Consider the following 144,179-nt stretch of genomic DNA (forward strand, 5'->3'; position numbering starts at 1 on the left):
ATAATTAACATTCGTATCAACAACACGCGCCTAACTTAACCCACTTTACAAAAGAACAAACACCATTGTTTATAAAAACAAATCGCCAAATAAAACGCATTTTTAGAACAAAAATAACAAGTTCGAGTGGGTGTTTTAAATTCGGAAACAAAAATAAATCCAAACTGCGTAAACTAGCGAAACACGTAATACTGCGTAGGTAAATGAATAGAATAATTCAAAACAAAAACAATATTGGTTTGAAGATTTTTATTTTCACAGTGAGTAATAAATAACATAAATAGGACTGATAAAATCAACATGTATAAAATTCTTATCTACCTACAATCTAATCATGGGTTAAAATTAGTTAAGGGCTAGCTTGCTAGTTTTTGTATTAAATTAGGTACGTTTCATAAAATTGTTGTATTTGGTATAGAAATATGTCAGTCATGACCTAGTAGTAAAATCATACAGGTATCAAAAGTATACAATTGCAGTAAAGTCACAAGAATGTATGAAAAGATCTGCTGAAGAACATGATGTCGCTGCAAGCGACAAGAAAAGTCTACGCTGAAAGTACTATGGGGGGTGTATTTTCCATCGAGACGAAATTTTAAGTTTTGTAAAATTGAATTAAGATGACAATAAGGTTTTCGTAAAAAAATACAAGCAGTATTATATAGATGCATTTTATCTCAATGTAGAGGTAAAACTTTTAAACAATTACCTGAAAACCAAGAGTATTGTGTTCAACAAATCAACACTACACAGTTACAGAAGAATTTTAGTATATAGTTAACTGCAAAAATTTTAGGATGTCTCAAGCAAATCCAGAGTGGTCTTTTAGTGTAATGAGGAGGATATGGCCACGCAGTGCAATGTATTATAATCCATTTTCAGATTTGGCGGTGATTAGATACATATTGAAAATAGTTGTAAGAAAAAATAGATGCCTACTACGCATGTAATGAAACTTGATAGGATTGTGACATATCTAACACGTATTATGGACAGAGTCACAACCAAGCAGTACAGAGACGAACTTTTCGAAGAAATAAGAATAAGTCATAGAAAATAAGTCGCACAACAATATCGAGAAAGCAGAAGCAAACCATGGAAACGTGTGAAAAATGCTGAAGGCCAAACGAAGAGTAAAAGAAAAGATGCCGCAAATAATAGACGACGAGGGAACTCACTTCGAAACACAAGAAAAAGTGGAAAGATGGAAAGAGCTAGATTACCTCATTATTTAGATAATATATGCAACACATATCTAACTAATAGAACCTTTCAAGTTTCAGCCGACCAAAAGACGTCCAGAATTCAAGAAATCCAAGAAGGGCCGCCTCAGGGCAGTATACTCTCGCCCATTTTATACAACATTTTTGTTTCAGACCTATCAACAGATCCAAGAACAAGTACAGCCCTCTTCCGAAGACGACACGGCAATATAATCACCTCGGAAGAATCACAGAATACACCGAAAAATGGAAAATCAAGATCAACACACAAAAGACGCAATTCATCATGTTTACACAAGAGACGAGACAAGTCCACCAGTAGTAGAAATCACAATGGGAGGAAACAGGATCCAATCAAAAGATTTAATCAAGTACCTAGGAGTGCATCTCAACAGGAAACTCAACTTCACGAAGAACACTCAACAAATCAAAGTAAAATCAAATGCTGCAAAGAAACTAATACTTCTGTATATTTTTAGGTCCAGTCCACTAACGAAGTATGGAGCTGTCCGGTATGGAGCTTCACATCGGAAACCTACTGGAAGAAACTAGAAGCAACAGAAACGTAATGCTACGGGATCATCGATGGATCAATATGGGAAGAAATGCTAACAAATGCAACCATCAAAGAAAGGCTTCATTATACACCACTGAGGGAGGTGGCTGAGAAAAGGACAAGATACTTCTTCTATCAAGCCACAAGAAGACTCCATCCTTGCCAGGAATCAGATCCAGAGGATGTTCAGATCAAAACAGAGGCTGATAGACCATATGATCAGGGTCTAGCCGGGTGGTTGCTGAAGACAGCCAATCAAGAAGGTAGGTACGATGCCGAAAACAAGTACCTACAGAAAAAGAAGCCAAGGAGTCTAGGACAGAAAAATTCAAAGATCTGAGGGGAAGCAGTCCAACCAGTAGGCGGTGCGGAAGCGGGAAGTCAAGAAAGAAGGCTAGGATATCTTAAGTTGAAATGATGTGCATTATATATTACCTACAAGCTAGTCCTTAACCGAAAACAAAAGAATATATTATATTAATATAAACCTAACATCTATTATCACAAGCATCAATATGATGTACTAATTCATCACAATAAAATACCTAGTAGGGGTCGCACTAAACCTATCTTATAAGTAAAAGTTCGATCCATGTTTAAATCAAAGATTCTTAGCATCAGAGTAGAAAGACGATGTTTTTTCTGTTTGGTAATATTTGTTTTTAAATGTTTGGTAAATAACCGATAACTTATGTAAAAGAACTCATTTATCTTTTTCACACTGTCATTTATTTATATATTGGTGTACAGCATAAACTTTAGGTAGAAGCTTTATAATGATTGAATGATTAAACGAGCATGCCTAATGATGTAATATTCAAATTAGGTACTTGAGGCATGAGCGTGAAAGAAAATTAATTGATTTTGATGTTAAGATAATTGACAGTTACTTGAGGTTGCATATAAATCTAAGAATTATTACATCTTTTTTTATATCTAGTTATTTTCAACTATTATTAAAGTACAGTTCTCTTACTCGTATTATTGCTTTTATCGTACAATTTTGTATGTAAAGAGTTACAAATTATGACAGACTTGCCTTAAGTGTAGGTATATTTTCTTTGGTCTAAATATTATAATCACGAATTATCACTCTAGTGTATTAATAATTTTTAAAAGGCTTCTACAGGACATCCTGGTAATAGTATAAGTTTAAAGGAGCAGTATAGACGTCTTGACGGTTAACATATATCTACTATACTTCTCCAAAGTTACTGGCAATTCCCGCACTCCCTGCCATTTGTTGATTTCAAATTCATCTCTTCTTCTAATATCGTCGATTTAAGTCATCCTTCAACCTAACCTTCGTTAGAAACCTTTCTGTGCAAACAACAGCCATGGTAGTATGACTGTTACCGTAATGCACAACATTACACTCATGCTGGTGGATATTACTGGAGAGTCTGGTTCAGGCCAAAACTGTTCCTCGAATTCGTGTTCGCCTCTTTGGAACTCCTTGATATCTACTTCGTAGCGGAATTTTACTCTAAAACAAAAATATTATGCTTTAAACATACAATAAAGAAAACTATTTAAAGATATTTTAAATATATGTAAAAGGAAATATAACAGAGTAGGAATTCATTTATTGAAATCAGTTTTTACTAGGCAATAATATATTTATTTTTGGGCAATTGCTGACAATATTTTTTAGTTTTTTTTTGTATATTGTATTCTATGCATCAAAAAGAGTACTTGTTTTAGTTATGGCTGAATAAGCTTTTTATGAGGTTTATTTTTAGGCCTCAAAAGTAGAGATATATCCAGAGTAAGAGTAATCTTCGAACTATTTTGCTATAGGTTTAGCTTCTTGAAGATCGCATCTATAATTCTTGTAATGATATACATGCAAATTACAGCTAAAGGTTTCTATAAAAATTTTCTTTAAGCGATTGTTGTAGTGTATTATTGGTTGCATAATTAAAAGGAACGAATTTACAAACTATCTGGAAAAATTTATTGTATTTTTAAATAAAGACTTATTTTGAAACTGCGTTGTATTTTATGTTTGAGAACATTAAAGACCTTAGACATAGAGCTAAAAACTTTACAATCTAGTTTATTTAAAATTTATAATATTTAAGAATACGTTCCTAAATTATACTATCAAATATACAAGTAGGTATAGTAGATAGGCAAAAGGATAATACAAACATGTAGGATGTAAGTATCAGAGTTTGTTGTCAAAAACGAAGTTTATTTATGAGGTTACATTAATACGAATCGTTTTAGATATAAAAAAATAATAGAGATAAAAATGCACATTTAAAAATTGTAAACACTAAAAAAAAATTATGTTTTGTGTAAAAGTAATGTCATTCAAGTACTTAGATTGAAGGAAGGGATTAATATTGACAGGTAGGTGTTCTGTAAATCTTGAGAACAACAACAAAATTTGAAGACTTTTGCTTTTTGCTACTTGTACTAAGGTATAAAAAGACCACATAAAAAGTTTTTTAAGTTATTTTACATCAAAAGAGTTGACCTATCTGGATGCTAATCTAGGTATGGTTATTTCAAATAACTTCTGAAAGCATGCATTCTAGCGCATAAAAACTTTTCAAATAAATTTTTTCATTTCGTGACTGAATTGAATTGAACACAATAATATAGTTTTTTCTTAGTCTCCTTGAGATATGTTATAAGTAAGTGTGTTTCTAGTTCTTCTTCAAGCTCTATCTTAAAAAGTTCTTGCGTTTTATTAGCTCAGTTATTAAATGTAATTTCATTCAGGTTAAAATCTTAATATTAATTTGTATTCTTCTTCTTCTTGATGTGCCTATCCGTTACGAATGTTGGCTATCATCATGGCAATCTTTATCTTATCTGCAGTAGCGCGGAAAAGCTGCACAGATGTTGTATTGAACCAGATTCTGAGGTTCTTTAACAAAGATGTTTTTCTTCTTCCTGGACCTCGTTTTCCAAATATTTTTTCTTGCAGGATGGCTTGAAGGAGAGCATATCTGGATTCATTTCGCATAATATGTCCGAAGAACTGTAACTTTCGAGATTTGATGGTGGTTAGTAACTCTCGGTTCTTATTTATTCTTCTGAGGAGCTCCTCATTTATGACTCGGTCAGTCCACGGGATCTTAAGCATTCTCCGATATAGTCACATCTTAAATACTTCCAGTTTTCTGCACATATCTTCGTTCAAGGTCCACGATTCAACATCATAAACAAGGACAGAGAAGACGTAGCATCGCAGCATTCTTACTTTTGTATCAAGAGAGAGGTTGTGACTCTTAAAGAAGGCCCCCATCCAATTGGAGGTGGATCTAGCTTTTCCGATGCGAGCTCTAATCTCTTGGTTGTTGGTCCATTCTTCATTTATTATGGTGCCGAGGTAGTTGTAGTGCGTCACTCTTTCTACAGGGGATTGGTTGACGTAGAGTTGACCTACTGTTATTCTTTTCTTGCTAATTTTCATAAGCTTTGTCTTCTTAATATTTATATTGAGTCCATATTATTGATTGTAATACGTGATTTTGTTCATAAGAACTTGTAGGTCTTCAAAGTTGTCCGCAAATACTATGGTGTCATCTGCATATCTGATGTTGTTTAGCCGGTAACCATTTAGTAGAATACCTTTTTCAGTTTCGTGCAAAGCTTCGATAAATATTCTTTCAGAGTACAGATTGAAGATTGAGGAGACAAAATACAGCCTTGCCTCACTCCACGCATGATTTTCACATAGTCAGTGTGTTCACCTTCAACTCTGAGATTTGCTGTCTGATTCCAGTAGAGACTTCTAATTATTTTCTGATCTTGGTTGTTAATTCCTGTTTCTTCTAGTATTTGCATCTACTAGGTAAACTAAAATTGAAAATAAATACAAAAGAATAACTTTCAAAAATAAAAAGGAGCTAATAAATTAATGGAAAACTATAACGGGATCAAAAATCATAGCAACAATTAAAAAGCTAATTTAAAACCACATTAATTAATCTGTAATATATGGCATTATACAAGAAAACAAGAAATTTTGAGGTTTTAATAATGTATTTCACGTGAGACATCAGTGGTAAGAACCTGTATACCCTTCAAAGTAAAGAAGTGTGAAGAAGCAACAACTAATAAATAGAAACATTATCAGAACATTGTTGACTTGTTTACATAGGTAGAATAACAATTTTTATGGTTCACCGACTAAACTTGACCTGACCTGGCAGTGGCAAAGCAATTAACAAAAACAAAATCGCATATGAGTAAAGGATGGTAAAGAAAATGCAGTTGACCACTACATAAGTAATATAGTTAAGAAGCCTAAGGTCATTATCTTTCACTTCCTTTGTCATTGAAAAATCTAACAATTATTGTTATTTTATGTCTGATATACGTGCGACATTGTGATTAAATCATTGTCAATCTTCATTGTTTGGTCTTTGAAATAAATTGTTTTTGTCATGGTTTGTTGAATAAGTTATAGGGGTGAATAAATTAATTGTTTTGTTATTAGAATTACCAACTAAACTGAATTATAGATTCGTAAATTTAGCGTTTCTAAGTTTTGCATTGCAATATCGAAATCTGCATATCAGTTTGGTTAATTTTTAACAACATTGTATTCCATTAATTTAAAAATTTAATTTATTTTAATTTTTAATTTTTGCCTTGGCACTTACGGTAAATAGCATTTGTAGGTTGTATGTCCAAAAAGATACAAATTAAACAATTTACGGAGTCAAAAAATGCAATGTAAGCTCAAATGCTCAAATTATGGAATAATACTGTTGTTTTTCTACAACTTACAAAATAAACAAGACATAATGTCTAATATTGTGCAAAATGTTCATATCTAACTCGTTCAAATATATTTAAGAGATTATAACAAAAAAAGAAAAAGGTGGAGTGTTTACTGATAGAATGAATAGACATTTCGTAATGACCACATCTAAAGATAGAGTATTGTTGCAAAATAAAAAAGTAAATCGAAACTAAGATTGATCACATTTAAGATATGATTGTACATGGCTCAAAGATCTTTGAACTTATCCGTTGCATGCTACCACACTTAAAAAAATGAATAAAATGAACTCAATTTAAACTCAAAAACAACTCAATTTATCAAGACGTGCAACATGTCGCCATAGGTGTTGTCCTTCCATAAATATTTATACAAGTGTAAACACGACTTGTGCGACTGACAAACTGGATGCAGCCAAAAGTGAATAAAATGAACTCAATTTAAACTCAAAAACAACTCAATTTATCAAGACGTGCAACATGTCGCCATAGGTGTTGTCCTTCCATAAATATTTATACAAGTGTAAACACGACTTGTGCGACTGACAAACTGGATGCAGCCAAAAGTTATGTTGACATTTCTGCCTGTTGACATATACATATACCTACCACAAAAGGCTACTGGAAATGGCAGAGATGAGAGTACTAAGAAGAATTACAGGAAAACAACAAGGGATAAGTCACCAATCGCCAAAATATGGAGTGATAACTTTCCATAGAGGTATTAATCCACCAATGAACAAACATATATATGAATTGCTTATAAAGAGGAAGAAGAAGAAGAACAAGAAGACATATACCTACACTATAAACGCGCCAAAATATTTCAGTCTAGTTTGAGCCGTTACAATGGAGCGAACAGACAACCGTATTGCTGTCATTGCTGTTCATAAGACCACGTGTGCTTACATTACTAAAACCGTTAAATATTACGTGTGTTTTTGTGCATCGTACTATTAGTTGTTTTTGGATCCGGATTAGTGACCTAAAAGATCTATCCGGCCCATAGACATATAATACCAGATAGACTGACTGCTGGAATAAGGTGGCGTTTCCCCAGTGCGACAGAGAAAACTGACTCAAAGCAGTCCCTGCATATCTGTCTAATGGGACGGATTTATCGACCACGTGGCCTTCTCATTGGGTATTTAGGTCACGTGATCGATAAACCTGGCAAATTAGAAAGAGGTGCAGGGACTGCTTTGCGTTAGTTTTCTCTGTCGCACTGGGAGAACGGGCTCAGAATCAGTCTATGGCAGCATCTTGTATTAAATGTCTATGGGTCGGCCTCGCGTGATTCGCCAGAGGTTATTAATGTCGTTAGGTCAAGAACTAACCAAAATCCTGTTTGACAACAAAATATCATGGCTCGGTAAATGGATATTGCGACCTGAACCGTGAGTAGCATTAACAAATAAGACTTGGAACTTATGGCTTTTATACGATAAACAAGACACCGCCTTACCGTTGCATTTAAAAAAATTTTAAAAATATCAAGATGCATGTTGTACGGTAAAGAGCGTTGTACAGGTGAAAACCTTTTTACTGTTTAGGAAAAGTTTAATAAGCAAACGATAAAGTTTCATTTAAGAAAGTCAGTGAACTGGTCGAATGAGAACATTATCCTGACAGATCCTGACACAATGATGTTTTGGTGGGGAGTGTCCTATGACGGCGTCACTTATTTACATTTTTGTGATAAGGGCGGTTAAAACAGCCGCGAGAAATTATCCGCGGGCCATCTTAACGAATGTAGTGAATCCTCCAAACCACCCTATGTTCCAAAATAGATCATGGATATTCCAATAGGACTCTTTGGACATTGGCCATCAGCCAGACTAGATCTTAACCTACTCGACTAGAAATTGCGGTAAGTTTTAGAGGACATGGTCTGTATAAGACGTCAACAGAAGAGATGCTGTATAGAAGCTGTGGGCAATTTTTTTATGGATATTGTCCTTACAGCGGTCACTAAATGGCCTAACAGACTTCGGTGTGATATTTACTAAATCAAACCAGTAGTTTATTTTTTTTAACTAAATACCTTGTATCACTATTTGGGCATATATGAGAGATGTACAGAGGCGACAGAAATAATGAAATTTTATTCTATCAACATTGTACTGACAGTCTAGAAATCATGAAATCAGAGGTAGAATATCCGATCCAATAAAAGACGCAAAAACTAAAAAATCTGTTGACCCAGGTGAAACGCCCAGGATTTATAATGCAATATACAACACCCGGACTGGCTTCAATCTAAATTTATCGAAAATCCTAAAAAATACAAAGAAAGAAAATACTCAGAAATCGATTAATTTGCCTAATGAGCCACTCCCTTAAACCTTATTTAAGAACAGTTTACAGAATAATCACACACAAATGCAAAGATCTTTAACAAACGAGTTTGGTTTTAGAAATTCACTCTGGACCAGAGAAACAGTAGTTGTGCTAAATGTCCTGTTGCAGGAGTGTTGTAATCAGAGGAGAGACTATTTACTTGTTTTGTAGATTTCGAAAAAGCATTTGATACAGTCAAGTATCAATGATTCATTTTTTAGTATTAACAATAAAACAAGAATAAGAAAAGAATGGGGTCTAACAAGAGAATTTAAAGACTCGTCATGCATCAGATAGGGAAATAGACTTGGACCATGCCTCTTTAACATAATAATAATAATATATATATACAATAGCACTAAAGGCCTTAGAGGCCCATGGCTTAAAAAGTTTGTTCTTTCTTCATTTTCGCTTTTCTTTATGTACTGAGATCTTCTCTGGCTCGATATGTGATTTTTCTCCATTCCTTCTTGTTATTCATTTTTCTTTTCTGGCCTTGTAGTCCAATTTCTTCCATATCTTTTTCTACCTCCTGATTCCATCTATTTTTTGGCCTTCCTTTTCTCTTTTTTAAAGTTATAGTGTAGTTCATTACCCTTTTTGAAGTCCTCGTGTTCGGCATCCTTTCTAGGTGACCTCGCCATCTTAGTCTCTGTGCCTTTATGACTCCTATTATGTTAGGTTGATTATATAATTTCTTTAACTCATCATTTGATCTTCTTATCCATAAACCGTCCCTTATTATTCCTCCATATATCTTCCTCAGGATTTTCCTTTCCCATATCTCCAGTAAATTTTGGTCATTTTTTGTCATTGTCCATGTCTCACTGCAGTACGTTACTATTGGTTGTATAGTTGTTTTGTATAACTGTATTTTTGCCTTTCCTGATAAAAACTTGCTTTTCAACATTCCACTAAGAGCATGTACACTTCTATTGCCTGCCATTATTCTAGCTTGTATTTCTTCTTTAATGTTAGGTTTGCGTGATATTATTGTACCTAGGTATGTAAATCTTTCTACCATTTCGAATTCGTATGATAATCTTTCTTCTACTTCTACTTTAAACTTTTGTCCATCCCTGAACTGATCATCTGTCCACTGCATACATTTTGTTTTAGTTTCATTTATGTAAAGTCCCATTTTCTTTGCTGCTTTTACTATTCTCTGTACTATCTCCTGTAGCTCTTTTTTTCCTCTTGCCAGCAACACTATATCATCCGCAAATGCCAAAACTTGGTGTTTTTTATGATATAGGAGTCCTTCTCTATTGATTTTCGCTTCTCGCATTATTTTTTCTAGGCATAAATTGAAGAGTAATGATGACAAAGGATCGCCCTGCCTTAATCCTTCGTTTACTATAAATTTGTCCGATACATGATTGTTTACTTTGACTCTGTTTTCTGTATTCTCTAAAGTAAGATGTATCATGTTACGCAACTTTCTGCTAACTCCCAGTTCCTCAAGGGTCTCTTTTAATTCCTTCCTTTTTATTCTATCGTATGCTTGCTGGAAGTCGATGAATAGCGCTATCGTTGGTAAGTTGTGTTCATAGCTTTCTGCTTGTAATTCTCTGATTATGAATACTTGGTCCGTTGTGCTTCTCCCTCGTCTAAATCCGCATTGGTATTCGCCTATTATATTTTCAACTTCTTTTTCTAGCTTATCTTTTATGGATTTTGATAGGATTTTATATACGGTATTTAGTAACGCTACTCCTCTGTAATTACTGCATTCTGTTTTGTCTCCTTTTTTGTGTAATGGGCAAATAATGGCTTCCTTCCAATCTTCGGGTATTCGTTCTTTTATCCATATCTCCTTTATGATCTTGTATATCCAATTATTTAGCAGTTTTCCACCATATTTCATCATCTCTGCTGTTATGTTATCGCTTCCAGGGGATTTGTTGTTTTTCAGATTTTTTATGATTTCCTCGATTTGTTCTTTGCTGGGTGAATTATCTTCTATGTCTTCTAAGTGTTCGATTCTTGCTTCTGTTTCCACGTATTCTCTTTGGTTTGACTTATTATTGCCATTTAGTAATTCATCAAAATACTCTTTCCATCTTTCGGCAATTTCTGTTTCCCCGCTTATATTATTTCCTGCTTTGTTTTTGACGAATATGGGTTTTTGTTGGAAACCTTTTTTTTCATTTCTAGCACCTTGATATAGGTTTTTTATTTTTTTATTTCTGTAATTCTCTTCTATTTCTTTTAGCTTATTTTCTATGTGTTTTCTCTTCTTTTCTCTCAGCACTCTCTTTACTTTTTGTCTTTGCTCCCTATATCTATTCTTTGTCTCTGTTGTTTCTTTCGTGATCATTTCAATCCTTAATGATTTTCTTATTTCTATTTCTTTTTGGCACTCTATGTCGAACCAGTCTTTCCTCTTTTTATTCTCTTGTTTGTTACATTCTTTTGCTGCTTTGTTCATTATTTGCTTTATGTTTTCCCATTTGTTCTCAGTTTGCTCTTCTATTTGTATCTTTTTTAGTTCTCTTTCCATTGTTTCCTCGTATATGTCTTGCTCTTTCTTTGTTGCTAATCGAATTGGGTTATGTATACATTTCTTTTTTTTTATTTTGTTTTTGTTTTCTGGTATCAGTTGCTTAATTTTGATGCCCACCATGTAATGATCTGAGTCGGCGTCTGGTCCTCTGTATGTTCTTATCTTCTTTATACATTGCTGTTCTTCTTTTTCGATGAGCACGTGGTCTATTTGGTTTTTAGTCTTTCTATCTGGCGATATCCAAGTTTCCTTGTGTATTTCTTTTCGTTCGAAATATGTGCTCATTATGATCATATTTTTTTCTCTTGCGAAATCTATCAGGAATTGTCCGTTCTCATTAGTTTCATTGTGTTTACTATATTTTCCTATTGTCGGTCTAAATACTTCTTCCTTCCCTATTTTGGCATTTGCGTCGCCTAGAATAATTTTCATATCATATCTGGGTATATTTTCGATTGTTCTGTTTAATTCATTGTAGAAACATTCTTTGACATCATTATCTTTTTCTTCTGAAGGCGCGTGAATATTTATGAGGGTGATTTTTTGGTATTTTCCCTTGAACCTGATACTACATATGCGGTCTGATACTGGTTTAAACTCTACTAGTGCTTCTTTTAGCTCTTTTCTTATCATAAAACCTGTGCCTAACGTTCGATTCTTTCCACCGCTGTTAAAAAACATTGTATCTTCTATTTCTAATATATCATTTCCCAGTTGTTTCGTCTCCTGTAAAGCTACTATGTCAAAATGGAACTTTTCGATTTCTCTCGCTAAGTGTTTAAGTTTGCCTTCTCCATATGTGCCTCTTACATTCCATGTTCCCAAAAGTAAGTGTTCTTTTCGTAATGTTTTCTTGTGTTTTGGTCCCGTTATCATTTTTTTCCTCTTTTTTCCTTTTTTCGTATTATCGCTAACCTTGTTCTGTGCTTGTTTCGTCAACTTTATTCCAGTAGTACATTTAGTTGCTAGTTTTTTGATGTTTTTTTACATATTGCGCCTTCTTTGTCATTCCACTTCCATTCGCTGTTATTCACCCATATTTTTTTTACTCCAATCTTGACTTCATTTCCTTTATTTCTTTCTTCTTGAGCAATGTTTCTAATTGTTTTCTGTATTTCTCGTTCTTTTGTGGTTGCATCTTCGTTGATATATATTTTGTACTCTTTAATTTCTTTTAACTTGTGCTTTTTTTCCATTATTTTTCTTTTTTTCTTCCTGGTTTTCCAATTCAATTAGGCATGTTTTTTCGCCTAACTTGTGAGCATTCCTTATTTTAACCTCTACTCCTATATGTTGTTTGATGAAGTTATTGATTGTTCCTTTTAACCTTGCTTGCTCATATGTGTCTATCTTTAGGCCGTACATAACTATGTTATTTATTCGTCGGTGTTTTTCCATAACTTCCATGTTTTTTGTTATTTCTCTGAGTTCCTCCTTGATCTCTATATTTTCTTGTTTTAGTTCTGAATTTTCTTTTCTCAGCTCTCTGTTTTCCATTATGAGCTTTTCTATCGTTTCCTTGCATTCTTGTTGATTTCTTTTTATTTCCTTAATATCATCGGTGAGGTGGCTCACCATTATTAGTAATTGATCAATTTTTGTTGCCTCATTTTTTTTCTCTGGAGTTTTTGTTGGTGTTCTCGAAAACTTCTTGCTCTTTCTGAAAATGTTATCTTCTTCCTCGCTGTCTTTATATCTGTCCTTCCTTTTTGCCCCTCCTTCTGAAAGTGTATCATCACTGTCTAAATTTTTCATATATTTTTCCATTTTCCGGCGCCAAACACTGTCTTCCACCTCAACAGTTCAGAGAAGACAGCGTTTACCGTATTTATTTTATGTTTATTAACCGTTGTTATTTTTCTGTGTCTACCCCGAAAGTCTACTCAAATCTAAATTTATCGAAAATCCTAAAAAATACAAAGAAAGAAAATACTCAGAAATCGATTAATTTGCCTAATGAGCCACTCCCTTAAACCTTATTTAAGAACAGTTTACAGAATAATCACACACAAATGCAAAGATCTTTAACAAACGAGTTTGGTTTTAGAAATTCACTCTGGACCAGAGAAACAGTAGTTGTGCTAAATGTCCTGTTGCAGGAGTGTTGTAATCAGAGGAGAGACTATTTACTTGTTTTGTAGATTTCGAAAAAGCATTTGATACAGTCAAGTATCAATGATTCATTTTTTAGTATTAACAATAAAACAAGAATAAGAAAAGAATGGGGTCTAACAAGAGAATTTAAAGACTCGTCATGCATCAGATAGGGAAATAGACTTGGACCATGCCTCTTTAACATAATAATAATAATAATGGACCAAATAATGGAAAGCAATAACCGCATCCTTAATATAGGATAGATAAGAGCAGAAAATACTCTGCTATTGCTAGCCCTGAAGACCTAGCAATTGAAGAACAATGAATTAGGAATTACTTATTGTAATAAGATATATGAACGATACAGTAATTCTATCAGATAGATTAAAAGAAGGCGTTGAGATTCTGCTTAATCCAATGCAAATGTTTAATCTGCAGTCGTAACTTACATCCAACTTCACAACTTGAACTGAGTGATTAAACTAGATACTGATATAGAAATAGAGCGCAATAACTAAAAGCACTTATTTAAAAATAAGATATTTCCTTGTCATAGTAATACCCATCTCAATTTAGCACTAAGACTGATCAAGTCTTAAAGAATTTTCAAGCATTATGTTTTGTCAGTAATATTGTATGTCGTAGAAGCATGGATGATAAAAGTACCAACGAAGAACCTAATTGACGTATATGAAAAGTGGATACATAGTTGAATGTTGAAGATTTCTTGGATAGCACACGTAACTATCACCGAAGTATGGAGAAGAGTCAACAAAAATAGAGAGTTAATAAACATATTTGGGGCATATGTTGGGAGGAAATAGATATGAAATACTGCAGATGATTCTTAACGTAAAAAGAGAAGGTGGTGTAGGAAGAAGGTAAGTTTCGTAGCTAAGAAACATTTGAGGTTTTACCGAAATACGAAAAGCAGGACAATTTTCCATATGACAAAAGACTGTGATCGCCAATGTCGAATAATTCTGATATGGTACAAAAAGAAAAAGAAATTCTTAAATTTACGTGTTTACAAGCATTTACAGTAAGCATTCCCATAACTAAATTTTTCGAGTATTTGAATTTTCGAACGGGTGTTTCATAACCTTATATTTTATAAAGAAGAGTACGAAATAAATTCCAAAATAAACAATGTCAGAAAATATGCTATCACACATGTTTTAAAAGCATACTTAACAAGATTATTTACTTTAATATTTCTTTGTTCTTTAATTTCAGTTGTTTAATAATTTTACATATCTTACTGACATATCAAAAGAGATTATTATAAATATTATTGTTTAAGTGGAGTAGATTAGTTCAATATTTGAATGCAAATAAGTATATAGGCCTTAGATATGTTACGAAGAATTGTATAGTTATCACAAACCATAAATCATGTAATAAATACCGACTAATAAGATGTTTTTATGATGACTTTGTTATTTTATAAAGTATAATTAATTAATAATTAATAGAAATTTATATGTCACCTACAAGTAGGTGAGAGCAGTTACAAAGGCGTATAGAGAAAGTTGGGAGGAAAACAGATTTAAAGAAGATTGAGCTTGGATTATCCCAAACCGTTCCATGAATGACACTATACATTCGCTGTTTGTTTCTGCTGTTTACATGAGAGTTTTTGCCTTAAAAGCTACTCTAATCACGTTAAAGTCTATAGCTTGCGAATCTGTAACAGCTTAGTCCTGCAAACAGTCCCTTAAGCAACTGCGAATCACAACAAAGTAATTTTCTTATTGGTCCCAGGGTATAAAGGAATTGCTGGTAACGCGATGACTGATATTCTTGCTACAGAAGGAGCTAGTACCGAAAAAGGAGCCATTTGCCAAACCAGAAGAATTTTGCAATATTTTAATTAGTCGCATTGTAGCAATCGTCCAAAACAGGGGGAGAAGATTTTTTTTCAATTTTGAGCGTAGACAAGTCCTTTTAATGGAGCAGTACTTATGATTCTTAATTTAATATCAAAATACAGCATTTTTCTCTTGCAATATGATGCAATATTTTTCACTGACAAGTGAAGTAGTTATAATAGGATTCAGGTTCAGGATCGAGGAACAACTTCCATTCGTAAACATTGAGGCTATGCACCGTTAGTCACAGACTTGGTGGGCAGCGATGGTTGACGGGTGAGATAAGCAGCATCGTTTTTCAAGTCGGCAGCCAATCGTCCGGCATACACTAGATCCTAGTTCAAAGAGCCAGTGACCAAGGACCAACAACAAGGGCACTGGCTTGATGGACGGGCACAAATTTGGTGAAGAAACAATTCTAGAGGCTTTGCAAAAGAAAGGTAATCAGGGAGAAGGGCCCATAATGCACTACTAAAGTGGCATTACCGTAAAAATATCTCTCGATTGCCCCATTTTCCAATGCATTCAAGATAAAAAAAAAACAAGTAAAGTTTCAGGGTCAGGAAGGTATCATCTGTTTGAGGTGTGACCTTGTTATCTTCGGAAGCTCATATAGCTACTTTTTTGTGTGTATATAATGTAATCTAATTCTATTGTACAAAAAAGGAGATCCCCATGTTTTAGAAAACTACAGACCTATAAGTCTTCTTAGTCACCTATACAAACTCCTTACAAGAATAGTAACTAATCGTCTTTAAAAAAAAACTTGATTTCTACCAGGTAATAGAGCAAGCGGGATTTCGTACCGGATTTGGAACAATACCAGTCAATAGAACTGGTGGAAAAATACATATACCTTGGACACGAAATAAAGATCACAATAGACAACCAAACATGCAAACTACGACGAAGAATAAACCTAGCATGGGCAGCCTCAGAAAAACTCAAAGCCATCTTCAAAAGCGTTATATCAATTTATTTAAAACATAAAACATTTGACCAGTGTGTGTTACCTGTGATGATCTATGGTGCCGAAACTGCTGAGTATATTGCTTTGTGTCCGGGTTAGAATTGAAGACTTAACATGAAAAACAGGAGTTACCGATGTAATTTCCCGAATTGCCACACTGAAATGAAAATGGACCGGACACGTCGCCCGAATCAGTAATGAAAGGTGGACGAAGAAATTGCTTGAATGCAGGCCGAGGTTAGACAACAGAAGTAAAGGAAGACCCCTTACTCGTTGGACTGACGATCTCAAGAAAATGTCAAGAAATTGGATGAAAAGTGCTCAAGATAGAGCACAATGGACAAAAATGAGGGAGGCCTATGTCTAGCAGTGGACGCAAAGGGCTGGTTGGTGATGATAATGATGTGTATGTAACCTAAAAATCAACGTCTGTTATTGGTCTAGCAGTATAAGTCCCGCTTTGAGTGCCAGAAGTCCAGGCTTCCGATTTTTGTTACAATCACATTTATTTTATTAATTTTATATTTTAATCACAATATTTAAATAACTTAATTGAACTAAAAGAAGCAGGCTTAAAATAGATTAATATCTAATTAATTATGTAGATTTGATATTAAATTCTGTTGAGGAACGGAATGGGTTATAAAAAAAATTACCTTAATGATGTATAATTAAGCTGTAACAATGTCAGTCGTATGAAATTCGTAATTTAAACAAAAAAAATAGTAGTAGTAATACTAATTATTATAGTTAACATCTTTTTATACTTTAAGCGATTTAGTGTTTGACCCATTTTAAAAATAACAGTGCAGTGACCATTAAACGTTATTTTAAGAATCATCAGAAATTAATCTTCAAGTCAGTCAGACTAACGACAAACACGAAAAATACGGGTAATTTGTAATAGATATTCGAAGCGGAACAAACAATTTACATAGATTTAGAAAAACACAAGGTTTCAGGAAACAAAATCCCGGGTATTATAGAAATGCTAAATGATCTGAAAAAAAATGGACAATATTAACATTGTTCTGACCTTTATCATTCAGCGAGTTGTTAACAGTTGGTGTTCAAGGTCATGTAACGAAAGTGAACGGATTTAGACAAAAACGAAAATATGCTGTGTGTGTGTGTATATCCAAAATTTTATCAATTCAAAAACCATACTACGATTTAGGAAAATAGGAAAGTGTATCATATATTGTTTATATTTTGCAATACTCGACAATTTACACCAACATATCTAATATTTTATATTTATTATCGTAATATTTTACTTATTAAAGCAAAGTTGCGCATCCACCAACAGTTTATAGTGGCGTTACTCAGTAAACAAAGCTTAACAATGAGTTTAGATTTGGTAAAAAATATTGATTGACCCTAGGTAACTTAATAAGTTTTTTACAGCGCAGTTTTATCTTAATAGAGCTGGTAGAGTGTTTGGTTATGGTTTTCTTTGGTATTTTGGGCACTCGATTGACAAATGGATGACAGTAAGATGCGTAGCACATAGGTCGCACAAGGGGCGTTCACTGCCCGAAAGTAGGTATGAGTGTGTTATCTCAAGCCCAGGACACACCTATCATGCAGCCTTCTGATACCACTCCGATCATACACAGTTCGTCGACTGGGTACCTATCTGTAAACATGAAAGGGTGGATAGTTGAGAACTAGTCTATCTTATGTAAAATGAGATGGGGGACTACATATTCGTAATCAGCGAAACAATGTATATAGTCGCTTCCGCACTATGTATGATCGGAGTAGGATCGGTAGGCTGTATAATATTTGCCCCAAGCATGAGTGTGTCCTAGACGTCTCCGCATTAGAATCATCTAGATTGCGACAGAAACCATTCGCACTACCACTGATCAATCGCTTTTTGTTTAAAAAACGTTTTGAGCTCTTTACAAACACTTTTGCGCAATAATTCAGATTCCGCACTTGTTACTACATCACGAGCAATTGTGTCTGTCTCTTCATTGCAGATAATTCCTATATTTGATGGGATCCATATAAATTTAGGATGTTGCTTTTTTGGGCAATTTGTAGTTCAGTTTTTATTAGCTTCTATAAAGGATGTTTTAGATAAGTATCCCAACATTGCAAGAACAGATCTTCGAGTATCGGTAAGAAACAGAGGTTTTGAAATATTTGAGAGGTTTGCATGTTTTATAGCGCAGTAAAGAGCAAACAGTTCAGCTTCAGTGTGAAAACATAAAAAAAACAGAACCAGGAGGATTGCTTTTATTGATCTTTTTTTAAATAGGGACGTTTTAAATAGGGATTTTTTTTAACATATGAGTAAAACCTAGCAAATAAGAAGTAAAATCATTGACCGAGATTATGAGATTAGATAAGCCGGCAGTGTTGTCTAGTAGGGGGGTTAATTGATCACTGTTCAGTGTAAATGGTGGTTCCTGATTATTGATGAAGGTTTTGGCTGGTCTTGCAAGTGGATAAATCCGAATGCGTTTCTCCAAATTTAGTTGTCTTTGACTTCTCTAGAGTTCTTATTAATTTTGGTGTTACAAATGGACTTTCTTGAAGTATCTGGAGAGATGACTTCATTTATAGAGCGTTTTAAACCAGTATTTTCGTTTTCGTATTTACTTTGGGGAATTCTGACTCAGTAGTTTGTGATTGGGTGCTTGGGTGTGACGATGGAGATGGAGCTTAGTTAGATAGCGACATTGCAGGTTGGCTAGTCGTACTCACAAGGGAAAAGGTTTGCGTAGGAAACGTTGCTGTTGCGATGTGTGTAGCCAAATCAACTATAGTTGTAGTATTAAAAGTTGTAAAACTTGGTGGAGTTCAAATCTTGTGAAAAGAATATTTTGTAGTTTGTATTTTCGAATGTTATTGTTATGGCGCTAGACTCGCCGTCTAGAATCGGGAAGATTTGCGCCGATTTTCTATATTTAAATACTCTATTTTCTATATTTAAATAATTGATGTTATTTTTCTTTACTGAAAAAGACGGTACGTAGTTACAATGAACATTATCAATTATGCCTCATCATATCATTTATATTTCAATTTATTTATAAGTTTAATGCAATAGAAAACATTATTTGTAATTAACGTAGTAGGTATGCGCATAATAACTTCTAAACTTGCATATATCTTGTCGCCATTTAGAATTTTCTCCCGAGTAGCTCTTCCACATATAAAAAATCTAGATATCTTTCCCATCGGTTGTGAATCAGATTAAAAATGACTCGTAAAAAATATTTGCAGCGTAAATTTTCAGATATCGTTGGATGTTTCTTCACATCATTTTCTTGCTCTGAGTTTTTTACATATGTACTTGTGACCTAGCCATGTTCCCATCAGAAAATTTCCATTTTAAATATTAAATTTAAAAAGATTTTTTTATAGAATCTTCACTTATTTAGAGTGTTAAGTCTTTGCCTTCGATAGCTTGCAAACTTATTTTATTATTATAGTTTGTTTATGAGCATAATCTATTTGTAGCTGTTCTGTTTCTTGATGATCAAATAAATTTTTTCAAATATTGTTTCTTATCTCTAATCCCTAGGAATAATTAAATAGTGTCCCTATTACTTTCGGTTTTTCAGGAGACAAATCCCATTTCTTTGTTTTTGTTTGTTTCTATAAATACATGTTTTGGTTTCTGCAGTTCAGTGACAACTTTGATCTTTTCTTTTGTAATTATCTGTCTTTGTGTTTCAGTTGCAAAGATTCTACGTCTTAAATTTTTTTCCATCTATTCTTCCTTGTCAGAATGATCTGTGTTGTAATTTCACTATTAAGTTATTTGTATCCGATTACGTTTTTTTTGCATCATCTCTTTTTCCATCAATGGTAGTACTTCGTTTGTTAGTAAAGGTTTTCTTTGTTTGCATTTTCCTTTGTCATATTTAAATCAGCTACCTCGAGAATGGAGTTTTAAAAGCATTCCAAAATATCTTTAATGTTGTGTTTGCTTTCTAATCCTTAGTAGGAGCTATTTTTACATTAATCAGAAATTTGTTTTCTGTACTTACTAAAATTACTTTTTGTATGTATCAGCTCACTGAACTTGCGTAAATAAATTTTATTTATATTTTCAAATATAAGACAAGAATTTAGAACATTTAATAATACTGGCGATGAGCCAAATAAAAAACCTCCATATTTCATAAAATTCATATCTCGTGATAGACTTTAAGGATTCTTTCAGTATATATTGAATTCATAGATTCATTTGTATGGTACATAACATGAATGATCCAAAATAGATGGAAGATCTTGAAAGAGAGTAGAGGCCATATCATAGATTAGAGGAGTTCAAAATCGCTTGAAAACACCCTAACCATAAACAATAGTACCCACGAATGTTTCACTAGATATATCTCTAGAAAAAATGTCTACATTCTTTCAGAAACTTATCTTTCTTAGGCCGAAAACTTTTTTTTAACCAAGCGAAACGTAAAGAGGAAACTTCATGCCTGGAAATACAATAAATTACAATTACATTTAATTATTACATTAAGACTGACCCAAGCAAGAAGTTTTTGTAAAATTTTTATATAAAACGTCAAAGTGCCTTCTTCTTCTTCAAAATGTAACACGCCTTTTCACCGAACATTGTCCTATCTGGTATCATCTCAATAATATATGCAAACATAAAGAAACAAGAGAAAATATACATACTAGAGTAGTTAAGTAGTAAAAGTTCCAAGCAGAGGCTACTCCTTTACGCTTAGAGATAAAGAGAATCCTCCCGAGAGGAGTGAATAACAGCCAAAAGTATTGGTATTCTAGAGTTTAAATAAATTAGTATAATTTAAATATTTTGTTAGGTCTGTGTTCAGTTAACTTCAGTCGATACGATCTTAATCTATAATCTACAATATAATAAAATCTAATTAGTTACAAATTAGAGATGTAAATGAGGACATAACACATTTGCTTATGTAAAATTGTATCACTGTTTTGAATTGGAGAGTCATATATATATATATATATATATATATATATATATATATATATATATATATATATATATATATATATATATATATATATATATATATATATATATATATATGTATATATTATTTTAATTTGAAATATTAAGTTTCATAATCAATACAACCTTCAATTTATTTGTATATTTAACATTTGCTACGTGGACTCAATTTTTTATTTACTCATTGTTGTAATGTTTAATTATTTTATTACAAATTAAAACTGACATTGAAGATAAGAATGGGAAAAAAGTTTAATAATTATGATTAATTTTTGCCAAGTGTGGCTGCATACCTGGCAGTTTCCGACGAATCTCTTCTCCAAAAGAGAGGACCGGAATCCTTCCTGTCCAGTATCCACTGGGGCTCCTTAAGACACAATTGCTCGACCTCCATCTTTCACGAAATTACACCAATTAACAGAAGCAACTTTTCTCACTTGTGCACAAAAACAACTGACTGGCGTCCGCTAAATATTTATCTAATATATTCTCACACTGTGAGATTAGATAATGATCTCTCTGTGTACCGGAATTTGAACTTCGGCGTAGACTTCTGAAAGACAAAAACGATTTATTAGTTTTTTGTTAGGTGCAATGGTATAACTTTGTAGGTGACTGAGGATATTCGTGTAAATTGCTTGTCCAACGGTTCAATTCGATTTAAGAGTCTAATAATAAACATGTAACTTACTACATAGACGTAGGCAAGAGTGGCAGTTTTATAATAAAAAAGAAAAGGATAATAAAAAAATAGAAAAATGCTTTATTCAATTGCCAGTTCCATTATTATTATTAACTTAAAAAATTAATATTTGGTGATGGTTTATAAATGAACCACAATTTAAAAATTTGATCGTAAAGACCAGGGAAATTAAAAATTTCCGAAGACACTCTCTGCTAAAGATATCAAAACAATTGCTCTAAAAATGAGCCATTGGAAATGTCAAAAAAGAAGATTGGTCGCTGTCTGATCTTTGATTTGTTTTTGAAAAATCAATTTGTAATTTCAAATTTATAAAAGTCTTCCCATTTCTGGTTTTAGTCGACTAAAACAGTTTTTATTTAAATTGGTGTATCTTTTTACATAGATTAAAAATATACCATCAGTTATTTTTTAAATTGTTTATTTAACCCAGTAATTTGTTGAAACAATTTTTTACAAACATTTATTTTATTAAATGTTACCGGTATTATTTTTTTACCGGTATTATTAGAAACGGTTGGAAAATAATAAATAAGCTAAAAATAATTCAATTATAATTTCTTCTTCTTGATGTGCCTATATTCATTCTTCTGAGGACCTCCTCATTTGTGACTCGGTCAGTCCACAGGATCTTAAGCATTCTCCGATACAGCCACATCTCAAATGATTCCAGTTTTCTGCACATATCTTCGTTCAAGGTCCACGATTCAACACCATAAAAAAGGACTGAGAAGACGTAGCATCGCAGCATTCTTACTTTTGTATCAAGAGAGAGGTTGTGATTCTTGAAGAAGGCCCCCATCCGATTTAAGGTGGATCTAGGTTTTCCGATGCGTGCTCTAATCTCTTGGTTGTTGGTCCATTCTTCATTTATTATGGTGCCGAGGTAGTTGTAGTGCGTCACTCTTTCTACAGGGGATTGGTTGACGTAGAGTTGACCTTCTGTTATTCTTTTCTTGCTAATTATCATAAGCTTTGTCTTCTTAACGTTTATATTGAGTCCATATTGTTGACTGTAATACGTGATTTATATAATATATTATAAATTAAAATAACGACATTATATTAAGAATAAAGGCTATAGCGGGCTAAGATGGTAAAACATGCACTCAGCTGAAAACCTATTAGTAAATTTTTTAGCTCCCTAGGTACCCCACGGACACGGAAAAATTTCTTGAGCAATCTTTGCTTTAAAATGTACGAAAAAATTCATGAACATACAATTTAATGCCCAAAAATATTACAAGTGATATGATTTATTATTGACCTTTTAAGTACTTACATAAATATCTATATAATACATAAATATCTTTTATATAATAGAATTTTTTTATGTAAACGAATTTTGGAATTTGGGATGAAGTATGGTTTTATTTTCATATAAGCATTTCTCATTAATAATCTAATGCCAAGATATAAAATGTTTGTTTTCTTACTATATGATTTTAATTTTATTTTCTTAGAAGCACTTCTCATTTGTAATTTAATACCTAAATCGAGACTTTATTTACACATAAATATATAAATTACATATACATATAACATATATTAGATATACATTACATATAAACAACATATAAATTTTACATTTATACTTTTTGTTCGTTACAAAATAATAAAGGTTAGCTTTATTAATAGCTTTGTTTTAAATTTTTCATTTTATTTCTTTGCCTGAGCTCGTTTCCTTACGATGGTAAACTATTAAAGGATGGTGCCCATTTTGTTTTAATTTTAAAGATAATACAAACAGATTGTGTATGAATTTTGAAAAAACCACACCCTTCATCTTACCGACATGAGCAAAAGGGTCAAGAAATATTTATGTACATAGGTAAATAGTTTGCCTACGTTACAAGTTAAGTCAATGCTGGTATTAAATTCACCATACAGCCGACAGTAACCAATACAGGAAACTAATAAAAGAGTTTAAATACTAGTAAACTTTCGTATCACACATATGAAAATAAACCAGAAAGACTGATCAGAGTAATGATTAAAAAAATATATCATACTGTATAACCACCATAGTGAAAGAGCTACAAAAAAAAAGGATATAAATCAATTCAAGCTGGTAAGCTTTGAGACATTGAAGTGGAAGACTAAAAAATCTCTAGATATGATATTTTATATCCTTTATTAATTTATCATTCCAGATTGACAGATTAACAGTTTTGATTTAATTCGAACATTTGAAATGTTGGCGCATCAACAAAGATTCGCCGCATCGATTATAGTAAGTGTATTATAGTGTTTGCCTTTTTATAATTCTGTAGCTACGCCTCAGGGAGAAATGTCGGAATTAATACATCAGTACTTATAGATAGATAAAAATTGGCAGACGACTATGATGTAGATGTTTTCGTGAATGGTTTGGAGAAAATAAGTTTTTTGGCAAGATTTAATTTAATTCGATGTAAATATTTACTTTCGACTATCGGTTTAAGATCGAATTTTATTTTAAGTTTATGTAAAATTAAAAAAAAACAGGTGAAATAATTATTATAGGATTAAGAATGTTAAAGCACAATTTCGTAGTTGTACTGTCTATATTTTTTACTTAAATATTGAACCTAATCGTAATGCTAAACTTCTCTAATTATATGCCTATATGGATAAATTTTTGACGTCGGAGTGATGTCTTACCTCGGGTATAATCGATACATGGCAAGGAGAAGAGAAGGTCTAGAAAAATTGATCGTCGAGAGTAAAAATAATGGCAAACGACGAAGGTCTCTCACACGCTGGATGGAGCAAGCCTCAGGAATTATTGACCATGATTTACGCGGAGATTCTCTAGTGGCCCAGGATAAGGAAGGATGAAAAACCACAGTACAAGTGATCCAAATGATGATTAAGCAAGAAAAAAACACAAATGCTTTAAAAATGTAACGTTTTTACAAGACGACTGCGAATTTTTTTTTCATGCTGCTGTTCCAGGTCACAAATTATTTCTTTTGTGTAGTTCTGCATAAAATATGGTAAAAAGAGTACAAAATTTTAAAATATTGTATCTCACTTTATTACATACTACTTGATTAGCGCGTTGACTAAACAGGGATGTAAATGAAATAAAAAAATATATTGTAAACATCCTAATATCAAATGTCAAAAAGGTTTTTTTTAAATCACCTGTAAAAGTTCCACTAGCATGTGAATATAATAATAAAAATATGAAATATTCAAACAAATATAAAAAATAGTTCCTCACATTTTACTTTCACCACAACCCGTTCAATCAAATGAGGCACGTGGTTGAAAGTAGCTATTTTCTGCTCGAATCATTTTACGGATGGAAATTCTGAATTGCCCATAAGATGAAGGGTAATCCTGGAGAGGATATTTTTCAAAAATTTAAAACAATTATTAACTAATTTAGAACCAAATATTTTGTAAATATAAAAAATGTCCTCTTTACCTCTGTTAATATCAAAATAAGTTTTTCAATTTATAAATATGTGTACTCAGATAAAAGTGTTTATTAAATTATTTAAACAGTACTGGTTCATTTACTGTTACCATAATTCTAGGAAATAATATATAACTTTAAGGGCGGCTGTGACAGGGAGGCGCTAGGGGCACTGCCCTCCCGCCTTTCTACTAACTCACTTAATGTAGTATTTTAGATATTTTATTTAAAAAGCTAATAAATGTTTATTTTTTATCTCTTGTCCACTTTGCGCTTTGTTTTCTCTTAAGCAATGTGCAAACGTACTACTGACCTGATCGATGACGCTAGAAAATTATCGGGCATTAGATGATGAATTGCCATGTCTGAAATAAGAAATATTCTTAGATGCAGGTAGTAACTGGCAACGTTGCAACATTTCCATTAACAATCTTATGTACTTATCCAGGGACAGCAGGGATACTGCTCAAGATATTTAGTTTTCGGTCTGTAAATGTACCTCCTTTCGAAAAACGTTTAAATATAAAACAATAAGGACCTCCTAGATCAAAATTGGACATAATTTAGGCAGAACAAATTAGTACCAAACTTTGTGAGGGGATAACTGGTGATGAGCAGTTTGGTTTCCGAGACGGTATGGGTACTCGAGAAGCTCTTTTTTGCATGCGAATACTCTTACAAAAGAGCATTGAGTTTAAGAAAAATATTTACGTATGTTTTATAGATTTCGAAAAAGCCTTTGATAGAGTACCACATACATTATTATTTCAATGCTTAGACTCAGTTGGTCTGGACACGTATGACATTAGATTGCTTAAAAATCTTTACTACAATCAGACCGCTTATGTTAAGGTGGACCAAGAGGTTTCAGCTAAAGTTTCTATTAAGCGTGGTGTCAGACAGGGATGTGTTATGTCACCGATGTTGTTTAATGCCCACACTGAACCAGTTTTTGAAATAGCGTTAAATAATTGCCGCGAAGGTGTTAAGATCGGTGGTGAAATTATTAACAACATCAGATACGCCGATGACACCGCAATAATGGCAGAGAGTCTAGAAGATCTTTAAACCCTGTTGAATGCTGTAAACAACGAATGCATTGAAAAGGGAAAAAACAAAATGGATGGTGGTCGGAAAAATTAATATCGAAGACTCAGTACTAAGATTAGATAACAAAATCCTGGAAAGGGTGGAACACTTTAGATATCTGGGTAGCTGGATTGACTGCAGGGTTGAAAGTGACGAGGAAATTTCGACCAGAATAGAACTCGCACGGAAAAACTTTATTAACTGGCGTTCTGTATTATGCAGTAGAAGTCTGTCGTTGACCACACGTCTAAGAGTATTGAAGTGCTACGTCTGGTTCACTTTGTTCTATGGATGTGAAACCTGGACAACAAAAATAAAAAATCTTAACAAATTAGAAGCGTTTGAGTTATGGTGTTACCGTCGCATGCTCAGAATCCCGTGGACAGCACACATATCTAACGAACGCGTGCTAGAGACCGCGCACAAAGAGCGAACATTGATCAACATCATCAAAATGAGAAAGGTCCAATACTTCGGTCATATAATGAGAGGACCTAAATATCGCTTACTCCGGTTAATCATTCAGGGTAAAATCGAAGAAAAACGTTGGGTCGGAAGAAAACAACTGTCCTGGCTGCGTAACATTAGACAATGGACAGGTCGAACGGTCGAGGAACTGTTTCTTCTAGCTGCCGACCGAGAATCATTTCATTAGCTTGTCAATATGACGATAGCCAACGCTTGAATACAAGCACGGCACAAAGAAGAAGAAAGTAGTACCTAATATAACTTTTAATCGAAAATTCAACGAGAAACATTATTTGCTAGCAGACTGGTTATGCGGTTGTGAGGAGATAAATCACTTCTATTGTTTTAAGTGTTTGTTGTTTTCACTCTTAAGTGGACAAGGCTTGGGCTATCTGGGGTCTAAATAATATTTAACATTTTTCAGAGAAAACTAAAAAATATAGCATTATCTCTAAACATATCCATTATTGTATTTAATACCAAACATTAGGGTTAATAAATATTAAATTCATTTATTTATTTATTATTCAAATATTCAAATTTTGACATCTACGAATCCTGGAGTATTTCGGGGACTTAATGGGAGAAGTTAACACTAGATCGTAAAAACATTTAACTGAAAATAATACAACCTTTTTGGGAACTTTAAAAAATATTCAAAACGAACTGCTGGATTCAATGTTATAGATAGCTTGTGAATTAATATGCAAAGAGGTAGAAATGGTTCCTTATGTGGCAATCGAGGCTGATAAGACTACGGACGCTGTCGTTCAAGATCAAATGGTTTTAATTTTGAAATATACTCTTGCCAATCAAATCTTTAAACGATTTTGATGGTATCGCTGTCATGTCAGGATAAATTAATGGAGTTCAAGGAGTTATTTTGGCGTTCTGAGAGCTTCTGAGCATAAAATGGTAAAAGTCTTTTTTGCTAACTTAGCTATGTTTTCGTCTTCTTTTCCCGTTCTCCGAATCGTATGAATATACTGAACAATGTTGTAAAGTAACGTTTCCCCCGAGGGTCGAATACTCGTTGGACATTTAACAGCCAAGCTGTAATCACAAAGAAGATCTCGTGCAATATTTTGAAGAAATCATTGAAAAGGAACGAGATACTCAAATCGTTCAACAAGCTTCGGGCTTACTTATGTTATTAAAAGACGAAATGTTTTATATTGGCTAAATCTCTTTATTAACGTTATGCCGCACGTTGACATTCTTTATAATCAAATACAAATGAGAGCTGTAGACCCTCAAATGTTTATACAAGAATTTAAAAAGCAAATTCAAATTATCAGAGATAAGATAATTGACAACAATAGTCCAAGATTTTGGCTGAAAAAAGGAAACGAACCCAGGAAAACAACAACGTGACGGCGAAGGGATCTATTAAGGGTCACTATTGAGGATAGAGTATGATTCACGGCCCATTTAACTCTTGCGGTACTATGCGATTCCGAATTATTTCCTGAATACAACCTTACTTTTCCAGAAGAAAAACCGAAGATTGCTTTGTAACATTATCCATTTGTAGATGCTACCAAATTAAAATCCGAGTTATGTGCACTATTCGCTATGACTGAGTTTGGAACAGCGAGTGGTCTTGTGCTTTAGGTCTTTGTTGAAAACAATCTTAAAAATTTGTTTTCAGAATACATAAAATTAATTAACATTGCATGCATATCTCCTATGACAACTGTAGAAGCAGAGAGATCCTTTTCAACTTTAAAGAGGATAAAAACATTTCTTCGGAATAATAGAACTTAATTGTACATGTACAATCTGCGTCTAATATACAATAGTGCCAATTAGAAACTGGTTAGAGTATAAGACAATTTTTTATATTCTAGTGGTGATGTGCTTCGAAGTATTGTGAACTTATATCTACTAAAAAACCAGGATTATTCACTAAAATTCTTAGGTACATGGGTAAGTTTGTCTATGAAAATGTTGCTAAAATAGCAATATTTATATTTTACTAACATTTTTGGTTGTTCATAATTTCGTATTTGCCGTTCAAAATAAGTGCCCCACCGATAATTTTACTCACGAGCCGTCACTGTATAATATTGTAAATACTTAATTAGTTAATTACAATTATTTAGTTTTTTTAATAATTTAATACCAATTATTTAATATCTATTAATGAAACAAATATTAATTAGTACATATATATACAATATATACAATATATATACAATATACAATAGTACATATATGTTATTTTCAATAAAACTGCTATTATATTACTATTGGTTGACATTTTTTTATTATTGTAGGCATATTTATGTGCACATTTCTTGTTTTTTTATTTGCATATTTGCATAAGTCTTCTCATTATCCTCTTTGTCTTTATCTTCATGCGTGATTGGTTTTACTAATTATACATATTTCTACATATTAATATACATACAGTGATGAGTGCCTTAAGAACCGGCAAAATAACGCAAAAGATAGAAAACATAACACGTTGTGAAATAAAAAGAGATGAAAGTAGTAGAGGTGGGAAATTATCGATAGAAACCTCTAATTTACATTAAATTACATTAGGACTATCGATAGTTTCCCACCTTTAGACGTTATCTTATGAGCTAGTTGACTTTAGTCATAATATTACAAGTATGACGTCGAATTTACATTTTTTAAATTTCGCATAAAGTAAAAACTGATTGAACGCAATAAAGCAAATGTAAGTAAACAGTTTAATTAGTAATAATTTGTAGTCTCAAATCATAGTTTATTATTGATCAACACTTTAATTTTGGATAAAAAAATACTCCTACTTAACTGTTTTTACTTACATTACGTGATACGTATTACTATGACTGAAGTCAACAAGCTCATAAGCTAACGTCTAAAGGTGGGAAATTTTCGATAATTCTAATGTAATGTAAAGTAAATTATAGGTTTATATCGATAATTTCTCACCTCTACTACTTTCATCTCTTTTTATTTCACAACGTATTATGTTTTCTATCTTTTGCGATATTTTGCCGGTTCTTAAGGCACTCATCCCTGTATATAATTATACATATTTATAATCACGAAAAAGGCAACAACAGAGGAAGAAATTAGACAAAGATTAGGACAAACAAGAACAGCAATCCAACATCTTAACTCAGTATGGTGGGATAGACACCTAAATATGAAGAAAAAAACACAGATTTATAAAACATTAGTGCGAAGTATTATGCCATATGAGGCCGAAAATTGGATCATAAACAAGAAAAACAGCAGTAAGATAGTAGCAACAGAGATAGAATGCCTGCGAAGATGCTGCAGAGTAACAAAAATGGATAGAAGAAATAATGACGAAATAAAGCAAAGAACATCAATAGAAACGGACATACTAACATATATAGAACAAAAAAGACTAAAGTGGTATTAACATGTAAGAAGAACTAGCGACAGCAGATGGATAAAGAGAATAACCCCGAATGGAGCCCCATAGGAAGGAGGAAAAGAGGACGACTCCGAAAATCCTGGAGGAACAAAGTAGATGACGCCATAAGTAAGAGAGGCCTAAACGATGAAGAATGGGATAACAGAGAGAGATGGAAACGGTTGAGTGAGGGAAGGCAGTGAATACTGTAGAATCCTTGAATATATATATATATATATATATATATATATATATATATATATATATATATATATATATATATATATATATATATATATATACATATTTCTCTATTATTTGTTCTATTTGTTTATAAATTATTATCAAGTAAAGAAACGAAACTAACCAATTTAAAATACAGTTTAAAACAATTCTTCAATGTCTTTTTTCGAGTTATTTTTACTATATTTGCCTAATCCATTTAATCAGTCACTTAAAAAAGTTACTGACCGATTTATTTATATATTGAAATATTAAATTAATCTTATCAACACAGTAATCACATATCGCAATATTAAAGCATATCAGCTAACCTTATATGTGACCCAAATTTAAGCCTTACAGTTGTTTTTAACTAAAAATAATAAATCAGTTTGGGAAGTGTATTGACGCCAGTATTTTGGCATTGTTTCAAGTTGAATAAGTGAATACTCTATACCTGGCAGGAGAAAAATGTTTCAAAATGTTTATAAATAATTAATTATTAAAAAAAACATACAATTTATGAAAATTTGGTAGGAAAAACACAACATTTTCGTTGTCTGTGTAACTGAATAAGTTTAACTGAGCAGGTGACAAGTTTAATAACGGGTCTTCATTATACCAAAGAGACAGATCAAGGCGGAAATAGATGATAAAAAAGGTCCGAAACTTCAACAACAAAAACGAAAATAACCGAAATAACAACATTATGAACTATCAAAGAAGCATCCCTTAGGAATAAAATAATAAGCCAAGATAAAGGAGAAGAACTGGGAGTACAGGATGTGATGAGGTGGTACAGAATGGTTTCTATGTAGTATAACTAAAAAGCTTAGACTCATATATGAGAATCTTCCTGCCGTTCCAAATAATGACCGCGATATTCCAGAACATATGACGCCGACATTCAGAATAATGACCATGGTATTCCAGAACATTTAAACTCTATAGAATACGACTTTTTGGTGATACAAATATATTGAAAACTATCAAAATAAACCGCCCAAAATGGGTGGGCCCCATTATGCGGATGGAAAAAACTGATGCTGCTAAAATAATAATGCTAAATAGGCCGGTCGGAAGAAGAAGACGGGAGCGATCTGAACGATGTGCAGGACGATTCAAGGGAGATTGGAGTAAGGGGGTGGAGAAAATAGACACTCGACAGAGAAGGATGGAAGAACGTTTTGAGGCAGGCCAGGGCACACGAAATGCTATAGCGCCAACTGATGATGATGATTTCTGGACATACGGCGTTAGTAATGAATAGAGATGGACTGAACGAGATGTTCTAAAATAATGAATTTTTGTGTATATTAAGGAGCGCTGTTATGTTTTTTTTTAGTTTGGAAGATAATATCGTGCTGTAAATAAATAGTTTATATCAATTAGAAGAGCTCATTTTATTTGATATCGTTATAGTAGGTAAAAAATTATGGGTCAATTTTGGTTCAGTGTGTATTATATCTTCTTGAAACGCCAGTATGATAGCGCTATTTTGAGATAATTGCCCATCAGATATGCGCAGATGTATACAAATTAAAATCCTGAGACTAACAAGGGCTGTCTGAATATTTTGTAATTTAACTTGCAACATATAAAGGTGCCACGTCTTACTCTGACGTTCACGAATGAAAACAATTTAACAATTAATAATGTTTTCCGTACAAAATGTACAAGAAACAGGTAAAAGTCAGTTTAAAAAAGGAAAGCCCAACTGACAGAGATATATGTTCAAAGAAGTAGAAACTTTTAAATATGTGTGTAAATGTCTTTACAGTAAAAAAAAAGCGAAATAACTGAATATTTTCGGGAGAAATATGGTACAGTTAATTCTGGGACGTAAGGTATCAAACGAAGGCGAGATAACGCCTTGGATGAAACATGAAATGGAATTAGGTGTGAATAATTAATTAATTAAATTAACAAAACTGTAAAAATAAGCTGGTATGGACACATTTATAAAAAAATTAGACACATCCCTTAAAAGTTATCCAAAAGTTTGATGGATGAGATGACAAGACAACCAAAGAAAGGATGAAATAATGAAAACAGATAGAAGAGGATATTATAAAGATAAGAATAAGATAACGATAAGAAATAATAGACTTAAGTAATAATTAGAAGAGAATAAAGAAAGAAATTATTTCACGAGAATGTATAGCTTGCCATGATCATAACTATTCCCTGCACTTATATCTCTATACGGAGTCGGCACCGTACATCTTGTTCCAAAAGTTTCTATGTTGAGCCTATATTGATATCTATCCTTCACAGACATGTCCTGCTGAAGCGTCCACCATCAGTTCCTCTTTTACAAACATTTTACCAACCAAAGTTACTATCTTAGTGGTAGCGCGCTTAGGCCATTTTACGGTCGCCATAATCGTCCTACCAAAAGGATTATTAGCATTGTGTTGGATAAATTTAAGTCTACTGGTTCAGTTAATAATCAAACAACACCCGTACATCCACGAAATGAAAGATGTGCCGAGAGTGAGAGTGTCCAGGAAAATCTGAGTAAATGATCATAGACAGCGACTTGTATTCTCTGAATGAACTCTGGAGTTTATTTTTATAGAACAATTATTATCTTAGCTATGAAGCCTATTTTTGGATAAATGGCTATGTTTACAAACAGAATTGTCGAATTTTTAACGATACAACGATAAACTAAAACCCAGCAACCCAGTCAACTGCTTCAATCCAGAATTCGTTTTCACAAATATGACAAGAACAACATCACTGTCCCCACAAAACACGAAAATGAGAAGAAACATAAATTTGATTTCGAAAGCATCAAAATTTTAAAAACCAACAAAACAAAAAGAAAATGGAGATAAACGAATCAATAGAATAAAAAGAAATACCAACGCAATCAATGAGAAAAAAATACACAGATATATATATATATATATATATATATATATATATATATATATATATATATATATATATATATATATATCTGCATACACGACAAATGTAATTGCAAGATTTAGCATTAGTAAGCCTCATTTTATCTCATTAGTTCACATCACAATATGTAAAAAAATTTGATCAACAAAATTTCAACATGTACCTACTCATCTTTTTGATGAAATTTGAAGTATTTTATTTTAATAATGCTTAATATCTATAAACAATATGAACAATGCCACGAGTAGAAAATATTTGATAGATAAAATATCGCAAATAAAAAAAAGCGTTTAGTAAGTATCATAAATAAAGGTTATCGATAAACAATTTCTTGGGGGTATGTAAAATTTTATCTGTATAATTTTGTTTTAATATTTTGCAATATTGTAACAGAATTATCCTAAGGTGATATTAAATTAGTGATGTTGAAAGAAAATAAATAATATTAATGTGTGCTTTATGTTTTATTTAGAATATACAATAAAATAATTCTTCGAAAATCATCGTACAAAAACCTTTAGAACACATTATGTTCAGTTTGCGTAAAGTTTGCTAATTGTAGGCTTGAATAAATACAGTACCTAATACTTTTATCGCATATGTACACGCATAAAAGACACATTGACAAGAATATTAACTGTAAATGCATAATCCTCGTAAAATGCATTTGAAGTTTTAACAGCTCAAAGAAAAGTAAATAGAACATCTGAAGGAAACATGATAAATACAATGAGTTCTTTATAAAACTTAATGTAGTATCTGGTAATGATACTCAATTAATAACAGTTTAATTAATTATAATAATTTTGTTTGTATGCAAAAAAAAACTGTATCCTAGTTGTGGTTGAGTAAGGTAAATTGAGCAAAAAATAAATTTGTTGTTTTGTGTGTATTATGTGTTGCATATGTGTTGTAAAATTGTAGCATCGAGTTAGAATCTATGGAGAAGCTATGAGCATATTAACGTATGTACTAAAAACGGCGTAGGTAGGCGTGGCTAACTGTGATATCAATATGGCGGTGGGATCATGGCCGGACTCAATAATATTAAAACTACTATAAAAATATGACTAGTTATTCAGAAGATTTAATTATAATCTAAAAAAGTGCAATACATTTTTATTAAATTATGATTTATTTATCCCGCGGTAAACACTAAAAACACGATATATTATACATAAAGATAAATTAATACAGTCAAATACTATTAATTTATTCTCTGAAGTACGGGCCATTACTTTGTTTACATATTTGTATACTAACCTGTAGAACGTTATTCCTGAAGATTTTTTATTAACATTGCTTCTGCCACTGCAACAACGTTGAAAATAAGAAACCATTATTATGCACTATCACAATATATTATTACAGTTTCTATAAAAGTATTATAAAACTAAAAATATTCGAAAAACGACAAACGTAAATAAACATATACGATCTGTCAAAAGTGTCAAAATAATATGGCCGAAGTGAGGTCGTTTTTAGTCACGTGATGCCCTCTCTATAGATTCTAACTCGATGGATTGTAGATTATAATCCACAAGGAAACAAAGTTCCTGTATTTGGCTGTATACCATATATTAAAAATTTTTTGAATAAAGTCCCTTATAAAAAGGTATATAAAAAAAACCAAAAAAAAAATATAAATATAAATATTTTTTTATATACCTTTTTATAAGGGATTTTATTCAAAATTTTTTTATTGTAGATTATGTTTTTTCGACCTATTATTACTCCACTATTGATGTTACAAACATTTAATACAGAATACACAAATAACAGTCAGAATTTGATATTCCAAGGATAAAAACACGAACCTCAAAATTTGCTGCAGCCACTATGTCCTATATGCCTACAAGATCTAGGTCAAAAACTTTGGTTATACATTTGTCAGAATTTGTTTAAAAACCTTTTTTAAAAAACGATTTTCGGAGTGGAAATCGAATTTAATCAATATTAAAAATGTGATTATCATCAATCACAACCAAAAATTGTGGCTTAATCTCATAAAAAACTTAATATTTAACCTGGACATGCCACAAGAAAGCAGTTTCCAAATCTTATTACTAATAACGTTATGTTAAATTGTTACATAATCAATGAAAATTAAAAAAAAACACAATAAAATACCGGAAGAATGGAGAACGGGCGAACTAATTCTACTGTTAAAAAAAGGAGATAAAAAACATTTATCCATAAATTTATTGGCTCAAAACATGTACACCTAGTAAGTATTAACCACATTTTGTATTAACCTTGGTCAAAATTTAAACTTCATGTTCTTTTTAATTAAAGTGGTTATATACTTTTTAGGACACTGATGATAGAATATGGATTCCGAAAACGTTTTGTCTTCATGACATAGCCCGATTGGGTTTTTAATTTATATACCTTTTATAAAGGATTTTAACAAATTTTTTTTTTAAAGAAAAAAAAAATACTCTGTTACGCAGACGACGCAATATTGATAGCTTGAGATGAAAATAGTCTGCAAAGACTGGTCCACAGATTTAACATAAGAGCAAAAGAATTTAATATGACAATCTCATCTCAGAAAACTAAAACAATAGTAGCCAGCAGCAAAGAACCAACCAAATGTAAAATAGAAATTAATGGCATCAGTATTAAACAAGTTATGAAAATAAAATACCTGGGAATTACACTGTCTATCTATGAAGACCTGAACAAAGAAGTGAGAGATCAAGTACAAAAAGCAAATAGACTGGCAGGATGCCTTAATAACAATATATGGCGTAACAGACACATTAACACTGATGAAGTCGAGAATTTATAAAGACAGTGTAAGACCAATAATGAGATATGCCTCAGAAACAAGACCCGACACAGCCACAACACAAAGGCTACTGGAAACTGCAGAGATGAGAGATAAACTAATGGACACAAAATAGAAAAAAAGAATGGAATAACCACATAAGCAGAATGGATTTTTCTTGTGATTAGTAAGTGGGTCGCTTGGGTTCTGAATGAGACATCCGTGTACCAAATATCAAAAAAATATACAGGATGGTACTAAAGTAATAGATTTATTAGCAAGAAATAAGCAAAATCGATAAAACACCCTGTAACTCGGTTGTAAAAACCATTAGAACCAATAAATGTGGTATATCCAGAACCACCTCAGTGACCTTTATTCGCCATTTAAGTATTTCCGTTTCTCACCAAAACACCATGTATAAGAATAAATAATATTGCGCTATAAATTACGCAGGAATTTTCTTCTGTCGTATAACGGAATATTGCCCTATATATGGGAAAGAACCTTGGTGACTATCAGCGCGAATATTGTTCAAAATGATTTACAAACGGTCATCTAAAAATATGAGACAAGTAATAGAAATGAGCCACGAATACAACATCCATATATACAGAGTAGTTATCAATTTTAAAGAAGTCTTTGACATAATAAAGAGAAGAAAACTATGTTAAAACCTGGTTCGCATGCAAGATAAATGATACAACTTACTCTTACTGACTTACAATATATGAAGACTGTAAACTTCACTATAACGTTATAGACAAGATTACGTCGCTTTAGTTCTATTGTTTAATCTTTTGCTTGACGCAGCTGTATCCGCATTAGTTAGATAGATAGATCGATTATGTAAAGCCGTTAAAGCCATGCAGCGTTACCTCACTACGACCTATGTAGATCTTTTGTGCATACCATATAGTTAAACTCGAGGATGCCAATACTTCTGATGAAGTTAATTAGCTATAGTTTAGATAGAGTTAGATATCATATCATAGGATACAGTTGCATTGTATATGTTCTGCCTTTTCTTTTTCGTTGTTTGGAAACGACAGTTTTCACTATCTGATTTATCATATCATACCATACGAAATTATTTAAACCAACAAAAGGTATAGGAACCGGTGTTGTGAACTGTTGGTCCATCTTTCGTCGAGGTGAAGAAAAGTCCGGTAACGAATCTATAATAACCTCACGAAAGCTAGCTAACAGCTTGGAGAAAACGGATAGGCCCTGTCCGAATAAGCACTGATTTTCTAAATGGGGAAAAACAGGTGTCATAGCTATTTCAGATAGTGTCGAACTAACACAGCGTTCCACTAGACCACCGACGGTTAGGAGTAAATAAAAGCTCCAAGTGGACTTAGAATTACTCCTCTCTCGGTGACCGAGTTGAGGTAGCACTTCGTCTCTAAAACCTTTCGACGGAAATAATCACAGTCTCTGCGGAACTTAGGATTGTTTTCACAAGAGGTGGCGTAAAGGGCCAGTGAACAGTTAAAACTCCGTCAGTGTTCCTATACACCTCGTGGAATGTGTACTTGACCACACGTTGAAGCGTGAAGGGCCGGCATCTTTGTGAGGTCTAAGGCATCCACCGTGCTCAAAATACTAAATAAATTGTACATTTAAGATAAAATATTATTCACGTAAGAAAATTTGAACTGTAAAAAGTATTCTACATTGCCGGTGGCCACTTGGTAACTACAGAGTCTCCGATGACCTTCTCGCCGAGTGTGGAACAAGAGCATATAAATTCAGGAAGAGAATGGAGAAGAAAAACCTTCGCTCCACCTCCCAAGCGGCGGTCAATATGCATCAGGAAGCACCGATTACCTCGGAGGATGCTCCGACTGTACGCCAGTAATGAAACCCTGATAATATAGTATCGAAGATAAACCAGAAATAGAATTGAAATAAAAGGTAAAGATTTTATTATTCCATCCGCGAATAGAACAAAATGACCCAGCTAGAAAAACGCTTCTTGATAGACCCATTGGTCAGAGAAGAAGAGAAAGACCCAGAATAAGGATCCTTGATAACATCGTTAGAGACATGAGAAATGTGGGAATATGTACTTGGCGGACGAAGGCGATGGACAGGAACGATGGATTGTAAAGCCAGAATGATGATGATGACGATTTTATTATTTTTATGCGAATAAATATTTCTAGCGTAATTTTGTCTTGTATTATTTTAGTTCTCCAAGACGTAATGTCCCTGTAGAGAGACATTAGAAAGAACTACTTAAGATTCAAAAAATGTTACTTTTACGAATACTAATCTTAAATAGAGCAAGTAAAATTAAAAAATAGTGCTTTTACCTCAAAAAATGACATGTATACAATTTAGGGATTTGTTCGTAGGTAGTGAAAGTTTGGGCTGTGTTTGGGCTCTGTTTGCAATGAACGTTCTCTCACAGAGATGCTTAGACATGAACCAAGAAATTTACACCTGCTTTATTGATTTCGAAAAGGCCTTTGACAAAGTACAACATGAACCACTAAGACAAATTCTAATAAAGAAAAATATAGACAGCCGAGATATTCGAATTATATGCAACCTATATTGGAATCAAACAGCAAATGTAAAGGTTGAGGGTAGGCTAACAGAAGAAATTCAAATCCGTCGAGGAGTCCGGCAGGGATGCATCTTGTCGCCACTTTTATTTAATCTGTATAGTGAAGCTATTTGTGAACAAGCACTCGAGGAAGAAGATCTTGGTCTGATAATAAATGGTGAGACGATCAACAATATAAGGTATGCTGACGATACGGTTCTCCTAACGGGAACGCTAGTAGAACTACAACATCTCGTTCAAAGTCTCAATATATACTGTAACAGTTACGGCTTGAAAATTAATTTGAAAAAATCTAAATTTATGGTAATCACGAAATCAAAGAACATCAGAGCTAATCTTGTAATAGACAATACAACGATTGAGCGTGTGTCCTATTATAAATATCTAGGTGCTTGGATCACAGACGATACTGATCAAACAAAAGAGATTAGATGTAGAATAGAAATCGCTAGATCAGTCTTTAATAGAATGCGCAAACTCTTTTGCAATCGTGATATCAATATAAAGTTACGAACACGAATGCTGCGGTGTTATGTCTTTTCTACCCTGTTGTATGGAGTAGAGGCTTGGACACTAAAACAGTTGACCACAAAAAACATCGAAGCTTTCGAGATGTGGTGCTATAAGCGCATTCTCAGAATATCATGGATGGACCGCGTCACTAACACGCAAGTACTCCAAACTTTAGACAAAAGATGCGAAATTCTAAATGAGATAAAAACTAGAAAGATGGAATACTTGGGGCACATTATGAGAGGTGAAAAGTACGAACTTTTAAGAAATATCATGCAGGGCAAAATTAAGGGCAAAAGAAGTGTGGGAAGAAGAAAAATATCGTGGCTTCGTAATCTACGTGAATGGTTCGGGTGTAGTTCGATTGAACTTTTTAGGCGCGCTGCTAACAAAGTCGCAGTGGCCATGATGATTTCCAATCTCCGCTAGGAGTGGCACGAGAAGAAGAAGTGACAGTTACGCGTATTGTGGACGTGGACATCAGACTGATTTATTAAATGGGCACGTTTTCTGTGAATTTTAGTTAGAACTTGAAATATGAACCAAGTAGGTAGCGGCATAATTTTGAATTTATTAAAGAAAGGTCGGCAGTGTTCTAGATAACTAACCCCTGCTAAAATCCTGATACCTTTCTTTTGCATTTTAAAAATTTAAAGTGCATTTGTTGAATTGCCCCAGTGAGATATGAGCCGACCAGTTTAGTCGATTATCTATGGTTATTCCCAATAGTTTAACAGTCTCTTTGTTATCTGGAATATTGTGTAAATTACTTGCAGATGTAACCAAATTTTGCGTTTTATCAGAGTTAAGTTTAAGTTTGTGTGTAGCAAACCATGTGCTAGATTTAGTAGAAACTTCCTCATAAGACTTCTCGGATATAACCTATGTCGTATCATCTGCGAATTGTATGGATTTGTACGGATATGAATTTAGGCAAATCGTTGACATAAATAATAAACAAAAGTGGTCCTAAGACCGAACCTTGTGGGACTCCATATTTTACGTATAGAAAATCGGAGAGATGAGCTTTAGACTCTACCGCCTGGTGTCTGCCACATAGATAAGAAGTTATAAGCTAAAGAGGGATACCTCTGATTCCAAAGTAATTTTTTGTGTGGCAAAATGTCGTGTAAAATACAATCAAAAGCTTTCGACTAGTCGCAAAAAAATTTGCTATGCGATTGCCGCGTTCAAGACCCTCAATCACCTCGCTCACAACATTAAATACCGCGTTCGTAGTAGAACGAGCATTTCTGAATCCATATTGTGAGTTGCTAAAGTAATTATTTCACTCAAAATAGGAATAAAATTGTTGTTTGATAACCTTTTCAATCACTTTCCCAAAAGTAGAAACAATGCTTATAGGTCTGTAATTGTCAGTTTTTGAGGAATCACCTTTTTGTAGATAGGTAGTACTTTTGAGTATTTTAGTACTTCTGGAAATACTCCAGTTGATAGAATTAAATTAATAAGATGAGAGAAAGATGTTAAAACTATTTGATAAGTTTTTTTTAAAACTTTGCTAATAATTTCGTGAACGTTCCTACAACTAGAATTACTAAAAGACTTTATTATTGGGGAGAACTCTTTTTTCACAATGGGATGAAAAAAAAAGAACTTGCTCAGAGAAATATTCGTTAGTAATTATATTCGCTGCAATAGTAGTAAAAAATTGATTTATTTAGTCTGGAGGTAGATCAGGTTGTACCAAATTGGATCTTGTGTTGTTTCTTTCGAAATTTACTATTTTCCAGAAGTATGTAGGTTTATTGTTGGAATTAGTAATAAAACTACAGAACGCTGACTTTTTAGCAATTTGTTATTGCCGATTATATTCGGCAATTACATAAGTTTAATAAGAGAAAGATTAGATCTGTAAGACCTTAATTCATTAGTAAACCATTGTACAGGTGTTTTTTTAGCAATTTGTCATACTATTTTTAGTGTAAAATGCTTTAATAATAAATTGTTATAAGTTTCGGTAAGAAAGACAGTCAAAAAATCAGGATCATCATTAATGTCATAGAAAAAGTCCATCTTTGTACTAGATAGCGCACGTTTAAGCTTCTGTAAACCAGAAGAAGTTATAAACCGTTGAAATGTTTGATTAGTGTCAACAACTTGATGATCAGAGTCAATAAATAAAAATTGAGCTCGATGGTCAGAAAAACAAGGTTCAAGTACGCCCACTCTGTAAATATTTTCAAAAAAATTCGTCACAATGTTGTCGATGCAACTGCTGGACTGGGATGTGATTTTAGTATAATCGTTTAAAGTTACTTTTAGAGCAAACTATGTTAATAGATTTTGAATATCTAAAGAAGAATCAGATTCAATTTTAAAATTTATATTTATTAAATTAAATTAAATAACATAACATAACATAACAATTAAATAATAAATTAAATTAAATACGATCAGTTTGTCTGCTTTACTAAGCAAGGACGTTATGACATTCTCAAAATTCACCAAAAACAAGTCGAAGTCACCCTTACCCGATCTATATACAGTTAAAATATTGGTTTTTATTAAAGGTACATAAATTGCACAAAACTCTGAACTTATACATTCAGCTCTACATTATATTCATTTAGATGAGAATAATTATAAGATTTTCTTTTATATAAATTGCAACTCACCTTGTTTCTTTTTTACCTTACAAAAGGAATTAGCTAATGAAAAGCCGGAGATGCTAATTAATTTTAAATTGTCTTCACTTTGCCTAATCTTTTGCCTTCACTAATATAATAATATAGGAAAAATTCTCGTTCTAACAAAAATTAAAAATTAAAGAACTTTAAAGAGATTTAAGGATATCGACAGAAAAGACTGAAGAATGAGGAGGTTTTAAAAAACATTAGTTTTAAACTTACCTGTGTGTTAAATACTAAAATATAAAAAAACAAAGAAACCACAGCAAGAGAAGTAATAAAACGTGTAAACTTGATGATAGCTTATACCATACTAACTTATAATGTACAAAGAAACAAGACATAACTGGACTTAAATAAAAAAACGATGAAAAAGTAATTATTGTGGATGAGATAAGAGAAATTTATTAATTTACAAGTCAGAGAAATATCACCTTTGAGATGTTAAAACAAGAAATCAGCGGGATAACACAAAAATTATGAACCGAGAATGAAGAGACTTATAGACGCTACGAAATTTATCTGCAATTATTATTAAACCTAAGATTTACTGAATATATTTGTATGTAAGTTGGCTTATTACTATTAGTAATTCACTCATTATAACAACGTTAGTGTTTTTATCAGACATACATGGGGATATTGTTTCATATTTTCAAAATAAATTAAACTACTCACCAAAATGTTATTCAAAACATAACCCGTGAAGCCACTTATTACACAGATGTCACTCGCATCAATTAGCACTGTAACTGTAACAAAAAATCATGTGTTATTGAAACGTAAATAAGATATGTAATAAATATGTACACTGATTTGCGTATATCCATCAACTAGCGGAACAATTCATAAAGACGTAAAACATATTTTTAGTTTTATCTTCTCGCGCACGTGTAATCAACTACTGTGTTATGAAATTCAAGGTTAACAAAATTATGTTGAGTAGGAATCAAAGGGTCATCGCTTAAAATTTGTGATTAAATATTTAAGTAACCACACTTTTTATAATCAAATATCTATTGTTGAATACAATTTAGCATTAAATTGCTCCTAGAGCTGAGGAAACATTAAATTAAAGCTGAGCGGTAACTAAAGGATCTGAAATGGCAGCATTATAATTTCAAACATCTTCTTCTTCTTCGCGTGCCATATCAGAATTATCCGACATTGGCGATCACCATTGCGAAGGTTTCTCGATCTAAACATTGAATGCTAACAATAAGAAACTATAAAAAATAAAAAACAGTAGCGAAATTTCTTCATAAAAAAATCCGATATATAGTGTACTGTATAAAGTATTGGTTGATTTGATGATAAGCAACCTCCGATAGGAGAAGCAACCACAAGAAGAAGCCAACAACAATGTGTGTGTTAAATAGAAAACAATAAGGTATGAACAGTATCCAAATAATATTTATAATCCTATCAGGTAAAAGTACGATTCCGAAAAGCTTTTTAGAAACATCAAATAGGTCGTGACGAACGTCTACTCGTAGATAATAATCATGCAAAAAACGGTGCTTCTTACGAAGTCTAAATGGTATATGAATTTTTTACGAAATATGTAGTACCTACTACCACATACAGCATACTAACTTGCCTAGAGATAACATGAAAATAATCCTCTCAGAAGTCGATCCTATTTAAATCCCTAAGTATCTGGAATGCATGGAATGAATAATGAAAATACAGCAAATCAGCATCAACAAAATAAAATAATTAAATAGAAACGATGTGTGTCTTAGAGCAGTTTATTATTTATTTAATTAATATTTAATATTTAAAATATTGTAATATGTTTTCAATTGCTATTTGAATTGTCTGCTAATCATTACTAATCGACTGTGTAAAGTAAAAACTGTAAGTATTCAAAAACAATACAATGAATACAGAAATCATGCCTACTTTTAGATATGCAAAAACAAACAGGGTTCAGTAAATTACTCTAAAGCAAGGTCCACCAAGCACTTCAACTGAACATTTTTATTGCAGATATAATTTTTACTGCAGGTGTAATAATTCAGTTACTGAGGCTTAAAATATGGTAATACCTCCGAATTTTTTATAACTGCATCGATTTCTTTGAAAATTTCAAATTAAGCTTATCTTACCCTCCACTTCAAAAGTTATATACGCTCTAGGTGCGCTTTTTGTTTTTAAGGGGTGAAAACTACCCCTTATTGAGAAACTGGGAAAAACACGGATTTAATATTTTATGCACTTAAATCTTGTTTATTCGCATAAGGTAAATATTGTAATGTGTTCTCTAATATGAAAATTAATTATTCACAATTTTCAACCCTTAAAACCCTTTAAAAACCCTTAAAAGCTAATACTTTTTATAAAAATAATATGAAAAAAAAAGTCGTAGCAGCTTGAGACATTTCAATTATGTATTTAAATACAAATAAAAATTAATACCCTAACTATACAATAATATTTTATTTATTGGAAATTTTCAACCCTTACAACCACCCTTATGACAAAAAAGAATTAAAAATGAATTAAAAAATATTTTTATTGGTCTGAAACATTTCTTGAGTGCATTTTATTAAACAAAAATTAATTTCTTGCTTATAAAATAACATTTTAAACATAATTTCAACATTTCAACCCTCACAACCACCCCCTTTGTCAAAAATGAATTAAAAAATATTTTTAACGATTTTTAGAGTACATTTTTTGTAGACAAAAATTAATTTTTTACTTATAAAATGAGACTACTTTTTTCAACCCTTACAAGCACCCCTTTTGATGAAAATAAAATCCTTAAATCCTTAATATGCCATGGACATAAATAGAAAAATTTAGTTTATAATATATTACAATTTTTTTATTTTCCAAAAAACTAAAAATAAATAATATTTATATAAAACGAGGTATAAAATAAATGAATATCTATTCATCATCGGAATCATAATTTTCACCGTCCAATTGGTCTTCGTTTACTGGAGGACAATTTTGACAATTGTCACCACAGCATGTTCCGCATGTTGCATTGCAAAATAATCCCAGCCTCCGACAGCCACACGCTGATCCGCAACCTTTTGTACAATTGCAAAAAATCATTTTCAGCAGTTCTTCTGGAGCTGGTAAGAGAGAGAGAGAGAGAGAGAGAGATACATAGATGCATATGTATATATTAAATGTCTATTAGTTCCATCGAAATCCTCCAATGCTCCAAATTATAAAATTTTTCCATGCTTCAAAATTTATTCTAAAAAGTACTATTGGTTTTTTTACCATAACTCGGTTAATTTTGCTGCTACAACATTCATTGATGCTAAAAACGATTTTACAGGTAATTTAACGGGCTATAAGTATAGGAATATTAAAACAGTATAAAGTCCTTCATGTTTAAAGGGTGAAGGGTCAAAGGGTCGGAGACCAGTGGTTCATGCGCTATTAAGCAAACTTCAACCAACTATATCTCCGTTATTTTTCAAGCTACAAAAAAAATTAAAAAAAGAAAATTTTTGTTGAAAACAAATCTATTTTTTTGTATTGTGTCATCTTTTACGTATCTTTTATAGTTTTGAAGTTTTATAAAAAAAAAGATTTTGTTTTTAATATCTACAAAAAAAAATGTAATCATACTTTTTTCAAAAACTGGGTATTCTAAAGTGGCTAAACTTTTGGATCATACAAAAAACACTAAAATAAAGTGAATTCTATAAGGAAAACAATTTATTTCAATCCTAGTGAACATGACGTTAGTTTTATTGCATTTTTTTTACAAAAATTTGAGAAACCCATCGTTTTTTTGATCGTATCTCACGTACAGTTGGAGCAAAGGACTTTTACCACCACTCATCTTAAGGGTCTTTTTAAGCTCTTTTAAAAATATTATATGAGTTTTTGTCGAAAAATGTACCCGTTTTCCGTTATTTAACGTTAAATACTCGTATTGAAAGACAAAAACAAAAACAAACCTTTTTTGAACAGCCATAACTCAGTTAATATTGAACTGAAAATATTCATTAAAACGCCAATCTTTTTGTTTTTTTTATGAACTTTAATTTTAGTTGTTACACTTTTTTTGATAAAACTCTTAGTTTCAGAGCTATTCTTAAAAAACCTTTGAAAAACATGTTTTTTTTATCGAAAAATGACACTTCAACAGCGAATAACTCAAAAAGTATTGATCTATGAAAAAATGTTTACTACATTTTTTGTTTGAAATATGTCTTTCTATCGAATAGCGTGGTTATTTTGAATGAAAAATTTCCACCCTCGTAAAGGGGTGGCAAACACCCCCAGGGTAGAAGCGCACATCGGCACTTTATAACTTCTGTTCCTTAAGTAATTATTTACCAACACACAAAATTTCAAATGAATCGATTCAGTTATAAAGAATTCGAAGGTAAGAACCCTCAGTAACTGATCTATAAGTAAATTTAAATTTATTTATACTACATATATCTATATAGTGCGAGTCTTTAATTTGCCTCCTCGCTCTTACATCTATTTTCTAAACCTTTAAACATAAATTTTTTGCCAACTGATTTTAGACACCTCATGTTTTTATGATATCTCCGTGAAGTAAATATTAAAACTGACGGACGCCTGTCATTTTGTAAGATAATTTTAAATGAAATCATATGGTAAGTAATACATTATTTTAAATCTCTTGCGCCAGTGGGTATAGATAATTCTAGACTATTTCGTCATTTTGTCGCGCAGTTTCTGAATCAAAATCATTTAATATCCAACTATAAAAGTGTGGGGAAAATATATAAGTATTACCTATAATAATTTAATAGTCTTACAAATAATAATTTAATAGTCTTTGGCAACATAGGAAAATTCCATACCATTTAACATGTCATCTTACTTCACGGTGGTTTTCCTATAATTCCACCTTGTTTACCTATAATTTTGCCTTAAATTATTATTGAATGTAATACATAGAATTTTTTATATCTCATAACATGGTCTGTTTATTTATGTGGCTTATTAAATACTTATACGTTTTTCTGACAATCCGCTGAATTTTTATAATATTTTACGTCGATACCTTTCATATGTCTAAAGTTAACTTCCTTTCGACTAGCCAAGAAAAAAAGAAGATGCTCAGGAGCAAAACAAAACAACTCTGAAAGCTAAGTACAACTGGGAAACCTTTAACAATGAAAGCTCAAAAATACTGTACAGGGTCCATGGGGTGTCCCAAATTGGTATGTTTTGCAGGGTCTACCGAAAATTAGAAAGGATAGAAAAAAAAGTTTGTAAGGATGTCATGACTTCTTTTTTCGTTAAAGTAACGATTTTCCAATCAAATCATCAATAGCTCACCACATTAGCGAGATACAGGGCGATTACTGAAAAATACATGAAAAAAATAAAAACAAATCAATGTCGAAAACGACATAAACAAACAAAACAGACCTACTAGCTTAGACTGTTATGCTTTCAATAAAAATACTAAAGATATACAACCAAAGAACTGAGTATAGAGCTGTAAACCGAAGGAAACAGCAGACGAAATCTCGGTGCAATGCAAAGATTGCGTAGAGAGTTCGTTAGGTTCATCATAAGGGGGTGTTCAAGAATCTAAAAAGGTCGAGCTCTCCCAATGTGAAGTATTTACTTTTAGTCATATTTTTTGAGTTATATAGAATATCAACGCATAATTTTTACGGGACTATTGTACTTAAATACAATAATTTAGTAACGAACCTACCTGTTTTTACTAAAATTTCTCTACTAACAATAATAAAATATTCTTGTACACGTACAGTAAGGTATCTTTTATGTGGATTATTTTTATGCGGTTTTAAAGTTCTGCGGTTTGTATTTCATCCAAAAATTTCTATTAACTATTATAATTAAATATTAACTATTCACATCCTTCTTCTTCTTAAAGTTCCATCTCCTATCGGAGGTTGGATATCATAACGTCCATGGCCACTTTGTTGGCTGCTGCTCTGAAAAGTTGTAGTGAACTACAGTTAAACCATTCTCTAAGGTTCCTCAGCCAGGAGAGGCGTCTTCTTCCTATGCTTCTTCTTCCTTGCATAATAATTCTCAGCAGCTCATATTTTTCTCCTCTGGTTATGTGACCCAAATACTCTAGATTTCTTCTTTTTATGCTGTTCATAATTTCTAACTCCTTATTTAGACGTCGTAGTACCTCAGCATTGGTAATCCTTTGAACCCACTGAATTTTTAATATTCTTCTGTAACACCACATTCCGAACGCTTCTATTTTTCTTATGTGTTGTTTCTTCAATGTCCAAGCTTCCATTCCTTATAGTAAGATAGAAAATATGTAACATCTTAGAGCCCTCAATCTGAGATGCAACTGAAGGTCTCTGTTGGTAAGCATTGTGTTCATTTTCACAAATGCTTGCCTTGCAGTTTCAATTCGGACTTTGATTTCTCTGCTTTGGTCATTTTTGTCATCAACCCAGGTTCCCAGATATTTGTATGTCTCTACTTTTTCTATTTGGGTTTGCTCTATCATTAATCTTTCATTTCCATGTTGCGTTTTTGAGACAATCATAAATTTAGTTTTTCTCTTATTTATTTTTAGTCCGTATCTAATGCAACAATCGTTAATTCTATTAACCAATTCTTGTAGCGATTCCAGGGTGTCTGCCATTATAACGGTGTCATCAGCGAATCTTATGTTATTTACTATTCTTCCGTTTACAGAGATTCCATCACCCAGATCCGCTATCGCTTCCTGGAATATGGCTTCACTGTACACGTTAAACAGTAATGGTGACAGAACACAGCCCTGTCTTACTCCTCTCTTTAAATCTATATTTTCGGACTTTTGTTCTTCTATCTTTATATTGGCCTTTTGATTCCAATACAGATTGATAATGATTCGTAAGTCTCGTCTGCCTATATCTTTTTTTCTCAGTATTTCTATTAGTTTTTCATGTCGGACCCTGTCGAATGCCTTCTCGAAGTCGATGAAACAGGAATAAATATCTAGGTTCATATCTAAGCATCTTTGAGAGAGGACATTAAAAGCAAACAATGCCTCTCTCGTTCCCAGTCCCTTGCGGAACCCAAACTGAGTATCATCCATATCATCTTCTAGTTTTCTATATAATCTTCCATGAATCACCTTTAGAAATATTTTGAGGGTATGGCTTATTAGTGATATTGTCCTATAGTCTGAACAATCTTTGGCATATACTGTTTTTGGTATTGCTACAAAGGTGGACACCAACCATTCCTGTGGGATTTTTCCAGTTTTATATACTTCATTAAATAGGTCCAGAAGTACAGGTAGAGTTTCATCGTCTAGAAATTTCAGTAGTTCCGCAGGTATTTCGTCTGGACCTACAGTTTTTCCGTTTTTTGCGTTTCGTATTACTCGTTCGATTTCCTCTATTATGATCTCTGGCCCCGTTTGGCTGTCGATTTCTTCCGGTTCTTGTCGATTATCCTCAAACATATCTGTTATGTATGTCTTCCATTTTTTTAATTTCTCTTTAATTTCTATAATGATTTTTCCATTTGCGTCTTTCAGAAGGGCATCTTTCTTTTTTCTCAGTGTATTTGTCATTTCCTTTATTTTCTTATGCATGTTAAAGCTATCATACTGTTTAGCATATGCCTCTATTTCACTGCGTTGATTAGCAAGCCAGGTGGATTTGGTCTCCTTTATTTTCTTTCCTATCAATCTCTGTAGTTCCTTGTATTTTGCCTTACTCCTGCCTTTATGTTTCCTTCTTTCCTCCATTAGATCTAAGATTTCTGAAGTCATCCAGCTCTGTTTTTTTCTTATTTTTGTCTGCAGTAGCTTTTCTCCTGCCTTTATTAAAGTTTCCTGTACCATGTTCCATTTGTCATTAACATCTGTTGTTTTTATCACGTCTTGTTTAATTTTCTTTAAGTTATCATTTATTTCTTGTTTTAAGCTCTGACGTATAGATTCTTCTTTTATCTTTGAGACATCAAACCGTGGTATATTTGTTTGTTTTTGGATCTTCTTCAATTTTATTTGCATTACGCCTACTAATGGATTATGGTCTGAATATTCACATCCAGATGTCAGTAAAGTGAGCCGTTGCAATTCGGGGATTCCCTTATTACATGATGTCCCTCTTACATCATTGCGAGTTTCGCATTGAAAGGTATAACCTGTTATTGTTTTAAAATAATTTTTCTCTTAGCGGTGCTTCGATCTATAATAAGTTGTTTAAAAATTTGTTGATTCCAAGTTACAGTATAATAAGCAGCAGGGTTTTCGGATTGAAAGATTTCAAGTGAGTGTAAAGTTTTATTTTTCATTAAAAGATTTCATTTATTTAGCCCTATGGAGAAAAAAAACATCAAAGACAATCAATTTCGTTGGAAACGAAAATTGCAATTTTAGATCGCTTAGGAAAAGGAGAAGGATCTACGGCAATTGGTAAACATTTTTATTTAGGCGAATCAACTCTAAAAGCAATTAAGGAGAATGAAGTTGCTATAATAAAATCTATAATTTCTGGTAGAAAGTTAAGCGCCAAATTTTCATCTTACTAATACTTCAACACCTTATTAATGCAACTAAAAAAGTGGAAAAATTCCTATCATTATATTCATATTACTTCATTTTAAAAAGTAATTAATCGTTTATTCTAGATTAATGTTGATGAGTGGAATCACAAGAGTAATACATGATATTGTTGATCTTTCACCTTAATTAAATGTGTTACTAGTTAATTATTGAAAGATAATATTTCGATACCGGCTCACTTGACGACGAAATGTCTGGTACCATGATTTCATTATTTTTTTATATTAAACATAAAATGTTTAACGCAGTAAAATGAAATTTAAAAAATATGCGAAGTAAATGATATACCTCATAGACAAAAATATCGAATATTTTGGAATTATCAAATTTTTGTTTTTTCGGTAACGAGTATTCCCCCTCTAGCTCTTATTACTGCTTGCATCTTGCTCAGCATGCTTGCAAGTAAATTTTGGACATATCCTTGGGAAATTGCATTCCAGTCATCCTGTGCAGATAGCCGAAGCTGCTCTATCGTATTTGGAACGGGATTTCTTTGTCGTATGCTGCGTTTTAGGTGATTCCACATGTGCTCTATTGGATTTAAATTCGGGCTAAACGGTGGTCAATCCAATCTTCAAATTTAAACCTCATCAAGATAATTACTCACTATGGCAGCGGCATGTGGTCGAGCATTATCGTGCAATAACGTGAATCTTTCATATCCAATGTAACCAACATATGACAAAACATGATCTTGCAGGATGTTTAAACGTAAGAATCACCAGTCATCCGTCCAATCACTTCCACAAGTGCGGTACGTACCTCCTAACTAATACCTTTCCAAAGAATTATGCCATCAACTCCAAAACTAACGGTCTGTTTGTGAACTCACATTAACTTGTCTAATATTTAATAGCTCATTTCTGAGGTGCATCGATGTCAATGAACGATTTCATGTAGAATTAAGAACCAAAAAACGGTCATCAATTGCAGTTGTGCATCTTGGGCGACCTTGATCAGGCCTTCGTACAAAATTTCCTGTTTCGCGGTACCTTTTTAGAGTATTCGAAACTGTAGATTCAGTTCTGCTGAGACGTCATGCGATACCTCTTGGTGCATATCCTTCCTTCTATAAAATTACAATATAATATGCTACTTGGACTTCATAGCAGTGTCGAATTAGTGGGATACTTGTTTTAAACTTAGTTAAATCAAAACAATATTTAATTAAACTAAAAATAACCGAATTAGTATGATTTTTCCTTTACCTGAAGAAGGAATTTTATGATAAAATGTACGAATGACACTAACCACTGAATAAACGTCATAATAAACATCAAGATATTTCAAACCAGTTGAGTACATCAGCGTACTATATGAGTATTATCAGTAATCTAAAATTATTTTGAAATAATAGTGACTACAAAAAAAAATTGGAAAATTCCAAAATATTCGATATTTTTGTCCATGAGTGTATTATGATGCATTAAACGTGTTGTTGACTAAATCAATGGTTTGTTCTTCAATATTAAATGGACTGTATCGAACTATATTTAGGTGTGTTTACAACAAACTACTGTTTTTGACTTACTAATATCCTACTTATTAAGATGCGCTGTGTAGAAACAACAAAGAAACCACAGTACTATATAATACCTTTCTTTGAATGATGTTCACTTAGCGATATCTACATCATTTTTCTTCTTCTTCTTTCTCTGTAATACCTTATTTGGTCCACATCTTTGCGATCATCAAGGCTATCATGATTTTTTGACCGCAATTCAAAATAGTTTAGCGGAGGTCATTCCAAATCAGTGTCGGAGGTTTTTCAGTGACGAGATATGACAGCATCCGGGCATCCTTTTGCCAAATACTTTGCCCTACAATATACGAGTTGAAGGATCCGATATCTTTTTTCGTTGCTCATATAGTCGAAATACTCAAGCTTAGGTTGTTTTACTAAATTAAGCGCTTTTTTTTCTTTTTCCATAGGCTGTATCACTTCGACATTGGCAACATGATCCAAATAAGATATCTTCAACATCGTCCTGTAGATCCACATCTAGAAGGATTCGGTCTTCTTTTTAGTAGCTTGCGTCAGTGTTCAGGTTTCGACTTCATATAATAGCACTGGAAGAACGTAGCAGCTCATTATCCGTATCTTGGTTTGTAAGATCACTGCAGCTTAGTAAGGATCTCATCTTGGCAAATGTGGATTAAACAATTTCTATCCTGTACCTAATGTCTAGAGCGTGCTGCCACTATCATTTAAGAGGCAACTGAATCTACACATTTCCTGACGAAACATACATTTTGTGACCATAGCTTAGCTAGTAGCTCTCATGAGATGCTCTGTCTGGCACACAGTAGCGTCTCTTTTTTAATTAAAATTATTAAAAGTCTTAGTTCAAGTCTTACATGATCCTTTGATACTCAACTCAGTGTATTTGTCTAAAGTATGCCTTGATTTGGCGAAAGTGACGTGGAAGTAATATACAGTTTATGCTAAATGATGGTAAATCAAGCAGCCTCACACAGTCAACATACACTCTACTGGATAATGCAATCACATCTAGTAAACGTAATTTTTTTTTTATTCAAGTGAAACATATTCCAGAAATACGTGACCAAGAAATGGTAGTGTGAAAGCTAAAGGAGTGTTTCTTCCTTTTCTTTCTGCTTTCCTAATGGTAAGGTCTGTCGCTTGCATCTTGACTGTTTGTATTAGTTCCCATTTTTCCTCTAAGTTCCCCGTCGTGATTCTTCTCAATCTCTTGTTTATTCCTTCATCTATTCTTTTTGCTACCTCTTTATCTTGGGGCTGTTCTACTTGATATTTTTTCCGATGTTTTAATTTTTTTGGTTGTTTGGGGTCACGGATCTATTGTGTTTTCTGTCAACGAGAACATTGTCTATTTGGTGTCTCGTTTACCCATCAGGAGAGATCTAGGTTGCTTCATGTACATCTTTGTGATCAAATTGTGTATTTGGTATCTTAAACTTATGTTCCATTGAAAATTTTATTAGTTTTTTTTCATTGTTATTACTTTCTTTATGCAGGCTTTTACCATCTGTTATATTCATATAAATAATTAATTAATTAAATAATATTAATATCTCCTACAATTATTTTCATATTCATGTCATATTTTGGTACTTTTTTAATTAGCTCACAGAGTTGTTTATAGCACTCATTTTTTATTTCCATATGTTTCTCTTCTGTAGGAGCATGTGCGTTAATTATGCTGATTCTTTTAAATTTCCCGCGCAATATTAAATAGCTCCATCCTTGTGATATTACTTGAAAATCAGTTACTACTCGGTTTATTTTCTCTGACACCATAAAACCTATCCCCGTATTTGGCACGTTGCTTTTAAAAAGAGAACTGTTTCCAACTTTCACTATCTCACTTCCCAGCTACTTGGTTTCTTGTAAGCCCATTATTTCAATTCTACATTTCTCACGTTTGTTATCTATTTTTCTTCATGCTCCTTCTCTTCATCCCATCTCCACTCCCTACCGTCTACTGTTAACTTTTTGTACCCTATTCCCGCCATTTTTCTGTCCTCTTTTTTCTTTCGCCACTTTGCTTATTTGTTTCTATTGTCTTTTTCTTTCATTGTTAGGTTATTTTTTATGTAAATTTGGTCGTTGTGATTTTTAACTTGCTTTAGTTTTTCAATATCTCATTTTTTTATCACTATCTCTGTTTCTATAATCCAGAGATTCTTTCCAATCTTTGTGGCATTCCTTAATTTGTATTTTTGTTCCATGGCTATGAAATATTCCATGACTTCTCTTATGTTTCTATCGTCATTTGTTTCTATTTTTAATCTTGATATTATCAGGTGTTTGTTCTTACTATATTTCTAAAATTTTATAAATAAATTCGAAATATTCTTATCTATTTTTCTTTATGCTCCTTCTCTTTATCCCATCTCCATTCCCTACCGTCTATTGTTAACTTTTTGTACCCAATTCCCGCCATTTTCCTGTCCTCTTTTTTCTTTCGCCACTTTGCTTATTTGTTTCTATTGTCTCTTTCTTTCATTGCTAGGTCATTTTTTATGTAAATTCGGTCGTTGTGATGTTTAACTTGCTCTCGTTTTTCAATATCTCATTTTTTTATCATTATTTCTGTTTCTATAATCCAGAGATTCTCTCCAATCTTTGTGGCATTCCTTAATTTGTATTTTTGTTCCATGGCTATAAAATATTCCATTACTTCTCTTATGTTTCTAGCTTCATTTGTTTCTATTTTTAATCTTGATATTATTAGGTGTTTCTTCTTACTATATTTCTAAAATTTTATAAATAAATTCGAAATAGAAACGAAGTTACAGCTGTTTTTATATCGGTTCGCATCTGAGCTAAAACTTGTTTGTATACAACACCGCGCGCCACGCTTCACCTGTTCACCTGCAACTCGAAAATTAGTTTTATATATATATATATATATATATATATATATATATATATATATATATATATATATATTGTCATACTTTTTCTTTCCCAACCAAAGAAAAATAAAAAAAAATCCATCGAAATAAAATTTTAAGAAATCATTATAAACAAAAATGTATATATTAATTTAAGATAAGATTTAGTGTAGATAAGAATAATTTGTTTGGCAAACGACCTGTTTCCGTTGCAAACAAAATTATCAAAAAACCTTTGTTTAGAATTAGAAGACATTTTACCTGTAAGTTAATCTCTTCATTGTTTGTAGAGTCGAGTATTAAATGACCATATTCTAATCTTTTGAAATATGTATAAATGATGTATTGAAAAAAACCAATTTTAAAGTAAGCTATTTAGTTTTCTCTGAAACCAAAATTAGGCTTTTCCAATATCATAGTAAACACAATTTAAGCTTTTTGATTGGACGGTCGTTTTTAAATGGGAATTTAAAAACGATCGATGATGAGACAGGAGAAGTCAGTCATATTTTGGTCATCGAAAGAAAACAGTCGTTTGTCTAAAGATAGGGTGTGGTTCGTGAGTTTGGATACCGGCGTAACGAAAAGAAGTGAATAGTTTGAAGAAGGAGATAACAAGTAGATTAAAAGAGGTCCTTGTATCTACCGTGGGCATTTTATAAAGTATATGTGAAAGTATTCTTACGGCATCAAGTTGACAAAGGGAGGTCCTGGTGTCATAAATAAGTAGCGGAGTTTGGAGAAGTGAATCAGGTGTTTTTTGTGTAGTCTGAAGGAGGTTTGCAGAGACGTAAAGAAGGAGCCGAGGTGCCAAAGAGGGGAGATCACATCTTTGAGGAGACTGGACTTTTCTGGGTATGTTCCAACATACAACTCAAGAAGAAAATAAACTGTAAGTGTTTGTACAATTGAATTTTATACCTGTGAAGGATCGTTTTGACATCATGGTCATTAGCATTAAAATTTAAGAACTGAGGTTTTGTTAGGCTAATCAAAAGTTTAAAGTTTTGTGGTTTCTTTTTTCAAGTAAAGAAAATTTTAAGTAAAATTGGTTTTTCACGTAATATAAATGTATGTAGCTTTATAATCTTATTATCATAATAATTTGATTTATTTTCTTGTATGCTGATAGATAAGATAACGACAGAATTTAATAATTGTTTTATTCGTTCATATAAAATAAAGAAACGTAAATCTTGGTAATATAATATATTTGTATTCTTTTCCTTTCTTCTCTCCCGATAAAAGACAACTAGAAAATCTTTTGAATCCATCGAACACAGGTAATATAAGGATTATTTTACTTTTGATAACAAATAAGTTATAATTCTTTTTGATTGGCTCAATAAACTAAGTTTGAACTCAAAATAAACAATCATAACAATATATATATATATATATATATATATATATATATATATATATATATATATATATATACACCGGTATTTAGGCGCCTCGCCCTTCAGGTGGGGATCTATGGAGGAGTATCACTGAGCCGTAAGCCCTTATCTCTTGCCGTACTGCTCCACCATAGGCCGATCAGACACCAGCATATTCTAGTCTAAGCCGCAGATTCATTTAGAATTGTTAACTGCTGCGTTAGCCTTTTTGTTTTCTGTACACCGAGCTGGGAATCGAACCACTGAACCATTCGCAGTGAAGCGAATGAGAACCGGCCGCCCAGCCCGCTTGGCTATCTGACCGACAAATTTGTTTTCAAAAATTAAAAAAACGAGCACGTATTTTATATTATATTTATTTATATTTATATTTATGTTTGTAATACACTATAATTATTTATAATTGTATTGTCCATTTACGCCATATGCTAAATAAACAAATGAATTCGATACCTTAAACACTAGAACTGCGGAAAAAAACTAAAGACTATCAAAAAAAAATAGTCGATATATCGAACTCCTCAGTGATAAAAACTTTATTGACCATGCTTTTGTCCCAATGTTAGTAATGTTAGGTTACTAGGTTAAAATTCTTTCACCAATTGCATAAACTGACTTTATTCACACACTATAATAATTTGGTGATTTGTCTGCTCATACTTTCCCAGTATTTCGTAGTTTATTGCAAGACGGATTTAAATTAACCACAAGTAAAAGCTTAAAAAACAGTTACACTTAATCGATAGGAAAAAATCAACCGAAATGTGAAAAGAGCTATATTACTTTCAATGTGAAAAACTTGTTAAACTGTTTAAAATTTATTCAAGAAAAGTCCAATAATAAACTTTTTGACAACCTAAAAATATTATTAGACAAAAACTGTAATAGAAACCCTATTGCAAATTTTATAAAATACACTCATGTATTTCACAAGTTATAAATTAGAAATCGACACGTAGCTAATAATACGAGCAGTTAATGCAACATCAATTATAAATAAACGTTTAGAAACAAGAAAAGGGACCAGAAGACTCCCTCGTCAAATATAAAATTAAGACTTAACATAAACGTTCAAAAGGATAGTTAAATGTGGAGAAAACATAGATACTGACAGTTGACAGAAAAAAGATACTGACAGTTCGTTTGCAATAGTAGAAATGCAAAGAAATCACTAGCAGGACACCTTAAGTACAAGCCGTCTCCACTAACGGGAAAACTCCAAAAGATTAAATTTTGCAAAGGTCCAGAACGAGATAAGTGAGTGAGCTCACTTTAACAGTATAATAGGAAGAGCTATAAGGAATATAAAAAATGGCATAGAGCTGTCTATTAATTTATAGCAAAAAGTCTTATTTTAATTTTAAATATACTTAATATCTATCATTTTAATGCAGAAACTGTGTCTTTATATAAATCTACATATCCTTTACCATTAATTACATAATTGATTTGGTGATTCATAATGGAACTAAAAAGGTTTGTAATGTGATAAAGTATCTATCGTAAATTTAACATCAAATAGCACTTTTCATAAATTAACTAAAATATAACATTTGTTTAAAAATAACATTACTTCGCCAGGAATAAACTACTTTACAGTACAATAAGTACTGAACAATTAAACGAAAAATATAATATCAGAGAGAAACAAAATGATGAACGAAACGAATGAAAGATCATTTAACAAAAAAAAATAAATATAGAAAATGAATAAAAAAAATATCTGAAAAAAAATACAAGTCAGGGAAGAAGAAAGAGAATCACTAAACACAATCAAAGGAAATAAAATTAAAAATACATCTTGCAGGTACTAAATTCGGCAAGTTAAAATCAGTATTTAACCTTTAAGTGGTCGATAGCGTATTATTTATACAAGGGGTCGCTAGGCACACTGTGTACACCAAACAAAAATATGGGGGACATTTAAGGTAACACTCTACATTTTTTAAATACATAATATCAATAAATAAACACATATGTCTTACATATAAGTACGTACCTACGTTAATTTTTTTTATCATTAATTTTATCATTATATTTTTTTTATTTATTTTTTTTATTTTTTTTTATTCCTTTTATTATTTTTTTTATTCTTTTTTTATATTTTTTTTTTATTTTTTTTTCTTTTTTTTTACTGGAAGGAAAAGAAAAATATAAGGTTTTGCTGATTTATTACATACGCCTAGGGGTCTATTAAGGCGATTTGCACAACACAAAATTAGACCACGGATAGAAAGGGATAGGGAAGGGGTGGGGGAAAGGGGGGTAACAACTGGGTTAAAACAAAGGACTTATATAACTAATACTAACTTTTTATTATTTGATGTTTGAAATATATACACTGTTTCCATAATTCATTTAGAAATTCAATTTCATTTCACGTATGTGGCGAAAAATTATTTCATATAATAATATATGCAAGTTATTGGTTTTTATTAAATATGCTAAATTAAAAGGTCTTTTAATAGTAATTTTTTCATTATTTATATACTATATTTATATGCTCATAATATATGAGCAATTGTAATGAATTGAAAATATGTAATGTTAAAAATATAATATATAAGGTGTAAAATGGAAAAAGAAAATTAATTTTAAGGATTTTCTGTTTGATTTTCGGTATACATGCATTATAAACGAATATGTGTGGTGATTACATGGTCATGGTCATGGCATTTATTGTTGTTTCTCTATTTTTTTTTCAGTCGTCATGAAAATCATTTTAAGGTAAGGAAGCTCTTAAGGCAAAGGATAACCTGGTGTACCAATTATTTGTGGTCAAATTTCTCTTAGAATTTTTGAAGGGCTCAACCAATCTAAGTACAATATCGGTTGCAGTGTTTGCTAGATTATATATTTCCTTCAGGCTGCTTGCCACAGTAAATTTCTAAGATAATTTAAGATATAAAACATCTTCGAATCGAATCACATAAGGCAAATACTTTTATTCCATATTTGGCTGGTTTGTACAAACCTATAGCGACCACGGTATAGAACTAACATTTCGTCAATTGTAATACGTTCATCTGGGCAGAAATTTTTCTGACAGTTTTCTGTAAATTTGTATGTAATTTCTCGCACTGCCGCTAATTTATCTATCTGCTTCCGTTGTTCACGACTTATATTGTGGTCGAACTTAAGTGCTCCAAGGAGAAACAAAAAACTTTTATACCCCACACATGCCGGAAAGGTTTGTTTTCCTGTGTCATTATTTGCTCATGTCTCTCTAAAATCAGTATGGCTTAACTTTTTTACATCAGCCAGGAAGAGAATTCCAAGAAGTGCAAGGATTTTCCATGGCATTGTTAATTTTGAATCTATGTCTACTGACGTGAGATATGAGTCAATTTTAATACACTAATGACATTATATTACTTGTAGATAGTCCAAAAGGAACTCAATACTTAATCGAGTATATTACATAAAGGATTCCAGCACTTTTCTTATGTAAAAGTTGTGTAAGTTAAATTGGCTGAAACTTTGCAGAAACGTTGCTTTGGTCATGTTGATCAAAAGTTCTTTTTACCCTATGACTCAGAAATTAACTGTTTATGAGTTACAGAAGTTCAAAATATCGGTTTTTAGTCCATTTGAATAATACATATTTGTACAATATACAGGGTGTTAAGTGAATAAGTGCTACAAACTTCAGGGAGTGATTCTGCACGAAAAAATAATTACAGTTTTCGTATAAATGTATGTCCGTAAATGTTTTGTTTTTGGGTTACGGGGTCTTGAAATTTTTCTTACACATTGCTGATCAAAATTTCAATTTTTTCCAAGACTCATTTGCTTCTAAGTTATATAGATTCAAAATGTCGGTTTTTTGTCCATTTTTCAAAAATTATAAATTTGGAAACGTACCGTGTCACACATTCAATATTCTTCTTATTGTGCCGACTTCTAACGAAAAATCACTTCTTTAAACCCTTCCCTATGTTTTGCAACGTGAGATATCTATTCAACACTGAGGTGAGTCCAATATTTGATATTCCTCAGCCAAGATTTCTTCTTTCGTCCCAAGCATTTTCTTCCCTCTACTTCTTCCCTTGCATGATTATGTGCAGAAGAAAGTATTTATCGTTTCGAAGTATGTGGCCCAGATACGATGTTTGTCTTAATTTAATTGTGTTCATAAGCTTTCTGTCAAGTCCAATTCGTTTTAACACTTCTTCGTTTGAGACTTTTGCAGTCCAAAGAATTTTACTAATTTTAATAGATTTTCTTTTTTATAGATAATTTTAATAGATATAGTAACGTTTTAAGACAAAAGTAATGCATCAAGTAGGTTGTGCCGTAGGTTATGGACAAAATCGCACGACAACATTATCTGTCAAATATTGTTGTTTGTAAACAGACTTAAGATTTGTGAAATAATGTCGCAAGTAGAAAAAAGAAAAGTGGTGGAATATTTGTATAGAAAGGGTGTCCGAAACGTTAAAATATAAGTGCAACGAAGAATAAAAGTGTGCCCAGAAACTGCCTGCATGTCACTGAAAAAGCAAGGCTACATATCAAGGAACAAAAAAAAATCCCTACAATTACACCTCTGCAAAGGCAAGGAAGAATAGATTTTTGTCAACGTTTTCGAGAAGATAATTTTAATAATGTCTTTATATCCGATGAAAGTTGTATGAAAGTTGTTTCCAGTTTGGTGCAAATCATCTAAAAGTTCTATCAAGAGAAAATGTTATCGTTCAAATTTCCAAATTTCCCACTAAAATAATGGTTTGGGGAGCAATATCTCAGCGTGGTGCTACACCTCTCTGTATATTTAATGATACTGTTGATAGTGCGAAATATTGTAACATCCTAAATGGTTTTCTTCATGAAACGGCTCATGTTTTATATCTAGAGGGGTGGCGTTTTCAGCCAGAAATTGCAAGATACCATACTTCTGCTTATACTCAAGCTTGGATGCAAGAACACGAATTGGCAACAATTCCGTGGCCAGCAGGATCTCCAGATCTTAGCCCCATTGAAAACATATGAAGACTGATGAAGATTGAAGTACAACGAGCAGCGCCACGAGATAAAGAAGGTTTGATTTAGTCAGTTTTACAGGCCTGGAACACCATTACCGAAAATTATGGCCTTGACGTAGTTTCGGGTAATACCTGAACGTTAAGTTAAGCGTTTAGATTTAAATGGAGGTTGTAAAAGTAAAAGTCATGAATTATTTGTTGAAATTTTATATTTTAAGTGATAGAAATAAATAATGCTGTATATTATAATATACAGCACCTGAATCCCAATAAACACAAATATGGTATTAAAATGGCATTTGTTAATGTTTCGCTGTCAAGAAAATGTGGAGAAAAACACAACGTAACATAATTCAAGCTATAGAAGAAAGTACATGACTAAATAAAATTAACCCTAATGCAAGAAAAATATGAAAACCATAGTTCAATACCGAAATCAGAGATACAATTCCTACAATCATGGATATAGAAATAAATTTATACAAATATTAAGATAGCCCGCTTATTTTTTTAATTACTATAGTTATACCTGGGCCGTATAATGCACAATAAACAACGATATGACCTACTTCGGACCATACTTCAAGGTAAAGTGCATGGGAAAAGAGGTTCAGGACGAAGAAGAATATCCTGGCTGCATAACCTGCGAAAATGGTTTAACTTAACCACTACCGGACTTTTCAGGGCAGCAGTCAACAAAGTCAGAATAGCCATGTTAGTGTCCAACATCCGTAACGGATAGGCACCATAAGAAGAAGAATATTTATTTCATTTTTTTATTGTATCAGTTTTATGGTAATTTAGGTAAAAAAATTATAAAATAAATAGCGCGCTTGGGCAGGCATTTTTAGTTTTACACATGCACATTATAGTTATATTTAGAGGTTGTAAGGACCTTGGAGGCAATAGGTATTGTCTACCTACCGATTGCAATAAAACTCAGAAATTCCCACTTTTTGAAGTTATACTTCTATACGCGCGCTCCACGTTGAAAATTTGTATGGGAGTGAATCTATGAAATCATTACATATGTAAGATAATGAGTAAGAGAGAGACAGAAGATATATTTTCTCTCTCTTCCTCTCTCGAATATAAAAATGTTCCTTTTGTATATATATTTAATATTATATATATATATATATATATATATATATATATATATATATATATATATATATATATATATATACATATAATATTATATATATAATAAAATATTTATTAATATTATTATTTATGTGATAAGTTTTGTATTATTTATTAAATGTTCATAATTATATTAGTCTTTTGTATTTCAAAATAATAATCTCAATAAATCACTGTATGACCCAGAACTGTCAATTTTGAAATACGTTTGTGTCATGTCCTCGGTAGTATAGTAGTCAATATCCCCGCCTGTCACGCGGGAGACCGCGGTTCGATTCCCAGTCGGGAAGGACTTTTTTATTAATATTATTACATTAAACATATGCGTAAGTAAAAAGTTATGTATATTAGTGTCATTTTTAAATACTTATGAATATTGCATTTTAATTTGTATTGTATTATTATATTGATTTATGTTGCACTATATTGTAGTGTATTTTTTTTATGTATATTATTGTCATTTTTAAATACTTATGAATATTGCATTTTAATTTGTATTGTATTATTATATTGAATTATGTTGCAGTGTATTGTATTGTATTTTTATATTATTAACAAAATAAAAAATGAATTTTACTGCAGAGTATGTGTAAAAAATGTTTGCATTCAACTCCTTTCATACATATATGAAAATAAAAATATACATTTTCATCAAAATATTGATTCAATCCTTCATTTACTATACTCCTATTACAGGTAAAATGTTGTTTATTAACTGTTAGTTAGTTGTTATTAATTCTGTTTCTCTTTCTGCTATATCTTACCTATAGCATTACATATGTAATGATTGTGCAGATTGACTCCCAAATAAATTTGTAACGGCGAATGCGTGTATAGAAGTGTAACTTCTACCGGCAGTCCCACTGGACTGCCACACCCGTTTTTTTTTTCTAAAAGTAGGAGGGAGTCTCTAGGAATAGAACCTAGCTCTGCCAACAAATTCTACTCCGACGTCATCGAAGACACAACGTCTCGGTACATAGCGTACAATAGCTACTAGCGTACTATAGCAGACGAATAGTGGTAATAATAAGCGGTGAAGAGTAGTACTGAACTTATTATCTTCTTTGTAACACTTGATTACATTTTAATAGGCCAGTGCAGACTTTCCAGAGATCTGATGATTATTTAACTCTTTCAGGGGCAGTCATACCCACAATACCCCACAAAAAAATTGACCGAAATACGCAGTGGTACACATTGCGTACCACATTTTCAAAAATTTGTAGTTTGTATGTATTTGTTTAACAAACTGTATAAAATAAGGGCAATACTGAAATAACTGAAATATAAGAAAAATATACATGTAGTACAGTTACCTGCACAAGAAAAAATCTTCCAAGTTTTATTGTAGAAAAGAAAATAAAGGAATTCGATTATTTTATGAGTAATAATGGACTTCTGGCTATCAAGTGGAAGTATAAGAGAACTGTTCATTTAGTTTCGAATTATGACAAACCAGAAAATGTTGGTTCCGTAAAAAGAAAAAATAAAGATGGAAGCAAAGAAGATATTCCTTGACCGCAGGATGTTATCGATTACAATCATTATATGAATGGAGTCGATAAATTCGATCAAATTAAAAGTATTTATGAAATAAACAGGAAAAGCTACAAATGGTGGCATAGATCTTTTACCTGATCGATGCGTGTGTTTCTTTTCCAAAAAACGCATTTTTTTGTTTATAAATCACTGAATAGACCAAAGCTAAGTATAAAAGATTTTATGCTGATGTGTAATCAAAAACCTTACCACAAAACTTTAAAAAAAGCAAAGTTTGGTATCACAATCGTCTTCAATTGCAATAAAAAATCACCAAACATGTCAGAACAGCAAAAGCTGTTATATAAACCAATTTATGGGACGCGAAGACGATGTGCGTTCTGTAGTACAAAACAGAAGCAAATTCGTTCTAACTGGATGTGTTGTAAATGCAAAATTACTCTATATTTATCCAAAATAATAAAACTGTTTCGAAATGTACCACTCCAAATATGTTATTACGAATATGCGCCGTGGTATATTTAGCATACCACTACAGTATTTTTTACGTTTAACTTAAATTTAAATCAATATATATATATATATATATATATATATATATATATATATATATATATATATATACATACACTTAGTTTTTAAATGTCTTTTGTCGATATAAAATATATCAACAACCAATTTTTATTTTCTCTACTCCGGCCTGTCCGTCTATAGTAAAATTTGTTGAAGCATTTCTCCCCTGAAAGGGGTAACCCGTATTTAAATTTAACAAAAAATAAAATAATGAGAAACTTGTCCTCCTTTTTCTTGTGAAAAGTAAATACAAAGTATTGAATTCCTGAAATAAGTAAGAAAGAAATACCAAAAAAGGATGTCGACCACATACATTTGTGAAGGAAGTTATGGTCCAGGATATAAATACACGGACAAATATAATTAGAACAACCGACACCGCATACGAATAAAGAAAAAGGGAAGGATGTTGATTAGATTTTCTAAACCTTGATAAGACATTAGTAGTATATAAATCCTTTCAAGATATTTGAAAGTGTTGATATTTCTTCCCCTATATAATCACTTCCATACACATTAATTAAAAAAAATTATTGTTTAAAAGTACTTCGCAACGTACCGTCATAGAAATAAATGCCAATTTACTTTAAATACATTAACCTCCCATTGACATCAATGTGTATTCAATGTTAAACTCGAGTGTTTTATTTACATCGGAGAGTTGAAAAAACCACGTATTGCTAGCAATTACTCCATAAATCTTTTGCAGATATTGGTAAAAATATACCAGTGTAAAATTAGATATTCGCATTAACCTCAAAAGATTAGTAATGCAGACCAAAATACTTTGTCCTGTTCCAGTTAATTTCTTTGTATTAATTTAGATAAGAGTTGTTCCCAATTTCACCTTTTTAGCTTAGTAGAGGTATGGTTTTTACAGTTTTTTTCAGTTTTTGGGGTATACTTAGGGCTGATCTGGAGATTTAGGTCCCACATGCTTTATCATTTATAACAATTTTTCAACAAATAACAATTTTTTTAACCAATGTATGCTTTTGTTTATAATAACTTTGTACTATAAGGTTGTAGCATCATAATCTTTCAATTGAAACAAGATCCAGTTTTTGGGTAACAAATGATCCTAGTGATCCTTTCCCAAGTTAATATGCTCCTTGTCTAACTTAAATGCACTGTACTAAAGACGATCAATAGTCAGAAATACGTATATACGGTTGCCTTCCATCGTATACACATATTTTATTATATTTTTTTCCTTTGTTGCGAGCTATGTGATACCACTTTTTTTTGTTGTTTTTAACGTTCTAAACGTTTGTAATAATGTCAATATAACTTATTATTATAACAATAAATAATAACTTGTCAATAAGTATCATAATAAAACACTTATATACAGGGTTCGGCAAATCAACAGAGAATTAGAAATATCTCGAGAACTAAAGGTAACTTTAGGTAAGAGTAGACTTTTTAATTTCATCTATTTGTTATTTCTGGTTATACAGGAAGTTGCTTATAATTTAGTTTTTTAAATGAGTATATTTCTTATTTTAGTTATATTCAAGATATGCTAGACTTTTTTTGTAAATACCTACCAATACCTATTGTAAACAGTTGTTGAGTTTTAATGGTTTTTATATGATAATTATACTTTTCTTCCATGTATATAAAGTTCAATATTCTTCTAATTTCTAATGTAATTAGAATAAAAGTTTAAATTCCTTAGGAACTTATTAACCATATACAGCTTTTACAGTGTAAACGATACAAAGTGCTGTCAAAATTGACCTAAATTCGTCATCCTAAATTTTCGCCTAATTCCTTTTTTCAAATGGGACACCCTGTATGTGATTCATTATTTTAGAAGAATACGTTTCTTACTATAGAATTTTTGTTAGAAAAAATTGATTTATGCCTATGGAATACTCTGGCAAATGTCAGTTACTGTTAATGTTTAATAGTAACCTTGTTGTATGCCGTTGGATGACATTGGATGTTATAATAATAATTTGCTTAATTTTCTTGACAAAATAATACTGGCTAAATTATAATTTACGGTGAGTGTAATAGAATACTATTTACAAAAAGTTATTTTTCATATTGTAAGTTAAACATTGAACAATTAAAAAAATGCTATCAAAGAAAATATGCACTAGCTTATTATTTTAATACATGTTCAAAATGTTGCCCATCAACTTCCAAACATTTAGAAACTCTTTACATCATATTTTCATTAGTAGCTCTTGATATTGATTATCAATCTATATCGTTAAAAACTTGAAGGACTTTATTTGTCACCTTCTTCCTTAGTAGGGACAGGTTCAGAGAACACCTTATTTTTAACATATCCCCAAATATAGTAATCTAAAGGTGACAGTCGTGGGTATGTAGGTAGCCAGAGAAACAAACCTTTATTAGCTATCTATCTAACACTAAATATTTCATCAAGCAATGAGCCGGCTCCTCGAATATTGTGAGTCGGTGCTCCATCTTGTTGAAACCAAGCCTCGTTACCCTCATTATTATGTAAAGCGTGCAGTGCTGGTACAATTACTTGCCGTAAAATTTTGCAGTAACGCTCTCCGTTTAAATTTTCGTCGTAAATCATGATAACGAATATATTATTATTACTCACAGCACAATAAACAGTAAATGAAAGGGACGCTTGAAATTGACTATCCCAGGTGAGCTGGGGATTTTCGTCACCTCGAAAGTGATTGTTTAGATAAGATGGGCAGGTCATGTGTTAAGATCAGAGGAAGACAGATCGCAAAAAGAAAGTATTTCGTTAAAGAGCGAAGTGTTTTCTAAGAGACCACATTGTAGAAGAATAATAGGTGATCCCAAAAAAAGATAGAAGGATAATGTTGAAGCAGATTTATCTGGGATTGGGGTAAATCAATGAGAAATGGAAACGCCAAATCGTAGAATATAGTGGGATATATTGGACACGGCGAAGACTCACCTCGAGTTGTAAAGCCAGTTAAGAAGAAGAAAAAGAAGAAAAAGTGACTGTTATGATGGTTAAACATACCATTTTTTTTTATTTCATTAAAACCCATTCACAGAATTCTACACGTCCTATATAATCTTCAGGATGTAAATGTTGAGCTAGCGTATATTAATAGGGGGTTCAATTATGTTTTTTTTTAATTCTGTGAATTATTCTAGTTGATACCTGTAACAATTGCTAACGTTCCCTTCAGAATGAATTTGGATTAGCTGATAATATCGAGTACAACATACCACTGGTTCTTGCATTTGTCGATTACGAGAAGGATTTTGATTCTGTAGAGTTTGAAACAGTACTGGAAGCCCTAAATCAAAGCCGAATAGATTACAGGTACACGACACTAATCAAAAATATGTACGAAAACGCTACATCAAGTATAGGATTACACGAAGATACAGAAAAATTCAGCTTAGGTCGAGGAGTTAGACAAGGAGACAATATTTCACCAAAATTGTTCACGGCAGCTCTAGAGTCAATATTTAAGAACACTCAATGGCAAGATTTGGGCATCAATATAGATGGAGAAAGATTAAATCATCTAAGGTTTGCAGATGATGTTGTATTAATCGCAGATAACTTACAGGATACAGTTTCTATGATACATTCGCTTAAAAGTCTGTCTGAAAGAGCAGAATTAAAGATAAACTTTGAGAAAACTAAACTTCATATAAATATCGTAATGAGTGGAAATATAACTATAGACAATAATACCATACAACAAACAGACACTTACAAATATCTGGGACACGAGATCAAAATGAGCAGAGACAATCAAACACATGAAATACAAAGGCGAATAGGCCCGATATAGGCAGCATTTGTCAAATTAAGCCATATTCTAAAAATGTGTCTCAAGCGAAAGGTTTATAACCAATGTGTTTTGCCTGTACAAACTTATGGAGCAGAGACTTTAACACTCACGCAAAAATTTGCGAATAAACTCAGAGTTACACAACGAGCCATGGAACGTGCAATGCTGAACGTGAGCCTTTAAGACCACATAACAAACCAACAAATCAAGCAAAGATCAGGAGTTCAAGACGTCATCGAAAGAACCACGACGCTTAAGTGAAACTGGGCAGGGCACTTAGCCAGAACACAAGATAGACAGTGGACAAGACGTATTATGGAATGGAGGCCCAGAAACTATAAAAGAAGCCGAGGACGACCACCGACTAGATGGGCCGATGATATAAAACGTGTAGCGGGAAACTGGCTATAAGCGGCCCAGTGTAGAGAACACTGGAAAGAACTGAGGGAGGCCTATGTCCAGCAGTGGACGCGATTGGCTGATTGATAATAAATCAGGATATCTATTTGTAACTCTTCATTATTGACATGGGTCTTGGGCTTGTTTTTTTTTACTTTTGTAAATACGTTTTTTTACTAAGTAGTATGTAATAGCAAATGTCACAGCAACGGTTCATGTAAAAATATCAAGAATACGTTTTTGTTGCGTGTTCCAATGTTGTGTTTCTTTTAGAAATTAATATTTTTAAAATTTTAATGTTATGCTTACATAAACAATAAAAAAAATTTCCATATTACATCGGCTTTGGACCTTTTGCTTTTGTGTTCGACAAATTCTGGCAATGTGACTAATGTCAAAATGTTTTCAGATGGGAAGTCAGTACGCACACTATCAATTCCTACAGGTCTAGAAAATAATATAGGTAGGTATTAGGTATAAGATAAAAAACTTTAAAATTATTTTTCTTGAACCTTGCTTATTTCGAAAATATTTACTTATTTTTACTAAATTTTGTGCAAATATATGTGTCTATTTTGACCCTTCTGTCATGCTTTTAATCCGTTCTTTAGTTACAATCTTTATTGTAGGTGTTAATGTGGGGCGGGCATGTTTTCGACGCTGAAGTACCTGAGGGTCTTAAAAGTACCCTTGTTTTGGACGCTGCCGGACGGATTATCGCAGGTACCAGATATTAGAAATAATTAGGGTTTAATGATGGTCATTGAAATTTACTTAGTTACTATTAGTTATTAGTTTGTCAGAGAATAGTGAAAAGTGAAGATGGAAATTTCAACGTTAGTAAGTAATCGTGGTAAAATTTTGCTCAAAGTGAACAGTTTTACTTTTTCTCAAGATAAAGTACTAAAATCGGGAGAAACGTATTGGTGGTGCGTAAAACGGTCGTGTAAAACGAAGATATTCACGAAAGGGCCAGAAAAGTTAGTGATCCGAAGTAATCTAGAACATAATCACGAGTGTGATATCAAGACGCTTAATAGACAGATTGTGCGTAGCAGTGCCAAAAGGAAGGCTAAGGATAATTTGACCGAAAGGCCGTCCAAAATCATACATAGTGCGTTGAAAGAAAATGTAGATTGCTTGAGCCACATGTCTGTTAAAGACGTTAATTTAATACGAAATCAAATATACAGTGAACAGCGAATGGCTCAACTGAAACTGCCCAAAAGTAAAGAAGAAACTATTGCTGCGGTAAATGTTATGAATATCAAAACACTTAAAGACGAGAATTTTATATTTGCGGTTGAACTAAGTTCTAACATTATCATCTTCTCGTGTAACACTAACATGCGTTTTCTGTGCGGCAGTGAAACGATTTATATGGACGGTACATTTAGTTACTGTGCTCAATATTTCAAGCAATTTTTTACCATACATGTATTTATCAATGGACATTATATACCATTGTGTTATTGTTTACTTCCCGACAAATCGGAACAAACTTATATAAAACTATTTAATGTTTTGAAACGCAAATGTGAAGTAATTGGTCTAAAATTCAATCCAAAAATCATTTTCTCCGATTTTGAAATTGCTATCCACAATGCTGCGCGTTTTGAATTTCCAAATGTGCACCTTAAAGGGTGCCGTTTTCATCTTATGCAAGCTTGGTATCGTAATATCGGTGGTTGTGGCTTAATTCGGGAATATAAATTGGCAGACAGTGAAATATCTAAATGGCTGAAATATATTTTTGGGCTGCCATTTTTACCTCCCTCAGAAGTCGAAGAATCTTTCATATATGATTTTATGGCTATTCAACCAAAGGATTCAAAAATTGAAAAGTTTTCCGACTACTTATTGGACAACTACATTGGCGACCACGCAACATTTCCGTCGGAGATGTGGGCTGCGATGAGTGAGAGTTTACAATTAACAACTAATGCTTGTGAATCGTTCCACTCGCGTTTTAATGATAATTTTTACCATGCTCATCCAAATATTTTCCATTTTATTGATGTTTTAAAAAATTTTCAAACTGAAACTTACATTAAAATTAATAGTGTCTGTAATAGTGAAAGTAATAGACTTAAAGACCCAAAGAGTAGAAAAAAAAATATGTTCGTTAGAAATAGGATACATGAGTATCAAACTAACTGTATCGATCGATTCCATTTCGTAAAATGTATGTCGTATTTATTTCAAAGTGACAAATAAACCTTATCAAGCTTAATCTCTAGAATTTTATTACCTGACTTTCCATTTACATTTCAATTACACCCAGCGTCCAAATCATGTATGCAGAAACAGGTAATTTTATTTTTCAGTGTCGAATTTTAAATTTAGCGTCCAAATCATGCACGCCCTTAATGTGGTGCTCGGTAAGTATATACCTCTGTAATTCCAGAATATTTTCTTATTGCCTTGCTTACACAGTACGTGTATGCAAATATAATATATGTGTTACTTACTTACTTACTCCGTGGCGTTACAACCCTTCGTGGGTTTTAGCCGACTCGACAACATGCCTCCACTGTTTTCTATGTGTATGTAGCTATAAATTACTTAAAAAGTTAAAAAAGGAAGTGAAAAATTATGATCCACACTAGACAATGGTTTGAATATACATTAAGTTTCGCAATGTTTTCATCAGATTTGGTATTTCAATTTTCTCTCTGTTGACGTACACCATTGTAAAATTTATTTAGAATTTATTTAAAATTTATAGATTTTAAATACGTATTAAAATTTCTTATATATTTTATATTATTCTAAGTAACAAATATATCTGCTAACATAATCAACTGACTATCTTTGTTTGTCTTATATTTACATATACTGGGTGGCCGAATGAAAACATAACAGAAACATCAGGAACTGCGACATTTTTAAAAACACGTCTATTTTTAATTAAAGGATACATTTTTCCGGTATTTTCTATTATTCTGCTTTGACCCCTTGCATTTTTTTATACATTAATCTCTAAATTTTTAGATTCAGCCCAATATTTTATTTTATTTAGTTAAAAACAACTACACACAAATTTGACGATTATGAACCAGTAAAATAAGCTGGCTTAAGAAAGGTGTACAGTGTTTCAGAAGAAATGGGTACAGTTTACATTAATATATACAGCATTCCACTCTACCTAGCTTTTATAGACTACGAAAAAGCTTTTGAAAAATTTCAAATCGCTGACTGTGGAAAGTTTTCAACCGACTTTCGATTTACGCATGTACTCCGTCGCCAATCGTAAGTTGGACATTCGCATTGTCCCTTAAGATGTTCTGACTCGTACAACTAGATTTCCAACAATCCAGCAAGCTAACTCACGGTCCGGTATCGGATCCAACTTCCGAGGTTGGACCACAAGTCGGACTAAATATCGGAACGTGAATGTCCCGCTTTACCAAAAATCATGTTTGGCAAATAAATTCGAAATCACGAAAATATCTGACTTGAGTTTTTTCTATTTGTCTCTTAATTATTATAGCGAATGTTGGCTTAACAGGACGACAGTGAAGCTTGTATTGAAGCCCCGTCTCTGATAGATACAAATCTATTCTTGGGATAAACTAATTCTTAAATTAAGTTAAAAACTAAGCAGAGAAGTTGTTCTGCTCTTCTGAGTAAGTCGTTGATTTGCAACATTATTTTTTTAGCTTGATTGACAATGAAGAAATAACAATACCAGTCAGAAACGAATACATATATACATTAAACTTTGCAGATAATCAGATGGTGATTATGCAGGACCTTGAAGATCTTACTTACATAATGAGAAAAGTGCAAAAATAGTAGATAAAGATTTTCAGGTGCACGATAGAAAAAAATGAATAAATTGGACAGAGAGATAGCTAAAAATATATATTATATATATATATATATATATATATATATATATATATATATATATATATAATTCCGGATAAAGGGGCGGGCAAGCCGGGCAACTGCAAGTTGGTGATGGTTGTTATAGGGTAGAAATTATGTTGTAAAAAATTAAAACAGTAAAGAAATCTAAATTTAATGTCAGTGTATAATATATAGTTGTATTGTTAATCATAATTACATGTTCTTTTTTTAATAGGGATAGTTTTCAATTTTAAGTCCAATTGTGAAGTGGATGGTAAGTATAACCTAAATCCAAATTTCCATTTAAATCAGTGGAGATCGAGTGTTCATTGACATTGTTTTAATTATTACTATTTTAGAGGGTGAAATTTAGGGATTAAATTGTGATAAATGCCCAAATTATATTGTTTAATGTTAATTGACATTCATTCACTTCATTAAAAAATGAATTGAATCAATTATTTGCTTTAAATTACAACTATTCAAATTTTTTCTAATAGGGGTAGTTTTCACCCATAAAAAATAAAAATCCACCAATGGCACAAGTCCAAAAATGAAGTGGAGGGTAAGTAGAACCTAAATCCAAATGTTTATACAGTTCGGTGGTGTTCTCGTTCCTTTACTGGCCTATTGAATATGATCTTCCCACATTTTAACTAATACGAATATTAATTAGGCTAAAATATCCATTACAAGGATATGACACTCTGCCACTTAATATAAACATTTGTAAAGGAAGGACAGATCTGGATTTGAAAAATAACAAAGAATAAACTAAAGTTTCTGTTTTAAAAACTAAATTAAAATAATAAATAAAAAAAAAAATATGTTTTGGATTTGTTTTCAACAGTCCGTTAATTTAAATTCTAAAAACAGATTTCTTTGTTTGCTCATTTGGTTCATCAAACATATTTTTAAATTAACTAGTTCAACAAGTTTTTTTATAGAATAATAAACTGCAAAGGTCATTTAAAACAATTGTATGCTTTGTATAAGCTTGTTTACATAAGCATCTGTGAATAATGCATATAAAGTTAACAACAATTGTTTAAACAGTAACATAGTCCATAAGTGATACTATACCAGGCAAATTAGCTCAACTCTAATTATAAAAATTGTTATCTAAAGTTTTATGGGGGTATAATACACAAAATAAAAATAAATTAAATAGCTGAAAACTTCTGTGGGTGAATTGAGGGTGGTAGTTAAAAGTGGGTGAAAGAAGTTATTTTTATTTCCGACGAAATTTAAAATCGTATAAAAAAAAATTAAATAAAAAAGTGTTAGGTAATATAAAAATGTAGAACTGTTATATAAAATTTTTACCATAACCTCAAAATTACAGAGAAAAATAAAGAAAACGTATATTTTCCCCCAGCTCGAGTGGGTTTTATAGATAGCTTTGGTTGGTGGTTTTATAGAATATTAGTGTTTCTGACAATGTAGAGCTAAAATTTGACTGTCAGATGACTCTTATTTTAGCCTCCACAGTTGTTGCTAAATGCAGTTATATATTTCACAGATGGCGGAAGGCTTCTAATACATTTTAGGAGACAAGATGATATATTCTGACATTAATGTGACGACTGACTGACCTTCGTGACTTATAAAGAAATGGGTCTTTCCAGTATGTAAGTTATGGACCCCTAAGTTAAACGTCCATAGTTGCTTTAAAAGTACATCAGGACTTGGCATAGTTTTTGGCAAGTCGAAGATAATAGTAACTTTGCTAGAGGCAAAGTAGATTAATCGCAACGACTAGAGAACTTTGCATCCTTTAGGTCACGACACTCATATTTTGCTGTTCATATGGCTTCCGCCTTACGCAATTAAAAGTCTTTCTCTTGTCTGAGCTAAAGCGTTTTCTTCTGCTGAACCATGATTTATTTTTATCTGAAATTTGTCACATTTATCACAGGTGTCTCTACTTGAGTATTAAAAATATTCCTGTAAAAGATTTCCTTAATGTTGTTCAACTAACGGAACTTACACTCACAGGCGTAGAGAGTGTAGTGAGAATCCAAAACGACTTTTCCAGACCCTTCCATTGTAAAAATGGACTGAGACAGGGAGATGGACTGTCGTGTCTCTTATTTAACCTTGCACTAGAAAAAGTAATTCGAGAGTGCCATATTAATACAAATGGCACAATCTTTAATGAATCTGTACAAGTGGTCGGATATGCAGATGACATAGACATTATTGCTAGGTCCACAGAATCTCTGATCGAAGCATTTCGATCACTAAGGGCGTCTGCACTTAGAATGGGATAAAAAATAAACGCACAGAAAACCAAGTATATGTATTGTACTAGATCAAGCAACCAGATACCTAGACTATTAATTGATGATCTGGAACTGGAAGGTGTGGACTCCTTCTTCTATCTGGGCTCGCTGCTGACCAAGGACAACAATATCAGCGAAGAAATTAAAAGAAGAATAGTGCTTGCCAATAAGTGCTATTATGGCTTGAGGAAACATATGGCCCCAAAACTACCCAGAAAAATTAAAGTTACCATATATAACACTAATAAAGCCCGTGTTAACATACGGGTCTGAAACGTGGTCTCTTACACAGAACGACCAAGAATTGCTTAAACGTTTCGAGAGAAAAATTCTAAGAAAAATATATGGAGGAATCCAAGAACAGGGTTTGTGGCGTAGGCGCTACAACTTTGAGTTATATAGAAGTTTTGGGGAACCTGACGTTGTAAAATATATTAAATTAGCACGCTTTCGATGGGTAGGACATGTAATTAGGCGAGATGAAGATGCAACGATCAGAAAAATTTTCGACCGAAGAGGGAAGACGAGCCAAAGGAAGACCAAAACTTAGGTATCGAGATAACATAGAGGATGATCTAAAATGCATCGGAGTAAAAGCATGGAGAAGAGTTGCCAGAGACAGGAGCCAATGGAAGATTGTTCTGAAGAAGGCTTTGGCTCATAACGAGCTGTAATGCCACTGATGATGATGATGATGAAAAGATTTCCTTAACAAGTTCTTCCTCTTTTTTCTCCTTAGCGAAATCACAAAGTTTGTACAATATTTTCAAATTACACTCCTGAGGAAGATACCTCCTATTCGTAGTCTTATATCTAGTATACTGGCTTATGTACCTAGAAAACTTATTAATATGCTCTTTTATGATTTCAATTGCCCTTTCAGAAATTTTGTTCGGGGTCGATTTCTTTCCTATTTTGTCTATGCATAACACGCCTGTGGAGACTTTTTTTGCCTTTAACTACATTTTGTAGACGTTTGTTGGAGACATTAAGAGTTTTCATTATAAACTGTTTACATACTCCAAAAACATCCAGATTATAAACACATGACACTTCTTTGTTGCTAATTGCATTTAGTTTTTTTTCTTTTTATGGGCTCAGTGTGTATGGATCGATTTAGAACAGCAGTTTGGAGATTTCAGTGCCAAATGCTCAATACTCTTTAAAAATTGAAAGTCTTTGTTCTTGTGAAATATTATTGGTTCATTTATTCCTACAATGATGATTTTCAAGTTCTCGTAACTTTTTTGCTTCATAAGTAAAGTATTTTGTTTTTTGTCCATCTAAGTTTTCCTGAATTTCTTGCTATTTTAGCCCTATGTTTTTCCACTTATCTGGCCTCTGAATTCGAAACGAACTTTTCTTAAAAACACTGTAGTATATAATAACGTAAAACGCTACAGTTTACATTAAAGTATTACTTTAACAACAAAATAATATTGCTTTAGAGGAGCTATACCACTACTCATCCCAAATGATAACAAACTCAACTAACAGTCTGACACAGTCAAAAAGGGCTACAAGTGCACTTGTATCACTTCTCTTCCAAGCCCTACTCATAGTTGGCTTGGAGGCTAAGTAGCTTGCTGCTAGAAAGCAGCAGCTGTTAGACTTATCACTTAGATCTCTTTACCTCTAAATAGAATGAAAGATTTCCAGTTCAGCGTTTCTCAATATTTACAAAAATGTCACTTATACCCCTTTACTTCTAGGGTCCTCAATTAAAATCGGTTGATAAACAAAAAAGTTATTGCAAAATGAACAACAAAATCACTGTTTTTGAATATTGTTAATGACTTTTTTATTGTGTATTAAAATTTGTTTAAATGTACCTAAACTTAAGAGTATTACTGTGTTTGAATTGAAGGATGGGCCAGATAGGTTAAATAGATTTTGCGAAATTTAATTTGTTTATAAAATTTTGTAAAAAAAGCGCCTCAGAGCACGCTATCAAAATATCGATATATTGGCCAAAAATAAACCTATAGACATTTTACTAAGCTCAATTTTTACATTTTTAATACAATTTTTTAAAGAAAATTACAACTTCAAACGGGTATAACTTTATTACAAATAAAGCAAATTTTTGTTTGGAACTTTATAAATTAAGCTTTAAAATGAAACTTTGTAAAGCTCATTTGTATACGTAGAAGCCGAGTTACGATCGAAAAATGTTCTAAAAATACTTATTTTGCAACCATTTGTACTAATTTTTTAAAATCTCGAGTTGTAATTATTGGATTAAAATTAAGTAAACCCCATTTTCTTTGTTAGTTTCAAGGAACAAATTTAATAAAAAAAATTTCTAGCTCTTTTAGTTAACGAGGTAGAGCCTTATAAATAATTAAATTGTTTCTAACGATTTTTTGACCACTCGGATCGAAATCCACACTCGAAATTGGTAATCAGCAGCCAGAAATATATAAAAAAAAACTTGGGTGGACCCTTCAGAATTGAAAAGGCCACGGTGGCCCATAGCTGTAAAGATTATTTTTTTAAACTTACTCCTTATATACACCCAGAAACTTAATGTTACTTTGATATATTTACGTGTATTTTTTCTATAAGAATATCAGTAATTAATTCTCTTTTTTTAATTAGACTCAGTCTGGGGGTAAAGGTAAAGGTCCTTACGCAACTGCCAATATTAAAATCTAGTAAAACTAATTGCTTTTTTCATTAAGATATGGAAATATTTTGTAGTTGTTATATTCCTATTGTGTGTAAGTTTAAAATAAATGTAACGTTTAAAATATGTGGGAAAGTAAATAAAAACTTATCAACGTATCTTTGTTTTGTTAACAATGACGTCAATACGAGTTATCGCTAGTTATCAGCCCACAAAAGTTAAGAATAAAGTAATTGTGTTGCGGGTGATCATAAATGAACCTTATGTCCGAAAAATGTGTTAAATATTCTGGAAATAAGTTGATAATTCTAACAATAAAACAGTGAAAACTTCTGTTTTCAACACTTCCACAAAATATATTATTTATATATAGTATTATAATTTATTTAAAAGTAACAGTCGACTCATTCGCTTATTTAAGTTGATAATTATATAAATATATAACATTGATTACATTATTTTCTATTTCGATAGATGAATGAATATTCCGCAAAATATATAAGAACTGCATTGTATTTTAATAATATTATATGTGACAAAATGATATATAAGGGTTCTGAAATTTGTTATTTTAAGTTTTGGCAACAAATATGAGGCATTTGAAATATGAAAATAGGACGCTTTATTAAAAGATAAAGAAGAGTTGTTTGAGCAAGTATCTTACGAAATATCAAAAATAGGAACATCAAGAGAAATATTCCTATTAGGAGAACTAAATGCGAGAACGGGTAAAAAAGTTAAAGATAAAATAGTTGGTCAATTCGGAGAAGATACTAAAACTGACAATGGAGATAGGCTTATCCACATGTCAACAACATGAGAATACTTAACGGCTTTTTCCAGCACCGAGAAATACATAAATTCACTTGGTTCCAACAATCAAGAAATCTGAAATCGATTATAGACTATGTGATCGCCCGACAAAATACGCAACTCAATATACAAGACGTACGAGCGTTTAGATGAAGCACATGTGGAAGCGACCACTACCTAGTAAAGGCTAAAATAATGCCCATACGACTAGCCAAGAAAAAATAACACAACGAGGAACAAGAGCAAAAGATAATAGAAACTAAATACAACTTGGATAGCCTCAAGCATGAAAGCACAAAGGCACTGTACAAAAAGCGACTCGATAAAAAGCTCTTACAAGAAAATTTTGATAGTTTTGAGCACCATTACAATTACGTAAAATAATGTCTCAAAAGTGCAGCAGAAGAAGCCCTGGGTAAATATGAAAAACCAAACGAAGGAAACCATATTGGTGGTGTTGTAAAACTACAACAGTTAAAATGTTTTTAATAGAAATAGGTACATTTTTAGCCAACTACCCTTAATGTAATTTAAATCCATAAAGCCTTAATATTGTTATATATATATATCCCTAGCATTCTTGAGTTGTTCAAAGGCAGGCTACACCCCCGCTCCATCTTGAGGAGAACACTTTTGTCAGTCAACTAGTAATAGGAGTTGAGTGCGGACCAGATGGGATAAGTACCTCGCGTTTCGCTAAATTGTGGTATTACCAGCCTTGTAAGTAAATTGTTTAGTGCTACTGTACTGTCAAGAATAAAGTATTATAGTGCACAAGTTGGAGTTATTGATCTAATTATTGAACCAGCCCTTAAATACTGATCATACGCAACACTTAAATATAAATACTGATCAAAGTAAAAACGAATATCGAACAGGCCACAGAAACGTACGAGGAGCGATAACTAAGAAGAAAAACGAGAGCTGGGAAAGAAACTGCTCCATAATAAACACTCACTTGGGGGTAGCAGAAGCACCGAAGCTGGAAAATACTTCGATCTCTTCGACAAGATAAAACTAAAGACATCATCTCACCGATCGGCCTAGATAAATGGGACGAATACTTCGCAAATCTACTGGCGGAAGAAAGGGCAGAATATTTGCAAACACCTCAAACACAATCAGAGGTGTAAGTACATTCAATAGCTTCCCCGATGAGGATTGACGACAAAGAAGTAGCACGAATATGCCAAGCATTAAAAAATAGAAAATCACCAGGCCCTGGCAATATCCCACCTGAGCTACTTAAGTACGGTACAAGCAAATTATATAAGCAGTTAGCCAGCCTTTACCAAAAATGTATTAATGGAGAGAGTATACTGGAGGAGTGGAGGACATCGTTTTTCACGACAATACATAAGAAGGGAAGTAAATATGTATGTGACAATTATCGAGGAATCGCAGGGCTTAGCACCATCTCGAGAGCTTACGGGAAACTCATCAAAAAGAGAATGAAAGATGAATTCTGTGATATAGAGGCCGAAGAACAGGCCGGTTTTAGAGCGGATAGATCAGATATTGACCATCTGTTTACTGTTACCCAGCTAATCGAAAAAAAAGTAGCACGAAATCAACCAATACATATCCTCAACGTGGACCTTAAAAAAGCTTATGATAGTGTGCCACAACAAAAACTTTGGGAAGCTCTCGAGAAAACAAATATTAGTGTAACTTTAATCAAGGCTGTTCAAGACCTCTACAAGATCAATACAAGTAAAATAAAGAAAGGTCAGGAGGTATCCAAGGGTTTCACTATCAGCAAACTATTTTACGTATTTTTAAGGGTCCCAAAATTGACATTCTCAGCAAAATTCAGCTTGTTCGTATGATTTTTAGAGGTTACACATTTTCGTCTCTGACGATTGGAGTATCATTAATTTTTTTTATATTTGTAATAAAATAAACATAATGTATCTGAAGAAAACTGGATTATCAGAAATATAATAATTGCTCCTATACAATGTACTAGAACTGGTTAGTCATACTAAAATAAAAAGTTACCAAACATAAAAACAATTGCAATAGTTTATTGACCGAGAAAACAAACATTGTACCTACAACAATAAAATGCACTTTGGAGGTCTATATTAAAAACAATTATTATTATATTCTACGACTTGTTTGTATTTTAGTATTTTTAGACTTTTTTAATGACCGTTCATAAAATATACAAAAAAAAGGTTACAACCCATGAACATGAACCGTAAATTAGAAACATGGTAGCATGGACATAAAATACAATGAAAAAATTGGTCATTAGTTTATAATCAATAAAACACGAGATAATGATAAATGAAAAAATATAATAGAGTCATTTTTATTTAAAAAAAAATTGGAACTGAAATTACAAATAGCAAAATTCTTTGATGGCAACATCCAACGTCAATGTTTTTTAATCAATTTCTTAATATACTCGTACTTATGGGATTAGTATCGTAGGTTTTTTTCGGTTTTCCGATGGTTGTACAGAAAAATTTATAATAAAAGATGTTTATAATTTGTAATTTTTATGATAAACCCTTAACTGTTCTTTATCTTCGACTATAGCATTAAACAACTGGAGGAGAAAATGCACACAGGGATGGAGATAGAACTTTTGAACAAGTACATAACAAATCTTTTCTTCGCAGACGGTCAAGTGATTATGACAAACGATGAGGAAGACATGGATTATATGATTCCAAAGTTAACTGAATCATACGAAAATTGGGGCCTCGCCATCAACATTAACAAAACGAAATATCTTAGAATGAAGGAACGAAGAAAAAGACCCACAACTATCGATTAGAGTTATAAAAAAAGCGAAGACTTTAAATACCTAGGGACAGTGGTAGCGATGGAAAGAATATCTAAACGGGACATTCTGCAGAAAATACAATAGTGCCAAAATGTGATACAAAACACTAAACTCATTACTTTAGTCTCCTAAAATTAGTTTACGAACAAAAATGACAATCTACAAGTCGGTTGTAGTCCCAATTTTGACGGACAGGTCTGAATGTTGGCAAATGACGACGAAAGACAAGAAAAAACTGCAGGTGGTAGTAATAGACTATTTAAGAAGATCGTGGGGGACCTATATTTAAGAAGAACTCTGCCTGGGGGATATGAGCGCGGGGACTGGGTGGATTGAGTAGCTCAGAAGCCGCGTTCATGCCCACAGCCGGTCACAAGCCCGGATAAAAGAGGATGGTTGATAGGCTAGGTTAGCATCCTACCTTGTAAAATAAAACAACCTAAGATGACGAACCACGCAAAGAAACGGAAAGCGAGAAGAAAAAATAAGCCCATAATCAGATTAGCAACATGGAATATTACTTCTTTCAACAACAACGACCAAGGGATAATAGAAGAACTGATAAATAAAAACATAGACATTTGTGCAATCCAAGAAATCAAGAAGAAAGGTAAAGGCCAAAGAGACTATAACCAATATTTTCTAGCATACAGTAAAGTGAAGAAAGAAGAGCGAGCCCGAGCAGGCGTAGGTATACTTGTCCATAAAAAATTTAAAGACCACATAAATAACTGTCATTATATCTCCGAAAGAATAATACATATGAACATCACAATGGACTACCAAAAATTAAATGTCATATCTATCTATAACCCCGAGGACTGCAAACCTAAAGAGGAACGAGAGGCATTCTATGAAAAATTGCATACCATCCTGGATGAAATACCTCACGAAGAGCCCTTAATTCTTATGGGTGACTTTAATGAACGAATCGGAAATGAAATAGTTCCAGGAGTAAAACAAAGATTTAATGACAACCATGTCAACGCAAATGGAGATCTCATGCTCCAGTATAAATATACATTTGAAAACTCCAGGTGGTACAAATCTACGATTGATTTTATAGTCACTAATAGAAAAATTAACCCAAAGCAGATTCTAGATATCAGAACTTTAAACTCAGCAGACGCAGGGAGTGAACACAAACTAGTACTAGCAAAAATAAGAATGAAAATAACACCAACATTTTCTACAGGAAATCTACTGGGTTAGAAAAGATATAAAAGAGAAATGTAAAGAGCAACGAGAGGCCTACACGAAGTACAAATCATCAAATACTCTAGAATCCCGAGACACCTATAAAAGAATACTAAATGAAACAAAGCAGTTGATAAGAACAAAAAATAAACACTCGGAACAGTTTACAAAAAGGATGGAAAGCGACTTCTACGGAACACAAAAACAAATATGGAGATTCATAAGAAACCAACGGAAATAAATGGCAGAATTGAAGGAATACAATAACATACCAGCAAACGAATGAGAAAGATACCTAACTGAATTGTTTAAAGAAAAGGAAAATAATAATCAACACAAAACTTACCTAAACTAAGACACGAACTAGAAATAAGTTTTCAGGAAGTAGAAATAGCCATAAATTCACTCAAAAATAGAAAGTCACCAGGACCAGACGGAATATCCAACGAGCTTCTAAAACGCGAAGGAGAAAGTATAACCCTAGAGATGACAAAACTTATACAAAACCTAATATTGCACTGCAAGATACCAGACGCATGAAGAAACAGCATAATGATACCAATATTCAAGAAAGGAGATAAAGAAGACCCCAACAATTATAGAGGTATAAATTTACTGAACACCGCACTTAAGCTTACCACAAAAGTCCTAACCAACAAAATCAATAAACTACCAACTTTTTCAGATGAACAACAAGCATTCAGATCTAGAAGATCCTGCGTAGATGCCATATTTGTACTAAGACAAATCACAGAAAAGGTCATTGAGTACAATAAACAAGCATATCTATGTTTTCTAGACCTGACAAAGGCTTTCTCGCTTACGCCTACTGTATAAAAGAAACATAAAAATCAATATTATACAAACCATCGAAAACATCTACTTCCATAATCAAATACAGGCAAAGATAAATGTAGAAATAACACAGTGTATACCAGTAGAAAGCGGAGTCAGACAGGGTGACTCGTTAAGCCCACTTCTCTTTAATATAATAATGGACGAAATAATACAAGCAGTGCGTAAAGGTCATGGTTACAGAATGGGGAACTGGATGGAATGGGTCATGGTTAAAGATTAACACACATCTTCAATACAACAGCCAAGAAATACAATATGATAATATCAGCAGAAAAAACAAATGTACGACATCTAAATACCCACTACGATGTAAAATCGAAATTGATGGGAAAATAATAAAGCAGGAAGCAAGGTTTGGGAATAGATATAACTAGTTACGGAGATGTTGAAGAAGAAGTACGACAACAAAGCTTTAAAGCAAGTAAAGGGACAGGATCTCTTAAACAATCTGGAAGAACAAACACCTAAAGGCAAGACACAAAAACAAGAATCTATAAAGCCGCAATTAGAGCTATATTAACATACACGGCGGAGACAAGTCCTGACAATTTGGCCATTAACTGAGTGTTACTATTTATATCGGAAATAGGGACCGAAAAACTAATTTATTAAAAGATAAACACAATATTTTGTTTTTTTTTTATATGAAAACAAAATTTTTCTAATAGTTTTATTTTACCTGCCTTAATCATAATAGGATATCAAATAAAGTGTTCCAAAATGTAATACATAATTACTTAAAAGTTTTATAGTGCCCTAATTTGTATAATCTTTAAGACAGAGAGCCGTCAAATAATTCAAATATAATCTTCATATAACATTTTACACACATCAAAAAGCATCTTGTTACCTTCCTTAGATTATTTGAAAAATGGTACAGTAAAATTTTATGTCATTGACTCAAGATTATTAAAGTTGATCACTTTACAAAGAACCCTAATCATTGCATGATCATCAAATAACACGCCGCGGCTTTATTTTATCAATTTCTCGAGTATTAATCGACAACTGTATTATTAAGTAATTAAATAATTATAGAGCGACAAAAAATGGACTTACCTTGAAAATATTAAATAATTACCACGCAGTTAATAGCAACAACGAATACCAATACACTATTAACAAAACTAACGTAGCAAATAATGCGACAAGTTTGTTATTGCACTTTCTAAGGACAATATACAGTTTGGTATTTTTCGCATGCGCAAAACGGATTGTTTAGCACAATAATTGACACTTGTTTGAATTCGATAAAGAAATGAGGAAGAAATTTATATCTGTCGTCATCTGAGCTTATTCTTGCTACGTATTTGTCCTTATTAAATATTAATTACTTTTAGTATTTCTAAAAGACTAACTAAGGTGAACCCGTCGAAGTGTGAACTAGTTTTCAGTTAAATGATTTTTATGACATATTTTGCATGATTTAGGAGATATTTTAAGTCATGATATTTTTTGCTAGAATGCTTACGGACTTTACTACATATACTTAAATTTGGGCACGTTTGTAACATCAGATGTGAAAATTATGTTAAATTTTTTTTAAGTAGGTATCCATGGTTCACACTTTCCCGTCAATTTGCGGTAAGTATGACAACGGACTTTAGCCTACAACAGCGTGTGTAAAGTTTTTATGATATCGTCTTCAACTATCATATCCGTGTCTTCTATATCAGGCAAAAAAAAGGTGTTACTACTCTTTTTATATCTTTAAAAGCAAATTTTATCCATCAAACGTGGAGTACGGCAGGGTTGTGTTTTGTCACCCACTCTTTTTAATCTATACTCTGAAGAAATCTTTAGGGAGGCTTTGGATGACAGACAAGAGGGAGTAAGACTAGGTGGAGTAGTAATCAACAATATTAGATACGCTGACGATACAGCCATTCTTGCAGAAAATTTACAAGATCTCCAAACATTACTAAATCTAGTCAGTAAAGCAAGTTATCGAAAAAGCCTAAAAATCAACATTTCAAAGACAAAGTGGATGGCAGTTGGAAAGATCAATATAGATCAAGGTCTGATTTCTCTTAATGGAGAGGAGATCGAAAGGGTAAATCATTTCAAATACCTTGGCAGCTGGTTAAATGTAAATTGTGACTCTGATGAAGAGATAATAACGAGTATTGAAATATCACGTAAGGCTTTTATGACCTGGAAACCAGTTTTATGCAACAGAAACCTGTCGATGAATATTCGTAAGAAGGTCCTGAAATGTTATGTGTGGTCCATCCTACATGGACGTTAAAAACCACAATGCGAAATAAGTTAGAAGCATTCGAATTGTGGTGCTATAGACGAATAATAAAGATATGGTGGGTTTCGCACACTTCCAATGAAGATGTTCTTCAAATGATCAATTCAGAACGTCTGCTCATAAACACCATAAAGAGGAGAAAAACAGAATACTTCGGCCATATAATTAGAGGACCTAAATACCATCTACTTCGCCTTATAATACAAGGAAAAGTGGAAGGAAAGAGATGGATTGGTCGAAAGAAACTTTCATGGCTGCGTAATATTAGACAATGGTATGGCTCAACAGTAGAAGAATTATTTCGCGCAGCAGCCGACAGAGAAAGGTTTCAGGAAATTGTAAACATTGTAACAAAGAAGAAGAAGAAGGTTTTCCACAATTTGGTCTTTATTTACAGACCGATCAATATTGCCAGCGGTAATAGCATCCATATTAGTATTTGCGGTTTTAGCTACAACTATTGTTTGGTCTTCTTAACTCTTTTGTTCTTTCCATCTTTTTGGGCTTTCAGGGTGGTATTTTTCCTCTGGTATGACATGATGGTTAAATGGATATATACCTACCAGCTTTTCTAAACACTTTTTTGATAATTTCTAGGCTTACGTTTTTCTATGTAGTGCCTATCGTCAGAGAAAACTCTTTTTTTGTAAGTTTAAGGCCAGTATTATGTCTCTGCCAGGTTACGAGTTGTTGGTCCCAAGCATCTATTAGAGACTTAAATACGGCTAAATCCAAAGGCTGCACAATGGTGGCTTGTATGAGGAGGAAGTTTGATGATTGTGATATCATTCTGTCGTGCTAATTCAACTAGTTCAATAATAATATGGGTACTATAACCGTCATATATCAACAGTACCGGCCTATTTTCTCCTAATGTGGGAATAAACGTTTTTTTTAATAATTAAAAAATACGTCACTCCCCATCCATTCATTCGGACTGACTGCATAAACAGTTCGCGGAAATGAGTTCTTGTTATCTGGTAGCCAGGAATCCCAAACATTTTTCCCTTAAATACGATTAGTGGTGGTGCCTTCGTCTCTGATGCAGACACTGCTGAAAGAACTGTGGTGTTTTCTCTTCCTGGGCCGGAAGTAGTTCTGGAACTTGGTTTACCTTTAACTCCCACGACTTTGGTTTTTTTGAGGTCGTGAGAAATGGATGTTTCATCCATATTCCACACGAGTTGCGGCATGTCCTTTAATTTTAGCTGAACTAAAGGTTTTTTGAGAATATCAAAATATTCTTGGATAATGAAAAGATCTGTCATTTTTTTTCTTGAGTACTGCACAGCTTGGGTTTTTTTATGCTAAGTAGGTGAAGTCTTTTAAAACTCCCGAACCACTCATCCCCAGGAGGGTTATCCTTAAATCCAGGAGTTTTTATGTCATTTTTGGTAACAAATTCCCAAACAATCTCTAGCAGTTCCAATCTGGATATTCCAAATCCCCACTGCTCCATAAATTTTAGTCCTTAGGCCAATCTAGTCTCATCTTGGAGTGGAATCGCTGGAGCCCTCCCTTGCGATTGGCTTTTAACTCCTCGAGCACCAGTCACATGGTAGAATAATGTTGTTTTAGGAATATTATACAATTTATGTGCTCGGTATATCGAAGAAACCCCTTTTTTATCTCTGACACTGCGTGATTTAAATCATCTTGGGTGTATTTGGTTGCTCGATCCGACTTCCGTTTATAGTTTCTCACCATGTTCAATCTAGAATTAAAAATTAAAAGACAGTTTTGCAAGTTCATAGTTGCAGTGCAGGTGGTCACATTTACCCCAGTAGGCAACATAAACGAAGTGTGACCTAAGTTATAATTCAGTTAAAAATTTAAATTGGCAATTTTTTCAATACATACCTACAACATAATGTAGTTGTTAAACAATCCTGCATACCATAAATATTTACTTACCACCTAATACTCGCTTCTCACAAAATTTGTAAACAAAGTTTCGTACTAACATACGCCAACGGTCTAATATCAAATTACCTACTTGTTTTCTACAAATTGCGTATTTGCATAGATCGCTGTTTCAAGAACTTTTCTACTCACAAGATGCCGCTGACATCCCTAAATTGTAGAAAATTTTATATAGTATAGTCACACTTGCCCCACAATCACACTTCCCCGGGTTTACCTTACTACTAAATAGAAATAAAAAAAATCGGTTGTCTGTAAAGTCGGTTTTACGGGCGAAGATTTTACGTGACAACGTCTTTTTCTCGGTAGAATATTTATTGATATGAATATTATTAAATTGCACAATAGTTGTTTGCAGTTGAAACGCGCTGTTTCTTCTCAATCGACTGAATTACGATTGATTGCAGAGTGATTTAAACTAATAATTTACTTAACACTATCAACATTTGTCAATAGTATGACATAACCTATAAACTCAGTTTCTCAACTTTTGTGTCAATCTAACAATTAATCAATCAATCATAGTTTACGATAATGAAATATTAGTGTACAATTATTTACCTTTATTGTTGTAGTTGTTGTAAATGACGAATCTAAGCACTCCACATTTTCACTACAGACACAGCTGACGATACTTTAACCACACGTGTGAACTTGTATTATGACGCTTTCTCGGTTTTCCAACGCCAAGAACGCTCGAGAAAGACAGAGACACAAGCACGCACCGATTCAACGCGCCTAATTCTCTAGTGCTGCGCGCGCAGCGGACCGATCATGTTTGAGTGGGAGAGAGACGCAAGGCATTCGCCGGTCCGGCGGGCCTCTCTCTCGTTCGGTGACTCATCGTAACAGACGTGAGCAGGCGTTACACTTTTTCATAAGTGACTCCGAGCCACAACCTAATTTAAGACGTTGTCACGTCAAAAATTTTATTTCTTGTAAACTTTTAAATACTTTTTCTGAACTTCTTGGTGGTGAATTCGTGACAAAGTTTTTACTTTTTTATTTTAAGGGATGCGTGATGGAAAAAGTCTGCTTATAGATGGAATACTAAACGATAAGTTGGCAAAAATAACCGTTTTTATTTTCACACAAATTCTTGTTTAGAATCTTTCTAGGTTCTACTTATTGACGTTTATACTAGTGTCACTGACAGCTGGTGCCAACACTTCTCATAAAAATATACGAAAATCGGCATCACGAAAAATTGGCAACAAAGAGCACAAAATCGCAAAGAATTGAGGCTTTAAGGGAGGCCTATGTCCAGCAGTGGACGTGATAAATGAAGGCTGGATGATGATGATGAAAGTTCGAGTATCAGTATTATTAATTAAATATACTGCCACTCTCACGACTTCACCCCACAGTTTTTAAAAACTTATGAGGAGTATTTACCTCCATTATCACACCTTATCTGTTCAATTTTTATATTAAATTTAGCAGTGACCATTTCAATATATTCTTTAGATTGATCTATTACTTTAGATTTTGTCTCAATCAACTAAAATACAAAAAAGTGTGAATAACGGTCTATAAATGTAACAAAATAAGTTTTATTATCACGAGTTACTGGATCTGTAGGGCCACACCATCGAGCAAAAACACAAAAGAGGGAATGTAATCCTTATGAAAAGGAGACCAAAAAAGTGGCCTCTGATGGTGGACATATCCGGAAATGCGAATGCGCCAAATTTAAATTTTCCGACACTTGTTAACAGTAGCTATAAAATATTTTTCGAATGTGTCTTAGACGAGAAAGTTTTAATTAAATATTAACGATAATAGTCCAAAATGCGACAATTGTTAAAAAACTTCACTATAAATAAGATTTTATGTGACAGTTGGGACAAACAATAACATAACCCAACTAAATTTGATGTCTTAAACAAGAAAAGGAGCTCTCTTTTGTTGTTTAATGTGGCCTCTCAAGATGGCACTTCCTGTCTATTTTTTTTATATTATATTATATTTTTGCCCCCACTACCTTTACATTCCCTCTTTTGTCTTTTTGCTCGATGGGCCACACACATATGTTGATACAACTTCTAAAATTCTTTTTGCTTGTCTTTCAGCATCAATGCTGTAAAACTTTAATCGTGATTATTTTCCTTTTAAACAAATTTCACATTTGTACCAGATATGGGATATTTTGCAAAGTGATCCATTTTCCTATAGATTAGCACATTACGTTCATCAGTTGAAAAGAACATTTATGTCTTACAAGACTTGCTGTCCCGCCTTTGGAAATAGTTTGCAATATCTTTGTTCAGTGAATACACCATACAAAATCTTAAATAATTCCTACTTATTCTATTAATTAAAAGTATATCAATTCAAAATTCACCCACCCACCACTTTTTTAACACATCATCATCATATAACGGGGGTCCTACGGCGATTGCCGCTTCCCGCATTTCAGCCTCCATCTTTTCCTATCTCTCCAATCTCCCTCTTCTAAGCCTCTAGATTGCATTGTTTTTGTAATTTCTCTTCTCCAGGAATTTGGTGGTCTTCCCCTTTTCCTTCTTTCTGGCGGAACATACATTAAGGCTTTCTTTGGCCACCGCTCCTCCTCCATTCTCATCACGTGACCATACCATTGTAATTGCCTTCCTTGTATTCTATCTGAAAGAGTATCTCTAATTCCTGCACGGTTTCGTATTTCCTCATTCCTGATTCTTTCCATTCTCGATACTCGACATGACCTTCTAAGATAATCCATTTCCACAACGTCTACTTTATCTCGTTCATTCTTTGTCATCGTCCAACATTCGGCACCATATGTAGTAATTGGTTCTACAATTGCTCTGTATACGCGAAGTTTGGTATGCATCTTTATTTTATTAGACCACAGTAATGAATTCAGTATTCGGATGCATTTTTTCCCTTGGGTTATTCGGTTTTGTACATCTATCTTAACTCTGCCATCTGCTGATATGATGCTTCCTAGATATTTATACTGGTTGCAGCCTTTTATGACTGCGTTTTCAAGCCTCAGATCTGTGGTATTTCCTCCAATTTTTAAATATTCTGTTTTGCTTATGTTTACAGTAAGCCCCCATTTGGCATATTCCTCAAATAATTTTCGATTCATATAATTTATATCTTCCTCATCGGTTGCAACCACCACCTGATCATCTGCAAACAACAATGTATACAGAGTTTCTTGTCCCACTTCGATGCCCATAAATCTACATTTATTTCTCCAATTCCTCAATGCTTCTTGGACGTATATTTTAAAGAGTGTCGGTGACAAACAGCATCCTTGCTTTAGGCCTTTAGTGACTTTAAATTCATTTGAGGTTCTGGTTCCAATTTTTACACAACTAACTGCATTTTCGTACAATTTATATATCGCTCGGATATACGTCGAATCCAATCCGGACCTTTTGAGGACCTCAAACATTTTCTTTAACGGGACACTATCATATGCTTTCTCAAGGTCTATAAATACCAAATGGGTCTTTTTTAACACATACAAATGAATATTTAATTTGAATTATGAGTAGTGTGCTGCCGTCTTCTCGTCAAATGACGAACTATATACTTGGATATAGTTTTCTATAGTATCAGACTGTGATAATTAAATTATATCCCCGAGACAGCGCTACCGCGTTAGATATACATACCAACCATAGACGAATATTTATTAATGTACTACAAAACCAGTAAATTATTATAATGTTAATATGCCTATATGTCTATGATACGAATTATTTAAATTTTTATTTTTATATTATACGAATATATTATTCGTAGAATATTATGCTTACGCCCATATAGAGTCGACCCATACACAATTTTTATTTTATCATTTTTTTTTAAATGAAGTCAAATCATCAAAAGTTTAAGCATAGGTAATTAAGTTTTTATAATTTAAATACTATATAATATCAAAGAATTGTTTGAATGGGCATGTGCATATATTATATAAAAAAGTGAGTTTAAATATTGAGTGTAAACTCGATATTTTATCCTTTTCACATTCAAAATTTCTCTAAAATGGCTAGACCTAAAGGTAGGTCTAGATAATACTGCATACATGGTTTGCTAGATGATAATCAAAATATATACGGATATTGAAGAAGGTGACGACGAATTGAATGAGAATCTTGACGCTAAAGACTAAAATGAGTGGTGATTTTGGAAGAGATGCTGCTGAAGGATATGGATATAGAAAACACGAATTGACAAAAGTGAAAGAAGGTGGAGAAATGTAACAGAAGACAAAGGTGGTACAAACAACACAGATGAAAATGACACTACGCAACAAGAAGAACAAGTAGGAAAAAAAGAGCACAGAAAAAAAACAGTATCGTAAAAAACCCATGTCAGAGATTTCCCATTTTTTTTTTTTTTTAATTTATTAGAAATTTATATGCCACACAAAATAACAAGACACTAAATTTAAAAGAAGGATAACTTCTGTATTTACTGGTATAAACTTCTTTAGTAGCTATCATAAGTTAGTGAGTTATAAACAATATTGATGTACTACTGAGGACTTGGGAATACCTTTTATTAGTGGAACTATATTCAGAAACAGATTGATGAAAATTCTGTCGCATTTGCACGTAAATATCAATCTGTATAAAGCTCATCTACTATTAGATACACTAAAGAATCGGTTTAGTGTTCTCTACGAGGGTACCAGAGTACTTGCTGTTGATAAATCTATGTTTTTGTACAAGCATAGATCTTTCCTAAAATATTATAACCCTAAAAAGGTTAAAAATTATGTTATTTGATATAAATTTTGTTATATGTTATTTAAAATAAGCGTTTGATGTATATTAAAGACGAGTGACTAACTTTGCATTTGGAGTAGAAGGAAGAGTTTTCACCTGTGAAACAATTCGTAGTGCCTAGAAATGTGGATCAGAAAACTTACAAACAGATAAAGAACTAGAGAGAGATCAATTCAACTACCCAGCGTCAATTTAAGGGATTAGTTATTTTAGATATTAAAATTTAAACATTGTGTCAACTTGTGTTCGAATTTTTATGGTAGGTACTACCACAGAATAATAAACAATCAGAATAACCACTCTGCTTGAAAAAATAAGTAAGCGCATCTCGTTCGCGCAGACGGAATCAGCCATGTTTTAAACGGAACCAGTGCTGTTCAGTGACATTTTATCTGGTGTGCATCACGGTTCGTAGACTTACTACGGTTGCCTCTTCCGACTAACCAATGAACATTAAGCCCGAAATTACGTCACGAGAGTACAGTAATTTGAATCCTAACATTGTTAATCGTCGTTTTTATGTCTTTGATGTGTGGAAAATAGTGAAGATAGTTGTGAAACAAAAATGTCTAGTGGATTATAATACCTAATTATGGAAAACTGTTGATATGTAGGCAGTTTGGTACTTAAAATTAATCAGAACCGGTTGTTAACGTTTATCCAATGTTAATGTAGGATTTACCTAAATCTAGGACTTCAATCTCCATTTTACACTGAAAATTTGTCGCGTATACTGAATTTCCATCAATTCTGGATTAACTATTGAATGAATTACCGAATTACATAACTATTTTTTCCATTTTTTTTAATATGTTTCCTTCACACTATAACCTGTGCCTGGCAGTCTAAAATTTCATCATTATTATTACGTGAATACACAACGAAATTTTAAAGTTTTACCCTACCTTATAAAAAGATACGAAGACAATAGGTACGAAGTACAACTACAATAAATGACGTTTCTTCGATAATTCAAAATAAGTTTTTATAGAAAACAACACCAAAATTTCAAATACAAAAATATAAAGTAAACTGAGATATTTAAGAAACGATAAATAATAAAGCAAATAAAAAACTGAAAGATAATTACCAGGAACAAACTGTGATAATAAATGGGTTTTGTATTCTTCTGTACTCTGGTGACGTAACTCAAGCATCCCCACCCCAGTCGGAAGAGGCAACCGTAGTAAGTCTACGAACAATGAGTGTGCATAGAAAAATTAACCCGGTTTAATTTATTTGCGGCAACTATAGACATAATATTATGCACTATTTTATTCGTACATTTAGTTGAAGAATAGATTAAATTATTTCAAATGAATAATAATTTCAATTCGAGTCTATGATTCCGTTTAAAATATGGCGATCGCGTGCTGACAAACTTCAAAGGCGACATCTGGGAGTGGGCGTTCTGATTGTTATTTATTCTGTGGTACTATAATGACGAACATTCGTAGAAAACAAAAGGATGGAACGAAAGTGAATGTCTCCTGTCCAACGATTGAAGTTCATTACAATCAGTACATGGTAAATAAGTATTTGTGTAGTGTGTCTTGGGAATCAACTACGTGGGTCGTATGGATTACTTGACATTGCTTCTGTTAATACATTTATTTTATAACCTCAGTCTGAAGAAGCTATAATAACATTTCTAGATTTTAGACGATTAGTAGCTTTGGAGCTCATAGTAATAAACAACAAACGACTAAAGTACACTTAACGTGAAAGATCTAAAATATACTCTTCTTAGACAATACACCGTCAGCCACATTAAAAATATATTACTTGCAATGTTTTCTGGTTTCAAATAAAAAAAACACTGTTTTAAGGAATACCCTAACATTATGTCAATAAATATTCGTAACTACACCTCTTCCTACCATCTTTTTTATAATATACAATATCCTAAGTCCATGCTCTAATCTAAACCCTATTCATTCTACAAATTCCCAGTCGTCAACAGAACCACGTGTAAGCCAAACAGGGTCGTACTGATGTACGACCTATGTATCATATGATTTTTAAAAATATTTACTTTTGAAACTGTTAGTGTAAGAATTTCTTGAAATTTAATCATTATATCACAATTAAACTAAACTCTAAAAAATAACACGACCAGTAAATAACTTAACAATAACTATAACATAAATATAACACAATATAATAACTTAAAAATCAACACGATACAATTAGAATTTAAAATAATCACAAGTTGGGATCTGTAACATGAGAATATGTCTCGCTTACGGTAATAAATTATATTTTATTACCTCTTGACGAATGAGACGGCGAATATCAACACGTGCTCATGTTTACTGATGGGAATTTGGTAAACGAATATACTTTACTACTTCCCCTATTTATGTCAGAAGGTGTAAATATGTATGGTTATCAGAAACATCTTTTTGCGTATAATTTTAAATAATTTTATTCTTAAAAAAATCTGTTTTTCCGACACAAAAGAAACCATAAATGATTTAGTATTTAAGTAAATAGTACAGTAGAAATTTTACAAGTTAATCTTAAAATAATATTCATTTGTAATATTGTTTTGAAAAGTGTACACGTGCTGCCACCTTTTGGTTAGTAGCCATACATATAAAACCTCTATAGATTTAAGTGATCGGTTGAACCTCTAATAGATATAGTTATCGAAATTATACACGAGAGGGTGCGACTGTTTAAGTCTCAGGATTACCAGATTTGTTTAAAAGGTATAAATATCAATTTTAATTCAAAATTGGTAGTCAATTAAGAAATTACCTTGACATCGTATTAATCGGCAGCAAACTAGTAAATATTACTTTATAAATGTTAAATATTTAGTGATATGCGGTAGGTATATACCAGCAAGACAAGTATGCAACCAAGAGAAATTTATGAAGTCCCCATAAGAAAGTTGTTGGCTTTTATCACGAGCACAGGGACTCTTGGCGTTGTATAATGAAAGGGCAGGATTTACCTATTTTTATTTCTATTTTTGCGAAATAGGAAAAGTAGTCAATATTAAGTGGAAATATTTTAATAGATTGTATTTAAATTTTTGAACTTGTAGGAACTTTTGAACTAGAAAACAGTTCATCTTTTCAAATTCATAAATAAAATGCCATTATTCAGAATAAATTTATCACACAGCAAAATTTGTCCACTGTCGAATATGAATATAAACCACCTCCAAATGTCAGCTGTCCATCGGGTGGACTGTCTTCAACAACTGCATCTGTCTCCTTTTGGCCACCACTTTAAAATCTTTTCTGGAATTTTATTAAATGACTTTTACAATGTTCATAACCGATTTAGCTTCTAAGCATTCATAATTGGCGATTTCTTAAACGTAATTTTTCTAGTATCCTGTTTAGATTTTGTTCTAGATTATTAGACATTAGATTTTACGGCCTTTTCTATTCTGTTTATTTGTTATTATTACAACAATATTGTACAAAACTATTGTAGATTATAGTAAGGTCTTTAAGGCCATAATTTACCCTCTCAGCACGTTGTTTTAATAAGTTTTTTTGACTATAACCCTAATCTATTTAAAGTCTAGAATGCCAACAATTCTGGCAAATCGATGAGCTTTCTTGAAGCATATTCCTTTTCTCCGAGATCTTACCTCTTCTAGGGGCTCTAGCCATCTTTTTTTGTCATAGAAACAAGAGTTCTTCCTTTACTGATGATTTATCAGAAAGCAATGTTTGGTGAGAATGGCTGCTGCGAATTAATTCAATTCAAGATTCAAGAAGTCAAAAAGTCAAGAAGTTAAGAAGTCAAAAAGTCAAAAAGTCAAGAAGTCAAGAAGTCAAGAAGTCGAGAAGTCAAGAAGTCAAGAAGTCAAGAAGTCAAGAAGTCAAGAAGTCAAGAAGTCAAGAAGTCAAGAAGTCAAGAAGTCAAGAAGTCAAGAAGTCAAGAAGTCAAGAAGTCTAGAAGTCAAGAAGTCAAGAAGTCAAGAAGTAAAAAGGGCAAAAAGTCAAGAAGTCAAGAAGTCAAGAATTCAAGATTTATATTAAGGCAGTAAAATAGTAGTAGATTTTTTATTTTGCTGCAGATACGAAATCCTTCTTTCGTCGCTTTTGGTTAATCATAGTTTTCTAGGTTTAGGACGAGTTCTTCCTTTACTGATGATTTATCAGAAAGCAATGTTTGGTGAGAATGGCTGCTGCGAATTAATTCAATTCAAGATTCAAGAAGTCAAAAAGTCAAGAAGTTAAGAAGTCAAAAAGTCAAAAAGTCAAGAAGTCAAGAAGTCAAGAAGTCAAGAAGTCAAGAAGTCAAGAAGTCAAGAAGTCAAGAAGTCAAGAAGTCAAGAAGTCAAGAAGTCAAGAAGTCAAGAAGTCAAGAAGTCAAGAAGTCAAGAAGTCTAGAAGTCTAGAAGTCAAGAAGTCAAGAAGTCAAGAAGTCAAGAAGTCAAAAGGTCAAAAAGTCAAGAAGTTAAGAAGTCAAAAGGTCAAAAAGTCAAGAAGTCAAGAAGTCAACAAGTCAAGAATTCAAGATTTATATTAAGGCAGTAAAATAGTAGTAGATTTTTTATTTTGCTGCAGATACGAAATCCTTCTTTCGTCGCTTTTGGTTAATCATAGTTTTCTAGGTTTAGGACGAGTTCTTCCTTTACTGATGATTTATCAGAAAGCAATGTTTGGTGAGAATGGCTGCTGCGAATTAATTCAATTCAAGATTCAAGAAGTCAAAAAGTCAAGAAGTTAAGAAGTCAAAAAGTCAAAAAGTCAAGAAGTCAAGAAGTCAAGAAGTCAAGAAGTCAAGAAGTCAAGAAGTCAAGAAGTCAAGAAGTCAAGAAGTCAAGAAGTCAAGAAGTCAAGAAGTCAAGAAGTCAAGAAGTCTAGAAGTCTAGAAGTCAAGAAGTCAAGAAGTCAAGAAGTCAAGAAGTCAAGAAGTCAAGAAGTCAAAAGGTCAAAAAGTCAAGAAGTTAAGAAGTCAAAAGGTCAAAAAGTCAAGAAGTCAAGAAGTCAACAAGTCAAGAATTCAAGATTTATATTAAGGCAGTAAAATAGTAGTAGATTTTTTATTTTGCTGCAGATACGAAATCCTTCTTTCGTCGCTTTTGGTTAATCATAGTTTTCTAGGTTTAGGACGGTTTTTGGGCATAAGGTAAATAAGCATCTTGTTGGTCGACTTCAGTTAACAACACAATCGCATCTCTTGTTCCTTTTATCGCTTAATGCTCATCAAAGCACTAAGCCATAAATCTATAATAAAACTAAGCTAATCCTAGTATCATTAAAGTTAACTTGTCTTTTGCTCTAAATTTCTTAAGGGATTCCTAACAGTTCCAAACCAGCTTTAACTAAATATATTACTGATAAATATTTAACTCTTTAAAGCTATTTGACTGTATGATAGAATACATACATTATTTTGTCATATGGATATTTCTGCTTAGCGACTCCTGTACTCAAATTTATGGCGTGTATTTTCGCCGCAATGATAGAAGAAATTTTGAGAGTCTGAAATTCGGCTGCTATCTTAATTACAACAAGGCTTTCGATAAAGTCCGCCACAAAGAGCTAATGGATGTCCTCAAAGCAAAACAATTATTACAATACAATGAACTTCGAAGTATAACAAATCTACTAATAATTACAATACATTGACCTTCGAATTATAAAAATCTATATTATAAACATCAGGCACACATACGCATTTATGAACATACATCAGGAGAGTTCGAAATTAAAAGGGGTGTGTATTGTCACCACTACTATTCAATGCATACTCTGAACAAATTATGAAAAGAGCTCTTGATGGAAAAACAGCGGGAATAAAGGACAATGGAACACCAATTACCAGAACACAACATTAGATATGTGGACTATCATAATATCAGACAACCTCCAAGATCTCCAAAAGCTAATGAACAAGATAGATGAGTATGGAGAAGAATATGGATTATCAATAAAGGTCAAGAAAACTAAATTTATGAGGATATCAAAAACCCAAAATAATGATGAAAACCTGACAATTAACGGTAAAACTTTAGAACAAGTTCAAAACTACAATTATCTTGATACAATAATTAATCACAAAAGCGATTACACCGAAGAAATCAAAGTTCGAATAGAGAAAGCACGAACAAACTTGAATAAAATGATAAAGGTACTTTGTGCAAGAGAACTGAAATTAGACTTGAGAGTTAGGCTGGCAAGGCGTTATATTTTCTTGACTCTGCTTTACGGGATAGAAGCATGGACACTTAACCCGTCGACTACTAAAACGTTAGAAGCATTTGAACTGTGAGAGTATAGAAGAATCCTGAAAATATCATGGACCGAGCATGTAACAAACTACGAAGTCACGAGAAGAGTCAACAAAAGAATGGAAATATGTATTGAAAACCATCAAGACACGAAAGCTGCCATACCTGGGGCATGTTATGCGTAATGAAAGATACAACATATTTCAATTAATTACACAAGGGAAAATCCAGGGCAAGAGAAGGGAATGGTACGGACGCACATCAATCGAACCATTCAGAGCGGCAGCATCTAAGATCAGAATAGCCATGATGATTGCCAACCTCCGTTGCGGAGATGTGAATATATAATTGGGTGAATTCTTTATTTGGATTTGATAATAACATTTAAAAATTTGCACTATATAAATCGACAATAGATTTCTAGGCGTCATTAGTACTACAACCTGTTTAAGAACAAGACACAATTTATAAATATTAGTCATTCAAACATGAATTATTATAAATTTCTATAATCTCTGGTCAATAGTCCAAGGTGATATTAAAAAAAGTACTCCTACAACTCTAATCCAATAGACGTCAAAAACCACAAAAAAATCGCTCCGTTCTTTTAGCGATTCCGAATTATAAAAACGTTTTTTTTTTCAGTCACAATTGACTAAGCAGACATTCAACAGCAGATACGCACCAATTAGAGTTATATAAAAGATAGATCAAATTCTGGTTAGAAACACGTGTCAGTGAAACTAAACTAAACAGTACAATGTCAAGGTTACCGGCTATTGTGTCAATTTTTTATTCTAAACTAGTGTGATTAATGTTTTAATGATACGGACATTAATCATTGCTTTGTTTACGAGAGGTTTACCAAAAGTTTGATATACACGATTCAGACAGATTCCACATCCGACCAAGAGAAACTGAATTTGGGAAATATATTTAAAATAATCTTAGATTTATTTACGAGTTTAAAATCTTTAACGTTATTAAACTTTGAACCACCCCTATTTTTTAGACGTCACTAACGTAAGTGTGCAAGTTTCTATAATGTGAAAACAAAAAGCACCAACAAATCGAATATTTATCTTCAAACAGTTGGAGATGTCGCCTTTAAACACATCTATAAGTGCTCTGGCTCAACCCAGATTTATTCACCTTCAGACTTTTATTGTGTATATTTTTTTGTCTTTTATTTTTCTTTGTATGGCGTTGCTTCTTTTTCGCATCAACCTACCATCAATCTCTTGGTTTTTTAGTATATGTTTTATCTTTGTTTTTTCATGGGAAATGTTTTTTTTACTGTTTTTACGAGCTTTTTTTTTTTCACCTCGTTTTTCTTCCCAAAGTTATTTTATGCAGGTGTCAGTGGTGTTTGTCTTTGCTCCAAGATTTTGCTTGCTAGGTTATTCTGCCAATTTATTCTTAATCTTGTAATGCCTTATTATCTATCTAATGAGCTCCTAATTTAATCCAGTTACATATATGGTCTTCTGGTTTTTAGTTAGTTTCCATTTTTGCGAGTAGCGGGTTACGATCTAATTTCATATCAGCTCCAATAGAAGTTTTTACACTTTTCATATATATCTTACCCTATTGTTGTATTAAAGTAGAGATTTTAAAGCTATCTTATATTTATATTAGGTATTAAAATCAATAGGGTTGTCGATTTACCAATTTTAAAATTTTGCGTAACCCTTGCTTATTTAAAGGCTGTCTGGGGTTAGTGGCCATTGATATTTATTTTCTTGTCTTAGTGATTTCTTGGAAGCAGTAATCAAGGTGGTTTCCCATTGCCTTCCCTGACCGCAGTCTTATATAAACAGCTAAACCATATTGTAGTTGCCGCCAGTAAATATTTGGTATCTAGCCTAATGAAATGTCTGTCTTTTATATACTAGACACAGTAATTACCTAACTACTGTCCTATGTCATATCCTCAGTGGATCCAAGGGTATTTAATTCATTAGATCTTATTCGCAGTTATGTGCAAAGTCTGTCTTCGACTGATTGCTGAAAAACACAAATTATTTTTCTTAACCTTCATTTATTAGTTTTAATAATAATTATTTTATGATCACATATATTAAAAACGTGATTATAACTGAGACAGTATTGTTTTCTTAAAATCTTTGATTTTATCTGCGATTATGAAATTACTCCGATTTTCTATGTTTCCGTTTGGGCTTTCCCACGTTCATCTACTGTGTTTTGTATTAAAATTTACATTAAAAGTCATTTGTCAAATACAGTGCTTAAAAAAATCCAAACTCATCCTTCAAAATTTGCACACCCCGGGTGCTACAAGTCATTGGGGTGCGAGTGATTAGAATTAGCTCGTGTATTCAGGAACTACTCCACCTTAGCCCAATGCTCCTGACCATCCTCCACACACGAAAGCACGCTGATGCGCTATAGAGGCTTCAAATCAGCAGAAAGCTTGTCATGTAGAAGCTCTGAATACAAGTACTCCGGCATGATAACCTACCCAGAAATATGCAGGACAGTGGGACAAATAGGACAGTGGAAGGCTTGCCTGTTCTGGATCAATTCGGCGATCTTAGGCTTGAGATTGTGGGCTCCTTTTCCTCGTTTTTTAGGTTTTGTTATTGTTTTTTGTGGCTTGTGCCGTTCGTTAGTTTTATAAATTCTTTGGCAACTAAAGCCGTTTTTGGTGTTTTTTGTAGATTTTTTTTTGAGGGCTGTTTAAAATATGTAAAATCAATATTAGTTAATACAGTGCGACGCCAAAGGTTCTTTTCTCTTATCATTTCTTTTATTTCCTGCATTCAGGTTGTTATCGTTTAAAGAATATTTTAAACTTACATACGCTGAAGTGATATTTACTTCACCGTGTCTCATATGCACTTTTATTGTTGTTGCATCTATAGTGTTTGATGCTGGCGATTGTTGTAATGTTTGATTCACTTCTTTTCTCACTAGGATAGCAGTTCCTCCTCATTTAATCTGTGGTCGTACCTATAGATGTCGCACCCTGAAAACTTAAGTTCTTTGTTTGCGTATAGCAGAATAAATAAATTTCACCAAATTACTATTTAGTACAACTTTTATAAACACAGTTAAACCTATAGAAGTGAAATATAGCCTTTACATAAATAAAACTATGATCACTAAGCAGTATAATCAACAGTATTAAGTTTCCGCTTTGTGTTGCATTTACTTTTATTTAATATATATTTATTTCTAGAGAATATGACTTTTTAACAAAGAGGGACTAAAGTGTATCCTAAAATACACCTAAAATTAAGACAACAAAATAACTGCAGTTATTTTTGAATCCATAAACCAAATTTTAGTGAAAACCAGATCATAGTCCTAAAAGCAAGAATTTGCACTTCTATAAAACTCTTCTTCAGTTTTATAGAAGTGCAAGTTATACGTACAATCGTAATCAAAACACAAGTACAAGTTGTACGTATATTCTAACAGTCTAAAACTGATAAAATATAGGAGAAAGGAGCACCACGTATGACCGCAGCACATAAAATACATAAATCTTTCCATAAAAAAGCACATGTAGTTTTTAACCTCCAGAATCATACGTTTCATAAAAAGCTAATTATACAATTTGTTTTAACTAAAAACAATATTTTGCCACTAACAAATATTCCACTACTGAATCAAAAGCAAATTAGCGGAATGTTACAAGCAACTTCCAAGCGGAATAATTTTAATTGGTATTTTTTATGTACTGTATTTGCATACGAAGGCGTTTAAAAATAATATTTTAAAAATAATCTCATCATTTGCACTTCCAGTATAGATCTGTATAAATAACAACTAACAATGTGAAATTAATGAAGCCTAATTACAGAATTCTGTGCTTCAGATATAAATACCTACATTTTAATTTTTTGTACTGCACAGCAAGTTTTTTGCTGTACTCACGGATGTTAATTTATTATAACATAATGATTATTATGGATATATATGATTATTTAGATATGGCAGTACATGGACCAACAATCATTTTTTAATATTATTCTGTAGAAGTTTGGTAATAATCACAGTTCTGTAATTGATGCTATAAAAACTTACTCTTCTACCAAATATTTTCTGCTTAATTTGTTAGCAGTTCCCTTTAAGTTCATGACTGAGAAGAATGGTGTTCTTCTTCTTCTTCTTCGTCTACCCATTCACGTCCACATCTGAACATAAGCCTCTTCAAGTCTTCCTTTCCATTGTTTTTTATTGTACGCTACTTGTAGCCAATTTTTCCCGGCAGTCCATTTCAACTTTAATGATTTTTGCACCACATCGGTGACTTTGGTTTTCTTATCCATGTGTTTGTTTTCTTGTCCTTAAGTGATATACCTAGCATTGCTCTTTCCATCACATGTTGAGTGACTATAAGTATATTCATATCCTTTTTTGTGATTGTCCATGTTTGTGCCGCATAAGTTAATATCGGAATAATGCATGCATCAAAAACTTTAGATCTAAGATGTAATTGAATTTGTTGATTTCTGAGTACATAGTTCAGTTTACCGAATGCTACCCTGGCTAACTTTCTTCTTCTTTTTATTTCTTCAGTTTGAATTTCCCTATTTAGTATTATTTTTTGTCCTAAATATATATATTCTTCAACTTTTTCTATAACTTTATCGTTTATTATTGTCACGGTGTCTTCGGAGGGCATGACTTTTGTTTTGTTTAAATTCATTTTCAGTCCTATTTTAGAAGATTCGGTATGTAGTTCTAAAAACATGGTTTGCATTTCTTGTAGGTCAGTAGCTATCAGGATTATGTCATCTGCAAATCGTAGATTACTGAGGTAGCGGCCATTGATGTTTATTCCCTTATATTTCCAATTTAGGTTTTTAAAAACGTCCTCCAAAACGAAGGTGAACAGTTTGGGTGATAAAGTATCTCCCTGTTTGACTCCCCTGTTTAATGGTACAGGGTTCGTGTGTTCATTTTCATTTAGGTAGTATGTAGCTGTAGCTTGGTTCATAGTTTCTCTTATTAAGTTAATATATCTGCTGTCTATTCTACAATTGTGCATTGCGTTTATTACGGCCGTGTGTTCTATGGTATCGAAAGCTTTTTCGTAGTGTACAAATGCTAGGAAAACTGTAAACTTGTATTCGTTACATTTTTCTATTAATATTTTTGTGGTTAACAGGTGATCGGAAGTTAAATAGCCTTTTCTAAAACCTGCCTGTTCATATGGTTGGTATTCGTCTAATTTCCTTGTTAGTCGAGTAGTTATGACTTTGGTGAGTATTTTAAACAGGTGTGATAGTAGGCTGGTGTTACCAATTGTAAAAGGGAAGCCTTAGGCTTCTTTTCCTATGTTGTTCATTGCTCTTCCATGGCGATCCACCCTGGTTTTCTGACTGTTGTAATTATTTCTTACAAATGCGATGAAAGTGGATTACTTCGCTAATAACTTGGCCCACTTTTTCGGCATTGTATCGTAGATTATTTTCCTCATAGTTTCTTGCAGACGTTCACCATTTTGTTTATGTCCTACGATGATCCTAGCTTAATGGCCCCGTGAAGTATGACAAGCGATTTCGTATTTTGGTCTTGCTAATCGTAAATATTTTTGTACTTTGCTCTTTCTCAAACCATTAACGAATATCATCATCATAGTTATTGATATCTTAGCAGATGTGTTATCGTTATAAATGAAATAACCCTCAGATGGTAACCCAAAAAAAGCAACAAAGAATTATTTTAACTAGGAAATTATATTTATACTTCTCTCTAGTGCCTCCCCCCTGTGGAGTATTGGGAGCTTATGCGTTTCTTGGCCAAAAGTGTAAGATAAGAAAGGAAATCAGTAATAGCAAACAAGAAATAATGGTAGAGTATACTGTAAGGCAAATATACTGGACATCTTGTGCATCCAGGAAACATATAGACTAGAAGTGGAGAGGTGCCTTGGCATACTGAGTATGAGTCTTGCTGTCGAAATACTGCACGCAATATTTGTTAAGCTACATATATACATCATAAATGCTAATAAAACACATGAAGCAGGCATAGAAGTACTCACAGTGGAGATTGATAGATCTACTGCAACTTCCATAAATAAACCACCGTCCAGCACCGTCCAACTTCATCCCAACAATCAGATAACTTTGGATCACAACCAAACCTATTCATTCTTGAAGACTTTTTTTAAAGGATCCAATTATCGAGAATCTCTGTATCAAAACGGGTGTACGACCTCATTCCTAAAACTCATCATCAAGCAGTTGGAATGGAACTAAATACAAACATAAAAACATCTTGTATTGCCCTCCAAAGGAGATCAACTTTAAAAATACATAGATTTTTCAGCGCACTTCGACAAAGCTATTGCGGATGTTGGGCCAGACCCAACAAGTTACGAACAATTTGTCACCACACTGAGAAACGTCTCAAAACAAACAACTCCAAGAGGTTGCAGGCAGCATTGTATCTCTCTATCTAGTGAAGAAAGAATTAATTGAGGTTTGATATTGCTTGAAAAGCTTAGTGAATACAAATAAAAAAATGGGAAGAAAATCTGGACTAAATCGACATAATATACAGTAGTAAAATCGTTTGAAACTTTGTGAAAAAACTTAATGGCGAGTCTCTAGGAAAGAAATCCATCTCAAACGTAAGCACCAATCAAGTAGCACACTAATTATTGAGAAAAGCGGAAACCAAAAAGAAGTAAAAAGTAAAACAGTTGCCGAAGATTAATCCTGGATACGCCTCCTCTATACATCGTTTACCTTGAAGGAACTAAACAAAAGTATGAATCAGTTAAAAAATTATTCTGCATTTACTGCAAATACTGCATATTAAAATATGGATACTGCAGCTATTCAACACCCGTGTGAGAACCAAGTAAACACCAAGGGACTGGTTAACAAGTGATCTCCTTTCTGAAACCTGCGAAATATCCAGCAGAATCAACCAACTTCAGTGGCATAGTAGGGATCTCGCTACTATGCCACTTGTTTAAGCTGTTTGCTCAATTCCACAGCCAGGCAGATTCTGTCCTGGAAAATCATACACTACACAAGTACTTGCACTCACTAAGTACATAGAGAGATGCTACGAGCAAAAACAGATTATACGGGTGGCACTGGTTGATTTGTTGGGAGCTAAGACACGTAAACCACTAGGTGCTCTTATTAAAGATGTTTAAACCACTAGAGACATTATTTAACAAAGTCAATCGCATTTTTACTGCATACCAGGCAGTTATTCGTCACCTAAGAACCCAAAGAAGAGCAGGTGGAGAAACAAAAAAAAACTGCTTGCCGCAAGGAAGTGTGCTTGCAGCAATGCTTTTCAATATTAATTTCAATGATCATCTTACCTCTGGCTACTTAAAATACGCTATAGGCAGACTATCTGACCATAGCTATTCAAGATAAGACCTTTGTGGAGTACAGGTTAATTTAGAAGTGGAAGTATCTAGCATGTTTGAATTATATGACAGGAACTCCCTACAACACAACTCGAATAAAACTCAAAATTTGCGCCGCTCACTTTTGAAACAGGACGCAAATGGCCAGCTGAAAGTATCGTGGAACACACATCCAGTCAAAAATATCTTTGGAGTGGTACTAGCAGAACACTAACGTATAAACATCATTGCAAAAAAAAATAAAGCAAAAAGAGCGTCTAGGAACAACCTTTTTACCTTTTAGAGAAATATACACTTCTCGTGTGCAGGTAGATCTGTATATGCAAGACAAGTGGACGTAGTCTTAAACGAAACATACCGAATAATTACCGGGTGTATGAAACTTACAACTCTTTAATGTCTCTGTAGATCCGCGATGTTTGCTCCTTTATAAGCATGACGAACGGCTGAGGAACACATCAAAATAGTTTAATGATGGACACCCACTACATGGAGTACCACCATACCACCGATCTAGACTAAGATCAAGGAAAGGTTTTTAAAGGAAATCCCACTAGAGCCACCTAAACATGCAAGTCAATTAACAGAATAAGAACAGGTGTTGCCCCTGCGAAGACAAATAAAATCAGGTGGGGTAGTTTGAAGTTTGGTTTAAAGTTTATAACATGGAACAATATTGCCTTTAAATATTTGGACACGAAAAAGTAAAGTAACTGAAAATTGTTTCCATTGAAGTCTAAATACAGTCGTAAAATGAGTATTTTCAGAAGTATTTTAACGTTCGATAAACCTGGATGGGTAAAAAGAAGTTGGGTCCTGCCTTGGGTAACACAAACAAAAAATTATCCCAGGGAGACGTTCTGTCTTGGAATTTAGATTAAACGAAGAAACTCAGGTTTAAAGTCTACAATGCAACCGGCTTTCAGGTGTTTTAAAGGACACAACGGCAAGTGTTGGGAAGTGGGTCCACAGATCTAGACTGGGGACATTAATGTCGGAAAGAAAGTAAAAAATATAGAATTATACTAACTGAAAGAGAAGTAGATAAAAAATTGGTTTACGAGAGTTTCAAAGACGAAGGCGGATGTAAGTTTGATTTCGAGTAGGGACATACTGTTCCCGGATAGTTATATCCATATTCATCGCATTATGCCAACTAATTTATTACTTTTAAGTATGTGGTCTGCAATTTAAACTAAACCACTGTTTGGTTTTTGCGGTTATTAGTGCAAGTAATTCAAAGTTCACTGAAGAAGTCCGAAAACATTGTGAACTAGGATTATACTAGATATTAGTATAATCCATTTGAATTTTTAATTAAATATTATACCAATTACAACAGAAGTTTTTACTTCGATGTTAAAGTTTTTTAACTAATGTGGTATAAAGCTAAGTCCCAGAAACTATCCCATTTTAAAATTGAAATTATAGGTATTAAAAAAACTTTTTTGGAGATATTTCTACAGAAATCTAAGGAGCGACTACAACCACCCTTAAACAAACGCCGACCTGTACGGAGACTAAGTTGGTTATTAATTAACTTTTTATATAAGATCTGTTACTGTTGCCAACACACATTTTTCGAATGACGATACCATAACTGTATTTGTTACATGACTTATCATACTCGTAAAGAAATCTTCCTCTCGTAAATTAGCGATATTTTTTAGATTCTTCTAATTAATTCAACAAATAATAAATTATGTCATCGCTATTCGCTTACTGCAAAACTAAACATAACAAACTCCAAATGAAGCAGGTTGTCTTTGACATTGAGCGAGCTTCAAGGGTACGTTCCCCGGTTAAACTAAATAGCTAAATTGTTGGTGTTTTATAATCTACTATAATATTTTATTATACAGGGTGACTTGAATACTTTTTAATTTCAGGACAGCAGTACAAAGGTATTTAAATTTTTTATTCCAAACTTCTCTTTATGTCTAATATTAATGTTCCGTTGATGCTAAAATTAAGCAGACGATAAAAATTTCCTAGAACCTACAGGAGATGCTGTTTGTTGGTTTTACATAGTCAAACAGAGTTTTTCCTACAGCGTTTATTTTCGTTACTTGGAAATAAATGTTTGCAGATGTTTTGGTATAGATATAGATATTCTGGTATTGATATTCTATTGAACACAAGGTTCATAAATTTCTGCAATATTTTTGGTGGTGTTATAATGGTTTTAAATATATAACATATAAATATAAACTTGAAAGCATTCCTGATTGTATCTTCATATGTCGTCCTGCTGAGGTAATGTTGATGGGAATTATCTTAATTTTGAACAAACTAATTACAATGAAATTGTTAATAGAAAATCCGACTCTAATTTAACAAGCACATCTCAATCTTAACGGGAAGTAGGGATCGCTAAGCGCAAACGTAAAATGAAACTGTTACAAAAAGAACTAAAAAATCCAATAGTAAGTGCACCAAAATGGGCAAGGGATAGTCACATTCTAGATTCAAAAATTGGTAAAAAAGAAAAAGAATTTTTAGCAAATGACAAAGATTTCTTGCGTCAAAATTTGCCTGTTTAATGCCTTTGTTACTAATTTCTTAAGACCACTACTTACACATATTGTGATAGAAACCAGCATATATCTTGTACAAAAGCTAAATCACAATTTCAAACCTTCCGAAGATGAAATTATAACTTTTATAGGAGTACCTAATGCTTTTGTCAGGATATCACCCAGTATCATATCGAAGGCTGTTTTGGTCACAAGAGCCAGACGTTAACTGTTCATTGGTATCCGATGCCATTCGCCGAAATCATTTTGATAAAATAATGAAGTATCTGCATCTAGCTAATAATGGAGAAAATGATAATACAGATTCTCTGTACAAAGTTTGACCATTACTTGACTTCATCAACCCGATTTTTAAGCAGATTACACCTGGTAACTATATAAGTATTGAGGAGAACAATATTTCATATTACGGTAGACATGGTAACAAACCATAATTTATAAAAAGAAAACCAATATGCTTTGATGCAACCAATTGAGGACCCTATTAAGGAGCTAACAAGATGAGGCCTGGGTGATACTGGAACTCTTTGTGAAAAAGATTTAATTCTACAATGAATGTACCAGAAAAAAAGATTAAAAAAAAAACTCCTCGAGGTAGCACTTTAATTTCAGTTACAGGAGAAATGTTATTGGTTCGTTGGAACGACAACAATGTGGTAACTATGCTTACCAATTGTGATGAATTTCGGCCCATGAAGTCGTCTAAATGGTACAATCGAGCAAAAAAAAAAAATTACTCTGGATATTTCTAGACCAATTGCCAGACAATAGTTATATGGGAGGAGTAGACCTTTTTGACCAATTCCTCTAAATTTATTGTACTCGAATAAGGTCAAAAAAGTTATGGTGACCTTTAAGCGGAAGAATTCCGCTTTAATCTGTGCCTTCTAAGAATTGCAAGGCAAAACAGACGTTGATAAAGATGTTAAGGATGTGTCGGAATTCTTGAATTTGGTTCCGAAAATTAGTCTACGATTTTATTATTAGATGTCGCTACATTGCGTCTATACGAAGCTATGCTAGAGTTGCTTCCTAAGACAGAAAAGATTTATTTCACGTTCAGAGCGTTTGCGAAAGCCGTTCTGATGATGCCTATTGGGATGAAATACGTATAAATGGATGCGCAAGCTCCCTATACGTGAAATAAAATCTTAACTGTCTTTTCCTTTTTATTTCGATATACTCTGTACGAGTACTAGAAACCAATTCGCTAAGAATTTTGCTTAGTTGAGGAGATATGTTGTGGAATGCAATTTTTAGATTCCCCATATCTTTTTTAACATCTTTATCAACGTCTGTTTTGCCTTGCAATTCTTAGAAGGCACAGATTAAAGCGGAATTCTTGAATTTGGTTTCGAAAATTAGTCTACGATTTTAAATATTTATGTATTTCAACTTGTTTTGTGTCATATCATCCTAGTCCCATCCCATAATTTTGCAAAAAATAATAAAGAAATTGAGTAAACAAGAAGAATTTAACAAAAAAGTACTTGAAAGGCTGGACAGACTTGAAAACATCAAAACCGATTTTATGAGACTATAATGCCCCTGGATCTTAGGATACTCCAATGAAATACTAATAGACTCTTAAAACACCAGCAAGAGTTATTAGTAACCCTAGGAACACAGAAAATAGATATATGCCCAATTGCAGAAACACATCTAACTAGACAATCATTTATTAGGCTGCAAGGTTATCAAATGTATCAAGCCATACATATCATCATCAATCAGCCAATCCCGTCCACTGCTGGACATAGGCCTCCCTCAGTTCTTTCCAGTGTTCTCTACACTGGGCCGCTTGTAGCCAGTTTCCCGCTACTCTTTTTATGTCGTCGGTCCATCTAGTCGGTGGTCGTCCTCGGCTTCTTTTATAATTTATCCATAGCCATACATATACATCTACAAAATTCAGCGAGGTGGTGCTGCAGTGGCTGTTAAAAATAGTATTCTTCACTGGAAACGTGAAAAAATTGAAATTGAAGAAATACAATGTGCTTCTACTTAAAACTTATAAAACTGCAGATGCATATTTCTCTCCTAAACAGAACCTCAGAAAAGGTAACTTCTTATCGACCTTGGGCGAAAAACACATAGTTGGCGCAGACTTTACTGAAAAAATACCTGTTTACCCCAGGCTCTACGCTCTCAACACCTAAAGGTATAGAATTGCAGCATTTTATGACTGGACATAAATGTAGATTACACTCTACTGACAAACCCACTTACTGGTCAAGTGATGCAAACAGAATCCCGGACCTCCTAGATTCTTTTATATCCAGAGTTGTAGCAACAAATTTTATAAAAATAGAGGATGTAGAGGAGTTTATATCTGACCACTCCCCAATTCTACCAACCATTAGTGACCAAATTGTTACCAATGAAGTGAAACCCTAATTGACCAATAAGTTTACGGACTGGATAAACTTCCAATCAGAAATGAATGAGTTTAAAGGATGTATTTAAACGATAGAACGATTGAAACATGAAACGTGAAAACACACCCATAATCCAAAGAAAAACAGTAGAAAACAATTACCTCAATGAAATTACAGAGTTGATTCAGGATAAAAAAGGGTCGAACAGTATGGCAGAGGACTCGAATAACTGAAAATAAAAATAAGCTTAACTGGTTCACACAACAGCTGGAAAGAGAAATCGCTGAAATTAAAAACGAATCAATCAGTAAGTATCTGAGAGAACTAACTATGATGAATGCACCGATAACTTCCTCTGGAAGGCGGCCAGAAAGATTAATAAGCCAGTTCAACATATACCTTCTTTGCCAAAAGAAAACCGAACATGGGCAAGAAATCCCAAATAGAAAGTGGATGCGTTCGGTGATTATTTAGAAAATAAATTTCAACCAAACCCTGGGGAAACTCATGTAGACGATGAATACATGATATCAGACGATGAATAGCAGATACTGATTCTATCAACATACAATTGACCACTACAAAAGAAGTTCAAAAATTAATAAAGAACATTAATACAAAAATTCACCTGGGTTTGACCTGATCAATGGTGAGGTTCTAAAAAAATACCTATAAAAGCCATAGTAAAGCTTACTACCCTAATAAATGCATACATATTTGAGAATTGAATATGCTCTCATCCTGTGAAAAACTGCAGAGGTCATAATGATACCCAAAGATAAAGGACAAGATAACCACGAATTAACATCATACAGGCCAATCTCTTTACTATCTCCATAATCTACCAACCTCCTTACTATCTACCATAATTTCAAAGGTGTTTGAACAATTTTCTACTACGAAGAATGAACATGAAGATAATTGAAAATAAAGTAGAAACATTTGTATTGGCTGATAGGTAGGTACTCTTAACTTTACATTGTGTATAAAGTACTGATTTACATACATATATTGAAACCGGTTTGGACCTATGGCCTACAATTATGGGACTGTATCAAAAAAAGCAATTATAGAAATTTAGAAACGCTCCAGAACCGAATACTAGGGAATATTGTATGTTCTCCTTGGTATGTTAGGAATGACGATTTACGTAGAGACCATAAAGCCGAATCTATTCCAAATGAAATTAAGAAAGTTGCCAGGAGACATGAAGAAAGGCTCCATAAGCATCCCAACCACGAAATACTTCAGCTTCTTGTTAACCAACCCCAGATGTGAAGGCTCAAGAGGACTAAACCGTTCGAGCTTGTGTAATGTGTGAAGTTGTGCAAGGCTTAGTTAGTGTTGTGCATTGTAGCCTCAATAAGGACGTGAGCAGTTAGTGACAAACAGAGCCAGTGCTGTGCTATCCATCTCAAAAAAAGCTAAGATGGACCAGGTGACATCTAGCTTACAAACAATCTAAAGAAAATCAGGTTAAAGAAAAAATGCTAAATAATCTTGTAGATTAGGTGTATTTTTTAAACAATATAAAATAAAAAAAATCATCCCAGTGGCAACTAAAGTAGCAAGCCAAAAAATAACATTTACACATATAATTTGATTCTGAAAATAATGTATATAATTTTTAATGCCTTTGTGTATCTCAAAATTAAAATTGCACCTTCTTACTCCCACTATGGAATTACGGGCTTTAATGGGTTAATATTCAAATATCCATATTTTTGGTGCATTTCAACACTACTTTTACGTTTACTATTTTTTAGGTTGTATTAGGTAAGTCTTTTTGAAATTATCTAATAATTTGAATAAAAAATACTGGTTGTTGATTTTTATTTAAATTTGTTAAAAACACAATACATAATTGTTTGATAGGAGTCATATAAAAGAAGTCATCCGACCTTGAAATCTGTTATTTATTCTAAATTCTACACGTTTTATTGCTCTAATGACATTGCTGGATGTTAAAAGTGAATATCTCGGTTTAATTTTTCCGTAAACAAAATAATATGGTTTTTTAAGTGGTTGTTAAATGCAGCTATTCTTTATATAAACTCTATGGGTATGTTCGAAATAATGTAGATCAATACAAAGTCTCAACTTGGATAGAAAATAAAAATATGTGAAAAGCTATTATAGTAGAGATGAAATTGAATTGAAAAATTCTAACTGTCATATATTTTTATTTAAAAGTTATTCCAAAAGTCATGACTTTTACAGTACACATGATCGTTTTTATCGTGAATATTATTTGCTTCTTCTTTTTTGTTTCTTAAGTTTGTATCTTTCTCAAAAAAACTTGGAGATATGAGGTTTGAAATGATAAAATTTTCGTAAAACCGAAATACTTTTAACTCTTATCCGGGCAAGGTGGGTCCAGCGGGCCAGAGACGCAAATTCATTCAACATAGTCATGAGCAAAAAATGTTGTCACGTAAGGGGGCTACACGGGCCTGTCGGACCCTATTTGTATTTATATCTTAAGTCTAAATCTTTGTTACAGAAGTTAATCTGGCAGTCAGGTAACGTTTTTGTAGATTATCTAAACGACATTTATGATTCCGGGAATCCAATAATAAAGTCTAAACGTGAAACAAACATGTGAACATCAAAGAGATGCTTACAATAGGTGTTATATCTATTCTAAATGAATTTTAAAAACTGATAATCGTTGTTGGAATGCAATAATATTGTTAATGTATCTGCTATAAGTCGTTTGATATCGATGTTAGAGTCGACAACTAAGCTCCTAAAATATATTGAATTACAGTGAAAGTAGATAGTGCGAATAAAACGTCCCGAAAACCATTATCAGCTGCAAAACTGCAAGATATGGCTAATAATTTATGGAATTCCGATAATGAAGAATCTCCTGAAGTAGGTGGCATTGAAAGTGACTTTGAAATTGAAGATCACTTTCGGAAGCAAGTGAAGAACATGATCAGCAAGAATTATTGAGTAATAATGAAGAAGAATGTGTAGCTACAAGTTCCCAGATTTCAGAGTGCGTAATTTTTGAAACTAAGGATGGAATTAACTGGAAAAGTCAACCACAACCGACAGGACGTATGCGATCCTGCGACATAATAAAAAGCAAAGTGCACAAAGTAATGTTAGCCCCTGGTTAAAGTGTAGATGATCCTGTTGATTCCTGTTGTTTGTTAATGGACGAAATGGTAAAGTGTACAAATAAAGAAGCCAAAAATTTCCTGGGGATCTTCTTTTTCATGAACCATCTCCTCTAGGAAGGTTGGCAACCATCATGGCAATTCGCACTTTCGATACCGCTGCTCTAAAGAGGTCAGCAGAAGTGCAGTTAAACCAAGCTCTCAAATTGTTTAACCAAGAGATGCGTCTTCTTCCGCGACTCCTTCTACCCTGTATTCTTCCTTGCATTATTAATTACAACAAGTTATAACGCTTGCCCCTCATGACATGTCCCAGATATTGCAGTTTTCTGACTTTAATTGTACTTAAAACCTGTTTCCATTCTTCTCAACACCTCGACATTCGTGACTCTATCCACCCAACTTATTCTTAATATCCTTCTGTAGGCCCATAGCTCGAAGGCTTCTAATCTGTCCGAAACATCTTTCTTTAATGTCCAAGCCTCCAACCCATAAAATAATACGGAAAACACGTAGCATCTCAGAAGTCTTATTTTTATAGACATTGAAATTTCCCTGCTGCAGAGTACTTTTTTCAGTTTGTTGAAAGAATTTCTTGCCTGTCCTATTCTTGCCTTAATCTCTTCTGTGTACTCATTATTTTCGTTAATTATTGTTCCTGGGGATAGATAAATAGAAATATTGTGACTCTACACAGCTATAGGCCTTTATTGGACTACTACTAACTGCAGGGCACATGAGTGCCAATATGTATATATACTTTGGAGTAAATTTTATGGACCTACTATATTTAAAGCTACCAGCTACAAAATTTGTTCGATTTGTCGATAAGGACACGAGGTCTGAACGAAGAAGGGACGAAAATTAGCAGCAATACGCGATGTGTGGAATCAAGTCAACCAAAACTTTCAGAAATACTATTTACCAGGAAAAAACATAACGGTAGATAAGCAACTTGTTCCGTATCGGGGTAGGTGTCCTTGCAAGCAGTATATGCCTTCAAAGGCAGATAAGTATGACATTAAAATATGGTGGGCTTGTATCTCGCAAACATATTACACTTTAGGTGGAATACCATATACAGGAAAAAACGAAAATACAGTAGCCAAAGGTCTTGCATCTCAAGTTATAAAGCAACTGGTTGAGCATTATTATAATTACAAGAGGAATGTGACTTGCGATAAATATTTCACTGATCTTGCTCTTGCACATGAATTACTGGCAAATTCACTAACTCTTGTGGGCACAGTGAAAAAAATAATAGATTTGTTCCTCGGGAATTTCTACCAAACAAGAACCGTTTAGAGAAATCTTCAATTTTCGGATTCACTCCAAAAGCCATCTCATGTTTCTTACGTTCCAAAAAAACAAAGAAGTGTCCAAGTCCTGTCCGCCATGCGTCACAATGCTTAATGTGCAGATGATGTTGACAAAAAACCAGATATGATACTCTATTATAATAGTACAAAATGTGGTGTCGATACGCTAGACCAAATGGTTTATAAATATATACGCAAAAGAAGAACTAACCGTTGGCTTTTTGCATTTTTTATGAATGTTTTAGACGTGGCTGGGGTAGCCTCATTTATTACTTGGACAAATTTACATCCAAAATGGACTGAAAACAAAAATGGAAAGCAAAGACTGTTTCTTACAACGATAGCAGAACAACTAATGTTGACTCAAATTTTGAGAAGAAAATCAAGGGGACTACAATGGGAAACAAAACAGTGTATTGGAAAATGCTTATAGGAAGTTAAACCACACAATAATAAGCAAAAACTAGAACAACCTCCAGTTTTAAAAAGGAAAAGGTGTCACATGTGCCCAACAAAAAAGGACAAGAAACAAAAACAAATTTGTCAAATATGCAGTAGAAATGTGTGTAATGATCACTATATAATTAAAAAAGTTTGTGTGTATTGCAATAAATAAAAATAAATGACTAAGCTATAGTTTTTTTTATTTTTATTGTTTTTTTAACCTAATACGTAATAATAATTTAATTTGTCATATCAATTTGCTATTCTAGTTGGGAATAAGCTAATCTTGTGGCTTAGTCCCTAAAATAGTAAATTAATATGGCAAAGTATTAATTTGTAAAAGTAAAATATAATCATCTTCTGACTTATGCGTTTTATTCATTTTATAAAGATTGTTTTTGTCGTTATTTATAAAGAACTGGGTAAGAAATAGAAGAGTAGTATGGAACGATCATATAAAGCAAATGACAACAAATAGAGTAGTAAAGACTGCAAGAGATGGTTCCCCAATATTAAGACGATTAGTAGGATAACCACGAAAACGATGGAATGACAACTTACTGGAGGCACATTGGAAAACAGACAGAGTCATGTCTACATAAAAAGAAAAAGAAGAAGAAGAAATATCCTGCCTAGATGTCTCCCACCAAATCTCCTTCGGTTTTTCTCTCCTACTCCTTTAAAAGTTAGCAATTCTTTGTATTGGGGATTAGTATCTCGATGTCGAACATAACCTATCCATCTAAACCTATGGTCTCTTATTTTGTCATCAATTGGTACGAACTCTAAATTCTGTGTCGCTCACGTGGCTAATTTTAAGCTGCCACAGCCACGAATTGCGGGTGGGCATCTATCTCTTCAGTAGACCGGAGTAAATACATGGCTAAGTTCAGTTTGGGACCACAATAGAAATTAGGATACTGAACAAATAAAGAAGGCAATAGATGAATATAAACGTAAGAAATTTTTGAAAAGAAAACTCAAGCGAGGTAAAAAGAATTCTGAAACCTTAAGAACAGATACGGCAAAGAAATAACCATCATCATTCAATCTTCGCTTCTCCACAGCTGGACATAGATCTCCCTCATAATGTTCCATCTGTTTTGATCTTGTGCCTCTTGCATCCAACTCCTCTGGCAACGTTTTAAATCATCAGTCCAACGTGTTGGTGGACGGCCTCTGCTTCGGTAGGCAGCATCTCTTGGTCTCCAAGTCCAGTACCTGCCTTGTTCATAATATGTTATCTGTCATTCGAGCCACTTAACCTGCCCAGTTTCACTTCAGTGTTGCTATTCTCTCTACAGTAACAGCCAATAGCGATGAATTACTACAGGTAGTAGAATAATTTTATGCAGAGTTATACCGAAACAGACGTCAGTTGGAAAAAAGAACCAAAGGAGATTATGAAACAAATTAGAATAGTAAGTTAAGGATGACTTATTAATGGTCCTGATACATCAAAAACGCGACAGTACTGACTTTGAAAATATCTCTTTGAAAAATAAATACGAAGAACTTAACAAATATATAAGGTCACCACAATCAAGAGAAGCATGGAAAAGGGTCTTTAGAATAAACAAAAAAAGAAACGAGCAGAATAGATTTAATAGAAGGCAATTCTTGAATTGAATCTTTTACTCCTTATTATATATGCCATCTATAAGTTGGATCATAAAATTTAGATTTTCATTGAGAATCCATTCAATTCTTATAGTGTTGCTCAAAATCGGTCTTGGTCTTGCAGTCTTGGTCTTGTTCTTGCGTTTTTGCAAGACCAAGACCAAGACCAAGACCGCCTAATTTTAGCAAGACCAAGACCAAGACTGACCGTGCAAGATTTACGCAAGAACAAGACTAAGCCTGCGAGACTCTTGCGTCTTGCAGTTAGGACGGAGTGTCATTTTAGCGAGTATTGTAGTTCGGATATATGCTTAAAGACCCTATGAGACGCAAAAAAATATGTAATAAAAATTTGAAAAACTGGACGTATGCGCATTACGAACAATACCATAAACATACATCAAAATCATCAATCAAAATATTCATTAAAAACAACACATTTGACACGTGCTCAAAAGTCATAATTACAATGTAAAAATAAAATATTTGGTACATTCTTTTCCAGCATACGACTTCTTCGCTCTGAAATTAATTGTCCAGATTTTGAGAATAGCCGCCCTCTAATCATAAAATAATCTTGCATTGCTACGCCGACAGTAATATCGTAAATTTGAAGAGTTTTTCAAAATAATTCATGCATCCCAAATTACTTTGTTTAAATTGTGCCTACATAGAAAGGTTAAAATGAAAATGAAAAACAGAAACACTTCAGGTTTAAGGAAGCATCTAATATCTTTTCACAAAAAAGAATTACAAATATTTCTTCCTGAAAAACCAAAATTCTGGTTCCTAAAAAAATGTTCCTACTACTTTATTTTGGTAAATTACTGTATTTATTAAGTAGATATCTCCTTAATTTAAAATAACTTCTTTTGATTATCATTGCTTTCTTACCTATTCTTTATTTTTTCAAGTTAGTTTTTTATATAAAAGTAGAGCTAAGATTGTTAATAACATTTATGTTGCTTTAATAAGTGAGTTATAGTTTGTTATCTTATCACCTAAAGAACTTGATACCTGTATCCAAGTACCAATCTTTTTTAAGATTTCCATTTCATATATGGTGTAAGTCCATCAATACCTTTCTAGACAGAAAATGTTCTTTAAAATACAGTCAAGTTTATGTCATTAATTTGGTTTTTTTGTGTTTTAACCATGTTTGATTAACTTTCGTGGGGCATGGTAGATAGCTGGGTTAGTTAGAGCATAGGCACGGATCGCTTAGATCCTGGCTTCAAACTCCCGTTTAATAAATAGCAATAGTCTAATGGGTAACTGCAAGACTTGCAAGACTCTTGCTACAAGACCAAGACCAAGACCAAGACCGGGAGTGCAATACCAAGACCAAGACCAAGATTAGGTGTATTGGCGCAAGACCAAGACCAAGACTGTCTAAGTCTCGTCTTGTTCTTGCATTTGGGCAACACTAAATTCTTAGCTCTGATACTCTAGTCGTCAGAGACGAAAATGCCAGTGAACCTCTAAAAATCATACGAACAAGCTAAATTTTGCCGAGCATATTAATTTTGAGACCCCAAAAAAGATACAAAAAAGTTTACCACGTTTATCTCCGGGCTTCCCTCTAAAAACCCCCTCGCAGGGGCCTAAAAACGCAAAAAAATCAATTTACCAAGAATCTGTACACCGTAAAAAAACATGTAGCTGAGATGATTTTAAACAAAAATGTTTATAGGCAGTTTTTATGCAGAGTAAACCGTTATCTTAGAAACAACGTTAGAAGCGACCGTTGATTTTGCTTGCTACTTACCCGCGCGAAATCATTCTTCAATAAAATTTGTATCAGCTCGATGGTAAAAATTTGATATCTTTGGATTCAAGTGAACTATCGACAAAAATCAAGATGCGTTTTAAAGGAAAAGAGCTTTCCTATGCAGTTTTTGTTTTTGCCGCAAATGAACTCAGATTTTATACAGGTGTTTTACGTGGCGAGATTTTTGCCATTTTTTATGATTCTTACGAGATCAATACAATCTATGCATTTCATTGACTGGTCATTATAAAGTTTCGATAACTAGAGCCTAACCTTTAAAACCAGTAGCATGAAATTTTAGTTTTGAGTTTTGGCAACAAAGGCACTTGAAATATGCTTAATAAACGCTGGATTTAAACTTTTACACAACAAACGATCTAAAGCATTTAAATCTTTTTTTTTTTTAATTACACTAGTACGTTTTTCAAAAGAACAAAACTTTTGCAATAAACTACACCTAAAATTATTTTCTTAAATGCATTTCCCGTGACGTGTGATCGTTTGTAAAGTAAAACATTAAATTCTGCTTTTTTTATTCGTATTTCAAATGCCTCATATTTGTTACCCAACTCAAAATTAATATTTTCATGTCATAGGTTTTAAAGACTGATCTCTAAAAATAGAAATTTTACTACAAATGGTCAATAAAAGTGATCAATTTGATCGATCTCACGAGAATCGTAAAAAATGGCAAAAATCGCACCACGTTCAATTATTTTACACCTTTATAAAAACGTTTTTTTTGCCAAAATACAAAAACTGCATACGAAAGCTGCACTCTTTGCCTTTAAAACGCATCTTGATTTTTGTCGATAGGACATTTGGATAAAAACATATCAAATTTTTACCGTTGAGATTATACAAATTGATTTCGCGCAAGTAACTGATATGCAAAACGACGGTCGCTCCAAGCGTTGTCTCTAAGAGAAGACTTGATTCTACACAAAAAATTGTTATAAACATTTTTGTTTAAAATTATCTCAGATATATTTTTTATTTGAAATATTTGTTTCTATGGTGTACAGATTCTTGGTAAATTGATTTTTTTGTGTTTTTACCCCCCTGCTGGGAGGGGGGCTAAAAGGGAAGCCCAGGGGTAAAAGTGGTAAACTTTTTCGCATCTTTTTGGTGTCCCAAAATTAATATTCTCTGCAAAATTCAGTTTTTTCGTATGATTTTTAGGGGTCAACTCTCTGACGACTGGACTATGAATGTTCATAAACAATCGAAATATGATTTAAATAAAATTTTAACAAAAAGTCAGCACATGTTTTTAATATAATTTTAATATTAGTAGGTCTACATTCTTTTTAATATTTATTTTCTTACAATATAGTCAACACGTATAAAACGCGTTCAAATACTGATTTTGCCTAGTTACTCTTATCTACTTATTATCCTCTAAACCTTTTAAACAAACACCAACAAAAAATAATTAGATAGTAACACACACTCACGTTTCTTATTACAACAATCGCAAAACCTGTTACGATGTTTTTGTTCCTTTACAAGAGCCTTAATTAAGTACACGCCAATTCGTGAATGATTTAACAACTTATATTTACAGAGTGTCCAAAAACAACAGTTTATGATCTACCACTTTTTTTACTACATGCCAGTTTTCCCAGAACTATAAATTGTGGTTTCCAATCTAGTGTGCTGCCATGTGTCTAATGGCATAAGTTTTTATACCAGTACTTGGGAATGACCAGGAAAAACCTACGTTTGGCAGTTGGTTTTTTAACTGGTTATTGTCAACTAAGCAAATACCTCCATACACTGGGGCTAGCAGACACACCTCTATGTAGGAAGTGTGAACGAGAAGACGAAACTGTAGAGCATGTCCTATGTGAATGTCCTGAGTTATCGTTAATATGAGAGTACGCGTTCGGCGAGTCCTGGCCCACACCTGCCAACATAAGAGAGATGTCTCCTGGTGACTTGTCCACCTTCCTAGAAATGGTAGGATGGACAATGAGATAAGGGTGACAGCTCCCTGGGAGGATGCACAATGGGTCAATTGTGGCTTAAGTGCTGTGAAACTTAACTCGCCCTCCCTACTCTACAGATACAGATACAGATGGCATAAGTTTTGTTTCGGACTCAGAAAAGTGCATCCTAAAAAGTTTCTTTGTGGTCCCTTTGCCATTAGTGTATACTGCTGTCTCCTTTTGGAGTGAGAGTATGATTATCTTAGGGGCAATAGAAAGGTGCAAGATGGAGAACATCAAGGACTGAGTAAAAAATAGAAGAGTAGAATGGAACGATCATATAAGCGGAATGACAACAAATAAAGTAGTAAAGAAGATGAGAGACGGTAAATCTCTACTCTACACTAGAAATATTAGAGATAACTTTATGATGTCTTCACATTTCTACCGTATGTTCTATCTTCTCGCCAATGCCTTCTTCACGATTTTCTTTTTGCTCTCCTCACTTAATTGCCCTTCTCTTACTGAATATTTATACTCGAAATTATTCGGCAGCCCGGCTTGATATATTGTCCAGTTTATTTTGCGAAGGTTACGAAGCAATAATCGAAGCAGAATATTATTTTAAAAAATTACACCAGTCAAAATAGTCAGAAGACCGAAAGAGCGACGTAATTTTACTAACACGTGTTATCCAGCGAATTTTGTCGTTAATTAACTCTTAAGACACACTAAAACGTTTTTATCCATATATAACTTGCTGCAACATGTTGGGTGAAAAATATATCAATGCCACGATTTGTTCGATAAATATATAGCACAAATTTACTGTTAAGGGTTTTTAGGGTTTTTGTTACAACAAATTTATAAACATGGATAAATAGGTGTGTTTCTTTATTAAAGGTTAAAACTCAACTCTCTTATAAACTAACTAACAAAACTAATACTGTTTGTATTTAATCCGAGTTTTTGTATCAGAAAATAAACACTTCTTGGATCACCTAAACACATTGCATTAGACCCCTCGACATTTGGTACATAAAATGAATATTTCATCCCTCTTACCCCCATAGGCGTCACCGTAATAGATTATACGCTTTGTTACAATGTCTAAATTCAATTTTATAACAAACTGAAGTACTGAAGTAACATAGTACTCACAACTCTCTGATGGGTGGAAAAGTGAAAATATGTAGACAGCACTTTATTTTCTGAAATTGACATCCTTAAAACAAAATGTGAACAATTAATAACTGATACGATTTTTTTAATATTATTTTTAATTTACTTTTAACAATTAGATATAGTATTAAATAAGGTTATTTTATGGTTAATGTGGATAGACGCACTTGGTCTAGCTTGTTCAAAACATGTGTTTTTTGTCTATCCCTACCCACAATTTGGCAAAAAATGGAAAAATTAAATTGAAAAATTTTCAGTTTTTTCCATTTTCCGGTCAAACGGTGCATTTTCTTATAAGGGTATGTATTTTTTGAATCAGTACCTCAAAATTAATCGAAATAAATTAAATTTGGGACGAAATATCAAGTTTTGTTTTCACGAAATTTTCAGCTCATGTAGACCTCCCACTGGAAATTTTTCTCACGAACCGTTAGATGTAGAAAAATTCTGAGCATAGGAGAAGAACAAACGGTCAATTTTATGTAAGGAGAGTTCCAAAGTACAAAGAAAAATTCTGAGCATAGGAGAAAAACAAGCGGTCAATTTTATGTAAGAAAAGTACCACAGTTTGACTCTAGGACCTAAATTGACGCCAATATATCCGATTAACGAATTTTTAGATTATGATCAAATAATACAAAAAATTATAGTTTTTTCCATTTTCCGGCCAAACGGTGTATTTTCTCATAAGGGTATTTATATATTTTTTAAATCAGTATATCAGGCTTAATCGTAATAAATTAAATTTGGAACAAAATACTAGGTTTTTATTTTCATGAAATTTTCGGGTTATGTAGACACCTCCAACTGGAATTTTTTCTCACGAACCGTTCTATGTAGCAAGATTGTGAACATAGAAATAGAACGAGCGGCCAATTTTATGTAAGAAATGTGCAATAGTTTGACTCTAGGACCTAAATTGACGCCAATATATCCGATTAACGGATTTTTAAATAATGATCAAATAATACAAAAAAATATAGTTTTTTCCATTTTTCGACCAAACGGTGCATTTTCTCATTAGGCATGTATATATTTTTTTATTTTTGAATCAGTATGTTATGCTTAATCGAACTAAATTAAATTTGGAAGGAAATATCAAGTTTTTATTTTCACGTAATTTTCGGGTTATGTAGACCTACAACTGGATTTTTTTGACGAACCATTATATATAGAAAGATTCTGAGAATAGGAGGAAAACGAGCGGCCAATTTTATATAAGAAAAGTGCAACGGTTTGACACTAGGACATAAATTGACGCCAATATAACCGATTAACGGATTTTTAAATATTGATCAAATAATACAAAAAAATTATATTTTGTTCCATTTTCCGGCAAAAAGTGCATTTTCTCATAAGGTATATATATATATATATATATATATATATATATATATATATATATATATATATATTTATATATATATATACATATATATATATATACATATATATATATATATATATATATATATATATATATATATATATATATATATATATATATATATATATATTGTTATGATATGTAAAATCGAGAAAAATATTGGGTTGATTAAAATATTTCAAAGTTCAAAAACATTAAAATAATTCAGATAAGTAAGATAATAAACAACAAACATTTCAAAGAAGGAAAGTTATTAAATTCTTGGATTACCTGTACTAAACAAAATGTAAGCTATACATAAATTATTTCTTTGTTATACTTGAGTGACCCGCATAATTTTAAGTGAAATCCAAAGACAATTGAAACGGGTTTTCCAAAATACATTAATGCAGTGATTAGAGACAAATAGAAGAGATTTTAGAAAGAGGTTTTTGTTAGTTTTTAAGAATTATAGAAAATATTATTTGTAAATAAGTTTTAGGAAATTTTATAATTATAGGTAAAAATTTGTTTGTTATCGAAATGAAAAAATGGGGGAATTGTGACGAGTTTTGATTGGCGGAGATTGAAAAAGATAAGTATGTAGGAAAAAGTTTAGCGAGATTGAGGAGAGAGAAAGGAGGATCAGTTGGTTTCCAAGTCTGTAAGACGAACAGTGATTGTTCTCTGGCTGTTCCCGAGATGTAGCAAGCAGTAGTGTTGAATGTTAGTGAGTTTTTGTGGAGTTAGTGTATCTGACAGAAGCTGAAGCAGCAAAATATTGTAAGTCATATTTTCCTACTTATATTCCAAGAGTCACTGTTCAGGCCAACGAGAGATTCAGTTTATCGTAAAGAGAAGATATTCCAAGAGTCAATTTTTCACTCGGGCCAACGAGAGATTCAGTTTATCGAGAGGAGAAAGGCTATCATAATGTGAATGATTGTTGCTTTTGAAGGAGATCATTAAGGACGATATACCTGCAACAATCTGTTGTAAGATTGCTGATTACATAGGGAGCGGTTGAGAGGAGATAATACAGTCTACAAGGAACAAGGATTTGGACCACTCATCATCAGAGAGAGATATTTTTGTTTTCTGCAGTTTTTTTCTTTTATTGATAACACAATTTTTACACGTAATTTAGAAAGGATATAAATATTTTGATTAGGAGAGTTAGAATAGTTTGGGATTTTGAGTTTTCAATTAATATTTTTTGTACCATTAATTTTGATTGTTCACGTACGGAGAACAAAATTTTGAGAATCCTTATATGAGATTGGTTTATTGAAAACTTTTGAGTGTGAATTATTTCATTATTTTTATTTCAATATATAGTGTTAGATCATATGTGTTTTTTATTATTCCGGTATTCTCTGGACCTTACCTTTCACATGTAATAGCATAGATATTGAAGCACGAATTTAACCCTGAGATAAAAGAATTAAAAATTGTGATAGAGTCATAATCATATCATTTAAATAATTTTAATTAATCAAAAGAATTAATTAGCTAATTATTGCTTGGCGCACCAAGACTTTAAATATTACAATAATATATATATATATATATATATATATATATATATATATATATATATATATATATATATATATATATATATATTTGAATCATTATGTTATGCATAATCGAACTAAATTAAATCTGGAACGAAATCTCAAATTTTTATTTTCGGGTTATATGTAGAAAAATTCTGAGCAAAGGAGAAGAACGAGCGGCCAATTTTATGCAAGAAAAGTGCAACGGTTTGACTCTCGGATCAAAATTGACGCCAATATGCCTGATTATTGAATTTTGAAAAAAATTTAAGGGTACCCCCTATGAACATTTTTGGGCAAATTCAAATTTTAAGAAATGGTTTTTTATGTATTAATTAGTAACTATTTTATTGAATCGTATCTAAATTATGTTTACATTCTACATAATAAAAACAATTATATCCAACTCATTTTCTAAGTTAAAATCTATCGTAACGAGCCTAATAAGCACGCAATAGACCAATAAACATCAAATAGGAAAGTTTCTGATTTGGTAAGTGTTCCGAAAATAAACTGACAGATTAATTGTTTAATTTGTTGTACGAACGCTACTACCATTCACCTGCTTGCATCAAACTTTATTTATTGTATTCGTTAGTAGCGTTTGTTGCTAGGCCAGAACACACCTTGATATTCACCGGTAACAACAAACAGTGCTGTACTAAATCAACGCACGGTCAATTTCGTGAGGAACGAATATGAAGATACACCTTAGATAAACTAGATTTTCTAGACACAAAGATGTTTGTTATAATAACATTTACATGAAAAAGTAATTTTTATAATTATATACATTTTTGTGCATTTTTTTAACGATAGAGAATAAGTGGGACAATACTTAATGATATCAAGATGACATAATATTGGTATTAGTCTTTTAATTGAAGTTAAAATATCGAACTAAACAATCATTAAATATGTTTTATTAACCCTCTAACGCAGCATTTTTTGTTCGAGCTAAAAAATTCAGGAACGTTAGATTTTGCACTTACGAACACAAATGTACTGAGGCAAAAATTGATATTACTGCCAGGTGTACCTCTAAAAGGAAAAAACAGACATCCGCCTTAAGGCGGACTTATGCAGTAGCCATGCATTAAGGTAACAGCATTTTTTTTTTAATTATCAAACTAAGCAAATAAACACATATTGAAATTATTGTTTATTATGAAAATCGTAAAAACATGTTTTTGTGGTTGAATTACATGAAGATAAATTGTATTTTATACAATAGCTTGGGTTTCGGATGTGCATTTTGGAAATTTGCACTGTTTTTACCAGTACGATCCCGAAATACACACCAGTGGCCTATTTGATCGTAACGGATGTCCTCCATCGGAAAATATGCTCTCTTTGGTGCCATTGCAGTGGTTTTAGGGTCGGCCAACAGGTCGTTTGACTGGAGCCATGTCTCGATAAATGGAGTCAAGCTCAATAACCTACGGTATGCAGATGATACAATAGTATTTTCTAATACCACAGAAGGGCTGCAAAACGTAATGAACAAAATAACGGAAACAAGTAGAAAATATGGACTGGATATAAACACCAGCAAAACCAAGCTAATAAACATCAGCAAGGAAGACATAACTGGAGCAAATCTGTATGTGAACTAAATGAGAATTGAACAAATACAACTACTTGGGAACTATAATTAATGAGTCGTGGGCAATACCCAAGATATTAAATGTCGCATCGGAAAGGCAAAAAGTGTATTCTTGACTATGAGTTCTGTGTTCAAGAGCCATCACCTCACCCCAAAAACAAAAATAAGGCTCCTTGAATGTTATGTGTACTCAGTGCTTCTGTACGGAGTAGAAACGTGGACATTGAAGGCGGAAACTCTATCAAAACTTCAGGCTTTTGAGCTATGGTCATACAGAAGGATCCTGAAGATACCATGGACAGACAAAGTTACCAATGAAGAAGTAGTGCGAAGGATGAACACAACTGCGGATTTGGTCAACATCATGTACAGCCGTAAGCTGCAGTACTTAGGACATATAATGGGAAATCAAGGCACATACGAGCTACTTCAATTCATTTTGCAACGTAAAATTGAAGGAAAAAGGGCCACAGGATGAAGAAGAATATCCTGGCTTGCTAACCTGAGAGCATGGTATAGAACGACCTGAACACAGGTATTTCGTATAGCAACCAACAAAGTCATCGTAGCTAGAATGATTGCCAACGTTTAGGACAGGTACCCTGAGAAGAAGATGCCACATAAGCAGAGCGATTCAGCTACTTGTGTTCTGAACATTGGCCACTCAATTTTTTTCATTTTGGGGAAGAATCCTGTGATATAGTAGGTAAGCGTTGATCTATGAGGTGGTAAAAAATACGATTATTCCATTTTCTGGTCTTCATATGAATGCGATATCGACCTAATAGTCCATCCATCAAATCAACACCTCCCACATGCCGATTATATTCTTTGATGATCTGTGAGCAATCGATTTCGTCGTGAACTCTTTTTTTTTCTCCCACCGTCTAATTTTTTGGGACTGTACACTATCATTTTTGGATGCAAATGGTTTCACGCCAACATAAGTCGACAAAAGTCGCACATATTTTGTATCGTTCCACAATACAGAGGTAATATCTATACCATATGCATTACCAACAAATTCTTCTGAATAGCCACGGACAATTTTCTTCTGTTGCAAATCTGCGTCGGTCGATAATTTGCAATTGGGTACTCTGTTTCTTCTCACTGTTTCCAAGCTGTATATTCCTCTACTTCGGAGATAGGTAAGCACGCCCCAAAGACGTAATGAAATTGTCAAAGTATTAAATTGTGATTTACGAAATTTGAAATGTGCTTTGATAAGCGAACCACAACACTCTAGGCAGCCCCAAGATCTGGAGTGTGGTCCAAGATTATGTTGTCTCCTGCACCGGTGTAAATTTCGAATAAATACGAAAATCCAGAAGTGTCACAAAGGCAAAAAAATTTGAAGCCCCACTTATGTGGCTTGTTGGGCATATATTGTCGGAGGGTCACTTCCAGTGATCTTTGTAGCGCACATTTGTTCATCTACGCACAACCTAGAAGGCATAGGGACTGATAAAAATCTGTCATTGAAATGTTTTACTAGCGGACGAACTTTATGCAGAGGATCGTATCCTGGGTTACCCCTTTCCATAGCTACTGAGTTGTCATTGTAGTGTAGATACTGGCGTATGGATTCAAACCGAAGCAAAGGCATAGTCTGATGAATTGGCTCAAACGAGTGTTTTCCCCAATATAATCGGACATTCGGATAGCGATAAACAGACATATATAGAAGAATGCCAACAATTTTCGAATATCGTCGGACTGGATGCTGAATTTTGTTTGTATGTCATTTTGCCAGCGTATAAGTTTGTTTGCTCCATTAGATGATGAACAATTGTGTCGTCAAGAAAATTAAGAAAACATTCGTATGGAGTCGCTAATTTCTTAATTTTTTCTGTAAACTGCTTTTGGCCTCGAAATACCACCTCATTTACATGAAGTTGAAGGTGTTTACTTTTCCAAACAATAGATTTGAATCCGCTAGAATAATTTTTCAGGCAACAACATCCCATGTTACACCACGAACTGCTACTACTGGACCACCATCTTCTTCCGTTAATTCTGGCGTTTGAGGACGTTTCTGTCGCCGAAAAGGTTGTGAGGCTCCTTGCATTGGAATTTCCTCAGATACACTTGGTGCTTGCGACACCTCTGATACCCCTAGTTGATCTGTATTGGATTGCTCTTAAATTATCTGGGCAACTGTTGAAGTTGCACTATCCGATTCCATTTCATCAGCGCTTAAATCAGCAGCATTATCAGCAACAGGATCAGCTAAACTATCGTTACCATCAGAATCATAGTCACTCTCAACATCTGTTGCCTCAGCATCAGCAGCAGGTATATGATCCAACATCTCCCAGATTTCTGCATCAGTCATTTCAGACAGTCTAAAACCCCGTTGTGCCATATCTGAAAAGAAAAATGTACTATACCACATCTCACAACGCTTTAGTAATAAGCCATCAAATAAATTTTGATGATATGAACAAGACGCAAATAATGACTAATCTGGTGCTAAATGGAAACATTGCTGTTAGTGAAAGGTATATTGTGCAGACTACATCGTATAAGTACTTAGGACACAAAATTCGGTTGGGCAGAGATAACCAGTCATGTAAGCTCTCACGTCGTATAGGATTAGCGTGGGCAGCGTTTGGTAAATTAAACTATGTATTTAAATCGAATCTACCCATATGCCTCAAAAGGAAAATCTTTGACCAATGTGTGTTACCTGTACTCACTTATGGAGCGGAAACATTAATACTCACAAAAAAAGGTAGTGAATAAGATTCGCGTGACTCAGAGGGCTATGTAGCGCCAGATGTTGGGTATCTCTTTGAGAGACCTAATCCCAAACAAAGAAATACGTCGTAGAACAAAAATAACAGAAACCATCGAAAAAATCTCATGCTAAAATGGAATTGCGCAGGACACGTCGCCATATTATCAGACAACCGATGGACAAAACGTATTTTAGAGTGGAGACCAAGACAAGAAGCAATACGGAGCAGAAGACGCCCACCAATTAGATGGTCTGACGACCTGAAGCGTATTCGCAATAACTGAATGCAAGCCGCACAAGACAGAGACAGATGGAAAAAGCTGAGGAAGACCTACGTCCAGCAGTGGACGCATACAGGTTGATGATGATGATGATGACGATGAAAAGTTTGAGACAAGGATGTAGTTTGTCAATCACCCTATTTAAGATCTATCTAGACAGATCCCTACAAAAATCGGTGAGGAAACGCTGAAACATGGGAATAACAGAAACAGGGTCAAAAACAGAAACTTTTTACATTCCTCTTCGCTGATGACCAAAAAGTGACCGTGGAAGATAAAGACGATCTTAGCTATATGACAGGACAACTAAAAAATAATCTGATATACCAGATGAATGACAACAAGGAATCATAAACAACTACCAATAAAAGAAAATATGCATAAATATGAAAAATCGAGATCTAGAATAATATTCTGTACAGCTAGCAAATTCATGACGACAATAAGAGTAGGGCTACTGAGGAAGGATCACATAACATTACTACTATTGTAAGAACGACATAAAATTATATATTATTATAATATTATTATATTGCGAACATTTTCAAACTACAGCCATGTTTACTTAATGTACTCACAAAGGTATCAATCAATAATCACAAATCAGCTGTGGATTAATTATAGTTATTGTTTTTTCTTCATTTACATTCAGTTGTAGTGTATGACCTCATCTGGCAATTTAAACAATTTAATAATTTATCATTTAGAACTTGTTACTAGGAATAATTTTTGCCATTAGTCCGTTCAATTAGATAATTTGACTTTAATTCCAGTTGGTTTTATTTTAATTTTAGTAGTTGGTTTTGAATTAAAGGTGCTTGTAACGTTAGTATTAAAGTTGCATAACAAATTTTTATTTCAAAAAATAATTGCTTGTTAACATTTTTCCTTGCATGTTCCCGTTCTTCATTTTTGTTTTCGTTTCTTATTATCGACATGGAAAAATATAAACATAAAAGAATTAGGATTGAAATGACACTATTAGTAAGAAGTCTAGTAATTTCAGTTTTTACTTATGCAGTGGAATGCCGGACCTCTGTGAAGAAAAATAAAAAGATTATAGATGCATTTAAGATGACTTTCTGGAAACAAATGCTGAGAATACTATGGGTGGTCCGAAGAACAAATGAAACTATACTGAACCAGCTAAACATAAAATAAAGACTTAGAACACAAATATTAGAACAAATAATAGGGTATTTTGGACACGTGCTTCGAAGAAATGGTCTTGAAAAACTAACCATCCAGGAAAAGGTAGAAGACAGCAGAAGTCGAGGTAGATCTTGGGCGACGTTGAGCGTGTCAAAAAATTTACAAATAAACATAGATGTGCGAGTCAATCCATATATATATATATATATATATATATATATATATATATATATATATATATATATATATATATATATATTATTTGCCAACAAATTATTACAGAAAATCTTATCTTAAACTTATTACAAAGTCATTTGTATTTGTACAATAATAAAGTACATAAAAAACATAAATGACATCCTTGTAAAATGAATTTAGTGAAAGAATTAAAACAAGATGACCCGGATAGAAGATTAAAAGGTAAAAGCAATAATTATTGGCATAAAAATTATCGGCCCAATTTTCGTAGACTGAAATCTCGTAGTGCAAAATATTGAGACTTGTTGATACAGCAAATAAAAACAGAATTATTCGAACTATTTTTAAACGATAACAACCCAAACATCCCAAATGAAGCTTTGTGGTATCAAAAGTACGGAACTCCTCCCCATTGTAATGTAACCGATCGTAATTATTTAAACGAAATATTTCCAAAACAATCGATTGAGAATAGGGGCTTCATAGAACGGCCAGCTAGGTCGCCACATCTTACTCCGCTGAATTTCTTTTTGTGAGGATATATTAAATCAAAAGTATATGCCACTCGATTAAATAATTTTGAAGAACTAAAGAAAAGAATTCGTACTCAAATTCATGCCATTCCACCTAAACTACTTAAAAACGTGAAGTTAAATAATAAAGGTTGGCTTATTATAAGAAGTGAATATATTTCGCTTTGAGCATCTTATTTTAAACTATTTTTTTTAAACAACCAATGCTTTGGTTCTGCTCTTAAAAATTAAACATAAATCAACAGAAAAATTTCTTCAAACTGTCCAACTAATTTTTTGAATTTTAACATCTTGCATATCAAACACTTCTAACTTTAGAGCAATAGTGATACATATTGCCATTTTGGAAATTCCATTGTCTATTTAATTTTGACAGAAAAAAATGAAAGCGAAACTAAATTTAACAATTGACCTGTTTGCTTAAATGCTACATAATGGAGACATTTTGAGGTTTCCAACCCAAACGTTTACACTGTATGTATAATCGCATTAAGCAACCATATTTGATTAAAAATGAAAGTATAAATTATACAGGAACACATTAGAGGAGCATTTTTAGCACTAAACAAGTTTTACAAAATTTTGAAATCCCAAACAACTTTCAAGTAGCTCATTTTTAAAATTGAATAAACAACTAATTTCACATTATAATTCAAAACCATTTATTACCTACCATTAATAATATTGTTGATCATATTTACTACTTCTAAATAGCAACACTTATGATGTGAAGTGAATACGTAATTAGGAGGGCCTTACGTAATATGTATCAGGTATTTGCTGAAAAGTTATATATATATATATATATATATATATATATATATATATATATATATATATATATATATATATATATATATATATATATATATATATATATATATATATATATATTTATATATTTATTGCTGCAAAATTTTCAAACTTATGTATAAGGTATCATACCTGAAAATAACAAAAAAACAACAATTAAAGCTATAAATAATAAGGTTAGATCATTTGTCGTTAATAATTTTCATAATGAATTTATAATGTTTATTTTCCCTTGTCACTGTCACTCATCTCAAGCTGCTTGGAAATCTTGCGTTCTGTCGGTAAGGCGGTAAAATTACATCTCCCCCCCTTCAGGTGAGCATTAGACTGGCATTTGTGTGTTCATTTTTGGATTCTTCAAACAACAGTGTTAGTTTTGTGATGTGGAATAGGTTTGACTCTTCTTTTCTATGTCCAGTGTCGAATTCGTAGATTAAATTTGACCATTTCTTTTTAACTGTGTATGGTCCAGTTCGCAATTCGTTTAGCTTTGCCCTGTTTAATTTATTACCATTTTCCACGTATACTTGGTCTTCAACATTAAGTTGTAGGTCTTTTCGATGTGCATCAAATCTTCTTTTTTTTGTATTCATGCGATTTTAATGTATATTTCAATGCCAATTTTCTATCTTTACTTAGTTTTTCTTGTGTGATTGTAAGTCTTACTTCATCTGGTAGTATGTTTGTGTTTTCACCTTCTAGTAGATATTGTGGAGAAAGCTTTGTTATCGTATGATCTGTTTTATTGTAGGCTTCTACACATTTTTGTGCAACTGTTGTCCATGCAACTTTGTTTTCTGTTTCATTTATTTTACATCTTACTTTGTTTATGAGCATTTGGTTTACTCTTTTATTCAGTCCATTATAAAATGGTGCATCAACGGCAGTGAATACAAGTTTTGTATTATTATGCTTAAGAAATTGTTTATATCCTTTTGAGTTTATTCCAGGGTATTGATCTGTCAACACTATGTCCACTTGGTAATTGTGCCTTACCATTTTTGTTAATTTTATAAAGTCCATTGCACTTTGATTTTTAGATGTTACAATATAAACGTACCTTGTAAAATGGTCAATTAATATGTGGAGGTACTTCTTTGTTAGCCGACACCCACTAAGTTCTCCAGCTGTATCTATAGAAACTATTGCTGCCCTGTATCGAAACAAAAATCTAATACCGTCATTATGTTTTACAATTAATGGTATTATTTCCTTAATTATATTCTCAATTCCACATCTAATTTTATCTCTGTTTTTTTAACCACCAATTCTCTTAAGAATGGAACCGTTTTCTTTTGTTTGCCTTTTTGCATATTTTACAACGAGTTTTTTTTCTGTTTGTTTGAATTTATTTTCTGCATAGTTTTTCTTTTTTATTTGATTTCTATTTGCAAGGTATTCAAATTTACCTATCTCATTGTATAAATCTTGAGTACCTTGTAGCGTTCCTCTATCAATTGTGTCAATAAAAATAGACACTATGGGGCAGAGCTAGAAGTAGAGGTATACGACGGAGATAAAAGGTGGAGAAAATCAAGGACTGAGTGAGAAAGAGAACAGCAATGGAACTATCATACATGTAAAATAACAACAAATAGAGTAGTAAAGGCGGCTAGAGAGGGTTATACAATAGGAATTCGGTCAGTGGGAAGACCACGGAAACGATGGAACAACTTATTGGAAGCACATTAAAAAACAGAGGCATGTCTCCATAAAAGGAACAGCAAGTTTGCGGAATTACAATTTTTTTATTGACATTTTTTTGTCAAAACAGGTGGACTGTTTTGAGGAGCTCACTCAGTACTTTATTTACAAACAAGATTTTACCATAACCAATTTAATATATGACTGACATACAAGTATAAATTCCATAGCCTACTCTAATTGAAGGGTCCAATGCATAAATCGGGCAAGTTCACTTTTTCGGCAAAATGAGTTAAGCATTTATTAATACACAGTATAAAATTCTACATCTTCCAGTGCATAAAGCAGCTCGATAGGATTAAAAACATGAATAATAGAGTGTATAATGTGTTGCCTGCATTTTGATACTTTGCATAAACTGGAGATGTCCTGGACTTGACTGGTTAATGCACAGTGGTTTCAGTTCTCATTAAAATAAGTTATAATTCATTGTGTTGTTGTTGGCATCAAACTGTTGTTTTTTTGAGTAATTCAAGGTGTTTATTAATAATTTTAACAAAAGTTTTGAGTTACTAATGTGACTCAAGATATGTTTCTGTTTCACTGATAGTGAAATAAAGTTTAAATGTAGCTAAACCGTCAACTTTATTGTGTTCAATACAGATAGAACAAGCGATAAACGGCAAAATCGGGGAGGATCAGGCAGGCTTCACGGCAGGAAGATCATGCATAGATCACATATACACACTGGAACAATTGTTGGAAAAGAAAAAAGCAAAAAATAGAGATCAACATTTGGCATTTGTGGACCTGAGAAAGGCGTATGACTCTGTACGAAGGTCAGAACTATGGGAGGTAATGTACAAATTAGAAATACAGACGGAACTCATAGAAGTTACAAAAGCTCTGTATAAAGAAAATAAAAGTGTCCATTAAAATGGGAATAAGAATCATAGGAGACTTCACCACAACAAAAGAGCTCCTGCAGGGTTATTCCACATCTCCAACCCTATTCAAAATATACTTAGAGAAAGCCTTGAGACTACATGGAAAAGAAAATACGAAGGCATGGGAGTACCGGTACGGAACGAATACCTATATACGTTAAGCTTTGCAGACGATCAAGTAGTGATTACACAAGACCAAGACGACCTCAGCTACATGATGAAGAAACTACAAGAAAAATATACCAAGGCTGGCCTAGATATTAACCTCGCGAGTACCTATCTACAAATGAAGAAGACATAGAAGATCTACAGATTGATGACAATGTAGCAATCAAAGGAAAGGATAAATTCATATACTTGGGGTTTATAATCACGAAAAAGGCAACAACTAAGAAAGAAATTACACAAAGATTAGGACAAACAAGAACAGCAATCCGACAACTTAACTCAGTATGGTGGGATAGACACCCAAATATGAAGACAAAAACACAGATTTATAAAACATTAGTGCGAAGTATTATGACATATGGGGCTGAAAATTGGATCATAAATAATAAAAACAGCAGTAAGATAGTAGCAACAGAGATGGAATGCCTGCGAAGATGCTACAGAGCAACAAGAATGGATAGGAGAAGTAATGACGAAATAAAGCAAAGAACATCAATAGAAACAGACATACTAACATATATAGAACAAAAAGACTAAACTGGTATGGACATGTAAGAAGAACTAGCGACAGCAGATGGATAAAGAGAATAACTGAATGGAGCCCCATAGAAAGGAGGAAAAGAGGACGACCCTGAAAATCCTGGAGGAACGAAGTAGACGACGCCATGAGTAAGAGAGGACTAAACGATGGAGAATGGGACAACCGAGAGAGATGGAAACGGTTGAGCGAGGGAAGGCAGTGAATACTGTAGAATCCCTGAATAATTATATATATATATATATATATATATATATATATATATATATATATATATATATATATATATATATATAGATAAGAGGAACTGGCAGGCCCTGACCTTACAAAGCCATGACCGTAAGTTATAAACTGAAATGGAAAGCTAAAAAAAGACAAATTCGAGCATGTTATATCTTTGGCAACAAATTATGTGCCCACAGTGTGATCAATGGTTTTATGAAGCAATCCGAAATTACCATCAGAGCGTCTCACCAGACAATAAATAAACTTCGGTATCAGTTGAAACTATGTTTTCGTTTATTTCATTAAATAAATTGCTAGACAATAATTTTTTAAATATCAAATTTTATAGTCAAGTCCAATTCTTTCTAACATAACTTTTTAATATAGTTGTCAATATTGTTAACAAGATGATCTTCAAATGACGGAAAATACAAAATTCATCAAGATTTCACAGTTTTACCTCAAAAATGTTTTTTACTTCTAATGAACTTATTGCTATATGTGACTTGATCGGTTTATGCATTGGACCCTTCAATTGCAGTTTTTTTTGTTAAGTGTCTTTATCGAACTCGCTTGTTACTTACTTCGCTTGCTTGGTTCGCCAAACTCATAATGTCAAGCTCGTTTGACAAAGCATCACTTTACTGACTTGCCACATAAAAATATATTAAATTATTCTATCTTGTAACTTAGTGATAGGCACATTTTATCTAAGTTTTGAATCAAATCTTTTTATTTAAACCGAGTTTTCTCTATTGAATTATTTACATATAATAATGAAACATTGTATGTGATTAGTTCATTGTAAATACTAATGAATAAATCCATCGAAAACGGATCATGCAGTGTCTAATTATTTTGTTTTTGTAGCGAGTAGATATAATTTGTTTTTACATGTTAGCGATAAAGCGAACATGAACGGAGAATGAAAATAACAGTTTTCATATTAAGTAATTACTTGAATTTAAATGTTAGAACCTAGTGTAATTGCATAATGTGTTAATTGTAGAGATAGCCACATAAATAATTAGCATCATCACCGAGCTTACGTTATGGTAGGTTGAAAAACAAGGTTTAAGTTCACTTCAAAAACGTAAAACAATTTTTAAAAATATTGTACACTTTATAATTTCTTATTGTCGCCTTAAATTTAAAAAAAATACGGTCAAAAAGTTCAAAACAGACAAAAAATTAAATTAAAATAAATAAATAATTAAAGCAACTTACAAATGATAAAATTAATTGTATCATAGTAAACGAAAAGCAAAATTATTGCCCTTTTGTAGAAAGAAAAAACTAAGAGATGGAAAAATAACTTATTTATTTAGTATGGTACAATAATAATGAAAATATAAAACACAAAACACAAATAATAAACAAGTATTCATACAGAATTAAAAAACAATTATAGGATATTGTCTCTGGTGCTGCTTCAAGGAAGTCCCGCCATGGACCTGGATTAGTAAAACGGGGTTACTTTGCACAATTTTTTTAGTTTTATTTTCTTAGAGTAGATATAACATCACTCAAAAGAGGATATGAACTTTTTATTATAAATATCTATTGAACAAAGGGGGAGACAAACGACTCTGCAAAAATTATAGGGGCATAACAGTTTTAAATGTCATCTACAAGATATTATCAGGAATTATATATAGCCCCCTGGAATCGTTTTCGGAGGAGATTATTGGTGAATACCAATGTGGCTTCAGACCAAAGAGGTCAACTATAGACCAAATACATATGTTAAGAGGTATACATGGAAAATGTGTTGAATATAACATACCTATTTACAACTTGTATATCGATTTCAAACAGGCGTTTGATGGAGTAGATCGACAAAAGATGTTAAAGCAACTATCTATGTTAGGGATACCCAATAAGTTGGTTAAACTTATACGAATGACTCTGAAGGGTTCCAAAGCTATGGTGAGAATAGATGGAGATATGACGCAGGCCTTTGAGATTGAAAATGGAGTTAGACAAGGGGATGCCTTATCAACAACACTTTTTAATCTAACTTTAGAAGCTGTTGTTAGAAAACTGGATGTAAACGGCTGTATTAATACAAGATCTATGCAAATATGCGCATATGCGGATGATGTTGCCATAATAAGCCGCAACAAAAGGGTATTGAGCGAAAAAGTTATAGAACTGAAACGAGAAGCTGCTACGTTTGGTCTATATATAAATGAAAGTAAAACAAAATATATGGAGTGCACAAAATCGAATGAACATGAGAATCTGAAGGTAGACAACCATACCTACAAATATGCCTCCACTTTTCCCTACCTAGGCTCAATAATAAATGACAACAACAACATCAGTCAAGAAATACAAGCACGGATTCTTAGCGGTAATAAGTGCTTTTATGCATACAAAGACTTAATGAAAAGTAAGTTACTGAATCGTGAGTCTAAGCTGAGAATCTACAAAACAGTAATTAGACCAGTGGTCACATATGGATGTGAAACTTGGACCCTCTCAACCACTGATGAAAATCAACTGAGAATATTTGAGCGCAAAATACTAAGGAAGATATTTGGACCAACCCAATGCAGCGATAGTTCGTGGAGAATTAAAATGAACCACGAGCTGGATGAACTAATGCAGAGCGCAGATATTGTCAGATTTGTAAAATCACAAAGACTAAACTGGCTTGGTCACCTAGAAAGAATACCAGATAATCGAGCTGTAAAAGTAGTTCAGAGATGGAAGCCCCAAGGAAACAGAATAAGAGGAAGGCCCCGTAAAAGATGGATAGACGACGTAGAGAGGGATCTTAAAACCATGAACATCAGGCAGTGGCGAAGGAAAGTATCCGACAGGGCAGAATGGAAGAACATTGTTAAGCAGGCCAAGACTCACAAAGGGTTGTAGCGCCATTAGAAGAAGAAGAAGAAGATCTATTGAACAGGTTGTAATATAGCTGTTATTATAGCTATTTTTAGTTATATTGCATAATTAAGAGAACAAGAACAACCTAATTTTGTTAGTGGTGCAAAGTATATCGTAGAAAAATGATATTTTGCACCACTTGATATTTTAACAATATTTGGCTACGAAATGCTTACTGATGCATAGTAATTCTATAGAACTTTAAACTTTGCACCAATTAAACACAAAAAATGTTCGTCGGCTCAGTTTTTTTTAATTTAAACCTATCTACATTTATGAAAGAAACATAAAAGTAAAGATTATTGCTACATTTTAAATGAACAAACTTAATTATAACGACAATAGTAAAAAATACAAATGTTACAACTTATCCCACCACAATTTTGGATTCGCATTCTGGAACAATGTACAATCTTCGTCTGGAAATTTTCTTTCTTGGGAGGGTTTTTGGTTTAAAACTTTAATGATTTTGCCATGGCATTGATGATCACTCCATCATTTTCTATTGCTGTTATCACTCCAGGATAAACATGATCTTCATATAAAAATATAACGTACTCACCAATATTTTTTTAACATCATCTAATTTAGAGTTTTTAACTTTATCAGCAATATTTGTTCCAAGAGAAACTGAGGCAAGTTTTTCATTAAATTCGTTTTCTTCTTCCATCTCTCTATTTATTTCATCATCTCATGAATCCCTGCCTAGTGGAAAGTGGTTTTCCAAAACAATGTCCTTCTCTGAATCAACGACGATTTCTGGCTCAACAGCTTAATGAGGTATGGAAGAAGATGCTTTAGTTAGATATTTTAAACTAATTTCAGAATGGACAGGAACAGTTACTTTCCTTCCCACGTCTCCTAAACTGTGTGGCTTTCTGTCTTTTATCTTTTAAATACCGAATGAAAGTATTTTCGATATCCGACGAACTTGATTTATTATTTGTTGTATCACTATCATTTATCACCTTAGTTTTTAACCGCTCCGAGAGTATTACATCGCAAGGAACGACACCACATTTCCTAAATCCCGACTTTATTATTTCATCGGTATCCTTTTGTATTCTGTCGACTATTGACCGTAAAAGCATTAGAAAATGCTGTTTCTCAAGTACATTTGATCTACTTCCTACATGAGTTTCCTTATATTCAGATAATATTTCCCTCCAGGCCTTTGTCATTGATGCAAATGATGTAACATCTAACGGTTGTGTAAAGTGGGTACTATTCGGTGGCAAGCCAGGACTTCAACATTAATATGAGAAGACAAATTGTCTCCTAAAACGACCTTTTTTCCCTAAATTTATTTAAGCCTAAGCAATAAAATAGTGTTAAACCAATGTGCAAATGTCTGTAATTCGAACCAACCAGATCCATTATTTGCATAATGCGTACCAGGGGGGCCATTTTTAGTCCAGGTGTTCCACAAATGCTTTGATTTGTACACTACATAGGGAGGTAGTAGCTCACCAGCTGCAATTCCATACATTGTAAGAGAAATGCTACTCTTTAAAGAGCTACAAATTCGTTTAGAATATGTAACCCCACGTTAACTTAACACCTTGGTTTTTGAGATCATCTGCTGAGTTAGTCTCGTCATTATTAAAAATAGCATGTAGCTCCACACCAGTTAATGTTTGTTTTAAATTTTCTATGTAGTCAGTCATTTGGCCTGCATTGAATGCTGCTCTACTTCTTTTTATATTTGAGACTATCCTTGCAGTAAGGTCCTTATGATGACTTAAAAATGATTTGACCCAGTTCATACCTGGAGTATTAAAACTAACTATATTCCTTAAAAGCGAGTTTTTTTTTTCTTGGTGATTTAAATAAATCTTGATTATTTGTCGCAATTCCATTCCAGTAATAGAAAAATTAGCAATATTAAGGTTATGAATGTACTCCTTTTAATTTGTGAAAAATAGTTCTTCTTGGAATGTTAAAGGATTCAGCGGCAACTCTTGTACACATGCCATCTTTTATTGCTGACAAACATGCCTTCAAATCTTCTGAGTAGTCTGCATATTTGCGAGATTCCAGTTTCCTTTTATAACGTCTGAGCATTCCCTAAAAACCATTTGCCTACTTAACTTTTACTCTTGGGGATACTTTGTAACACTTACAGCCAGTTTCACAATCGGTGGTTAACCCTAGGAGTTAAGTAACCTTTACCCCTAGTTTAACTGACATGTGCCGTTTCTCATTCACAGATTCAGTTATGGGCAGTTAACCTTAGGTTTCGTTTTATTTTTCTTATGTTGGTAGGAAATTATGGGCAATAATCAGATTTTTATGGAATATTGTCAGTAAATATTATGGACATTGACCAGTATAGATGAGTTATGACACATTTGTCACGTTAGATCGAAAACAATATACAAATATTATTCTCATTTTCAAGTTCTGTTTTAGTGTGGTAGTTTGTTCTAAGTAGTGGTTGTTTGTTCTTCCAAGTTAAAATTAAAATTATAAAATGGAACCCACAAAAATGTTTAAGAGATCTATCTTCAGAGATGTATCTTCAATTTGATCCAAAATATTTTCAACTGTGTTCTTTGAGAATCTAAACCGACAGAAAAAATATTCTTGCTCTAGTTCTTCAAAATGATTTGTTCTGTGCCTAATGATTCTTGGTCTGCCAGCTTCCTCATCACTGCTAAAAGCATTTATATCATATAGATCCATATCTGATTAATTAATAATTTACGTGTCTGTCTACACTCTTTCAATGTCAACAAAACGAAATTCGAAATTAGGTTAGGATATCCTGGTAAAGCTCTAAATCACCGCTTTTACTTTGGGTTAAAATTTTTGTAGGTTAACCACAACCGGAGCTGTTGACCTTATATTGTGAAACCTATATTTCAGGGTAACCGCTGGTTATCTCTTAACCGCAAGGTAACTTTACTTTGTGAAACGAGTCGTTACAAGTTGGTGGTGCAAAGTATACCCAAGTTAATGTGTTAAGTGCACATGTAAATAGTGTTTTTTTTGTTATTATTATCCTGGTTTAAAACCGTTACTTTAACAACTAAAAATCGCAATCGGTTATGGTATATGCCGTTAGACGTGTACTTATCAATTTTTGTCCACTGGGACTGTCTGCACTGTATGATTTTGAAAAGCCAGAAAATAATAAAATTTCGAAGTTAATATTCGAGCCGCTGCTGATCAATAACAGTCGTGCCCGTTATACTGACGTATTCCGAAGTTGCTTACGTGTTCTAGAGGTATGACAAATATCTAAACAAAATTGAGCGTTTACCGAAAATATATTTTTACACGTTCGGTGTAAATTTGCCCTGCTCAGTGCAAAGTTGCTCTGCTCAGTGCAAAGTAACCCCATTTTACCGTACTCGAAGAGGACATTTAAAGGTAATGTGTTGTATGGTTTGTCTTGGATGGCCGCAATAACAAGCTGAAAACGTAGCCTTGAAAAACTTCACTGGAATGTCAGCACATCTATTATACCCAGACTTACTTCTATTTAGGGCCACGTATATCTTAAAATTTAAGTCAAAACCTAGGACCAGCTGATCAGGATGAAGTACTCTATGAAGATGTGATTCTATGCTCTCTTTTTATTTATCCTTCCAATAGTCTCTCATCTCAAAATTGGCCTCTAATAGGGAATGGAGTCTGGATTCAGACTCCTAGTAAAAGAACATTAAAACTGATCTCACTGAAATCACTGATCTTTTTAATGTTCTTTTACGAGGGTCTTTCATCTACGGATATCAGGTACGGCTATTCCCGCTAGGATGGAAAATATTGTGGTTGGCTCCGTCTCAATGCTTCAGTTACTATACGCATAGTGCTCTTAAGTTGGGTATGGACATACTGTGGGTAAATGTTGTTTATCCCGACGTGAGCACAATACTCCGCAGCAGAATATACCAATTCAAGAACTGGACATCGCAGAGTAGCACCTAGAGATCCTTAAGTTTATCCACAGAGTGGAAAAATATTATTTTTCATTTCCAGCTTAGCAGAGATTTTTTAAGGTGTCGCATCTAGGAGAGGATAAGATCTACTGTGACTCCAAGATATTTAGGAAACTTATTATATGGAAGTATTTTATCTTGGAATATAACGCTTAATTTCCTATGTGCCATTTTATTGTTGAGATGGAAACGGCATACTACAGTTTTACTAGCGATGGGACAAAGTCTCGACTTTTTAAAATATTCCCCTAAGAATTTTAGATCGGTCGTTAGCTGTGTGGTTTCTATAAATGTATGCCTAGTCGAAACTGCTATGTCATTGACGCCGACGTAGCAAAACTAGCTAAAACTAGTATGTAAAAGATCTGAAATATACAAATTGAAAAAGGGGTGAGTTGAGCTTTGGGGAAATCCATTGTTTAGTTTTCTTTCCGTGGTTCACTTTGTCTCCTGTAAATACTTAAAATCTTTTGTCTGGCAGCATTTGGTTGATTAATCGAGCAGTTGTTTTGCAAGGAATGACTGGTAAGAACTTATATATCAGTCCCACTCTCCAGACTCTGTTATAAGCTGCTGTCAGATCTACCATTGATGTTTTAAGACAATTCTAAAAGCCAGCTTCTATTGGGGCTGCAGCCTGCAGCTCCGATTGGGCCTAAAACCTGCTTGTTCTGCGGGGATCTCTTCCAGGATTCTGTTTAAAATAAGTGTTGGTCTAGTCATTAAATTTGTATGTGACCGTAAAAACAAATGCTATGCGTGTGTTAATAAACCGATAACAGAAAGTGTATGCTTCACTACTACTATCGTCTTTGTCTAGCAAAATACTTCCCATGTTTTTTAAAGCGAAGCTTTTATACTGGCGTTATATTTCTTTTGCCTCTATAGTAAAATGCTGAGACGAGCATCACGGAACTATCGCCACAAGATGACTTTGTCACGGGTAGCGTCACAAAATAGCGGTTCCTTACATCGATTCACTACTGTCGATCAGCTCCTTTTTAGTCATCATATATTTATTCTATTCAGGTTTAAATTAAAAAATACATAAAAAATAACTAACAAAATGGACATTAAATGGGAAGTACAAAATTAAAAGAATATGTCAATAAAAGATTCGATTCGCAACAATTCTCAAAATTTAAAAGTCATAAATGTCATCAAAATAATAACAATCTTGAATTATCTGCTTAAATGTTTAACTCTCTCTTGTTCCCCCATTACTGAGGATCGTGATTTCTTCCAATATTCCTAACAATTTTTCTCCATTGGTCTCTATCTTCAGCTGCTCTGAGAGCTTCGTGGATAGTTTATATGGTAATTAAATTTACTATCAAATGACATTTATTTATGTTTTATTAAAATTTAGTATTTCGTTTGAATTTGACAGGTCTGTCAGAACGTCAGAAGTAAACAGCGTATGCTTTTTTATTACGTCAACAAGTGGCGTGAGGAGCAAGCATAAATATTCATTGAATTATTTGAATATAATATAATTTGTTTGCTATTATTTAAATACCAAAAACTGATTAATTTAAGCTTTATATTAAAAAAAGGTATAAGTAGAATAATTCTAATGTGTCTTCATAAAAAGAGATATCTACTTCATTTTGTAATAGGACTTCAATA

At 32.9% G+C, this 144,179-nt stretch overlaps 1 protein-coding gene across 2 annotated transcripts; it reads right to left on the minus strand.

The window, feature by feature from the left end:
• Nucleotides 1-234: 234 nt before the first annotated feature.
• LOC140434414 (uncharacterized) lies at nt 235-84,266 on the minus strand. Of its 2 annotated transcripts, XM_072522661.1 has the most exons (4): nt 84,180-84,266; nt 42,670-42,743; nt 21,581-21,840; nt 235-3,265 (listed from the first exon to the last, which is right to left on the minus strand). In XM_072522661.1, the coding sequence occupies exons 3-4, from the start codon at nt 21,679-21,681 to the stop codon at nt 3,088-3,090; spliced, it is 279 nt and encodes a 92-aa protein (XP_072378762.1). In that variant the 5' UTR covers nt 21,682-21,840; nt 42,670-42,743; nt 84,180-84,266; the 3' UTR covers nt 235-3,087. The 2 variants fall into 2 exon arrangements, with proteins under 2 accessions (XP_072378762.1, XP_072378763.1); XM_072522662.1 differs by lacking the exon at nt 84,180-84,266 and having other exon boundaries at nt 42,670-42,827.
• Nucleotides 84,267-144,179: the final 59,913 nt, after the last annotated feature.

This window comes from Diabrotica undecimpunctata, chromosome 2 (assembly GCF_040954645.1).
Source record: "Diabrotica undecimpunctata isolate CICGRU chromosome 2, icDiaUnde3, whole genome shotgun sequence".
NCBI lineage: Eukaryota > Metazoa > Arthropoda > Insecta > Coleoptera > Chrysomelidae > Diabrotica > Diabrotica undecimpunctata.

Excerpts from the sequence above, each read along its gene's own strand:
- LOC140434414 (XM_072522661.1), bottom strand. The coding sequence starts at position 21,681 with ATGGAGGTCGAGCAATTGTGTCTTAAGGAGCCCCAGTGGATACTGGAC. Across the intron at positions 3,266-21,580 it reads GATTCGTCGGAAACTGCCAG|AGTAAAATTCCGCTACGAAG; the intron begins GTATGCAGCCAC and ends TTTTTGTTTTAG.